Source organism: Salmo trutta, chromosome 24 (genome assembly GCF_901001165.1).
Source record: "Salmo trutta chromosome 24, fSalTru1.1, whole genome shotgun sequence".
Lineage (NCBI taxonomy): Eukaryota > Metazoa > Chordata > Actinopteri > Salmoniformes > Salmonidae > Salmo > Salmo trutta.
The window spans coordinates 9,369,111-9,513,289 of NC_042980.1; the positions used below are offsets into that span (position 1 = coordinate 9,369,111).

At 42.6% G+C, this 144,179-nt stretch overlaps 2 protein-coding genes and 1 long non-coding RNA gene across 6 annotated transcripts; 2 read left to right on the plus strand and 1 right to left on the minus strand.

Moving 5' to 3' along the window:
• The first annotated feature begins 24,624 nt into the window (after positions 1-24,624).
• LOC115161501 (uncharacterized) lies at positions 24,625-25,101 on the plus strand. Its single transcript, XR_003869270.1, has 2 exons — positions 24,625-24,667; positions 24,938-25,101. It is a non-coding gene; the product is annotated as an uncharacterized LOC115161501 (long non-coding RNA).
• A 46,446-nt stretch (positions 25,102-71,547) lies between these two features.
• LOC115160645 (TRAF3-interacting protein 1) lies at positions 71,548-106,115 on the minus strand. 4 transcript variants are annotated; one of them, XM_029710876.1, is made up of 18 exons: positions 105,868-106,115; positions 101,804-101,872; positions 95,457-95,618; positions 93,608-93,736; positions 91,793-92,215; positions 91,613-91,687; positions 88,368-88,388; positions 87,228-87,251; positions 86,995-87,073; positions 86,856-86,873; positions 86,580-86,664; positions 85,874-85,960; positions 85,472-85,592; positions 83,885-83,921; positions 83,334-83,410; positions 72,437-72,660; positions 71,857-72,046; positions 71,548-71,819 (listed from the first exon to the last, which is right to left on the minus strand). In XM_029710876.1, exons 1-17 carry the CDS (start codon positions 105,988-105,990, stop codon positions 71,881-71,883), a joined length of 1,920 nt encoding a protein of 639 aa, XP_029566736.1. In that variant the 5' UTR covers positions 105,991-106,115; the 3' UTR covers positions 71,548-71,819; positions 71,857-71,880. The 4 variants fall into 4 exon arrangements, with proteins under 4 accessions (XP_029566736.1, XP_029566735.1, XP_029566737.1 ...); XM_029710875.1 differs by having other exon boundaries at positions 71,548-72,046; XM_029710877.1 differs by lacking the exon at positions 88,368-88,388 and having other exon boundaries at positions 71,548-72,046.
• Positions 106,116-107,954: 1,839 nt separating this feature from the next.
• On the plus strand, positions 107,955-112,637 carry LOC115160646 (anterior gradient protein 3). The gene is made up of 8 exons (XM_029710879.1): positions 107,955-108,049; positions 109,078-109,188; positions 109,570-109,633; positions 110,241-110,293; positions 111,162-111,238; positions 111,448-111,511; positions 111,860-111,943; positions 112,424-112,637. The coding sequence occupies exons 2-8, from the start codon at positions 109,083-109,085 to the stop codon at positions 112,471-112,473; spliced, it is 498 nt and encodes a 165-aa protein (XP_029566739.1). The 5' UTR covers positions 107,955-108,049; positions 109,078-109,082; the 3' UTR covers positions 112,474-112,637.
• Positions 112,638-144,179: the final 31,542 nt, after the last annotated feature.

Consider the following 144,179-nt stretch of genomic DNA (forward strand, 5'->3'; position numbering starts at 1 on the left):
CAGGAACATGTCAAACAACGCTTCCGGGTTCCAGGCACTCTCAGCTGCCAATGTGCGGAAATCCACCGCATAGTCTGCCACACTGCGGTAGCCTTGTCGAAGCTGCAGTAACTTCCGGGCAGCCTCTCATCAATGGAGCATCGAAATGGAGCATCAAAAACTTTCTTTACCTCCACCACGAACTCCTCCACACTTAAGCATACGGCCGACTGCTGTTGCCATACTGCCATAGCTCAGCACAGGCGAGAGCCGTAGCCCAGGCGAGAGGAGGGCTGCAGCTTGATGATGAAGGAACACTGAGCGAGAAACGCCCGACAGGTGCCGACTCTCCATCGAAGGGTTCCAGGGAAGGTAAGCGGAATTACTGAGGGGCTGAGAGGTTACCGTCGTGGTAGGATGCCTAACATGCAACCCGTGGAATTGTTCAACACTCGGTCATGCAACCCAGCATGTAACCCAGCAACATGTTCAACGCTCGGTCACGCCGTTCCGCCTGTGGAACCCCTAGCCAACAGCCAATGGCATCGCACGGTGCGAAATACAAAACCAACTAAAATACCACAATTCAATTTTCTCAAACAATCAACTATTTTACACCATTTTAAAGACAAGACTCTCGTTATTCTAACCACATTGTCCAATTTCAAAAAGGCTTTACAGCAAAAGCAAAACATTAGATTATGTCAGGAGAGTACCCTGCCAAAAATAATCACACAGCCATTTTCAAAGCAAGCATATATGTCACAAAAACCAAAACCACAGCTAAATGCAGCACTAACCTTTGATGATCTTCATCAGATGACACTCCTAGGACATTATGTTATAAAGTACATGCATGTTTTGTTCAATCAAGTTCATATTTATATCGAAAACCAGCTTTTTAAATTAGCATGTGATGTTCAGAACTAGCATACCCACCGCAAACTTCCGGTGAATTTATTTTAAGAATTATAGATACAGAACTCCTTTATGCAATCGCGGTGTCAGATTTTAAAATAGCTTTTTGGCGAAAGTACATTTTGCAATATTCTGAGTAGATAGCTCGGCCATCACAGGCTAGCTAATTTGACACCCACCAAGTTTGGTGCTCACTAAACTCTGAATTACTATAAGAAAAATTGGATTACCTTTGCTGTTCTTCGTCAGAATGCACTCCCAGGACTTCTACTTCAACAACAAATGTTGTTTTGGTTCCAAATAATCCATATTTATATTGAAATAGCTCCGTTTTGTTCGTGCGTTGAGGTCACTATCCGAAGGGTGACCCACAAGCGCATTTCGTGACAAAAAAATTCCAAATATTCCATTACCGTATTTCGAAGCATGTCAAACGCTGTTTAAAATACATTTTTATGCTATTTGTCTCGTAAAATAGCAATAATATTCCAACCGGGAGACGTTGTATTCATTCAAAGGCTGAAAGAAAAACATGGAGTAGTCTTGTGGACGCGCATCTCCAGTGTCACTGTTCCCAGCCTGACCACTAACAAATACTCCTGCTGTTCTTAGCCCAGAGACTGCAGACACCCCATTACACTTTCTGGCGCCTTCTGAGAGCCAATGGAAGCCTTGGAAAATGTCACGTTACAGCACAAATGCTGTATTTTTGATAGAGATGCTACAGAAGGACAATAAATTGTCAGACAGGGCACTTCCTGTATGGAATCTTCTCAGGTTTTGGCCTGCCAAATGAGTTGTGTTATACTCACAGACACCATTCAAACAGTTTTAGAAACTTTAGAGAGTTTTCTATCCAAATCTACTAATTATATGCATATTCTAGTTTCTGGGCAGGAGTAGTAACCATATTAAATCGGGTACGTTTTTTATCCGGCCGTGAAAATACTGCCCCCTATCCCAAACAGGTTAATCCACACATAAAACGGTCAATCGAATCGTTTCTAGTCATCTCTCCTCCTTCCAATCTTTTTGTTCTCTGGACTTTATATTGCGATTGGCAACTTTCATAAATTAGGTGCATTACCGCCACCGACCTAGTTCATCTTTCAGTCACCCACGTGGGTATAACGAATGAGGAGATGGCACGTTGGTTCCTGCTTCTATAATCCAATGAGGAGATGGGAGTGGCGGGACTTGCAGCACGATCTGCGTCACAAATAGAACTGACTTCTATTTTAGCCCTTTGCAACGCAGACGCACGTTGGCGCACGCGAGCAGTGTGGGTACAATAATTGAATAATATAGATTTCTAAATGTATTTTGCAACGCAAGCGGTGTAGTCAGCCTGTAAAACATATTACAATTCAAACGTATCATGTGCATGTTACAGAGCCAAACCATTGCTATCAAGAATGCATGCAAGTGTTGGCTCTTGTGTTTTTAAAACTCATAGCATTGCATTCATTTAATCTCAGCTCAGTTAATTTAATCTCCATGTACAGGTTACAGTAAAACAAATCTAATATTTCCTTCATTGTGGCAATAAATGCATTGTCTCTCCAAATTCTTTCCACTGTGAAATTACTCATTGTGTGTGTGATGAAGTCACAACTAACTGGCCTTGCACTTGTGTATAATATCTGTGTGTTTTCTTTAACTGTGCTTTCTCTCCAGTGAGTAGGATATGGGTGGCTTCTGCGATGGATTTCATGTCAGGGCATTTCACCTTTACAAGTCCAAATGGAGGGTTCTCTGTCGGGTCGACTCATTTTCCATCAGGACTAGCATAAAGATAGGGTGCGTCTGGATGGACGACCAGACCACAGGGCATGACATTGAACCGAAAGGTCTGTGCATATCTCCTCAGCTCCAGTTCAAGTCCCCTTGTCATTGCCTCTGTCTGGCATGTTCCCTTAAAGATGCGTGAGAGAGAGTCTGGCTGGAAGACTCTCTCCTGATATTCGCTGCTTCATGAAATCAACTGACAGTGACTCAAGGGTGACGCATTTGGTTCCACAATTTGCACTTTCCCTGTTCCCAATTTGGCAGATTAGCAGCTGTGGATCTAAATCATGCAGCTCTCTAGCGATAAGAGGTCCTAAAACCGGAAATGGATAGTGCTTCACTTGGGTAGGATCTGTCAATAACTAAATTCAACACAGTTGAATTGATTGTATATCCTATAGTGTCAAATCATTCTGTTTATTTTTCATGTGACATGTTTATAACCACCTGTGTGTGCCATGTATAGTGTTGATTTTATCCCACTGCTGCTAGAAGCCTTGGTTTTATTTCACACAAAGCTGATCAACAGCCTAATGAACAGCCTAATGATACCCTAATGAATTAATATGTATATTGAATACATGTTTTCACATTTAATTTGTTTTGTGGATTAAAATAAATGAAACACATAGGTTGTGTATGCCATTAATCACCTGGGTGTGAAGTCTGTGCCAAGTTTGAGGTTTGCTTGTGAAAGTGACTTGGATAGGCACAGCCTTGGTTCCCATAGCACTGTAGTGTGCAGTTTGGTAGAGTAATGCCACTATGTGGTTACACAACCCTGCTGCACCCATCCAGGTATAGCTTTTAAGTTCTGTGGTGTTTTCAACGTCCAGTGACATCTGTGACAGAAATGCAAGGGTTAAGAGTTAACATGCTGGCTACCACTAACATTAGAAATTCATTACCCTTCAGTATTGCTACTATAAGCATAGTGAGATTAGAAAGCCTTTATTAGAGGCTATATGACAAACTGAACATAACTCCATGACAACAGTACAAGAGTTGGCTACAGCACAGGCAAACAGTGGGACAATGATTCAAGACTATACAGAAGTACGATCTGCAAACCCAATATTCAGCTGAGCGTAAAGTGACTCTGGAGGTCATACATATCCGGATAGCATTTTCTTCACCTAAACTTAACAGTTTGCCTTTCTATGTAATGCTTTTGCTAAAAGTAATGTGAGAAACATGTTGAACTCAGTGGTGCATTGAACATATTGAGATATATTGGGTGGAAGGACATTGGTAAATTGTGCAACCGCACAGACAGAAATAAATAACTTGGATCTTGAAGATATGAACATGCATCAGGGTCTCCTTCCATGTTTTAAGTTACATTCCACCCCAAAATCATGTTATGGTCAGATGGTTTGTAGTCTATGAGGCCAGCATTAGTACTTTAATTCCAGCATTTCATTAAAATTGAGTTGACGTAAGAGGGCCTTCATGAGCAGTAACCTACAATACCAGTAAACAATTGCAGCTAAAATGTGAATGGTTTTGCAGCCCCTGTAAAAAAAGAACTGATCTGAAGTGAATCTTCCTGTACAGGACCGGTAACACGAAGCCTTTACATTTATCTCCCTCCTTATGTCATATTTGACACTTCACAAGAGAAAACATGCATGACAACAATGCAAGGGTTAAGAGACAAAACATGCATGATGAGACAAGCAAGTTCAATTGAGTTCTGTTTTAATTGCAAAGAATGGTAAATACATCCACAGAAATAAACAAGAATAAATAACTCACAGGAAAAATCAACCATTATTAACAATCCTTATTAATAAATGTTTTATTGACAAAACAGCAAGACTAAAGGACATAACTTGCTAGCTTACTGTAGTTGGCTGCACCACGTAGCTAGCTACCTAGCACATAAGCTAACCACTGTGATAACTTACCTTCAAAATCAGAAATGAATTGCTCAAAAAATAACTTAAATCCTTTATCTAGTTTGGATCTTTTCATCTTGGATAGTTTATCGACTATGTTTACAACATTATGTTGGCTGAACTTTGGTATTTTAGCCAAACATTGAGTAGTGCAGACCTACAGCAGCTGCCATTACTGTAGCAGCAAAATAACGGAAACAGTAGAAGTATGTTTCACTTCAGCAGCAATGAACAGCTGTTTGATCAGCTGTAGCAGCAGCTCTCGCACTACATCAGCTGGTATTTCAATCAATGAATAGAATGCATTTTTTCTTCTTAGAAATTGGGCCAAAAGCGGGCTATTACCGGCTAACGGAAACCCTGACCTGTAGCAACAACACACACCTGTAGCAGGCCACACACACCTGTAGCAGGCCACACAAACCTATAGCAGGCAACACACCACACATGTAACAGGCCACACGCCACACCTGTAGCAGGCCACACACACCTGTAGCAGGCAACACACACCTGACAGCTTTGCCCATGTATGAGGAACATCAGGAAGGTGCATGTGACCGAGAGTGGGGTGGTTGGGGTTGACACAGGCTGAGCACCTCAGGAAGCTGTGTGTGTGTGTGTGTGTGTGTGTCCGTGTGTTGCTGTCAAGGGACCTAGTGTTGAATTTACACCATTACCACACGCAGATTGATGTCAGTATCATCTTTCTCAAATACATAATGTACTGGTAGTATAGATTCAGCTTGGAATAAACTGTTTTTGATTGAGACGATGTGAGTAGGAGAGGGCAGCTTAAATGATGGACATCCCTACATCCCTACAGCTGCTGCCAAAACTGTGCCTTTGCCAGAAAGAGCAGCCTGGTCTCATAGACTAGACATAACATAATAAATGTAAATCCGTCACACTCAAATCAGTATGATATGTTACGTTTGGCATGGTTACATAAGACAATGTTACTTAAAACCTCTCTGGGATAGGGTCTAGTTTCCTAAATTTCCCGCCTGACTGACATGCCCAAAGTAAACTGCCTGTTACTCAGGCCCAGAAGCCAGGATATGCATATAATTGATAGCATTGGATAGAAAACACTTTGAAGTTTCTAAAATAATGTCTGAGACTATAACAGAATTGATATGGCAGGCGATAATCCAAAGAAAAACCAACCAGAATGTTGTTTTTTTGAGGTCCCAAGCTCTTATAATGGAAAGCTATTGTTCCTATGTAATTCCGTCTCCCAGATTGCAATTCCTATGGCTTCCACTAGATGTCAACAGTCTTTATTCAAGGTTTCAATTTTGAGTTTTGGTGAGGAGAGCACCGGAACAATATCAGTCTTTCGGCCCACTTAATAATTTAGCTTTCCTATTGAATATACTACATTCCGTATGAAATATTATAGTTTATTTACATTTTGGAGTACCTGAGGATTAAATAGAAACATTGTTTGACTTGTTTGGACGAAGTTTAGAGGTAGCTTTTTGGACTCCTTTGTCTGCATGTTGAACGATTGGATTACTGAAATCGATGGCGCCAACTAAACAGACTTTTTGGGATATAAAGAAGGATTTTATCTAACAAAACGATCATTCATGTTGTAGCTGGGACCCTTGGAATTGCAAACAGAGGAAGATCTTCAAAACTAAGTGATTTATTTCATCGCTATTTGTGATTTTATGAAGCCTGTGCTGATTGAACAATATGTTGATGTGGGGCGCAGTCCTTAGACAATCGCATGGCATGCTTTCACCGTAAAGCCTATTGTAAATCAGACAATGCAGTTAGATTAACAAGAATTTAAGATTTTAAATTATATACGATGTTCATGAATGTTTAATATTACGATTATTTATTTGAATTGCGCGCCTGCCACGCCTATCCCTAAGAAGTTTTTAAGGCAAAAACGAAAGAAGGTTGGTCGGTCGGGATAGATGTGTGGGCATATAACGTGAATGTTAAGCAACCCAAAAGTTGCGTGTTCGAATCTCATCACAAATAACTTTAGCTTTTTAGCAACTTTAACTACTTACCACTTTTTAGTTACTTTGTAACGACTTAGAATGTTAGCTAAGCCTTCCCTTAAGCCTAACCCTAACCCTTTTAGTTACCCTTTCTCCTAACCCTAACCTTAAAGTGACACTGACAGCTTTTTAGCTATTTTGCAGAGATGAAACAAACAGACAATCATATCAATCAAAAATATCAAAATCCCAGTTTATGCTTCACAACCAACTACATAAGAAGTTTTAAAAATAGACTATATTTTACTCAAAATCCCATGACGTACTATAAGGCATTGTTGGCAGAATAGATGGATGCATTTCAATGCATGATTAATATTATTCACCAAAACATTTCTTGGTTGTCCCGAAAAGATTATTCAGTCGTAACGTGGCTAATAGGCTAGCGCACATGGGTCAAACCAAAGGCCCGTGTAGGAAACACAAGCGAGTATAAATGAGTCAACAGTTGAGTCATCTACTTCATGAAATTAATGACTGATTCGCTAGCATCGGTGAATTCAACTTCAATTGCGTTACTTTCATGTGTCCCATTTACAGCACGCAATGTAGGGAAAGTGTACAGATGACACAGCCTTGCTAGGATACAAAATGTTGCAGTCTGGCAACAAAACACCATGCAAAGAAGAAAGGCCTATTACAGCAACATTTGAGCAGTAGCTTAGGCTGGCTACTCAACCATAATACATTTTGAGTGCACCATTCAATAATGCTGCATTCAACTGCACCAGTGATCCATACAGTGCAAAACAAATGTCAACATGTTTTAAGTTTAAATGTTACCACAACCTATAGCTACATTTTTGTTATTTGGAGTTGTTAAATACCTTTTGATTAGGGTCGCAGTACATTATGCACATCTGCAAGCATAGCAGCAAAGGCTGGACAAATATTATTTATCTCTTCTTCTGTTTTAATAGGTTAAAACGCTATATACAGCATATGTACAAAAGTGAATATTATAAAGGGCCATATTTTTTCTAATAAAATTATGGCCAGTTTGGGTCGCAGTTGTTTTTTTGTAAAAACAAATAGTCTATGTCTGGCCTGCGAATTCATTGTGTTTTTTCAATATGGCCCATGTGCTGATTAAGCTTGATACCCCTGGGCTAGCGTATCTATTTATGTAGATAGCTATTTATTTAGCCAGCTAAAAACTGCTGGGAGGATGTCATGTCATTGGAGGAGTGGTTTTTCAGTGGCTACATCTAGAGATCCAGTTGTCGTTTGGTTAACTAGCAAGAAATGTGGATCGCTTTCCTAGCTAGCTAGCTATGCTGAACTCGAACGACTGTAATCCGGAGTTAGCATATCTCTTAGTTGTCAGTCAAATGTATTTGGCATCGATCAAATGGGCAGGCGGGCGGGCATGCAAGTTCCCATTCAGTTGTGAACACGTGGGTTGGGACAAGCATGTATTGGCAGGCAAGTTGCAGAAGGACGAGCAGGATACTATTCCCCATAGCTTATCAGTGCAATTTTGAAGGCCAACTAGCTGAAAAAGTTTGAGAAGGTTTATCTAATGTTCCCTCGTTAGATTTTAGCTCATCTCACTCTGGCTAGCATTAGTTGTTGATCTTGTTATTGTTGATGTGCATAGGCAACTGAGTGAGAGATAGCCTACCTTTTTATGGTTGTTTGATCAATAGGACTGTGAAGTTCCCAAATGTAAGAGGACTCCCGTGGTATTTACATTTACAGAAATCCATTCAGCTGTATTTTGTGGCTTTTGGAGAATGCTTTCTAATGATCTAAAGTCGCAAAGTTGCTACTGCCTGTAAACACAGTCCAGTTCAAAGTGAATGACGGCACAGATATTTGTATAAAGTTTTACTTACAGCAGTGTGAATTAATTGTCCAAACGCATGGCCACTTTCCCACTCTATATTGCTGTAGAATTTTCACAAATGCCTTCCTTTACGTCATTCCCAAACATTCTATGAATTTATGAAAACTTGAAAATGACCATATCTAAGTGCTCACTTGTCAGAAAATGTATATGGACAGATTTGAATAAGATTTCATGTTGCTAAAACGCTGTCAGTTCCACTTCAACCCTTGAACCTAACTCCTAACCTTAACCCTAACCTTAACCCCTAACACTAACCCCTATCCTAGCTAACGTTAGATAGCTAGCTAACGTTAACCACCTAGCCACTTAGTTAACGTTAGCCACCATAAAATTGGAATTTGTCACATATCATACTTTTTGCAAATTTGTAACATATTGTATGTTTTTCTAATTCATAACATATTGTACATTTTGCAAATTCGTAACATATTATACAAATTGGAATTCGTAACATATCATACGAAATGGATGATGGACATCCACAAGTTAATACATACCATATGAAACGTAACATATCATACTATATGAAGTGTTACAAATGTACATGCAGAATAATATGAAATGCTCTGAGACCAGGTTGGAAAAAGCCATCTGAATGTCCACACTCCCCTCTTTCTTTCTTTCTTTCTTTCTTTCTTTCTTTCTTTCTTTCTTTCTTTCTTTCTTTCTTTCTTTCTTTCTTTCTTTCTTTCTTTCTTTCTTTCTTTCTTTCTTTCTTTCTTTCTTTCTTTCTTTCTTTCTGCCTATTGGAGATCTGGGAAGCTCCTTATCAGTGGAGGAAATGGTTGATTTGATGTGGAGCACCACCGGGGGCTTGGAGCTAAGCCCATTCTCTGTCAGACCTGAGGGTCACACACAGGCATGCATAAGTGCACACATGAACACATATGTGTGAGCACACACACACATACACACAGAACAATTGCTATTGCTTGAATAAAACATATTTTTTACAGGTTCTTTCAAGGTTACGTGCAGCTGAATCACAGATAATGACATCGACAGAGCTTTTTCTAGTTATGCTAATGTCCTCTGGTCAACATCGCAGCAGAAAATACAGTAGATTGTCATACAGCGCCTTCAGAAAGTATTCATACCCCTTAATTTATACCACATTTTGTTGTATTACAGCCCAAATTCAAAATGGATTGAATAAGTTTGTTTTCTCCCATCTACGCACAATACCCCATAATCACAAAGTGAACACGTGTTTTTAGAAAGTTTTGCATATTTATTGAAAATGAAATACAAAAATATCTAATTTACATAAGTATTCACACCCCTGAATCAATATATGTTAGAATCATTGGCAGAGATTACAGCTGTGAGTCTTTCTGGGTAAGTCTCTAAGAGCTTTGCACACCTGGATTGTACAATATTTGTACATTATTCTTTATAAACCTTTTCAAGCTCTGTCAAGTTGGTAAATGACCATTGCTAGACATCCATTTTCAAGTTATTGTCCTGCTGAAAGGTGAATTTGTCGCTCAGTGTCTGTTGGAAAGCAGATTGAATCAAGTTTTCCTGTAGGACTTTGTCTGTGCTTGGCTCTATTCTGTTTATTTTTTATCCCCCCCAAAAAACTCCCTAATCCTTGCCGATGACAAGCAGACCCATAAACCAAATCACATCAAATGTAATTGTACTGGTGACATACACGTTTAACAGATGTTATTGCGGGTGTAGGGAAATTCTTGTGTTTTGAGCTCCAACAGTGCAGTAATATCTAACAAGTAATCTCTAACAATTTCACAACAATACACACACATTTAAAGTAAAGGAATGGAATTAAGAATATATAAATATTTGGATGAACAATGTCGGAGCGGCATAGACTAAAATACAGTAGGATAGAATATATACATATGAGATGAGTCATGCCAAATATGTAAACATTATTAAAGTGACAATTATTGAAGTGGCCAGTGATTTCAAGTCTATGTATATAGGGCAGCGGCCTCTAAGGTGCTAGTGATGGCTATTTAACAGTATGATGGCCTTGAGATAGAAGCTGTTTTTCAGTCTCTCGGTCCCAGCTTTGATGCACCTGTACTGACCTCGCCTTCTGGATGATAGCGGAGTGAACAGGCAGTGGCTCGGGTGGTTGTTGTCCATGATGATCTTTTTGGCCTTCCTGTGACATTGGGTGTTGTAGGTGTCCTGGAGGGCAGGTAGTTTGCCCCCGGTGATGCGTTGGGCAGACTGCACCACCCTCTGGAGAGCCCTGTGGTTGCGGGCGGTGCAGTTGCCGTACCAGGCGGTGATACAGCCAGACAGGATGCTCTCAATGGTGCATCTGTTAAAGTTTGTGAGGGTTTTAGGTACCAAGCCAAGATGATGCAGCCACCACCATGCTTGAAAGTATGAAGAGTGGTTCTCAGTGTTGTTTTGGATTTGCCCCAAACATAACGCTATGTATTCAGGACATAAAGTTAATTTCTTAGGATTTTTTTTTTAGTTTTAGTGCCTTATTGCAAACAGGATGTATGTTTTGGATATTTTTATTCTGTAAAGGCTTCTTTCTTTTTACTCTGTCATTTGGGTTACTACTGTGGAGTAACTACAATGTTGTTGATCCATCCTCAGTTTTCTCCTATCACAGTCATTCAACTCTGTAACTGTTTTAAAGTCACCATTGGCCTCATGGTGAAATCCCTGAGTGGTTTCCTTCCTCTACGGCAATTGATTTAGGAAGACACCTGTATGTTTGTAGTGACTGGGTGTATTGAAACACCATCCAAAGTGTAATTAATAACTTCACCATTCTCAAAGGGATATTCAGTGTCTGCTTTTTTATTTTTTACCCATCTACCAATAGGTGCCTTTCTTTGCAAGGCATTGGCAAACCTCCCTAGTCTTTGTGGTTGAATCTGTGTTTGAAAATCACTGCTAGATTGAGAGACCTTACAGATCATTTATGTTTGAGGTACAGAGATGAGGTTGTCTTTCAAAAATCATGTTAAACACTATTATTGCACACAGAGTGAATCCTTGCAACTTATTATGTGACTTGTTCAACACATTTTTACTCCTGAACTTATACTGAACAAAAATATAAACACAACATGCAAGAATTACATATAAGTAAATCAGTCAATTGGAATATATTCATTAGGCCCTAATCTATGGATTTCACACTGGGAATATAGATTTACATCTGTTGGTTACAAATAACATTAAAAAAAAGTAGGGGCGTGGATCAGAAAACTAGTCAGTATCTGGTGTGACCACCATTGGCCTATACAGTGCGGAACATCTATTTCGCGTAGAGTTGATCAGGCTGTTGATTGTGGCCTGTGGAATGTTGTCCCACTCCTTTTCAACGGCTGTGCAAATTTGCTGGATAATGGCGGGAACTGGATCATGCTGTCATACACGTCGATCCAGAGCATCCCGATCATGCTCAATGGGTGACATGTCTGGTGAGTATACAGGCCATGGAAGAACTGAGACTTTCAGCCTCCAGCGAAAAAGGTGTTGAATACTTATTGACTCAAGCCATTTCAGCTTTTCATTTTGAAAAACAGAATTCCACTTTGACATTATGGGTTATTGTGTGTATGCCAGTGACACAAAACCTCAATTGAATCCATTTTAATTTCAGTCTGTACAAAATGTGGAAAAAGTCAAGGGGTGTGAATACTTTTTGAAGGCAGTGTGTGTGTGTGTGTGTGTGTGTGTGTGTGTGTGTGTGTGTGTCTGTCTGTCTGTCTGTCTGTCTGTCTGTCTGTCTGTCTGTCTGTCTGTCTGTCTGTCTGTCTGTCTGTCTGTCTGTCTGTCTGTCTGTCTGTCTGTCTGTCTGTCTGTCTGTCTGTCTGTCTGTCTGTCTGTCTGTCTCTCTGTCTGTCTGTCTCTGTCTGTCTGTCTGTGTGTGTGTGTGCACTTGTGTGTGCAGAAGGGATGTTCAGTGGTAATATTGGTGCCATGGGGCTGGAGTGTCACAGGATGATCCAAGTTGCGGTGACCTCATCCTCATCTTGAGTCCTGTGAACCGTTTTGCCTGCACCGTACGATTCACACACCCCTCGGATAGGCCTCCTCTCCCGGGATAAGGGCCCTTATTTTCCATGCCTGCAGGTTCCAGTGTGGGATTCACAATCCGAGGCCTCCAGGAAAACCCATTTACAACATTCCCACAGTGGTGGCCATGGAATTACTCTCTTCCTCTTTTTCTCAAATTCTTCTCCCTTTTTTCTGGGGTCTCTGCCGAGGTTGTTGTCAGATGGCGGTTTGTAAGCAGAGTGATGATTCCCGGTTCGTTTGGTGATGGGCGGTCTGTGTCCCCGCAGACACCACGGCTCGGGGTTTTGTTCCCCGCCAGCCAGCCAGCAAACCAACAGTTCTCAGCTGTGGAAAAATTTCCTATGAGCCCCCTTACTCTACGGAAGCAATTAAGCATCATGGGTAGTTTGGCGTAATAGACGCTGTCATTACAGATTTCCCTGGTCCCCAATTTTAACGAACAACAACTTTAAAGACGTACGCTTTCGTAAACCCTTTACAATGCCTAAATAGATGTTTTGCTTATGATTTGTAATCAAATTCATAGTATATAAAGGGTTATAAGAGGTCTGTACATCTGGCACTTTGCCAAATGTGGCATTACCCTTTTACAACACTTTACATGGCTTCTAGTCTTGATAAAGGGTTCATGAATGCTTCATTTATCCTTTAAAGTTGTTGTTTGTTTAATGTGTGACTGCATTAGTAACTTGGAACAATGTGGTCTTTTGCTGTTTCTTCAAGTCATTGCAATCAGTTACAAGTGCAGCACATTGCGATCTTCAGTAAGTAACAGAGAAAAGAAATTAAGTAACAGATTCAATTATTAATGGTGAACGAGTATATGCTGAGTAGGTATTCAACAATATGTGGAAAAACTGACAATAATTACAGAAACTATGACTTCCTTCCTCCGTAAAGCCACATTTCACAACTACCGGTGCCTTTGGAAAAAGCCAATTAAGCCATTTGGTTTCTTTTAATTACAACCAACGCACGTTTACTGGTAACTTAAGCCTCATTTAATATTTCCTGCCACATCACTTGCTTAATGATTCAAATAAAAGCTCTAGAGAGTTTTCTCTCTTTTAACAGAAAAGTAGAAAGACAGGGTAGAATTTTTGCACGAAAACGGTGTGTGTGTGTGTATAACCATTATAGGGAAAATACTCCCAGACATAATGTTGTACTGTAATTAATATGTGGGCCTACATTATTGCACTTCTATGAAAAATTATAAATATTTTTTTATTCACTCACAACACCCAGTCCTTCCTGTTTAACTGACCTGACATGACTACATACAGAAAACGCTGTTTCTCTTGTAGCGTATATCATTCATATTTGATTTTCTGACAGACATATTTTCGTGTGAATGAATCAGGTTGTCCTGCTGGATTTTTATCTATTCAGCTTCAAATGTCTCGGATCCAAATGTCGCGTATTGGAAATATGCACTTGTTTGTGTGATATGAAATAAACACAGCAGAAAGCAATGTGTCCATTGAGGAAATTAAGTGTCGGAAGCCTAAGCTATGAGATCATACACAAAAAAGCATGACAATTGCTGACAGGGTAAAATTCCAGTGCAACTGCAAGTAAAACGGGGTCTCGATAAAAGGTAGACAAAAAGAGATTGTGGCGAACTCTTTAACAACTTGCAGCTGTTACTCGCTCACAGTAAGGACATAAAGTTACTCTCTCACACGCATGCACGCACACACACACACAGAAGCAAGCTTAATTCCAATTTCCTACTTAACTAAGTGCTGTGGTCATTTCACAAGGAAAAAGCCATCTTGAAAGGGAAGCCACAAAGCAGTTAACATCTCTTGCATGTCAAATAACAACAGTGGTGATATTTGCAGACAGAGAGAATTTTCATTGCAGTTGGTGGCACAAATAAACTCTAGAATAAACAATACGACACAATACTATAGAAAGACAAACCAATAGAATACTCACCAGTTATTTGATAGGATAGGAAAACGGAACTGAACTGAAGTCAGAGGGCCTTAAAGGGGAACGGAAACACTAGAGCTGTGTTCGAATACAAAATTTCCCGGATGTTGTACTACATTCGCCAAAATACGAAGTATACAAGCAGTGAACACTATTCCTGTGCTTTTAGGGCCCATAATGCAATTCTTCAGAAAATGGGCGTGGCTTCACATCGTTTTTAGATTTGAAGAAAATATACAGCTGAAGTCCAACAAGAGCGGATACAAATTCATTGCTTTAACTAATTATGACAAATGTTAAGAAAATGTTGAGCAATGTAATAAAGTAATGACTTTTCAAATAAGTTACCTTACATGTTATGTTGGCTGACAATTTGTTAGCTATACTATCCTTACGACCCTCATAGCATATCATTACAGCAGTACGTACCGGTATGTTAGCTAGCTACCTAACGTTAGTTGGCTACGAATACATGAAACTTGCCAGAATATTAACTACAGTGGTTCTTCCTTTAAAAGATGTGAGCTTGCACCGCGGGACTTAAAGGTACCCAGCGTCATGGCTTCATTGCTCCAGACCACCACAAGGGGGAGTTAGAGCACTCATTATGCATTTGGGTCCCAAGGTTTTTATATGACCAATCATATCGAGTGGTTCCAATGATGAATTTTGACGCGAGCCACCCTTGCCTTGTGGCGAAACTTCAACAAGGATGGCTGACAAAACATTACGGTGGAACCAGATGTAAGTTGTTATAACGTCATAACGAGTCAAGCAAAAAAATGTACAGTTGAGAGGAATATGTTAGTTAACCTGTTTGGGCTAGGGGGCAGTATTTTCACGGCTGGATGAAAAACGTACCCAATTTAATCTGGTTACTACTCCTGCCCAGAAACTAGAATATGCATATTATTAGTAGATTTGGATAGAAAACACGCTGAAGTATCTAAAACTGTTTGAATGGTGTCTGTGAGTATAACAGAACTCATATGGCAGGCAAAAACTGAGAAAAAGTCAACCAGGAAGTGGAGGATCTGAGAATTGTAGTTCTTCTTTCTAGTCCCTTTCGAAACTGCAATATCTGTGGGGTTAAGTTGCACTTCCTAAGGCTTCTATTGGCTGTCAAAAGCCTTCAGAAAGTTGTTTCAGCATTCTCCTGTCACTGGACAGATAATAGGAGCTCAGTTACTGAGTGGACTGCCTGGCAACAAAGTGATTGGATATGCTCGATCCCGCGAGCGCGCCGTTCCTTCTTTTTCTCCTTGAATGAATACGCTATTGGAATATTATCGCAATTTTACGTTAAAAATACCATAAAGATTGATTTTAAACAGCGTTTGACATGCTTCTAAGTACGGTAATGGAACATTTTGACTTTTCGTCTCTGGTGCCGCACTCGCGCGTTATGCCTTTGGATAGTGCTCTGAACGCACAAACAAAACAGAGGTATTTGGACATAAATATGGATTATTTCGAACAAAAACAACATTTCTTGTGGAAGTAGCAGTCCTAGGAGTGCATTTTGACGAAGATCTGCAAAGGTAAGAGAATATTTCTAATACTAATTCTGAGTTTAGGGGGCCCCGAACTTGGCGGGTGCCTGTATAGCTTGCTGTGATGGCTTTCTCCGTAAAGCTATTTTAAAATCTGACACAGCGGTTGCATCCAGGAGTAGTCTATCTATAATTCTTTAAATAATTGTTATATATCTTGTCAACGTTTATGATGAGTATTTTTGTAAATTGATGTGCACATTCACCGGGAGTTTTGGTGGGAATACATTTTCTGAACATCACGCGCCAATGTAAAATGCTGTTTTTGGATATAAATATGAACTTTATCGAACAAAACATACATGTATTGTGTAACATAATGTCCTAAGAGTGTCATCTGATGAAGCTCGTCAAAGGTTAGTGCTTCATTTAGCTGTGTTTTGGGTTTTATTGACACATGTCCTTGCTTGGAAAATGGCTGTGTGATTATTTTTGTCTATGTACTCTCCTAACATAATCTAATGTTTTGCTTTCGCTGTAAAGCCTTTTTGAAATCGGACTATGTGGTTACATCAAGGAGAAGTGTATCTTTAAAATGGTGTAAAATAGTTGTATGTTTGAGAAAGTTGAATTATGACATTTTGTTGTTTTTGAATTTGCCACCCTGATATTTCACTGGCTGTGTCCCGCAGGTGGGATGCTAGCGTCCCACGTAGCCCATAGAAGTTAATGTAGAGACAAACGTTTTTTTGTTAATTTAATTTACGAAAATCGCTAATTAGCAAGTTATCTGACTAGCTAACATTAGCCAGCTAGCTAGTGTTAGGAGAATGAATTTGTAATTTGTGTTGTTTAATGTTTTAGGGACTCCTGAGAAAACCAGAAAACCAGGCGTCGTCTTGTGAAACAGTGGATGTAAAGAATCTAGCTAGCTAAAGCATTTACTGCATATTGAATGTGCAATTGTGTAAGCTTGCCTTGCAATGCAGCTGAAGTAACATAGCTAGCTAACTTTTTACTTGCTTATTGTGTAGTGGAGGATAAAATAACTATGCCTATGGATGTGTAGCTAGCTACAGTATGTAGCCAATCTGTGTATGGACCCTAAAACTTTAGGTTCTGAACTAATATTCATACCAATCCATGAACTGCTATCATAGTTGTTGTATCAACTTCAATTCTGAATGGCATTAATGAAGCATATCGATAGAGTAGAATATAATAACTTTATTGTGCCAAGGATGCAAGTCCTATATACATGTACTGTAGTTATTCCCACGCATGAGATTCCCACGTTGTAGCCTGTACATTGAATATATTCACGGATCATGTACTCTTCATTGGCAAATAAAGGTGCGGTTCAGGTATGAATCTCTGAGACATTATTTTTCAGTTATATTAAACTCCATTATTTGAATGATGCTGTGTCTGCATGTATGTATTACAATTATACAATTCAACAGTGTTTACCACTCCTGCTCCTGGGACATCAATGATTACACATTGTAACTATGCAATAGACTAGAAACATGATTGATTTGTAATTCATATATACAGAAGAAAATACTATGCTTATCTAACTCCCTTCATCTGCATTAATCTGAGGACATAGGATAGTATTTCAATGAGATACTTAATTTTAACCAGTGGAGAATAAGAAATGCTTTATTGGAAGAAGTTCATTATCCAGGTGTTATAAATATACTGCTCAAAAAAATAAAGGGGACACTTAAACAACACATCCTAGATCTGAATGAAAGAAATAATATTATTAAATACTTTTTTCTTTACATAGTTGAATGTGCTGACAACAAAATCACACAAAAATAATCAATGGAAATCCAATTTATCAACCCATGGAGGTCTGGATTTGGAGTCACACTCAAAATTAAAGTGGAAAACCACACTACAGGCTGATCCAACTTTGATGTAATGTCCTTAAAAAGAGTCAAAATGAGGCTCAGTAGTGTGTGTGGCCTCCACGTGCCTGTATGACCTCCCTACAACACCTGGGCATGCTCCTGATGAGGTGGCGGATGGTCTCCTGAGGGATCTCCTCCCAGACCTGGACTAAAGCATCCGCCAACTCCTGGACAGTCTGTGGTGCAACGTGGCGTTGGTGGATGGAGCGAGACATGATGTCCCAGATGTGCTCAATTGGATTCAGGTCTGGGGAACGGGTGGGCCATTCCATAGCATCAATGCCTTCCTCTTGCAGGAACTGCTGACACACTCCAGCCACATGAGGTCTAGCATTGTCTTGCATTAGGAGGAACCCAGGGCCAACCGCACCAGCATATGGTCTCACAAGGGGTCTGAGGATCTCATCTCGGTACCTAATGGCAGTCAGGCTACCTCTGGCGAGCACATGGAGGGCTGTGCGGCCCCCCAAAGAAATGCCACCCCACACCATGACTGACCCACTGCCAAACTGGTCATGCTGGAGGATGTTGCAGGCAGCAGAACGTTCTCCACGGTGTCTCCAGACTCTGTCACATATGATACGTGTTCAGTGTGAACCTGCTTTCATCTGTGAAGAGCACAGGGCACCAGTGGCGAATTTGCCAATCTTGGTGTTCTCTGGCAAATGCTAAACGTCCTGCACGGTGTTGGGCTGTAAGCACAACCCCCACCTGTGGACGTCGGCCCTCATACCACCCTCATGGAGTCTGTTTCTGACCGTTTGAGCAGACACATGCACATTTGTGGCCTGCTGGAGGTCATTTTGCAGGGCTCTGGCAGTGCTTCTCCTGCTCCTCCTTGCACAAAGGCGGAGGTAGCGGTCCTGCTGCTGGGTTGTTGCCCTCCTACGGCCTCCTCTACGTCTCCTGATGTACTGGCCTGTCTCCTGGTAGCGCCTCCATGCTCTGGACACTACGCTGACAGACACAGCAAACCTTCTTGACACAGCTCGCATTGATGTGCCATCCTGGATGAGCTGCACGACCTGAGCCACTTCTGTGGGTTGTAGACTCCGTCTCATGCTACCACTAGAGTGAAAGCACTGCCAGCATTCAAAAGAGACCAAAACATCAGCCAGGAAGCATAGGAACTGAGAAGTGGTCTGTGGTCCCCACCTGCAGAACCACTCCTTTATTTGGGGTGTCTTGCTAATTGCCTATAATTTCCACCTGTTGTCTATTCCATTTGCACAACAGCATGTGAAATTTATTGTCAATCAATGTTGCTTCCTAAGTGGACAGTTTGATTTCACAGAAGTGTGATTGACTTGGAGTTACATTGTGTTGTTTAAGTGTTCCCTTTATTTTTTTGAGCAGTGTACATAGACAGCATATGATTCATGAATTACAGTGCTACCCTAATATTCTCTCAGTTCATCACAATTGCGGTGTCTCCTAACCAGCTTTGGGCCCCCAGTTGGCCTGAAGGTTATCTTATGAGCGGGTGAGGTGGTGATGACGGGACTGGCTTCCTCTTTCACATCAAAACATACTTGCAGACAAGTGACAAATGGATAGAGAGAGAGCATGATTAAGCCTTGTTTTTTTATTCTAACATGGTCAGTCATCTTAAATCAGGAAGTGAAATGCAAAACTGACCTTGGAACATTAACTCTGGGACTGCTACATCTGTCTGTATTTCAATGTAAAGCATCTCTTTAATAATACTTCCTGTTGACCCGACCAAGTGACATCTCACCTATGATCATGCTGTGCCCTCTGTGTCAGCCTGTTCAGATGCGAGAGGGGTTCACCAAAACAGCTGATATAACCTAGAGGATTTAGGGAGAAGGGAGAGAGGGATGAAGTGAAGAAGAGAGACTGTTATTGTGTGTGTGTGGTCTCACCTGGTGTCCACACTAAGTGGCTACAGAGTTCTTTATGCTGAAAAACAGACACATGAGGACAAACAATATAAGATAATGTCAATAGAGGATACTGTATGTGACACAGACACCTATCGGAGTGTACCTGAAACTTTTAAATATAGAGGGCTATGTGTCTCACCACTTGGTTATTGCAAGTCTAACCCCCAGGGAAATCATGACTTGGCAGCAACAGATAGACCAGTGAAAATGGCTGTGTTTATGTGGTGTAAATCTGAAAATTAGCAGCTGACATCTTAAGGGTTTTTTAATTAATGCATGTGAGACAGGTTCCATGTACAACAAGACAGGCAGAGAAGGAGAAAAAGAACACAGAACAGTAGAATTACCTCTGGTAATGGACACTTTTACCAGCAATAAAGCTTCCACGGTTCCTCGGACAGTTAACATCTGGCAATATCTACATTTTCGACCCCTTGGTGAGCTCGCTTTCTGAAAGTAAAGAAAACAGCTTATTTTTTATAGATATGAAAACAATAACTGAGATATGACCGTTCAATCTAAAGCAGCAGATGTCATTTTTAGGATACGTCAGTACAGCCCAGTGCTGCTTACCTGAGATGCTATCTTCGTAGGTGTCCGCTTTGACTTCCTTTGTGTCGGAAAAAAGTTGCTTTCACAACAATTTTTTTTTGATTGAAAATAAAAAAGGTTTGGCTCTCGACAGAAAAGACACAAATGTACCTCCATAGCATATAACAATTTGCCTGTGAATAACCACACCTTCATACAAACGTGCTACTGTATGCAGAATTCTTGATGCACAAACGAAGATGCTGCCATATCCTGCCAGCATGCCCACAAGCAAGACACTCAGGAGCAGAATGATGACACGTGGAAGAGGGAAAGGAATGAGATGGGAACAACAATTTGTTGCAAGTTGGGGAGGAGGGCTAATAGCTGAACAATAGACTATTCAACCTTTACTAAAGAATAGTCTAATAGCCGAACTAGGTGTGAACCCCCCCTCCTATCACAGACCAGATTTGCCCTAACAACCAAGGGGTAGCTTGCTATTCAATGTAATAAAGTAATGACTTTTCAAATAGATTACCTTACACGTTATGTTGGCTGACAATTTGTTAACTACACTGTCCATATGAACCACATAGCATATCATTACAGCAGTATGTACCGGTATGTTAGCTAGCTACCTAATGTTAGTAGTTATACATCAAACTTGCCAGTACATTAACTATAGGCTATCTAACTACCCAACATTTATTGACTTGATTATTCCAGTCATTCTTAGCTTAGCTAAATGGTATAGTCATTGTACTTTCTCAATGGACATTCGGGTGCTTTTGTAAATTCACTCTGGCTATCTATAGGCTGGACAATAGAACGAGTCGAAAAACAGCTTAAGAACATTGGCTAGAGGGCTCCCGGGTGCCCTAAGGCACTGCATCGCAGAGATTCTGGGTTCGAGCCCAGGCTCTGCCGCAGCCGGCCGCGACCGGGAGGCCCATGGGGCGGCGCACAATTGGCCCAGCGTCATCTGAGTGACATTTACATTTACATTTTAGTCATTTAGCAGACGCTCTTATCCAGAGCAACTACAGTAGTGAATACATACATTTCATTTTCATTTCATGCATTTTATTTATTTATTTCTTGTTTTTTGTACTGGCTCCCCGTGGGAATCGAACCCACAACCCTGGCGTTGCACACACCATGCTGGCGTTGCAAACACCATGCTCTACCAACTGGAGGGAGGGTTGGGCCGGCAGGGATATCCTTGTCTCATCGCGCACTAGCAACTCCTGTGGCGGGCTGGGCGCAGTGCACGCTGACTAGGTCGCCAGGTGTACGGTGTTTCCTCTGACACACTGGTGCGGCTGGCTTCCGGGTTGGATGTGTGTTGTGTCAAGAAGCAGTGCGGCTAGGTTAGGTTGAGTTGAGTTGGGTTGTGTTTCGGAGGACGCATGGCTCTTGACCTTCGCCTCTCCCGAGTCCGTACGGGAGTTGCAGCGATGAGACAAGACAGTAGACATTACCAATTGCGGAGAAAAAGGGGTAAAAGATAATAAATAATAAAAAAAAGAATGTTGGGTAAACTGGAACACTAGCGCGAGCCCATAGCAAATTAATGGAATCAAACATTCGCAGAGCCTGTTTTGACTTGAGTGACGCTTAGAATTACATAAAAAATGTATCTCTTGTTATTTTACCACTACAATCTGTTCGTCGGATGAAACTGGAAAAAAACAACTTGTGAAGAAAGTAAACATCCGCACGTCGATGGTGTCAACTGTGCTTATGTCTGCGTAATGAGAAAGTAGGGAAAAAATAACAACTTCAGACTATTTCTGGTCTAGCGATCGATGACAAACGAGCTCGCTACCCAGACTTACATAATTACAAAGAGGAAATTCTCCTGATTTAAAATGGTGCCCGTGTAATAGTTTTGCTATCGTCCCTCTCCTCGCCCTTACCTGGGCTCGAACCAGGGACCCTCTGCATATAGAGACAACAGCCACCCTCGATTCATCATTACCCATCGCTCCACAAAAGCCGTGGCCCTTGCAGAGCAAGGGGAACAAAAACTTCAAGGTCTCAGAGCGAGTGATGTCACCGATTGAAACGCTATTAGCGCGCACCTCGCTAACTAGCAAGCCATTTCACACCGGTTACACCCGACTTGAAAAAAATGTAAATATACACATTGCGAGGTATTTGGCGAAATAGACAGACATGCCTATTTTTCCCCTATATAACAATGTGAGCAGGTCTCATTGCCAACAATAGCAAAGCAGGCATTGTGACGTTGAACAATAAGCTGGGAATAGAACGTTTGGAAGGCGAGTTGGTGCCACGGTGCTCAATAGAACTAATAGAAGCTGGCAGGGTGAAAAATGCACTAAAATAAGGCCTTTTTTTTGCGATTACTTCAAAATGACAGCAAACAGCTGGGAAATATGGCCATATTATGAAACTGGGCTCCACGGCGGATGCAATGAACTAGTTTTTTATCAGAAAAGAACGTTGTTAAAAATGTTATGTGTCCAGCCTACTATCTACACGGATTACAGAATACTCTCATCTGAGTGTACCAGAGCGCAGAATAATTACTTTATGAGCGCTCAACACTCGTTTAATATGGCCGGTGTCAGTAAACGTTGGAAAAAAAACATAATTAAATTGTTTCCAGCAGCACATTTACAGTCACCAACACTCTGGTTAACATGAAAACTGCCTTACCAGCTCTGCTAGGGTGAGTAAAATGGTCAGAGTGGTCTTATTTGTGTCTGTAAGTAGCTAGCCAACGTTAGCTTGGGTGCTTGACTGCCGTTGTAAGCCAGAATGCTCAAATCAACCCTACTAATAATCAAATGAATTAAGCCACATTTCTTAAAATCAATCCCATATACTATGTTTTTACAAAAAAGGTTCTAAATTCTCTGGTAATGCCAATATGGAATACTGTCAAATGCTTCTCAAAGATGCCCTCTGGTGGTCAAACTAGGAATAACTTGCAGTAACAAAAGAAATGGCTGAGAATTAAATGACGTGCCAAAGAATGCTGCAGCAGCACGCAGGGTGTGCCGCAGTATGACGCAACTTTTAGAAAGGAGGAACCACTGTATATGCTATCTAACTAACTACCCAATGTTTACTGACTTGATTGTTCCCGTCATTCTTATCTTACCTAAGTGGTATAGTCATTGTGCGTTCTCAATGGACATTCAGGTACTTTCGTAAATTCGCTCTGGCTATCTACTCCGGTTTCAGAGCACCCTCTTCTGAGTGTACCAGAGTGCAGAATAACTGATGAATTTACGAGTGCTCAATACCCGTTGAATATGGCCGGTGTCAGTAAACATTGACAAATTGTTGCCAGCAGCACAGTTAGTCACCAACGCTGTGGATAACATGAAAACAGCCTAACCAGCTCTGCTAGGGCGAGTAAAATGGTCAGAGTGAGGTGTTCTCTCATTCGTGTCTGGAAGTAGCTAGCAAGCTAGCCAATGTTAGCTTGGGTGCTTGACTGCCGTTTTAAGGTCAGAACGCTCTAATCAACCCTTCTCCTCGGCCAAGCGTCCAGTGTGCACTCCGAGAGCGAAACACTCTGAATTTACAAACGGACAATGTGACAACGCTTTGAATTTACAAACGCCCAGAGCACACTTTGGCACTCCAGATGTAATTTAAGAACACACCTGGAGTCATAAAATGCCAAGCTAGTAATTTGTTATGCTAACAAGCTAGCAAGAGGTTGCATAGCACCAGCATCAACTTCCGGTAGACAGGTGAATAGCTAGCACGGTCAACTGAAAGGATACCGTTCATTTCCAGTATACTACAATGAACTGATAGTATATAGTACATACTCATTAAGTATGTAGTAAACAGTGTGTTAGTATGGGTATTCGAACATAGTTTATGATTTAGAATGCCAGCTAACTGTAAATCACCATATTGGCATTGTTGCGTCACTGGCACGAGAGAACATTTGGGACTCACAAAAATGGCCTTAATTTATCAAGAGTAGCTCAGAGTCTGAGAGTGAGTTTATAACAGAGGATGAAATACAGTTAGTTAGTGAACCAATAAACCTACTGAAGTGGTTCATGTTTGAGCTGATCGTTGCCCTCAAAGAGTATGTTCTCGTAACAGTAACAACACAGATATGTCGCCTAAAATACCTCAGCTAGAGGGTCGGCGTAGCAGTGACACAATCTGGTGTGAGTGCGGATCCTGCCAGATAATGGCTAGAGACTATGAGTGTGTGTGTGTCGTAGAGAGATGGTGGCAATACAGCACAAAATCCCAGCGGATGGTGGCTGTAGTACATCCAGTCAGAGGTTCCTGTCAGTCTGTCTGGATGGCGATGTATCGGACGTGTCACTATTCCTTATGAAGGACTTCCTGGCAGAAGAGTTTACTCGACCAGTCAGCAGCAGGTATGCCAGTTAAATAATTGCTTACATTTTGCTTGATTATAAATTGTTTAAAGCTAACATCAGTCGTGGGTAGGCGCTCAATAAATATAATAAATAACCTTTATCACAAGTGCTGTTTGGCGTGATGGTAACGCATTCACCTTTTGATTAGACGACAGCATCATGATTCATGAAATCTCATTCTAACCAATAATGGGGCTTGCTCATTACAAATACATTGTGATTTAGTTTCAGTATCAGACTAACTTTTCTTAGGATTTTGTTTTCCAGAGCATACAGGCTGGCTGCTTATCGCCAGTTCACCCTATAGGCACAAGGGAGAATTGGACGAGGTGTCATCCCTGCGTGTGTCGTCTCATCCATAAGGCGCGCATACCCAGAAGCAATTGGCATTTACGTACGGTTTGAGTTTGAATAAAAACAGTTCATTTAGTAAATCTAGCCTACTGTATTTTTTTTCAAGATAGGCCTAATGCCTGCGCCTGATGTAAAAAATGGTATTAGTTAGGTTGTCCACTAAAACAACAGGTTGAAACGTAACCAGATAAACTTGCTCTGAAGATAAAACTACTTTCAACACGCACTAACCCCGTGTCCCTGTTGTTAGAGTAGTGACTTCTACTAGCTTTGGCTGCAATCTATTGGAAAGGAATGGTAACTACACTGGGCAGCTAGTTGGTCAGAGACTTTAAATATGCCATTTAGCAGACACCATTATCCAAAGCAGAAAACAGATCATAGAAACAGGATTACAAAAATACATAGTCAATTACAGGGTTATTAAGGTGTTTTTACAAGTTCCAATGAAACAAGAGGATTCACATGAAAGGCTTGTGATTGCAGGTCATTGCCTCATGCACAAGATCAATAGACAAAACAGTAGCATCCACAACATTGTGTGTGTGTGTGTGTGTGTGTGTGTGTGTGTGTGTGTGTGTGTGTGTGTGTGTGTGTGTGTGTGTGTGTGTGTGTGTGTGTGTGTGTGTGTGCGTGCTGAATCCTTTGGGGCAAACTATCTAGGGAGTAAGGGATAAAAACCTCACTTGAAAACATTCCTTGCAATGGAAACTCACAGCAGAAGATATTGGTTTGCAAACTGTCCATTCCTCACAATTTTTCCACTAATGTACTGCAAAGGAGCTTGTGTGTGTGTGTGTGTGTGTGTGTGTGTGTGTGTGTGTGTGTGTGTGTGTGTGTGTGTGTGTGTGTGTGTGTGTGTGCGCGCTGTTGATGATGATAGATTTGGTTTAATGAGATCTAAGCAGGAGATGAAGCACTCACACAGATGCTGAGGTTTCCAGCTGCTCTTCCATTGAGGAGAGAGGAGAGCGAGTGTGTAAGGGAGTGAGAGAAAGAGAGACTGCCACACTTGACATGAAGAGAGTGCCATCTAGAGCCCTCCGTGGGACATCACTGAGCCTTTCATTGACACAAATGCAATTTCTCTCTCTTAAACCTCTTTCAGACAGAAAACAGTAATACCTACATGTTTTCAGGCATTCTATGACCTCCATTCACACAGCCTGTTATTGAAGAACAATGGTACAGAGGATGGGACAATGGACACAAATGAGCCGTCTAGCCAACTCCAGCTCTGTTTTACTCATTAGTATTGTCTAATTAAGATATAACGTATTTCTCCCTGTCAGATAAATGGCATAAGTAAAACAAAATACAAAAGTAAAAACAATACAACTGCAGTGTGAGCCAGGAAGGAAGAGGTCCAGTGAGACTGCCTGGTCCCCAGCCTCATGTGGGGTTTGTGGCAGGCAGCTTAGTGGCTCCCCTCCAGCTCCACTGGTGAATGGGGGAAATGAGCTCAGAGTCTACACTGCGTTTAGCAAGACTGGATAGGTGTAAACAATATGAAAAGGGTTCAACTTCCACCTTGCCTTCCAATAGCCTAAGCAGAACTTGGCTCTACTGCTTTCAGCTACCCAGTTTTCCCAGGTCTGTGATTGCTGCAGTGGCACAGCGCAGGCTGAGAGAAAGGATTAGAGTTAGAGAAAAGGGCTATGAACAGAAATGGAACCAATCCCAACTCCACTTTGGGGACTGACTGTGGAATATTCCATCATTACAGGAGTAAAAAGACTTTGTGTGTGTGTGAGAAGAAAGCCCACCTCTCCCGTCATTGGCCAGACCAGCTGGACTCAGATTCCCTGGTCTCAAAGGTGATGCAGTTCACAGGCCCTGCCTTTTCCCCAATGTGTGGTTTTCACCGTCATAGCATCCAGGCACATTCTGTATGCCAAAGCTCCAGTTAGATCCAGGGAAAGTTGATTAACTGTATGTAAAGCAGCATGAGAATCGTCCCCAAAGCTCAATGGAGCCCTCTATTATATCTGAAGTTGGGATGTCATCTTTTTTTTTCTTTTTTTTCTCCTTTATTCAACCAGGTAGGCTAGTTGAGAACAAGTTCTCATTTACAACTGCGACCTGGCCAAGATAAAGCAAAACAGTGCGACACAAACAACAACACAGAGTTACACAAGCGTACAGTCAATAACACAATAGAAAAAAATGCAAGTCTATATACAGTGTGTGCAAATGGCGTGAGGAGGTAAGGCAATAAACAGGCCATAGTAGCGAAGTAATTACAATTTAGCAAATTAACACTGGAGTGATAGATGAGCAGATGGTGATGTGCAAGTAGAAATACTGGTGTGCAAAAGAGCAGAAACGTAAATAAAAACAATATGGGGATGAGGTAGGTAAATTGGGTGGGCTATTTACAGATGGGCTATGTACAGCTGCAGCGATCAGTTAGCTGCTCGGATAGCTGATGTTTAAAGTTAGTGAGGGAAATATAAGTCTCCAGCTTCAGCGATTTTTGCAATTCATTCCAGTCATTGGCAGCAGAGAACTGGAAGGAAAGGCAGCCAAAGGTGGTGTTGGCTTTGGGGATGACCAGTGAGATATACCTGCTGGAGCGCGTGCTATGGTTGGGTGTTGTTATCGTGTCCAGTGAGCTGAGATAAGGCGGAGCTTTACCTAGCATAGACTTGTAGATGACCTGGAGCCAGTGGATCTGGCGACAAATATGTAGCCAGGGCCAGCCAACTAGAGAATACAGGTCGCAGTGGTGGGTGGTATAAGGGGCTTTGGTGACAAAACGGATGGCACTGAAGATAGACTGCATCCAGTTTGCTGAGTAGAGTTTTGGAAGCTATTTTGTAAATGACATCGCCGAAGTCAAGGATCGGTAGGATAGTCAATTTTACGTATGTTTGGCGGCGTGAGTGAAGAAGGCTTTGTTGCGAAATAGGAAGCCGATTCTAGATTTAATTTTGGATTGGAGATGTTTAATATGAGTCTGGAAGGAGAGTTTACAGTCTAGCCAGACGTAGAGGTGGATCAAGGAATCACCCGCAGCAAGAGCGACATCATTGATATATACAGAGAAGAGAGTCGGCCCGAGAATTGAACCCTGTGGCACCCCCATAGAGACTGCCAGAGGTCCAGACAACAGGCCCTCCGATTTGACACACTGAACTCTGTCTGAGAAGTAGTTGGTGAACCAGGCAAGGCAGTCATTTGAGAAACCAAGGCTGTTGAGTCTACCGATAAGATTACGGTGATTGACAAGAGTCGAAAGCCTTGGCTAGGTCAATGAAGACGGCTGCACAGTACTGTCTTTTATCGATGGCGGTTATGATATTTTTAGGACCTTGAGCGTGGCTGAGGTGCACCCATGACCAGCTCGAAAACCGGATTGCACAGTGGAGAAGGTACGGTGGGATTCGAAATGGTCGGTGATCTGTTTATTAACTTGGCTTTCGAAGACTTTAGATAGGCAGGGCAGGATGGATATAGGTCTATAACAGTTTGGGTCCAGAGTGTCACCCCCTTTGAAGAGGGGGATGACCGCGGCAGCTTTCCAATCTTTAGGGATCTCGGACGATACGAAAGTGAGGTTGAACAGACTGGTAATAGGGGTTGCAACAATGACGGCGGATAATTTTAGAAAGAGAGGGTCCAGATTGTCTAGCCTAGCTGATTTATATGGGTCCAGGTTTTGCAGCTCTTTCAGAACATCTACTATCTGGATTTGGGTGAAGGAGAAGCTGGGGAGGCTTGGGCAAGTAGCTGTGGGTGGTGGGGTTGGGGTAGCCAGTAGGAAAGCATGGCCAGCCGTAGAGAAATGCTTATTGAAATTCTCGATTATCATGGATTTATCGGTGGTGACAATGTTACCTAGCCTCAGTGCAGTGGGCAGCTGGGAGGAGGTGCTCTTATTCTCCCTGGACTTTACAGTGTCCCAGAACCTTTTGGAGTTAGAGCTACAGGATGCAAATTTATGTTTGAAAAAGCTAGCCTTTGCTTTCTGACTGACTGCGTGCATTGGCTCTTGATTTCCCTGAAAAGTTGCATATCGCGGGGACTATTCGATGCTAGTGCAGTCCACCACAGGATGTTTTTGTGCTGGTCAAGGGCAGTCAGGTCTGGAGTGAACCAAAGGCTATATCTGTTCTTAGTTCTACATTTTTTGAAAGGGGCATGCTTATTTGGTGAGGAAATTACTTTTAAAGAACGACCAGGCATCCTCTACTGACGGGCTGAGGTCAATATCCTTCCAGGATACCCGGGCCAGGTTGATTAGAAAGGCCTGCTCGCAGAAGTGTTTTAGGGAGCGTTTGACAGTGATGAGGGGTGGTCGTTTGACCGCAGACCCATAGCGGATGCAGGCAAGGAGGCAGTAATCGCTGAGATCCTGATTGAAAACAGCAGAGGTGTATTTGGAGGGCAAGTTGGTCAGGATAATACCTATGAGGGTACCCATGTTTACGGATTTAGGGTTGTACCTGGTGGGTTCCTTGATAATTTGTGTGAGATTGAGGGCATCTAGCTTAGATTGTAGGACTGCCGGGGTGTGAAGCATATCCCAGTTTAGGTCACCTAACAGAACAAACTCTGAAGATACATGGGGAGCAATCAATTCACATATGGTGTCCAGGGCACAGCTGGGAGCTGAAGGGGGTCTATAACAGGCGGCAATAGTAAGAGACTTATTTCTGGAGAGATTCATTTTTAAAATTAGAAGCTTGAACTGTTTGGGCATAGACCTGAAAAGTATGACAGAACTTTGCAGGCTATCTCTGGAGTAGATTGCAACTCCTCCCCCTTTGGCAGTTCTATTTTGACGGAAAATGTTGTAGTTGGGGATGGAAATCTCAGAATTTTTGGTGGCCTTCCTAAGCCAGGATTCAGACACGGCAAGGACATCAGGGTTGGTGGTGTGTGCTAAAGCAGTGAGTAAAACAAACTTAGGGAGGAGGCTTCTGATGTTAACATGCATGAAACCAAGGCTTTTTTGGTTACAGAAGTCAACAAATGAGAGTGCCTGGGGACACGGAGGGCCTGGGTTAACCTCCACATCACCCGAGGAACAGAGGAGTAGGATGAGGGTACGGCTGAAGGCTATCAGAACTGGTCGTCTAGTGCGTTGTGGACAGAGAATAAAAGGAGCAGATTTCTGGGTGTGGTAGAATAGATTCAGGGCATAATGTACAGACAGGGGTATGGTGGGGTGCGGGTACTGTGGAGGTAAGCCCAGGCACCGAGTGATGATAAGAGAGGTTACATTTCTGGATGGGCTAGATATGCTGGGTGGGGTCACCGCATGTGTGGGAGGTGGGAAAAAGGAGGTATCTGAGGCATTTTGAGTGGGACTAGGGGCTCCGCAGTAAACTAAAACAATGATAACTATCCTAAACAACAGTGTACAAGGCATATTGACATTTGAGAGAGACATAAAGCAAGGCACAAAGCAATCACAGGTGTCGATTGGGAGAGCTAGCTAAGACAAGAATGAGTAAGACAACAACAGCTAATCAGCTAAGACAACAACAGGTAAAATGGCAATGAATGGGCAGAGAGGGTCGGTTAACTACACACAGGGCCTGAGTTCAAGGCAGGGACCGACAGATAAACCAAAAAAAATAAACTAAATGTAGTACTGTGATTAATGAACAGTCCAGCAGTCATCAGCTATGTAGCCAAGTGATCATAGGGTCCAGTGAAAAGCAATAGATGGAACAAGGAAGCCGCGGGGTAGTCGTTACTATGCTAGCACGCGGGAGACACAGCATTTAAAGCTAGCAGGCTGGGGCCAGATGGCGAAAGAGGTATTGTAGTTGTAGTAATTTTGTTTGCTAGCCGGGAGATGCGCCTGGCTCACAGCTAACTGGTGCTAGCTTCGGGGCAGGGGCATTAGCCACTATAGCCACTCGGTAGCAGCTACCTAGCAGTGATGATCCGATGCAAGGGTCCAGAGCTTACGGCAAGGATCTGGTGGAATAGTGGATTCTAGCCATGTTGGGGGTAGAGTCCGGGAGGCATCGGCTGAGTAGCCGAGTGATCACAGAGTAGGCCGGGAGGTGGGCCTGGCTCAGGGTTAGCTTCGGGGCTGGGTCACTCAGTGGAAGCTAGCTAGCTGTGATGATCAGGAGTAATGGTCCAGGGTTTATGGCAGGAAACCGGCGTTGTAGTGGAGAAAACAGTCTGATACAGGCAGGCATGTAAGTATTATCCAGGCTAAAAAGAAATGTAAAAAACAGCTGGTGTCTGTGCAGAAGGTAAAGGCCGCTAGCAGTGGCTAACAATGACTAAGTAGTTGTATCTAATTAGCTGGTTAGCTTCTGATGGCTAGCTTCTGATGGAGGTTCTGGCTATAAGGTCTAAAAAAAATTGCGGATCCGTGTCACATTGGGTGAGGCTTGTTACCGGAAGGTATATTTAATTTAAAAATGGAAAAGACATTGAAAATAAATTGGAATATATACAAAAAAATACGAAAAATACAAAAAGTAAACGAGAGGACGACAAACCACGTCTGCACTGCTACGCCATCTTGGAAATCAATATGATATATTCCCAGAGAGCTGTGGCTGAAGCTGTGGGCAGCTGCCCCAGTCTCCATTTCCCAAGTTCAATATCAATCAACCAGGGCTCCAGACTGCGACCATTAAGTCACATTTTGCAACCCTTTGACTTGGCTGTGCGAGTAAAACATTTTAACTGCTTGCATCGGTCCAAGATGCATATTCTACATGGTCACCTCACTCAAAACGTCCTATTTTTTAGGAGGCTAAAACCATGATTTGGTCAAACAGTAAAGGACATTATTCTCATGATTCCTATCATTAAAGTGCCTGCCTGCCCGTACCTGTTTCGCTTGGGCCTTTTCCTGTGTCGAGTGAGCTACTCTCTCTCTCCTATCCCGGTGTGACGAAGCGGCTCAGCGCCGATATCGTGCTGTGACTATTTCCAGACATGTGGACTCGAGTCACATAACTTGGAATGGAGTCGAGTCTCCAGTCACCAATTCGATGACTTCAGACACGCCTCAAGACTCGGGATTCGACTTTGACTGATGACTTGAAATTATTGACTTGAAATAATCAGGTTTTTTAACGTTTTGACACTGATTTCTCCGAGTCTCCGTGGATTACTCTCCACGCGGCAAGAGACAGTAGCCGCAGTATCACCCTTGCAAAAGAAACAGATTGGTTAGTGAAACACACACTTGACCCTCTGATTGGACCAGCAAACTCTCAATCAACACAGGTCGTGTGAGCAAGTGAACAGATTGCTGATTTGTACAGCAGCAGAGTTTCCCAAGGGTTGCACATTTGGGTTTTTACCCTAGATTACACAGCTGATTCAAAGAATCAACTAATCATCAAGCTTTGATGATCTTTGAAGATCTTCCTCTGTTTGCAATCCCAACGATCCCAGCAACACAACAAATGGTAATTTTGTTTGATAAAGTCCTTCTTTATATCCCAAAAAAGTCAGTTTAGTTGGCACGTTTGATTCAGTAATCCACCCGTTCCACTCGTTCAACATGCAGACAAAGGAATCCCAAAAGTTACCGGTAAACTTCGTCCAAACAAGTCAAACAATGTTTCTAATCAATCCTCAGGTACCCTAATATGTAAATAAAAAATACAATTTAAGACGGAACGCAGTATGTTCAATATCGGAGATAAATAACAAAGTGCACGCCCTCATTCACGCGCGCCACAAGACTAGAGTCCTAATGAGGGACACCTTGAAAAACAACAACTACTTGTTCGTTTTTCAAAAAACAAGCCTGAAACCCTTTCTAAAGACTGTTGACATCTAGTGGAAGTCATAGGAACTGTAATCTGGGAGGAATTATTTTGAATATCCCCTAGGCTTGCATTGAAATGGCCTGTGACCTCAAAAAAACAAATTCTGGATGGATTCTCCTCGGGTTTTTGCCTGCCATATCAGTTCTGTTATACAGACATTATTTTAACAGTTTTAGAAACTTCAGAGTGTTTTCTATCCAATGCTACCAATTATATGCATATCCTAGCTTCTGGGCCTGAGTAACAGACAGTTTACTTTGGGAACGTCAGTCATCCAAACTTCTGAATACTGCCCCCTAGCCTTAAGAAGACAGATATTGCTTCAGTTATTGAATCTTTGCAGGTGGCAGAGTAAGCCCTATTATATGGAATGACAATAGATGATAAATATGTATTCGGAATTATTGTACATTTATCTGGGAGGTATATGAGTAAGGCAAGAGGCAAAAACAATTGTGCTGTCTGGTTTGCTTAATGTAAGGAATGTGAAATGATTTATACTTTTACTTTTGATACTTAAGTATATTTTAGTAATTACACTTACTTTTGTTACTTATGTATATTAAAAAACAAATACTTTTAGACTTTTTCTCAAGTAGTATTTTGCCTTTCACTTTTACTCAAGTATGACAATTGGGTACTTTTTCCATCACTGCAAAGAGGCCACAGAATGCTCAGCATGTTGCCTCCCCCTTAAAGCTGTGGATTGGTGTTAGAGTTAGAGTAATTTTCCACCATTCTTATAGTAGTCCATTTCTTCTTAAGTCTATGAGGGGGAGTGAAGGTGTGCACACTTTGAGGAGAAGGGTTGAGAATTGAATAGCAGGTATGTCATAGCCCATAATTTGCATAACGATCATCAAAGACAAGGCCTGCCAGAGCCAGTTCTGGTGAAGCAGGAAGTTCTTAATGGGGTCCAGGAGCAGTAGAGAAGGGATGTATTTAAGCCAATGATTCCTCATCTCTTTCCTAATACCAATCATCAGGAGGGCCCATGTGGTGAGGGTAGGCAACATCATATCTGCCACGCTGATCCTCAACACGGGGTGCATGTGTGCTCAGCCCCCTCCTGTACTGCCTGTTCCCATGACTGCGTGGCAATGCACGACTGCAACTCAATCATCAAGTTTGCTGATGACAAGACAGTGGTAGGCCTGATTATTAACAATGACGAGACAGCCTACAGTGAGTATGTTAGAGCCCTGGCAGAGTGGTGCCAGGAAAATAACCTCTAAAATGAGCTTATCGTGGACTACAGGAGGCAAAAGAGAGAGCACGACATTCTCAGCGACGAGGCCACGGTGGATAGGGTCAAAAGCTTCAAGTTCCTCTGCGTGCACATCGCTGAGGACCTGAAATGGTCTCCCCACACCGACATCGGGGTGAAGAAGGCGCAACATCACCTCTACAGCCTTAAGCGGCTGAAGAAATTCAGCATGCCCTCTAAGACCCTCAAGAACTTCTACAGACGCACCACTGAGAGCATTCTGTCAGGCTGCATCACCGCCTAGTACATCAACTGCCTTCAAGCGCATTATTCTCCAGAGTGTGGTACAGGCAGCCCAACGCATCACCGGGGCGAACTGCTTTCCCTCCAGGACATCTACAGCACTGGTGTCTACTGGTGTCAAAGGAAGACTAAGAAGTTCATTAAGGACCTCAACCACCTGAGCACTCGGCTACCGTCCGACAGATGGAGACAGTACAGGTGCATCAGAACAAAGACTGAGAGGCTAAAAAACAGTTTCTATTACCAGGCCATCAGACTGTTGAACAGCCATCACTATCCATCTACCAAGTGATGCACATCTACTCACACGCACTCTGTTATATTGTTACAGACGCACAAATACCATACCCCCCAAGACATGCTAAGCTTTCACCATTACAATAACAGGAGAGGTTAGCATTTTTTGGGGGTATGATATTTGTGAGTCTGTAACTTTGTCCCTCATCATTATTCAATGACACAATACATTATTTACTATTCATTTCTATTGTGCACAACCAAAACAAACAGCAAATGCATCCAACTGACCTTTTTCAGGCCCGCAAATTGACAAACAAATTTGTATAAAAGAAATCTGTGGCCCTCCATTAAATTTTGAAATCCCGATGTTGAACCTTAAACCAAAAAGCTTGCAGCCGTGGCTATCCTATGTATGACATGTGCAGACTAGGCTAGTAAACATCCTGAAGCTAGAACCTTTTATTCATGCCTCCTTATTTTAAATGATGTGCCTTTACAAAAAAAATATTGTAGTTTTGAAAGTGCAGTAAAAGTGCAGTAACACTAGTCGACTGTGGTATTTTGGACTTGCAGAAATAATGCAGTGTACTGCAGTTATACTACACTGTAACTGCAGTTACACTGGAAAAATTACTGAAATAAACAAAACAATATTTTTGGGGAAGCAATATTTGCAGCATACTGCAGTTAGACTGCCCTCTAACTGCAGTTATACTGCATTGTACTGCAATATGCAATATGTTTTCTGCAATATGTTTTCATATGGGTTGTTTTAATAATCACAAAAATGTGAAGAACTTGCAACGTTAATCATACATCCACGCAGACTTACTGTTTCAAAGCAAGGAGGGCACAGTTTTGGATAAAAACAGTGCAAATCATCATTGGGTTAGCTAACGAGCGAGGACTAAGTTACTGCTAGCAACATGTTATAAGGAGGAAGAAACTGGCGAGATTTTGGGGTTGGCAACTCCAAGTCGAATTGGCTATTGTGCAAACATGGACAGGGAAGTGGCTAATGCTGACAGATTTCACATTAGCTCCACAGATCATTTTCATTGTAGAAACATTCAAAACTGTCCAAAATGGATCAGGCGTTCTGAAAGGTACAGAGTAAGTTCAGGCTTTAACATGAAAAAGTTAGGCATTTCAAGTTAATACAGCGTAAGTTCAGGCTTAAACATAAAAAATTAGGCATTTCAAGTTAATACACTGATTTACTCTATGGAGGATGAAGCCGAGGATATATTAAATGCTTCACCGTTGACTGAGGAACTGTTTTGAAACTCATTTCGTAGGGCGACAGAACATTTTATTTGAGAGAGCGATGTTTAAGGTGCGCAAACAGGAGCAGCGTGAAACCGCCGACAGCTTTATCACAGCTGTTCACAAGCTAGCGGAACAAGGTCAGTTTGGCACACTCAGGGAAGAACTGATCCAAGATCAGATTGTAGTGGGAATAAGAAATATCTAACTTTCTGAAAAGTTAGAGATGGATTCACAGCTTACCTAGTCCAAAGCTGTGAACCAGGTTAGGCAGAGTGGGAGTAAAAAATAAAAAATAAACAGCAGGCGATGCTGCGCAGTGGCAGCTCTATGCAAAGTGAAGAGAGTGAGGAAATACGTTTTCATACCGTACTAAAAAAACTGAGGGGAACACAGAACAGAGACAGACGTGGAGAAAACAAATCACAGACTGGGCCAGTAGCTAGTTCAAGCATTTGTCGCAAATGTGGGAAATCTCCTTTCCACAGCTGGAAAGATTTCCCAGCAAATGATGCGGAATACAGGAAATGCCACAAGAGAGGACTATTATCAGTGGTCTGTCCATGCAAACACATGAGGTCTCAGAGAACGAACAGCAGCTACAGCAGTACAGCATCTTTCTGTGAGATGTCAGGGGAAACAATGCTGGCTGGCACTCAGACATTAAACTCAATAGGGAGGTTGTGTCATTTAAACTAGACACAGGGGCAGCAGTGACAGCAATCCCTACTAGGCTGTATAGCTACAGTAGATATGGCCCTTTGCTCCCTACAAACAAAAAAACTGTACGGGCCCAATAATAAGACATTACCAGTGGTAGGGCAGATGGTCAGTAAACTGGAGAGTAAAGACAAAAATGCCATCCAGCCTGTCTTCATCATTGACTCTCTGGCCAGACAGTTGCTGGGGCTGCCAGCAATGGAAGCATTAGCAACTCATTGAGAAAGTGAGCGAACTGGAGTACCCAGGTGAGGTTTTCTAAAATAAATTCCCAAAAGTGTTTTCCTGGCCTAGGAAGGTGACTACAAAATCCGTCTGAAGGAGAGTGCGGTCGCCTATGCCCTTAACCCCCAGCCGTGTACCTATCCCTTTATTGGCCAAAGTAAAGGAAGAGTTGGGGAGGATGGAAGAAATTGGGTCTGTGTCTAAAATAGAGAGTCCTCCTGACTGGTGTGCAGGGATGGTGGTGGTCCCAAAAGCCAATGGGGACATAAGGATCTGTGTGGACATGACTAACTTGAATGAGGCACTCCGCAGAGAGAGACACATCTTACCGTCAGTGCAGCAGTCACTGGCTCAGTTGGACACAATCAAACCCCTGAGAGACTTACTAGCCAAAGAGAATGACTGGTCATGGAGAGACCTGACCTCACAGAGAGGGCTGGTCCAGTACGTTCCCACGCTAAGACAAAGGTATCAGCAGATGCATCATCCTTTGTTCTAGGGGTGGTTCTCGCACAGATGCAGGACAACATGGAGTGGCGTCCAATAGCATACATCTCACAAAGGATATCCGACACAGAGCAAAGATGCACAAGTGAAGAAGGAGGCGTTGGCTATCACATGGGCATGTGAATACCTTATTGGCCTGCAGTTGTTTCCAGCAGAGACTGACCACAAACCACTGTTGGCTCTGGTAGGGACAAAAGCACTGGACGACTTGCCTCTCAGAGTTCCGCGCTTCCACCTCAGATTGCTGAGGTTCACTTACCAGATGGTGTATGTGCCAGGGAAGGCACTGATCACAAAAGACGCACTCTTCAGGGTCCCAAATAAATAAAGGAGCAATGTCTGGAGGGTGAGATACAGGCATCCATTAATGCAGTAAGAGACAGCCTACCTGCATCTCAGACCAAACTGTAGCAGATTGCAAAGGAGCAACAGCGAAATCCCATCTGCCAACAGATAGTACAGCAGTGCAAAAATGGATGGTCCAGGCAGGAGGAACTGCCTCAGCTGCTGAAGCCCTATTGGGCGCAATAAAGTGACTTCCACTGTAATGGAGACCTTCTCATGAAAGGACAATGGATAGTTATCCCAGAGACTACAACCGGAAATGCTAGACAGAGTGCATGAGGGACATATGGAGATAACCAAATGCTGACTGAAGGCTCAACAGTCAGTGGTGGCTTGGTCTGAGTACTCAGATTGCCAAGATGGTGGCCCAGTGTGAGGTGTGTGCAAAATGTCAACCTTGTCATCCTGAACCAATAATGGCAACGAAGCTGCCAAATCAGCCATGGCAAAAGGTAGGGGCAGATATATTCTATTTGAAAAATGACACTTATCTGCTAGTGGTAGATTACATTTCAAGATACATTGAAATCGCAAAGACACCCATAACCACATCAGCTGGTGTTATCAATGATTTGAAGTACATTTTTTCCAGGCAAGGGGTCGCTGAGGTCCTGGTTACAGATAACGCTCCCCAGTTCTCCGCAAGCTCCTGTTCTGCTTTTGCCGCAGAATGTGACTTCACACATGTGACCAGTAGACCCTACCATGCACTGAGCAACGGCGAGGCAGCGAGAGCTGTGAAAACAGTCAAGGGACTGCTGTAAAAGAACAAGGATCCGTACAGGGCTCTGTTAGCTTACAGAGTCATACCACTGCGTAATGGGCCGGCACCTGCCAAGCTTCTGATGGGTAGGAGGCTGCGCTCCCCATTGCCTGTCTCGCCGGCTCAGTTTAAACCCCAATGGTCTAACAGAATGGCCTTCGCTGAGAGGGACAAACAGCTGAAATAAACATAAACTGTTGACTTTATTTGGAGACACCGTGCTACTGAGAGGCCAGAGCTCACAGAGCTCACTGTGTGGATTACAAACTCAAAAGACATCAGCAACATTGCTGAGGAAAGCGGATGCCCCACGCTCCTATGTGGTGAACACAGGCTCAGAGGAGGAGGAACAAAACACACCTCAGAGCTCTTCCAGATCTACCAGCCACACACGCTAAGGAGGCCACAGGCAACACACAAAAAGAGGGGGAAGGAGAGCTCGCCCAAAAAGGGATGTGAAGCCACCAGAGTGTCTGAAAAACGATGTTACGTGAATAGAATACATACTGTTGAAAGACTGTACCTAAGTTAATACATAGGAGTTTAGACTGTGTAATTTCATGCTTTCATACTGTTTCAGGATGTGAAGTAGCATGTTAAAGGGAATAATACTTGTTTCCAAATTGCATTTCATTTATGCTTCAGTGGTTATGCATGTTGAATTCTTGTTCATTGGAGAGGGGAAGATGTAATTTAGTAGGATGTCACTTGTGGGTATCCGTACCTATGTATGACATGCGCAGACTAGGCTAGTAAACATGCTGAAGCTAGAACCTTGTTGTCGTCCCTCCTTATTTTAGATAACACTACAGAGAACTCACCTATAAAATGCTTAAGTGACACCTCCGAAAATGGAGATTCATTCAATGACTTTACATGCTCTACTTAATTCTATGGCTAGCGCACACTGTGAGAAACTTTGCTCAGATGTCAACAGTTTCCTATGTTGTTTTCTTCAAAGAAGTAAGAAAGTCATGAGTAATTTATCTTATAGAAGTAATGAAGTAATCTGATGATGTGATGTACGAGTATTTTCCACTCTTTAGTCCACTCTTCAGACAGCAGTGTTACACCTCAGTGGAGCCCATTTAAGACAAATATGATACCTGTTGTGAGACTGCTGATTTAGGCTGTTACTGTTGGCACTTTGTGACAAATTCTTGCTGTACATACAGAATTAGATGTTTTATTTTGGGGGGCAGACGGTGTAATGTCTTCCAGGTAAGAGGCATTACTCCTGTATCGTTGCAGGCACCTGCTTTTCTACTTGTCCCTTCACCACAGTCTGTAGGCAGGAGGAGCTCTGTATTTACAATGTGTAAAGCAGACTGAATGGTAAGATGCAGTGTTGGGATCTTGGCTGTGGGTTTCCTTTAGCTCTACAGGGAAGCTGAGGTTCCAACCTGGACTGAGTAGTTCCTGTGTAAAGGCAATGAGTCTCTTCTCCTGGACTGTGATAATTCAACAGGAAAATATAACATCTGCCTACCTGGTAATGCTGTTGGACTCACTTACTGGTGGGAGGGAGCAGCCGCTGTGCTGGTACACTGGAGATGTACCAACTGAGACAGTGGAGTAGTCACAACATTATTGTCTGAGTGCTGCAGATGTAGTGTGTAGACAGCTGGGCTGTGGCTCTACTGTTACAACACTTCCTGCTCTTACTTTACGGGTTCCATACGTATGTTTTTTTGAGAACTGTCATAATTATAACTGCCTGAAAAACACCCTAATTCACCTTATATGGTGACAATAACGGCTAACGGCCATATTTGCTGTATACTTTGGAAGTATCTAAAGGAAATAGCAATGGTGAACTTGATCAAATGTCTTTGAAGGTGTTTGCAGAATTTATGTTGTTGCAGTATCGGACTGTTTCTGAAAGACCAAAACAATTGCAAATTCTTGTGGACCTGTAAACCCAATTAAATGAGAGATACACATTAATTTGTTGTATGGCTACTTCGGGAATATGAACTCAAGTGTCTCGACTTGGCCAGAAAAGGTGAGGAATTTATTCTGCAATGGTTATGATATACTACATGTATTGTTTATCAATGAAATTTGACATTTCAGTATTCAGACTTAGCCTACAAACGTCAATGGAAATGATGAACCGACGATTGTACCTTTAAACCGCGCATTGGATTGGATCACATAGAACAAAATAGCTAATCTATTTACTACGGTGACGTACTACTTCTGCCTTCTTGCAATGCAATACTTCAACCACTAGAAACTGTGTGTATGCATGGTCTAAAGCAGTGATCACCAAGCTTTTCTGAGTCAAGATCACTTTGAGTCAAAATGCAGTTCGAGATCTACCACTCAGATGTTTTTTTAACATGACAAAAAATGTAAGTCTATTCAACATTAACCAATTAAAAACAGTTCTGTAGCAATGAGGTTTATGCATATTTGGTCCAATACATTATCACTGCATATTAGCTATGTTTGAATTGCCCTGCCAATGTTGTTCTTCAGACCATTTTGAAATTCTATTTAAAAATGTAGGTATATGATCACACTGGTAATCGATCCTTTGTTGTATTTTTGTGAGGCACAGCTGAGTGAGCATAATCATTTGCAAAAAAATATATACTGGACTGAAGGCCTGCATCTGATTGTCAGTCTGAAGGGAGGGAGCAATGCTGAGGCTGCCTCTCACCTGATTCAACATCCCTCTGCTCTCCCTCCCTCCACCGAGAAAAGGGGACACAGTCTTCCAGCTGGAGGCGAAACTCAAGTCGCACTACATTATTTCTGCCTCATGTACCAATTCATGTTGTTAGTCCTAAGACATGAGAAAGTGAAACAGTCCCTGATATTGAAAAAGATAATCTAATAATAACAACACAAGCTTATCGGAACACTGCTATACTCATTCATTGCAGCTGCAGTGCTGGTTGTAGCGTGAGTGGAAGTAGGGAGAATGTGCATTTTATGGCTTATTAAAGTGTTGAAACAAAGTGTTCACAGTGCTGAATAACAACTTTCAGGAATATTTAATTTTTTAGCATGTTAGACCTCATTTTCCACTTACTTTTGGTGTTGAAGCATCATCCAGACAGTTGTTTTGGTAAAAATTCCATTCCTGAGATTTCTTTGGCTGGCTTAGTAACACGTTTTAGGGAAGACCCAGATGCAGACAGTGTCGAAGTAACAAAAGTTTATTACTAGAACAGGGGTTAGGCAAAACGACAGGTCAAGGGCAGGCAGAGGTCAGTAATCCGGGTCAGAGTTCAAAAGGTACAGAACGGCAGGCAGTCTCAGGGTCAGGGCAAGCAGAATGGTGAAAACTGGGAAAGCTAGAAAACAGGAACTTTAGAAAAGACAGGAGCAAGGGGAAAAAACTCTGGTAGGCTTGACGAACAAAATGAACTGGCAACAACAGACAGAGAACACAGGTATAAATACACTGGGATAATGGGGAACATGGACGACATCTGGAGAGGGGTAGAGACAATCACAAAGACAGGGGCTTTTCTAATTCTCTCAGGGGATTTTAACAAAACACCTGATGACTCTGCTGATTGTTTTCTTTCTAGAATGAGTCAAAGCTCTCAAAATAGCAATATCATCACAACATTATGCAAGGTTCTCTCTGTTGATGATGCCTGCCATTGTTTCAATCTGGATGCAAAGGGTTATACCTGGACCAACAAAACTACTGTATGTCATGAAAATCTAGAATAGATTTATTCCTAATTTACCCCTTTTTGTTACAATTTGTTATCTATGTAGATCTGTCAGTTGGCTCCCTTTTCTGATCATCATTTGATTTCCCTTAAAATCTAAGGGTAATAGAGGATATTAGAAATTAAACAACACATTTTTAAAGATCCTATTTTCATTGGAAACATCAAATCATTAGCCAAAGATATTTTTGCAAGAAAAGACTTGGTCATGGAAGTAGATGGGAATTATTCAAATATAAAGTCAGAGTTGTAGCCATTAAATGAGCCAAAGAGCTGAAGAACCTGAAGAACCTTAGAGAAAAATATTTGATGAGCAAGCTTGACAGTTTTCTAAAGAAAGATAATCTATCTCAAGAAGAAGAGTCTGTATTTAAATCTTTACAACTAGAATTAGGACCATTTTACAGATATGGTGCCTTTGTCAGATGAAGAGCAAAATGGATTGAAGAGGGGGAAAGAAACACCAATTATTTATTTGCACTTGAAAAGGGAAACTACAAAATAAAATCTATAATGACACTCAAAATAAATGATGTATTATGCAAAGATCCCAATACAATATCAACAATTGTTAATTGCTTTTATGAAAACCTTTACAACTCACAATTTCATACCAATTACTTTATTAAATATTGATTACAAATCGATTGCTCTGGTTTATGCCAAAAGATTGAAGAAAGGAATAGATACCATTATAAATGAGAATCAAACAGGCTTTATGAAGGGCCGTCACATCATTAACAAAATGAGTTTAGTCTTGTACCTTACCCATTTTTCAGATGCAATTGACTCAGATGCTGTTATTTTATAACTTCTGTAAAGCTTTTGACACAATTGAATATACGTTTTTCTTTCGGTCTCTTAAACTTTTTGGTTTCAGGGATTTTTTTTAATCAAAGTCATTCGCATGTTTTACAAAGATGGAAATAGTTCTGTGATACTAAACTTTAATACATCCAAAAGATGCTCATCCAAGATGGCGTAGCAGTGGGAAGTTTTGATTGTCTTGTCCCGTCCCCTTGTATATATCGTTTCTTTCTTCGTATACATTTCAGTCTGCTGTCCCCACATGCTTCAAGAGGGCCACCATTGTTCCTGTTCCCAAGAAAGCTAAGGTAACTGAGCTAAATGACTACCGCCCTGTAGCACTCACTTCTGTCATCATGAAGTGCTTTGAGAGACTAGTCAAGGACCATATCACCTCCACCCTACCTGACACCCTAGACCCACTCCAATTTGCTTACCGCCACAATAGGTCCACAGACAACGCAATCGCCATCACACTGCACACTGCCCTAACCCATCTGGACAAGAGGAATACCTATGTAAGAATGCTGTTCATCGATTACAGCTCAGCATTTAACACCATAGTACCCTCCAAACTCGTCATTAAGCTTGAGACCCTGGGTCTCGACCCCGCCCTGTGCAACTGGGTCCTGGACTTCCTGACGGGCCGCCCCCAGGTGGTGAGGGTAGGTAACAACATCTCCACCCCGCTGATCCTCAACACTGGGTCCCCACAAGGGTGCGTTCTCAGCCCTCTACTGTACTCCCTGTTCACCCATGACTGCGTGGCCATGCACGCCTCCAACTCAATCCTCAAGTTTGCAGATGACACTACAGTGGTAGGCTTGATTACCAACATCAACGAGACGGCCTACAGGGAGGAGGTGAGGGCCCTCGGAGTGTGGTGTCAGGAAAATAACCTCACACTCAATATCAACAAAACAAAGGAGATGATCGTGGACTTCAGGAAACAGCAGAGGGAGCAGCCCCCTATCTACATTGATGGGACAGTAGTGGAGAGGGTGGAGGGTTTTAAGTTCCTTGGCGTACACATCACGGACAAACTGAAATGGTCCACCCACACAGACAGTGTGGTGAAGAAGGCGCAGCAGCGCCTCTCCAACCTCAGGAGGCTGAAGAAATTTGGCTTGTCACCAAAAACACTCACAAACTTTTACAGATGCACAATCGAGAGCATCCTGTTGGGCTATATCACCGCCTGGTATGGCAGCTGCTCCACCCATAACCGGAAGGCTCTGCAGAGGGTAGTGAGGTCTGCACAACGCATCACCGGGTGCAAACTACCTGCCCTCCAGGACACCTACACCACCCGATGTCACAGGAAGTCCAAAAAGATCATCAAGGACAACAACCACCCGAGCCACTGCCTGTTCACCCCGCTATCATCCAGAAGGCGAGGTCAGTACAGGTGCATCAAAGCTGGGACTGAGAGACTGAAAACAGCATCTATATCAAGGCCATCAGACTGTTAAACAGCCATCACTAACATTGAGTGGCTGCTGCCAACATACTGACTCAACTCCACCCACTTTAATAATGGTAGATGTAATCAATTTATCACTAGCCACTTTATATTATATAATGTTTACTTACCCTACATTGCTCATCTCATATGTATATACTGTACGGTATACCATCTACTGCATCTTGCCATCTTGATGTAATGTATCACTAGCCACTTTAAACAATGTCACTTCATATAATGTTTTCATACCCTGCATTGCTCATCTCATATGTATATACTGTACTCTATACCATCTACTGCATCTTGCCTATGCCGTTCAGCCATCACTCATTTATATATTTTTATGTACATATTCGTATTCATTCCTTTTCACTTGTGTGTATAAGGTAGTTGTTGTGAAATTGTTAGGTTATATTACTTGTTAGATATTACTGCATGGTCGGAACTAGAAGCACAAGCATTTCGCTATACTTGCATTAACACCTGCTAACCATGTGTATGTGACAAATACATTTGATTTGATTTGTATATTTCTTAAATCTCATTTTCCATCTACGGACTGAGCATACTCTCCTGCAATCCGCCTCACCCAATGTGGTATGGATCTGCTATTTTTTTATACTTTAGATCCGGAATCTCCTTCAGAAGCTAGCCAGCTAACTAGCTACTAGCTAGTAGTCAGTTAGTCACTGCTAGCGGTCATCACCATTAACTCGGACATCTGCCAGCCTCAGCCCGGTCAACTCCTGCCAGCCTGCACAGCGTGATATCAACCCAGAGCATATTGGACTGCTTTTCTCCACCATATCTCTGGATTCCTACCGCAAGCTCTGAACCTTTACTCCGGATCATCACAGTTAGCTATCTGCTATCCGAGTGGCTACTCTTGGCTAACGACTCTATCCCGACGCAACCACCAGTTAGCCTGGAGCTATCCTCGAACTAGGCCTATCTCCCGGCCAGCCGAAGAGATCCATCAAGCAATTCCTGGGCTTCAATTACCTCTTTTGCCAATTGGCCTGGACCCTTTGCTGCAGACATGGAGCCCCGCTGATCCATCATGACTGGTCTGCCGACGTAACTGTCCGAGGGGGTTTCAACAGGCTCTCCTGTTGCGACGTCCCCCTGAGGCCCATCTGCTAGCCCTGGCCTACTAGCTGTCTGAATCTCCGTGACTCCAGCTCGCCTAGCTACTCACTGAACCCTATGACCACTCAGCTACACATGCCTCTCCCTAATGTCAATATGCCTTGTCTGTTGCTGTTTTGGTTAGTAATTTTTGTCTTATTTCACTGTAGAGCCTCCAGAAACTGCTCAATATGCCCTGTTGTTCCACCCCCCACACATGCGGTGACCGCACCTGGCTTAAATGGCGCCTCTAGAGACAAAACCTCTCTCATCATCACTCAATGCCTAGGCTTACCTCCACTGTACTCACATCCTACCATAAATCAAATCAAATCAAATGTATTTATATAGCCCTTCGTACATCAGCTGATATCTCAAAGTGCTGTACAGAAACCCAGCCTAAAACCCCAAACAGCAAGCAATGCATGTGAAAGAAGCACGGTGGCTAGGAAAAACTCCCTAGGAAAAACTCCCTAGAAAGGCAAAAACCTAGGAAGAAACCTAGAGAGTAACCAGGCTATGAGGGGTGGCCAGTCCTCTTCTGGCTGTGCCGGTTGGATATTATAACAGAACATGGTAAAAATGTTAAAATGTTCATAAATGACCAGCATGGTCAAATAATAATAATCATAGTAATTGTCGAGGGTGCAACAAGCACGTCCGGTGAACAGGTCAGGGTTCAATAGCCGAGGGCAGAACAGTTGAAACTGGAGCAGCAGTTTGGACTGGGGACTGGGGCTGGGGCTGTCCCCAGGTGGACTGGGGACAGCAAGGAGTCATCATGCCAGGTAGTCCTGAGGCATGGTCCTAGGGCTCAGGTCCTCGGAGAGAAAGACAGAAAGAGAGAAAGAGAGAATTAGAGAGAGCATATTTATATTCACACAGGACACCGGATAAGACAAGAGAAATACTCCAGATGTAACAGACTGACCCTAGCCCCCCGACACATAAACTACTGCAGCATAAATACTGGAGGCTGAGACATACCCTTGTCTGTACATTATGCCTTGAATCTATTCTTCCGTTCCCAGAAACCTGCTCCTTTTACTCTCTGTTCAAAATGCACTAGACAACCAGGTCTTTTAGCTGTAGTCTTATCCTACTCCTCCTCTGTTCCTCTGGTGATATAGAGGTTAATCCAGGCCGTGCAGCCCCCAGAATCACTCCCATTCCCCAGGCGCTCTCATTTGTTGACTTCTGTAACCGTAAAAGCATTGGTTTTATGCATGTTAACATCAGAAGCCTCTTCCCTAAGTTTGTTTTATTCACTGCCTTAGCACACTCTGCCAACCCGGATGTCCTAGCCATGTCAGAATCCTGGCTTAGGAAGGCCACCAAAAATCCTGAAATTTCCATCCCTAAGTATAACATTTTCCGACAAGAAAGAACTGCCAAAGGGGGCGTAGTTGCAACTACTGCAGAGATAGCCTGCAGAGTTCTGTCATACTATCCAGGTCTGTGCCCAAAGAATTCGAGCTACCACTTTTAAAAATCCACCTTCCCAGGAACAAGTCTCTCACCATTGCCGCTTATTGTAGACCCCCTTCAGACCCCAGCTGTGCCCTGGACACCATATGGGAATTGATCGCCCCCCATCTATCTTCAGAGTTAGTACTGTTAGGTGACCTAAACTGGGACATGCTTAACACCCCGGCTGTCCTACAATCTAAGCTAGATGCCCTCAATCTCACAGAAATTATCAATGAACCTACCAGGTACAACCCTAAATCCGTAAGCATGGGCACCCTCTTAGATATAATCCTGACCAACTTGCCCTCTAAATACACCTCTGCTGTCTTCAACCAGGATCTCAGCGATCACTGCCTCACTGCTTGTGTGCGTAATGGGTCCGCGGTCAAACGACCACCACTCATCACTGTCAAATGCTCCCTAAAACACTTCAGCGTGCAGGCCTTTCTAACCGACCTGGCCCGGGTATCCTGGAAGGATATTGACCTCATCCCGTCAGTAGAGGATGCCTGGTTGCTCTTCAAAAGTACTTTCCTCTCCATCTTAAATAAGCATGCCCCATTCAAAAAATGTAGAACTAAGAACAGAAATAGCCCTTGGGTCACCTCAGACTTGACTGCCCTTGACAAGCACAAAAATATCCTGTGGCGTTCTGCATTAGAATCGAATAGCCTCCGCGATATGCAACTTTTTAGGGAAGTCAGGAACCAATATACTCAGTCAGTTAGGAAAGCAAAGGCCAGCTTTTTCAAACAGAAATATGCTTCCTGTAGCACTAATTCCAAAAGGTTTTGGACTGTAAAGTCCATGGAGAATAAGAGCACCTCCTCCCAGCTGCCCACTGCACTGAGGAAAGGAAACACTGTAACCACCGATAAATCTACGATAATCGATCATTTCAATAAGCCTTGCCATGCTTTCCACCTGGCTACCCCTACCCCGGCCAACATCTCAGCATCCCCTGCAGCAACTTGCCCAACCCCCCCCCCCCCCCCCCCCCACTTCTCCTTCTCCTAAATCCAAACAGCTGATGTTCTGAAAGAGCTGAAAAATCTGGATCGCAACAAATCAGCTGGGCTAGACTATCTGCACTCTCTCTTTCTTATTTCAGCTCACGGGTCACCATAGCAACACCCACCCGCAGCACGCGCTCCAGCAGGTATATTTCACTGGTCATCCCCAAAGCCAACACTTCCTTTAGCCACCTTTCCTTCCAGTTCTCTGTTGCCAATGACTGGAACGAATTGCAAAAATCTCTGAAGCTGGAGTCTTATATCTCCCTCTCTAACTTTAAGCATCAGCTGTCAGAGCAGCTTACCAAACACTGTACCTGTACACAGCCAAACTGTAAATAGCACACCCGACTACCTCATCCCCATATTATTACTTACCCTCTTGCTCTTTTGCACCCCAGTATTTCTACTTGCACATCATCATCTGCACATCTATCACTCCAGTATTAATGCTAAATTGTAATTATCTTCGCCTCTATGGCCTATTTATTTCCTACCTCCCTACTCTTCTACATTTTCACACACTGCCCAATTTCACAATTTTCATTAATTATGGTAGTGGAGCTTTGATCTCTAGATATTCATATTTCTTTTTTTTTACCACTTTTTCTTGATATCCAATTGGTAGTTATAGTCTTGTCCCATCACTGCAACTCCGCTATGGACTCAAGAGAGGCGAAGGTCAAGAGCAATGCGTCCTCCGAAACACAACCCTGCCAAGTCGCACCAGGAAGCTAGCCGCACCAATGTGTTGGAAGAAACATCGTCCAGCTAGCGACAGAATTCACCTTGCAGGCGCCCGGCCCGCCACATGGAGTCTCTAGAGCGCGATTTAGACAAGGAAATCCCTGCCGGCCAAATCCTCCCGTAACCTGGACAACACTGGGCCTATTGCGTGCCACCTCATGGGTCTCTCAGTCATGGCCTGCTGTGACACAGCCTGGGATCGAACTCGGGTCTGTAGTGATGCCTCAAGCACTGCGATGCAGTGCCTTACAACGCTGTGCCCCTTGGGAGGCCCGATCTCTCGATATTCTGAATAATGCAAATCTACGTTGCTTATCCATTTTTAACAGAGAAATCTAAATTTCCCAAATGGCAGACGATACTACTCTTTTTTTGAAGACAAAGACTAGGTCACCCATGCCCTAATGCTATCACTGCATTCTTGCAACGTGTGTGCTGAGAGTAGGGAAGCAAGTATAGGGAGTGTGTTTTAATTAATATACAAAAAACATAAAGAACACACCAATATGAAACAGAGTCAATAACACCTGAGGAAAGAACCAAGGGAGTGACAGATATAGGTAAGATAATCAAGGACGTGATGGAGTCGAGGTGAGTGTGTCACGATCGTGATGAAAGACGGACCAAGGCGCAGCGTGATTTGAGTTCCACATACTTTTAATCCAAAGTGAAACTACAACAAACAATAAACAAACACCAACCGTGAACAAACAGAGCGCACATCAGCACTCAACAAAACAATATACCACAAATGCAGGTGGGAACAGGGACACCTTAAGTATGATCCCCAATTAGAGACAATGAACATCAGCTGCCTCTAATTGGGAACCATACTAAGAGCACCAACATAGAAATGAAAAGACTAGAACACCCCCTAGTCACGCCCTGAACTACAACACCATACAGAACCAAGGGCTCTCTATGGTCAGGGTGGGACAGTACCCCCCCAAAGGTGCGGACTCCGGCCGCAAAACCTGAAGCCAAATGGGGAGGGTAGGGGGGGTGACTAGTGGAGGTGGCGGCTCCGGTGCAGGTCGTAGCCCCCACCCAGACCCCGGATCCGGCCATGGCGCCGGGCTGAACACCGTGCCTGGACTGGGCATCGGCACAGAAGAAGGCTCCGGCCTTGGAGCAGTACTAGATGCCGTGCCTGGACTGGGCACCGGCGCAGAGGAAGTCTCCTGCCATGGAGCGGGACTGGACGCCGTGCCTGGACTGGGTATCGGCGCAGAGGAAGGCTCCGGCCTTGGAGGGGGACTGGATGCCATGCCTGGACTGGGCACCGGCGCAGAGGAAGGCTCCTGCCATGGAACGGGACTGGACGCCGTGCCTGGACTGGGTATGGGCGCAGAGGAAGGCTCCGGCCTTGGAGGGGGACTGGATGCCATGCCTGGACTGGGCACCGGCGCAGAGGAAGTCTCCTGCCATGGAGCGGGACTGGACGCCGTGCCTGGACTGGGTATCGGCGCAGAGGAAGGCTCCGGCCTTGGAGGGGGACTGGATGCCATGCCTGGACTGGGCACCGGCGCAGAGGAAGGCTCCTGCCATGGAACGGGACTGGACGCCGTGCCTGGACTGGGTATCGGCGCAGAGGAAGGCTCCGGCCTTGGAGGGGGACTGGATGCCATGCCTGGACTGGGCACCGGCGCAGAGGAAGGCTCCGGCCTTGGAGGGGGACTGGATGCCATGCCTGGACTGAGCACCGGCGCAAAGGAAGGCTCCCGCCATGGAGCGGGACTGGATGCCGTGCATGGACTGGGCACCGGCGCAGAGGAAGGCTCAGGCCTTGGAGCGGGACTGGACGCCGTGCCTGGACTGGGCACCGGCGCAGAGGAAGGCTCCTGCCATGGAGCGAGACTGGACACCATGCCTGGACTGGGCATCAGCGCAGGTTGCACCGGACTGATGACATGCTCCTCAGGTTGAGTGCATGGAGCCGGCACAGGACGTACTGGGCTGGGGAGGCGCACTGGAGGCCTGGTGCATGGAGCCGGTACAGGTGGCACCAGACTGGTGACACGCACTTCCAGGCGAGTGCGGGGAGCTGGCACAGGACGTACCAGACTGGGGAGGCGCACTGGAGGCCTGGTGCGTGGAGCCGGCACAGGTGGCACCGGACTGGTGACACGCACTTCAGGGAGGGTGCGGGGAGCTGGCACAGGACGTACCGGACTGGGGAGGCGCACTGGAGGCCAGATGCGTGGAGCCGGCACAGACTGCTGACAGGCTCTTCAGGTCGAATGTTGAGCAGAACACACTTGACCAACATCTCTCTCCTCTCTCTCTTTCCCAACTTCTCCATCGCCTCCATGATGGTCTCTAGCTCTTCAGGGCGAGTGCAGGGAGCTGGCACAGGACGTACCAGACTGAGGAGGCGCACTGGAGGCCAGGTGCGTGGAGCCGGCACAGGTGGCACCGGACTGGTGACACACACTTCAGGGCGAGTGCGGGGAACTGGCACAGGACGTACCGGACTGGGGAGGCGCACTGGAGGCCAGATGCGTAGAGCCGGCACAGACTGCTGACAGGCTCGTCAGGTCGAATGTTGAGCAGAACACACTTGACCAACATCTTTCTCCTCTCTCTCTCTCCAAACTTCTCCATCTCCTCCCTGACGTTTTCTGGCTCTTCAGGGCGAGTGCAGGGAGCTGGCACAGATGGCTGATGACCCGCTCTTCTAGTCAGACAAGGACTGGGAAATTGTCTCCTAAAATTAAGAAAACCAAGAATATATTTAATAATTGGATCTATCTACACTTGGGAGAGTGCTTCTGTCCAAGGTAGAGGGACTGTCTCGCTTTGTGTACCCCTCCCTCATTATCTTTGTTTGTAAATCCCTCTACCTGTGAAGAGATCAACAAGACCTTGCTTGACTTCATCTGGAAAAAAACATCTCATAAACAAAAAAAAGTCAGTCCTCTCAAATAAAAGACCTGAAAGAGGTCTGGAAGTGTTGGATTTTGTAGACATAAATAACACTCAAAATCAATTGGTTGAAAATATGTTTGGTCAATACAGAATAAATGTGGTATTTAATTCCAAACAATGGGTTTCATATTTTATTTTTTATTTAACTAGGCAAGTCAGTTAAGAAAAAAATATTATTTACAATGACGGCCAAACCCTAACGACACTGGGCCAATTGTCCGCCGCCCTATGGGACTCCCAATCACGGCCGGTTGTGATACAGCCTAGAATCAAACCAAGGCCTGTAGTGAAGCCTTTTTCACTGAGATGCAGTGAAATGTAATTTTTACTGAAATGTAATTATATTCCTGAAAGATTACCCACTAAATCGGCTGTTTCACCAACAAGCTTTAATGTCCCGGAAAATATGATTCCTGCACAACCTTTCCCCGCATAAAGCTCTTCTGTGGAATAATTCAGACATAATTCAGACATCCATATACAGTTGAAGTGGGAAGTTTACATACACCTTAGCCAAATACATTTAAACTCAGTTTTTCACAATTCCTGACATTTAATCCTAGTAAAAATACCCTGTCATAGGTCAGTTAGGATCACCACTTTATTTTAATTGTCAGAAATGTCAGAATAATAGTAGAGAGAATTATTTATTTCAGCTTTTATTTCTTTCATCACATTCCCAGTGGGTCAGAAGTTTACATACACTCAATTAGTATTTGGGAGCATTGCCTTTAAATGGTTTAACTTGGGTCAAACGTTTCGGGTAGCCTTCCACAAGCTTCCCACAATAAATTGGGTGAATTTTGGCCCATTCCTCCTGACAGAGCTGGTGCAACTGAGTCAGGTTTGTAGGCCTCCTTGCTCGCACACGCTTTTTCAGTTCTGCCCACAGATTTTCTATGGGATTGAGGTCAGGGCTTTGTGATGGCCACTCCAATACCTTGACTTTGTTGTCCTTAAGCCATTTTGCCAGAACTTTGGAAGTATGCTTGGGGTCATTGTCCATTTGGAAGACCCATTTGTGACCAACCTTTGACTTCTTGACTGATGTCTGATGTCTTGAGATGTTGCTTCAATATATCCACATCATTTTCTTCCCTCATGATGCCATCTATTTTGTGAAGTGTACCAGTCCCTCTTGCAGAAAAGCACCCCCACAACATGATGCTGCCACCTCCGTGCGTCACGGTTGGGATGGTGTTCTCTGGCTTGCAAGCCTCCCCATTTTTCCTCCAAACATAACGATGGTCATTATGGCCAAACAGTTCTATTTTTGTTTCAGCAGACCAGAGGACATTTCTCCAAAAGTACAATCTTCGTCCCCATGTGCAGTTGCAAACCGTAGTCTGGCTTTTTTATGGCGGTTTTGGAGCAGTGGCTTCTTCCTTGCTGAGCGGCCTTTCAGGTTATGTCGATAAAGGACTCGTTTTACTGTGGATATAGATACTTTTGTACCTCTTTCCTCCAGCATCTTCACAAGGTCCTTTGCTGTTGTTCTGGGATTGATTTGCACTTTTCGCACCAAAGTACGTTCATCTCTAGGAGACAGAACGCGTCTCCTTCCTGAGCGGTATGATGGCTGCGTGGTCCTATGGTATTTATACTTGCATACTATTGTTTGTACAGATGAACGTGGTACCTTCAAGCGTTTGGAAATTGCTCCCAAGGATGAACCAGACTTGCGGAGGTCTTCAATTTTTTCCTGAGGTCTTGGCTGATTTCTGTAGATTTTCCCATGATGTCAAGCAAAGAGGCACTGAGTTTGAAGGTAGGCCTTGAAATACATCCACAGGTACACCTCCAATTGACTCAAATGGTGTCAATTAGCCTATCAGAAGCTTCTAAAGCCATAACATCATTTTCTGGAATTTTACAAGCTGTTTAAAGGCACAGTCAACTTAGTGTATGTAAACTTCTGATCCACTGGAATTGTGATATAGTGAATTATAAGTGAAATAATCTGTCTGTAAACAATTGTTGGAAAAATGACTTGTGTCATCCACAAAGTAGATGTCCTAACCGACTTGCCAAAACTAGTTTGTTAACAAGACATTTGTGGAGTGGTTGAAAAACGAGTTTTAATGACTCCAACCTAAGTGTGTGTAAACTTCTGACTTCAACTGTTATTCTATGTTGCCTAGTTAAATAAAGGTGGAAAAAAATAACTCTAAGGAAAAAATGATTGTTCCACCCTAGCTGGCATGAGGAATATTAACTTTGTTCTGATGTTTTTGACAATAGGGGTAATATTCTTTCATATTAACAATTTATAGCATTGAATGAGTTTCCGATACCTTTCAGAGAGTTTATTTATGTGATCAAAGCCATTCCCTGTGGTCTAATTACACGAATGAAAGCTCATCTTAGCTTTCGTGATGATCACAGAGCTTATCCAGAACTCAGCTTGGAAGGCGTGGGCTTACATGAGAAATCTTGTTCTAACAAATAGACCATTTTTCCATTCACAGAACCAACTTACGCCTAGAGGAATTGTTTTGGCGAACATGCTTATTCCTGACATTGTCTGGAAAAAAGCTTGGTTGATACAAATATTGTATATCATACAAATTTAAGGAAGTGCACTTTTAGATTCTACATAAGATATATCCATGTAATTCTATGTTGTCCAAATTTGTTGATATTGATGACATCTGAGTTCTTTGCAAAAAAGGGGAAAATCTTGCACACTTGTTTTATGGTACATACGAATTACATTTATTTTCTTATATATATATATATATCTTTTTTTTTACCCCATTTTTCTCCACAATTTTTCAGTCTTGTTTCATCGCTGCAACTCCCCAACAGGCTCGTCAGGCGAAGGTTCAGTCATGCGTCCTCCGAAACATGATCCGCCAAATTACGCATCTTAACACCTGCCTGCTTAACCCGGAAGCCAGTCTCACAAATGTGTCAGATGAAACACTGTTCACACAAGGTCAGCCTGCAGGCGCCCGGCCCGCCACAAAGAGTTGCTAGAGCCTGATGAGCCAAGTAAAGCCTCCCCGGCCAAACCAACCCCTATCCCTGATGATGCTGGGCCAATTTCGCGCAGCCCTGTGGGGCTTCCGATCACGGACAGTTGTGATACAGCCTGGGATCGATCCCGGGTCTATAGTGATGCCTCTAGCATTGCAATGCAGTGCCTTAGACCGCTGCGCCACTCAGGATGCCCCTAGTATTTATCTTGTTTATATTTGTTAAATATGTTTTATGTAAGGATGTAAGTTGTTGATTGCTGATAATTTTGTATAATGATACAAAAATAAATCTAAATCTAAAATTATTTTTTTTAAATCAAAAGTGGTTACACATACGGTGCGAGACTAGCAGTGCGCGGATGTAGTAGTGACAGAAATGAGTTACAAGATAAGGGCAAAATCGGAAGTAAACACGGTTTGAGTTATACAAATGTATGCTCGTAATAGCGGAAATAGCCAAATGTTTTGATATTGCCATGTGTGTATAGCCCACAAAGACATGAGATGGCTGTAGAGTTTCTTGTGGGGATGTTTTGAAGCATTTTTGGGGGGTCTGGCCACAACCATTATATGGCTCATGCAAGCAATGAAGCCAGCCCCAAAAATCTCAGGAATGGAACTGTCTGGGTGATGCTTCAACACTAAAAGCAAGTGGAAAATGAGGTCTAATGTGCTAAAAAAAAGAAATATTCCTTTAAACATGAACATACTCATAAAACAACAGCTTTTTGCGGTATTCGTTGTGTCTCTCTCTAGACATGGTTTTAAATCTAATGGTTTCAACTTTGCTGTGTGTCCGAGGTTTGTTTTTACAGTAGATTTTTCAAGGAAACGGTGGTGATCGGTGGTGGTAATCTGAGCTATCTGATTGGCCAGCCAGGGGCCTATAGGCCAGCCAGGGGCCTATTTGCTCTCTGGGCCTGCCGGGTATGCAGAGTTCTACCTTCAGACACATAAAATGGTTGAAAATGGGAACACTTTGCCTTCTCTGCGCTAAGGCTGCTGAATCAAGTGCACCAACCGAGCAAAATAAATTGAAAAAATAGGAACACAAGGCTTTATTGTTGTTGTTTTTTTCAGAAACGTTTGGTGATCAACTAGGAATGCCTTGGAGATCTATCGGTTGGTGACCACTGGTCTGTTTGCGGGAGGATAAGCACATTCTCATGTCAAGTTCAGTTTTTATAAAACTGGCACACGCATGTTATACAACATTTATAAATTAGGCCCCTAATGACCACCAAGGGAACTACAGGTGTGTTTATGAGATTCCCGTTTTTGCTCATAACTTATCCTCTAAGAGTGAGCTACTCTCCCTCACAACCTCTCCTCTGTCTGCTTTCACCATCAGACTGGTCGTACTGCTGCTGACCTTAGCAACGGCTATTGCCACCTATCTGTACTTCAAGGCCTACAGGAAGCTGAAACGAGTAGAATGGGGGAGCATGGAGATTTATGGCAATGGCATGGATTCCAGAGCTGAAGCCAGACTGGGAGAAGAGAGAGCAGCCCAGAGGGCAGGGTAGGAGTAGGATGGACTTGTCCCTAGACAATAATCATAGGTCAGTTTTGTGTTTTAAAAATGACAGTCATTTGGTGGATAGAAAAATGTTGGAAATCCTAATGAGAGTTTATTCCTCATTTTAATTCCATCATTTCTGAATTTGTTTATTTATATTATATACTGAACAAAAACATGAATGCAACATGTAAAGTGTTGTTCCCATGTTTCCCAACCCTGGTCCTCAAGTACCCCCAACAATACACATTTTAATTGTAGCCCTGGACAAACACACCTCATTAAACTCATTGAGTGCTTGATGATTGAATCAGGTTTGCTTGTCCAGGGTTACAATAAAAATGTCTACTGTTGAGGGTAATCGAGGACCAGGGTTGAGAAACACTGGATTAGGGCCTAATTAATTTATTTAAATTGACTGATCTCCTTATATGAACTATAACTCAGTCAAATCTGTGAAATTGTTGCATGTTGCATTTATATTTTTGATCAGTATAGTATCTTGGAGGTCATCAATGACGAGTGACTGCAACTGCCATTAATTCTTCTGTTTTTGTCACCACAGGAACATTGGATTTGGAACATTTTAAAATGGATCCCCTTTGCCCTCAGAAAAGTCTCAATTCATCTGGGCATGAACTCTACAAGGTGTCGAAGGTGTTCCACATGGATGCTGGTTCATGTTGACTCCAATGCTTCCCACAGTTGTGTCAAGTTGGTTGGATGTTCTTTGGGTGGTGGACCATGGTTGGTGGAAACTGTTGAGCATGAAAAACCCTGCCGCATTGCAGTTCTTGACACAAACCGGTGCACCTACCACCATACCCTGTTCAAAGACTCAAAGGCACTTCAATCTTTTGTCTTGCCCATTCACCCTCTGAATGGCACACATACACAATCCATGTATCAATTGCCGGATTTGTTTTTAACTGTCTCTTCCCGTTCATAAACACTGATTGAAGTGGATTTAACAAGTGACCTCAATAAGGAATCATAACTTTCACCCGGATTCACCTGGCCAGTTTATGTCATGAAAAGAGCAGGTGTCCTTAATGTTTTGTAAACTCAGTGTAGTTTCTCACACTAATGCTGATGTGTTCTCTTGCACTGCTAGGTGGTAGAACAGTGTAAACATTCAGCATGTTGTATTTTACCTGCAGCTGTTGTGCTGAGTAGGTCAAACGCTGACAAGGGGACAATCGATGATATTGGACTCAATGGGCTGGTTGTCAACATCCCTCTCGATGTCTCCACCGTCTGCCATTTCTCCCTAATAATAACTTAAGTTTCTTTGCTGGGAGTCTACTGTTACGGAGGGTTGTTGATAGGTAATCGACTAACTGGGCTGTTCCCCGGACCCGTATGTAGGGACTTGTACAATGCTTGAACATGGCTATTGAACTTGACATTTGTGTCTGTCTTCATTCATTAATCTAACATATCATACAGAAACATCTACCATGAAACAGCACCAGAACTAGGAAACTTAATATCTATTATCAAAACTACATTGTCATAGCTTCAATTGCAGCGGCGGTTTAGATTATACTACTTAGAATGAGCAGCCAGCTCACAAACGAACGATACACACCAGGGAGAACACAACAAGCAGCATGCAGACGCAATAAGTGAAAACACATTATCTAATTGGGATAGCTAGCTATGTCACAAAGCATGATGTGCAAGCCAGTTAATTTTCATTCTGAAATAACTTCATATTTCTGAGTTGGAAAGTCTTGAAGTTGGCATGGTAGCTAACTACCTAGCAAGCTACCAGCTAGCAATAAGTAGCTAACTTAGATGCTTATCAAAGGAAGATAGCTAATTGGTTAATTTGACCCCCCAAAAATCAACCAAACTATTTATCAATGTTTCTCAAAATTACTGTAGCTGGCTAATTCATTTGACCATGCTTTGTGATAACCCGGTTTTATGCTGTTTTAGTCCACACATACATTAATACAAATGCCAACATACATTAATACAATTCTGATGCTGGTTGCATCCCAATAATCTCCTTTATCCCGACGTGTGCACTTGTCCACTTCCCTTAACCAATTTGAAAGGAAATGACTCATAAGAAATATAGTGGAAATGCTCTAACCCATATCAACACCAATCCAATGCTTTTTGGAAATTTGTGGGAGTGAACGAGTGCATACTTTAGGAGAAAGGAGATATTGGGCCACTGTGTTAAGTTATGTAGCTTGCTGAAATGATAAGGCTCAAATTTAGGGGACAGAGAATGTTGCATTCCCAAATCATTGCTTTTTTATTAGAGCAGACTAAATGAATTGCATAGGTTATAGGTTCCACTGTATACATATTTCTGGTTCAAATATAGAGTATAATATTGATCAATATCATGAATAATATAGCGACCACACACATGCACTGGACAAATCAAAAGGTGTCCATCTTCATTGATGTAAATTGACCTATGGCTCAGTGACCATGATTAATAATAACCTTTTTGAACAGTATTTGAAAGTGTTGGGACTACTCAGCACTTAAGGCCTGCCCGAGAATAAAGCCTCCTTCATGGGTTACAAGAGAGGAGACAGACTAGGGTTTAGGACCAACAGTCAGTCTGTGAGTTGAGAGTGTGAGTTGGGTGGCTTGACTTGAGGCAGCATTACGTCTCACTATTTATCTGTTGTAGGTGACTTGACTGTACCGCTGTTGAAGGTTTCACGTCGGGGGAGGCGGCATGCAGCCATGGCTTATTGCTGCCTGACGACAGCTGAACCATGGACACTGGACGGCGGCCTCTTAAAATAAACAGGGGAGGCCCGGCGGCTCCATGTATCACTCTGAACGGACTGGACCGTAGCGACCCCCGAAGCCCCAAGCTCTGTAAAACCCTAAGGTTGCTCAACAGCAGAAAAAGGAACCTGTCAAACATGTTGATTCTTTTTAAAAGTAAATTCTTTGTATCATGGCTGTTTGTGTCAAGTTAATCTTTTATCATGCCATTTAACATAATGGATTTTAGTATGGCTGTGTCACATGAAGCAATATCTAAAGTGCAAAACTTAGTCAGATTTAGAAATGGTAGGGTGGGGGTGGGTATGTTAAGGGACGACTCACCGGATTAAGCCACTCATTAGCAAAGCAAACCATTCTGAAGCTCAGTGACCAAACATTTGAGTTGGATGGACTCAGACCTTTCTAAAGGTAAAGAGACAGCCATTTCCTAAACCCCACAGTTGGCACAAGTCACTTTTATTTTTTTTGCACTGGCTCTATGCACACTCACACATACTACACTGATACTCCAACACACACACAGACATATACACACCACAGGAGGTTGGTGGCACCTTAATTAGGGAGGATGGACTCGTGGTAATGGCTGGAGTGGAATCAGTGGAATGGTATCAAATACATAAAACACATGGTTTCCATGTGTTTGATGCCATTCCATCCGCGCCATTCCAGCAATTATTATGAGCCGTACTCCCCTCAGCAGCCTCCTGTGACACATGCACATGGATATCACACACAGACTTTCACATACGCTGCTGCTACTCTGTTTATTATCTAGCCAGATTGCCTAGTCACTTTTACCCTTACCTACATGTACAGACTACCTCAATTATACTGTACATTGACTCAGTACCGATACTCCTTGTAAATACTAGCTTCATTATTGTTATGTTATTGTATTACTATCCCCCCCCCAAAAAAAAGCGTTTCACTCTAAAGTCTACACCTGTTGTACTCAGCGCATATGACAAATACATTTTGATTTGACTTCAGGCCTGTCTTCCAGGAGAGTTTACTTTAGTCCAACAGCAAGAGGGCAAACACAGATAGACAATGGGAGTAGTGGCTGTATGTGCTACTAGAGCCTGCACTAATCCAACTGTTCAACTTCAGACAAAGGCCAGTCTTTGCTTTAAAGCAGGTGTCCACTTGCCTCTAAAAAGGGCCTCTATATCCTAACTTCTATCCTAAATGCCCAGACCAAAACCTCACTTAAGAGATTTTAGGGCTTCTTAATTATTTGTGTGTGCGTCGCAGCTGTTTTATGGATTGCCAAAAAAAAAACTGTCCAGCGGCTGATGTTATAATAGAGATTATTTAATACGTTTTGGTTATGTCACGTTGGGCCAGCCTTCAAAGGAGAGGGTCTCCTCACAAATGTGACTAGGTCGTGCCACGATGAGTTTGGGTGAACCCGTCAGAAACACACATTGTTTGTTGTTGTTTGTCATTCGGCTCATAATGCAACACGAGCTACCCAGACCAGTCATTAAGATTAGAGAATGAAATATATGGATTTTTTAGGGACTATACAGATTTTTGGTAGTCAAGGAGGCCGATGGCCAATATATTATGCCGATATTCATGATCATTACATTTTTAAATGCCGATGACAAATATTCCCAGAGACAGACATTACTGGATTGATTTTCAAATCAATCAATACATTTTACTTTGTTTTTAACAATCTAATTAGATAACGATAATATTTTATTTGAATGGTAAGATGGTATCTCCTGATAAAATGGGTAACTCAAGATGGCATAGGCCTACTCACAATACAAGTGAATGCATATCGGTGGAGGCTCCTCAGAGGAAGAAGGGGAGGACAATCCTACTCAGTGAATTTCAGAAAAAATTTATTGAAAAAAAAATAGAAAATGTTTTTAGATAAAACACTACTAAATGTCATGTCACCAAATACCTGATTTAAACACACTTTTGCAATGAAGGTCAACAGTAGTCTCAATAGCACCTTCTAAAGGTAGCCCCAGGGATTCCTGACTTTGAAAGTTGAGGCGCAAAACATAATTGGAATTTTAAAAAACATTTCCTGCAATTCTAAACTGTTTTTCACAGGGGAATCCATATTTATTAACAGAACACAACAATGTTTTTTGTTGTTATTTTTTTTACTTTCTACGCTGGAATAGAACTTGCAACCCTTGGAATCAGAGGCAGACGCTTACACCCATCCACAACGCCCTCACTGTTGCTGCTTGTGACTGGTTTCCATGTCATCTCCCGATGTCCACAGACATTGATGGACGTTGAATATTGACTTGTATCACTGGTGACCTGGCTGAGAAGAACTGCGTGATGCTTGGCTTGGTTTCTTTTTTTTGTGCCCCGCAAATGTATTACAATCAATAAATTGCTCATAGACGCACCAGTTGTGTGCATTCATGGATTTCAAAGGAAGCCAGGCTTCCCCACAATATTGGCAAAGAAAAAAATATCTTTCATCTCTCTGTTTCATAAATTTCATTAAATACGCAAGAGGCTGAATGTAACTCACCGGAGAAAGCATCCGAGCAAACGAAACATCACCCCTCTGTCTCAGTACGTGTAGCATGTCGATCTGATGCTCTCTGGTCAAAAAGAGTATGACATTGTTGCCGCCTTTAGCATTGAATGCAAGGGAAGCCAGCGAGCATTTGGCCTCCCTCGATAATTTTTAAAATAAAATAATGGCCAATCAGCTCAACTGAGTGAGCTCAGCTGTGAATGGTCCTGGCGCACCCCAAAACAAATGTCAAGGGAAGCCAGTTTGGATTTGGTTTCAGACCAATCGCATCAGAAGACAAATGTCATTGACAGAAAAAAACTTTAATTGCTGCATCTCATTGTGTCGTTGTCCTCCGGTGGCTAGCTAGCTAAAATCGTCCCTTTGCTAAATTAGCCATGGATGGAGATAAGGATTTGGACTTGTGGTTTTACTTAATTCTCCATACTGGCCAATGATTATAACAGCAATTCTGATCAAACCATAAATTCATACATTGTGCCCCTGGCCTGAGAGTATGGAAGTTCAACATGTAGCTAGATGTAGTATACTAATGATAACTAGCTGGCCTGGCATATCTTTGCCCATGAAACGAAGTTAGGCTAGTAAGCAAATATTTTAGCCAGGTAGCCAATAACAATGAAAACTAAAAACATGCACTGTATGACAGACTGTTTAGGCAACATGAAAGAGGAGGATGACATTGGCATTTCACTACAAGTAGGGTGAGTCAACATGTTTTTTCTACTTGCACCCATGCAAGTATGCACACAGAAATTAGTACCATCGACAGCCACATCATATTTAGCTTACGTTGATTGGACTAAATCGCTTTTGGTATCTTTTAATAGTCACTGTATTCGACTAAGCATAGGTGATTAGATGATGTTGAAATGTTGAAGTTGAAATGGTGCTGGAATAGTGGAGGCAGCTCCAGTTTTCTTTGTGACATGCGGTCACTCTCCATGGTTCTAAATCAATAATTGGTTAGTAGTCCGAAAATTCTGGAAACATTATCTTGCTTGTCCATGCTGTAGGTCATGTAACTGTTTATTACATACAATATGTTTTGTGGACTTCACCAGATTTATTCTGCCATGGTCTGCCTATTGTCTCGGCCTTAGGCCTATATATCACGGTGTCAAGGCATATGAACTAACAGGTTATAGAGCAAACCACGCAATTATCACAACACATAGGTTGTAATATGTTTTTTTTGGGGGGGGGTGGGGCTTGGCTACTAAGGCCATCGCTACTAAGGCCATACAGACACAGCTTGGCTAAATTGTAACTGCTAAGCCTATGGGGCTCAGCTGCAACCTGGTCTCAGAGCATTTCGTATTATTCTGAACGTAAATCTGAAACACACCATTGAGAATGATATGTTATGTTTCGAATTGTATGTATTAATTTGTGGATCTCCATCACCCATTTCATATGATATGTTACAAATTACCATTCATATTATATGTTACAAATTAGCTAAATGTACAATAATTAAAAATATTGTAAAAGGTACATCGTTACTTTCAAAAACGTAAATAATTTAAGAATTATGTATCCAGGCACTCCGCGCTTGGAGTGCATGGGGACTGGTCTTGATAAATCAGTGAGATTTATTTCCACTGAATCTTCATTTGGTTAGTGGTTAGCCTACAATTAGGGAGTGGAAATGTTAGGATTATTTTGCTTTTCACTTACAGTCACCTGTCACGTTGTACAGCGCCATATTTTCCTAACGGAAAACCTGAGGGTTTTGTTTTTCGTTTTTCTGGAAATAGAAACACCATAATATTAATCTAATTAATTAAGCTACATTTCTTAAAATCAATCCCATATACTATGTTAATGGCAACAATGGCTGACACTTAAATAATGTGCCATAAAATCCTGCGGTAGCCCGCAAACTGTGCTGCAGTACAATGCAACTTTTAAAGGAAGAACCACTGTACTTTGCTCAGATTACACAGACCCACAATGCATTCGAAAATAAATCAAGGTTTGATACACTCCCATATCTATTGGGTGAAATACCACCGTGTGCAATCACAGCAGCAAGATTTGTGACCTGTTGCCACAAGAAAAGGGTAACCAGTGAAGAACAAACATTGTAAATACAACCCATATTTATTTCTCCTTTTGTACTTTAACTATTTGCACATCACTGTATGATGTGACATTTGAAATGTCTTTATTCTTTTGGAACTTGTGTGAGTGTAATATAACATCTGGCACATAATAACAACACAATTCAGGGGCAGAACGACAGATTTTTACCTTGTCAGCTCAGGGATTTGATCTTGCAACCTTTCGGTTACTAGTCCAACGCTCTAACCACTAGGCTACCTGCCGCCCCAATCGTAAACCTGGTTCGAGCCCTGACTTATGATTAGCTGAAAGCCGTAGTATATCAGACCATATACCAAGGGGTATGACAAAACATTACTTTTCACTGTTCTAATTATGTTGGTAACCAGTTTATAACAGCAATAAGGCACCCCGGGGGTTTGTGGTATATGTCCAATATACCACGGCTAACGGCTGTATCCAGGCACTCCGCGTTGCATCATGAATAAGAACAGTTCTTGGCTGTTGTACACTGCTCAAAAAAATAAAGCGAACACTAAAATAACACATCCTAGATCTGAATGAATGAAATAATCTTATTAAATACTTTTTTCTTTACATAGTTGAATGTGCTGACAACAAAATCACACAAAAATAATCAATGGAAATCCAATTTATCAACCCATGGAGGTCTGGATTTGGAGTCACACTCAAAATTAAAGTGGAAAACCACACTACAGGCTGATCCAACTTTGATGTAATGTCCTTAAAACAAGTCAAAATGAGGCTCAGTAGTGTGTGTGGCCTCCACGTGCCTGTATGACCTCCCTACAACGCCTGGGCATGCTCCTGATGAGGTGGCGGATGGTCTCCTGAGGGATCTCCTCCCAGACCTGGACTAAAGCATCCGCCAACTCCTGGACAGTCTGTGGTGCACAGTGGCTTTGGTGGATGGAGCGAGACATGATGTCCCAGATGTGCTCAATTGGATTCAGGTCTGGGGAACGGGCGGGCCAATCCATAACATCAATGCCTTCCTCTTGCAGGAACTGCTGACACACTCCAGCCACATGAGGTCTAGCATTGTCTTGCATTAGGAGGAACCCAGGGCCAACCGCACCAGCATATGGTCTCACAAGGGGTCTGAGGATCTCATCTCGGTACCTAATGGCAGTCAGGCTACCTCTGGCGAGCACATGGAGGGCTGTGCGGCCCCCCAAAGAAATGCCACCCCACACCATGACTGACCCACCGCCAAACCGGTCATGCTGGAGGATGTTGCAGGCAGCAGAACGTTCTCCACGGCGTCTCCAGACTCTGTCACGTCTGTCACATGTGCTCAGTGTGAACCTGCTTTCATCTGTGAAGAGCACAGGGCGTCAGTGGCGAATTTGCCAATCTTGGTGTTCTCTGGCAAATCCCAAACGTCCTGCACGGTGTTGGGCTGTAAGCACAACCCCCACCTGTGGACGTCGGGCCCTCATACCAACCTCATGGAGTCTGTTTCTGACCGTTTGAGCAGACACATGCACATTTGTGGCCTGCTGGAGGTCATTTTGCAGGGCTCTGGCAGTGCTCCTCCTGCTCCTCCTTGCACAAAGGCGGAGGTAGCGGTCCTGCTGCTGGGTTGTTGCCCTCCTACGGCCTCCTCCACGTCTCCTGATGTGCTGGCCTGTCTCCTGGTAGCGCCTGCATGCTCTGGACACTACGCTGACAGACACAGCAAACCTTCTTGCCACAGCTCGCATTGATGTGCCATCCTGGATGAGCTGCACTACCTGAGCCACTTGTGTGGGTTGTAGACTCCGTCTCATGCTACCACTAGAGTGAAAGCACCGCCAGCATTCAAAACTGACCAAAACATCAGCCAGGAAGCATAGGAACTGAGAAGTGGTCTGTGGTCACCACCTGCAGAACCACTCCTTTATTGGGGGTGTCTTGCTAATTGCCTATAATTTCCACCTGTTGTCTATTCCATTTGCACAACAGCATGTGAAATGTATTGTCAATTAGTGTTGCTTCCTAAGTGGACAGTTTGATTTCACAGAAGTGGGATTGACTTGGAGTTACATTGTGTTGTTTAAGTGTTCCCTTTATTTTTTTGAGCAGTGTATATTGGCCATATACCATACCCCCTTGTGCCTTATTGCTTAATCATAGATGTCAAACGAGTTAAATTGACATCCATTGATGGAAAATGATCTGGCGAGTTATATAAGGGCAAATTATATTTTCTCTTGCCACATATTCAAATTCCTTTATTAGCTACATCCTGTCATAGCTCGCAATAATTCATATTTTGAGGAAATAAAATTTTTGCTTCTAACATTGTTACAAGTTACTACGATATTCCTTCTTAATTGCCTCAATAACCTTATGGAAAAAGGGTTTATTGTATAACTATAAAAACTCATCTCTTGCTGTGGGTGGGTTTTGTGTGGACATTGGGTCAGAAATTTTAACTGGACCTGGAAACCCTGCACAGATCATTCGCTGCTGTTTATTGCTACTAGCTAGCTATGATAACTAGCTCAAAGGCAATGACATTTGCTATCAAGCTATAAACGTGCATAATATCTAACAAGGGGAGCGAGGGTAGGAAAAATTATGAAACGATGATCCACACTGAATGACTCATCTGCCCGTAGTTTGAGAAGTGCGAACGCGCGTCACCTGCTTCTGATCTGCAGCTTTCTTGGTCTAATTATGTCGGTAACCAGTTTTTAATAGCAAAAATGCACCACGGGGGTTTGTGGTATATGGCCAACATACCATGACTAACGGCTGGATACAGCTGTAAATCGATAAAGAAGGGAGTGGCTAGACAGGCACGCCTGGTGCCCAAATCGATTATGTTTTTGCGCAGCGGGTCGAGATGAACGGATGTGTTTCAGTCAGTTCAGTCAGTCATCCTTTAGTTTATGCTTGTGGCTAGAAACTTCTGCGAGAATTTGAAATGTGTCTGTCGAAACTGGGATTTGGGAGTGTTCTGAATCTTTCAGTTTTTATCAGTGATTATAATTTTTTTTGTAAGAAAATATTAAACGTTAATGCCGTATCTTTGGACATTTTCGGTGAAAAAGACTACAATAAATATTAAATTGTCACCCTGGCCTGATATTGCCTACACTACCGAGCTACTTCACTCTCCATACTGCGGCAAGAGGGAGCGAAAGACACTGCCCAGTGTTGTGTTGCAGGCATGCAGCTTAAATTCTCCCCATTGAGCAGTGTAGACTGTATCAGGGTGACATCCAGATGGATATTATCAATATTACAAGTTATGTCTTGTGTAGGCTGCTATCCCACTCAAAATAAAATCAAGTGCGATGGAACAGTTTGGAGATAGTGACCAAATCCAGATGGTGACCAATACTACAAGTTATTTATTCCTCTCCCATCAAAATAAACATCACTTTATTATACCAGCTTTAACTAACACCATGCTGCTGTTGTTGCCAGCTAGCCAGCTGGGCCTGGGAAGGGATCATCAGGATGACAGCCTGAACCGAACCCATTAGTCTTCACACTTGACATACATCATCCATTTGGGCACCCGATAGAGAAGGGCCAAGACTATAAAAGGCCAATATCGGCCGATTATCGGTCTTTCTTTTTCATCCTAATGTTAGCAAAGTCTACAGTATACCCCAAACCACTCAATCACAGACCCTCCTTGCTTATTATGTAATAAGGTTGTACTTTAATGAAAATAATCAAAAGGACATTCATTTATTTTATTTAAATATAACCATTTCACTCCACAACAAAAATGACACTCATTTGTGAACTGATACGGACTCAAAATATACATCATAACTGTGAGTATAAAACAAATAGGACCATTTACACAAACTTTCTTAAAAATACTAAGCGTTCCCTAAAAATGGGCCTTGCTTTGCAGGAAATTCAGTAAAAGGTTTCCTTGTACAGTACGCCACTCGGTCTAAGACACTGCATCTCAGTGCAAGAGGCATCATTGCAGTATCTGATTCGAATCCAGGCTGCTTCCCATCCGGCAGTGATTGGGAGTCCCATAGGGCGGTGCACAATTGGCCCAGCGTCGTCCGGATTTGGCCGTCATTGTAAAGATTTAAGATTAAATTGCTCAAGCGCTATATGTATCCTAATACCCTAGCAAATGCTCTTACTAAAGAAATTACAGTGTTACTACACAGGTTTAAGAGCACATTATTTTAAAGTGTTAATTCTTTTGCAGTACAATGTTAACATGTACATTTGATGTGCTAGCTAATAATACTGATATGAAATTATGGATTAAAATCTGTATACAGTATTACTTGTTTACACTTGCGTAAGAAGGTAAATAACTATTTAAATGTAATAAAATGTGCAGTCTGTATCCAATTGAAGTGACCGTTTTGGCTTCGTGAGTGAAACAAGTTCAGCACGAAAACGTTGTGTTATTTTCAGCATGGACAAATAAACATGTTCGTGTAAAATGTTGGGTTGTTAGGGACTTAGACTGCGATCCACTTTATTTTTTTTTCCATCTTCACATTTTCATTCATTAACCATATGGTGTATATTCTAGTGCAATTTCACCAGCATAGTATGGCTTCATCTTATAAATCATCTTATATATCATTGCTTATTAATCTTAATTAAAAAATATATATGTAAATTAAACTCCATAAAACATGTCATATTCACTAGGTGGGGATACGCTTTTCCGAAAACCAATTCAGATGAAAGAGCAATCATGTTATGAACTCTGAAATCACAAAGTTTCCACATGCAATTTGGGCAGTGTCTACACATTGTCATCATAAAAACATGAGTGACAACTTATTTAGTTTTGCTAGATTTAGTCAAATATTTATACACACTACAGGTCAAAAGTTGTAGAACACCTACTCATTCAAGGGTTTCTGTATTTTACTATTTTCTACATTATAGTATAATAGTAAAGACATCAAAACGGTGAAATAACACATACGGAATCATGTAGTAACCCAACATTTTTAAACAAATCTAAATATATTTTATATTTCAAGATTCTTCAAATAGCCACCCTTTGCACACTGCTGGCATTCTCTAAAACAGCTTCATGTGGTAGTCACCTGGAATGCATTTCAATTAAAAGGTGTGCCTTCTTAAAAGTTAATTTGTGGAATTTCTTTCCTTCTTAATGCGTTTGAGCCAATCAGTTGTGTTGTGACAAGGTAGGGGGTATACAGAAGATGGTACTTTACCAAATAGGGCTAAGTCCGTATCATGGCAAGAACAGCTGAAATAAGCAAAGAGAAACGACAGTCCATCATTACTTGAAGACATGGTCAGTCAATACAGAAAATTTCAAGAACTTCGAACGTTTCTTCAAATGCAGTCGCAAAAACCAAGCGCTATGATGAAACTGGCTCTTATGAGGATCGCCACAGAAATGGAAGACCCAGAGTTACCTCTGCTGCAGAGGATAAGTTCATTTGAGTTACCAGCCTCAGAAATTGCTGCCCAAATAAAATGTTTCACAGAGTTCAAGTAACAGACACATCTCAACATCAACTGTTCAGAGGTGGTGGTGTGAATCAGGCCTTCATGATTGAATTGCTGCAAAGAAACCACTACTAAAGGACAACAATAATAAGAAGAGACTTGCTTGGCCAAGAAACACGAGCAAAGGACATTAGACCGGTGGAAATGTGTCCTTTGTGAGACGCGGTGTGGGTGAACAGATGACCTCCTCATGTGTATTTCTCACCGTGAAGCATGGAGGTGATGTTATGGTGTGGGGGTTGAAAGGGGTTCACCTAGGGGTCATGATAGGGGCTGTACCAAATGTTTGATGTATTATAATAATTGATTATGCTTATGTTGTATTAATAGAAGGGGAGGGGTTATAAAACCCCTCACATTTATAGGGTCCAAGACTACAGATTAACAACATTATGAGGTTTAATATTGTTCCACAGTACTTTTCTGGTCTCTCTGCCTATTATGAAGAAACTGTCTGAGAAATGTGTGACTGTGAAGACAGAACTCTGCAGGGGAGTGTAAGAGATAAGAGATTAGTCAGACATTCCACTATAAATCAACTTGGACATTTACTGTTAAGCTTTTAGATAGCTATAGAAACAAGAGTTTTAGTGTTGAGTAGGCATGGTTTTGGTCTCATAAGTAGAAGATAATGACGTAGGCAGTGACATCACTAGGGCTGGACTTCAGGTTTAATAAAATAACTTGGGACCTTTTCTGACTTACTCGGAAACATGCGTTATGTTCCTGTTGTCAACTTATGTCTGCAATTGCATTAATAAAGGTTTTTGAATGATTTCATTAAAGATATTGTCATAAGGCTAATTTAACCAATGAGCCAATGATTGACAAGGAACAAGGAAACAAACCCTAACAGGGTGCTTTGCTGGCGACACTGTCTGTGATTTATTTAGAATTCAAGGCACACTTAACCAGCATGGCTACCACAGCATTCTGCAGCGATACGCCATCCCATCTGGTTTGAGCTTAGTGGGACTATCATTTGTTTTTCAACAGGACAATAATCCAACACACCTCCAGGCTATGTAAGGGCTATTTGACCAAGAAGGAGAGTGACGCCCGCAACCAAATTGAGATGGTTTTGAATGAATCGGACCTCAAGAGTGAAGGAAAAGCAGCCAACAAGTGCTCAGCATATGTGGGAACTCCTTCAAGACTGTTGGAAAAACATTCCAGGTGAAGCTGGTTGAGAAAATGCCAAGAGTGTGCAAATCTCATCAAGGCAAAGGGTGGCTATTTGAAGAATCTCAAATATATTTCAATTTGTTTGGTTACTACATAATTCCATAGGTGTTATTTCATAGTTTTGATGTCTTCACTATTATTCTACAATGTAGAAAATGGTAAAAAAAATAAAAACCCTTGAATGAGTATGACTGGTAGTGTATATATATTTTTTATCTATGAAAGTGTCATGTTACTTTTAACTCCAAAGCTACTGTTTCAATGAGTGAACAGTTCTATACTAACCCAATTTCTCAAAGCACAGTGGTGCTCGACTAGCCTGATCCCAGGTCTGTTTTTGATGTCTTGCTGACCTTGGCCAGAACGCACAAACAGATCTGGGACAAGCATAGTGGTTGACAGAAGGAAGAGTCAAAGGACTGCCATGTCTTCTGCTCGTAGCGTCCCTAGCTCCTGAGCAAACCTGAGATCTATTGCTTTGTACAGGCTTTGAAGAAGCTTCAGGTAAACAGAGTTGTTAATTCACAGACATGTTTAAAAATTACAGATGTCTGTATCAAATGTATATCAAGTAGAAGTGGAGGGTGTTGGCTTGGTCCATGTGCCCTTTGGAGTTCTTTTACAGCTTCAAGCAATGTCAAGCCTTATTCCCACAACGGATACAGTATGTAATGTCAAAAAACAAGAAACTATACGGACCAAAAATATAAAACGCAACATGTAACAATTTCAAAGATTTGACTAAGTTACAGTTCATATAAGGAAATCAGTCAATTGAAAGAAATTCATTAGCCCCTAATCTATGGATTTCACATGACTGGGCAGGGTTGCAGTCATGGGTGGGACTGAGGGGGCTTAGGCCCACCCACCGGGGAGCCAGGACCAGCCAATCAGAATGGTTCTTCCCCACAAAAAGGCTTTAATACAGACAGTAATACTTCTCAGCACCCCTCCCACCCCTCCTCAGACAATCCCGCAGGTGAAGAAGCCAGATGTGCAGGTCCTGGGCTGGCGTGGTTACAAGTGTTCTGCAGTTGTGAGGCTAGTTGGAAGAACTGTCAAATGTTGGAGGCAGATTATGGTAGAGAAATGTACATTAAATTCTCTGGCAACAGCTCTGGTGGGCATTCCTGCAGTCAGCATGCCAATTGCACGCTCCCTCAAAAGTTGAGACATTTGTGGCATTGTGTTGTATGACAAACCTGCACATTTTAAAGTGGCTTTTTATTGTCCACAGCACAAGGTGCACCTGTGTAATGAGCATGCTGTTTAATCAGCTTCTTGATATGCCACACCTGTAAGGTGGATGGAGAAATGGAGGAGAAAAGAAGAAATGCTCACTAACAGGGATCTAAACAGATTTGAGCACAACATTTGAGAGAAATAAGCTTTTAGTGCGTGTGGATATTTTAATTGAATTAAACATGGGATCAACACTATACATGTTGCGTTTATATTTTTGTTCAGTGTAGTAAAGGTGTCAATCACCTTAAGGTGGATGGAGCACTAGCAAAATAACATGCGTCTCTCTCTTCCTCCCTAGGGGGTTGAATTCGAACCCTCTCTCCCCTAACCAGTCAGTCAGTGTGGGTGTGTGTAAAAGTGCAGTTGAGGCCTCTATTTCGGACCTCACCAGACCAAGTTAGAACTAGGCTCACCCTGAATGCTCTGTGCTTTTTTAAGGGCGATAATCCCTTATTTGGACCTTGGCTCCCCCTCATATTCGCGTGGAGAAGTTGATGCTGGTTACCATCTTCTGGATCTTGTCCTCATTCTTCAGGATGTTGGACTTGACAGCGCAGATCTTGTCCTGCTGCTCCTTGATCAGCTGCTCAAGCTCGGCTAGCTCGGCCTTCAGAGGCTCCACCGCGCTGTCCGTCACTCTGGAAAAGATGCACACACGCCAAAATATAAATGTACGCTAAGTCATGTGTGTGTGTGTTGGTGGTCTTCCAGATCTGTTGCTGCATCAGGGCCTGTGTGTGCTCCTTGTTTTCCTACCTCCAGGCTTTAGTGCAGGGCTCTCCAACCCTGTTCCTGAAGAGCTACCCTCCTGTAGGTTTTCACTCCAACCCCAGTTGTAACTAACCCGATTCAGCTTATCAACCAACTAATTATTAGAATCAGGTGCACTAGATTAGGTTTGGAGCGAAAACCTACAGGACGGTAGCTCTCCAGGAACAGGGTTGGAGTACCCTGCTTTAGTGTGTGTTTGATGTGTGTGTGTGTGTGTGTGTGTGTGTGTGTGTGTGTGTGTGTGTAGCCCTCCAAACCTCTGTTCATGCAGCAGTGCCTGCGTATGTTCCTTGTTCTCCCTCCTCCAGGTGTGCAGCTCGTTCTGCATGGCATCCATGTCCTCCTGGATGTAATCCATGATCTTGCCTAGGGGCAGGGCACTGCGGCACACCGTCTGGATGGACGAGCGCAGCCGCTCAATCTCTCTAGACACCAGGTCCCGCTCCTTCTTCCTGGACGCCTCCGACACCAGGCTCTGGGTCTGGAGAGAAGGAGGGATGGATAGAGAGAAGGGGTAGATAGATGGATGGAGTAGGAGAGAAGCCAAGAAAGATTGTTACAATATAGAAAAACTGGATTAACTGGATTTTGGCTAGGATATTGTATGTGTATTGTATTTTCTTGTTCGTGCAAGTGACCGATTGCAGATACTGATTGTGAGGATTCGTTCAATTTGGCAGTACACCCAGACCCTTGCTTTAAGAACGAAAGATCTCTCAGTTTCAAGGTCTCAGCTTAGAGAAGAAGCCTCGTGAGGTATTGGTCTGTCACATGCATGAACCAGTAATGGTCGGTCACATGAATCAAGCGAACGTTAATGATGAATTAGTTATGAATGATGAATAAGCTAAATCATGCAAATATAACTTGTCTGCAGTATATAAGATAACTAACAGAACTGCCCCGGTAGAGCTCCTGATGGACATGTATACTTGGTGCATTGAGTTGGTTGGAACCTCTCCAGCGCGCTGATAATAAAGAATGATTCATTTAAGATTGACTTTGAGTGTCCCTGTGTAGAATTTTCACAACAATTTAGCGTCAACGAACAGGATGATTCATTCTGCCTGCAGAGTTTTCCAGGGGGGTCTGCGAGGATAACCGGTGGCGCATTTTATGAAGTGTGAGGGACATTTCCGTTTGACCAAAAGACGACGAGACCCGCCCAGACCCTTACTGTGAGCTGCCCAGGAGGAGACACATTCCCGCGAGCAATTGAGGGACATGTCTTCTGATTTCAGTAAGTCAATTTAAATGAATTTGTAAAAAAACTGAACAAAATAAATAATTAAGCTTTTATTATCCAAATTTCAATCTACTTAATAAGCAAATTTCTATCCTGTTATTATCCCAATTTCAATCAGCGTAACAGTTTCCACTCTCACAGAACTTTCACATCCATATTCACTACACTCACACAATTCACATTCACTTTGTGCTGTTACTTGGAGGGCACCATTAGTCCTAAGTCAAGTAACAGCACAAAGTGAATGTGAAAGCTGTGTGAGTGTAGTGAATGCGGATGTGAAAGCTGTGTGAGAGTGGAAACTATTAAGCTAATTGAAAATTGGGATAATAACAGGATAGAAATGTGCCTATTAAGCAGATTTACATTTGGATAATAAAAGCTTGAAATTTGGATATTAAGAAATATTAGTTAAGTGGTTTAAATTTGGATAATACGTACTGAGAGAACGTGTGAAAGTGTGTGTGTGTGTTATTCTATATGCATGTTCTTTTATTCTATATGCATAGACTATAGAGTCTTTAGAGAACATAGCATTTATGACTATATAAACTATTGATACTATGGATGCTATAGGGACTGTGATGCTATAGGGACTATAGCATCAATTTGGATAATAAGATATATTATTAAGATTAAGTACTGAGTAAATAAGAGCTGGCAGGACACTGGCTCTGGTGTGAAAGAGGTAATATAGAAGATTACTGAGTGCGTGTCTGAATGGATAACCCAGCCAGTTCTGTGAGCTGAGTATTTCCATCTATAACGTTATCTACAGTTATTATAAACTCAGCAAAAAAGAAACGTCCTCTCCCTGTCAACTACGTTTATTTTCAGCAAACTTAACATGTGTAAATATTTCTATGAACATAACAAGATTCAATAACTGAGACAAACTGAACAAGTTCCACAGACATGTGGCGGGGGTCAAAAAAAAAAGTAAGTCAGTATCTGGTGTGGCCACCAGCTGCATTAAGTACTGCAGTGCATCTCCTCCTCATGGACTGCACCAGATTTGCTAGTTCTTGCTGTGAGATGTTACCCCCCCTCTTCCACCAAGGCACCTGCAAGTTCCCGGACATTTCTGTGGGGAATGGCCCTCACCCTCTGATCCAACAGGTCCCAGTCATGCTCAATGGGATTGAGATCCGGGCTCTTCGCTGGCCATGGCAGAACACTGACATTCCTGTTTGCAGGAAATCACGCACAGAACAAGCAGTATGGCTGGTGGCATTGTCATGCTGGAGGGTCATGTCAGGATAAGCCTGCAAGAAGGGTACCACATGAGGGAGGATGTCCTCCCTGTAACGCACAGCGTTGAGATTGCCTGCCATGACAACAAGCTCAGTCTGATGATGCTGTGACACACCGCCCCAGACCATGACGGACCCTCCACCTCCAAATCGATCCCGCTCCAGAGTACAAGCCTCGGTGTAACGCTCATTCCTTTGACAAAACCGCGACTCGTCAGTGAAGAGCACTTTTTGCCAGTCCTGTCTGGTCCAGTGATGGTGGGTATGTGCTCATAGGCAACGTTGTTGCCGGTGATGTCTGGTGAGGACCTGCCTTACAACAGGATAACAAGCCCTCAGTCCAGCCTCTCTCAGCCTATTGCGGACAGTCTGAGCATTGACGGAGTGATTGTGCGTTCCTGGTGTAACTCGGGCAATTGTTGTTGCCATCCTGTACCTGTCCCGCAGGTGTGATGTCCGAATGTTCCGATCCTGTGCAGGTGTTGTTACACGTGGTCTGCCATTGCGAGGACGATCAGCTGTCCGTCCTGTCTCCCTGTAGTGTTGTCTTAGGCGTCTCACAGTACGGACATTGCAATTTTTTGCCCTGGCCACATCTGCAGTCCTCATGCCTCCTTGCAACATGCCAGAGGCCTGGGCATCTTTCTTTTGGTGTTTTTCAGAGTCAGTAGAAAGGCCTCTTTAGTGTCCTAAGTTTTCATAACTGTGACCTCAATTGCCGACCGTCTGTAAGCTGTTAGTGTCTTAACGACCGTTCCACAGGTGCATGTTCAATAATTGTTTATGGTTCATTGAACAAGCATGGGAAACAGTGTTTAAACCCTTTACAATGAAAATCTGTGAAGTTATTTGGATTTTTACGAATTATCTTTGAAAGACAGCGTCCTGAAAAAAGGGACTTTTCTTTTTTGCTGAGTTTATATGTATAGGAAGTGGCGGCAAGATAGTCTTAAGAGAAGGCTAGAGTGAGGGCAGGAGGCCCCACTGACAATTGTTGGCATTTATAAAGAGAAGTGTCTACGTGGTCTGAAAACCACTGGAACCGCTGAAGATACATATGGTAAATACCGAAGAAGTGTCTCCGTGTGTCTGCAGCCATTACTAATAGCACGTGGTGTTATTTTATATGTATAGGATGTTGCGGCAAAAGAACCGTTGAAGACACATATGGCATAGGATGTAACGATAGTCTACGTGGTCTGAGAACCACTGATAATAGCACGAAGTGTTACTGTAGGCATTTTGAGTCGTTGAAGATGCCTGTAGGCATTCACGTTGATCTGTAACATTATATAGGGAACTTGTGTATGTGAGAGATATGAAAGGAGAACGTACTATTCCCGAATATGCTGTTAAATAGAACAACTAGTGTAAATATGTAAACCCCTGAAAGAATAGAACACTAGTCTAAAGGAGGAATTGGTGAAGTATACTGGGTTACTAGAGATTTGATAAAGTAACAATGGAGAAAAATAATAAAAACATCTTGCACACCTACACGTAGGAGTACGTAAGTGGTGCAAAAAGTATTCTGAGAAATGTTCAGAGTGGTCCCTCTATGGATCATTTGATAAAGAAAAGGTTAAAGCATTGTATGACTGTCTAAAGGGTCTGGGAAATAGAGTCTCAGACAAAGATTGGCGTATATCCACTTTTGGTAAAGGTACAGGACTTGACTTACCCCTAACCAATAAAACTATAAATAGAACCAATGAATTAATGTTGAACATGATTCTGTTAACTAAATGTAAGGCTACAATTTATTGTACTCCCAATGGAGTTTTCATTGATATCCCAAACTATGATGTTCTAAACCAATTTGTGAGTAGGCAAAATGGAAACTGCCTGTTTCCCTGTCTGTGCTGTCTCAGGTGCCAGACGTATTATGGACAGAGTGCGCCATCTACAGGGGACTGATATAGTGCCAGCCCAGTTATTGCGAAAGTGATCCCAGAAAGAAACTCTAGTCTCGAGAGCTACCTCCAAAGTTTCTCTTCCCTTCTGAATTGGCCAGATGTATTTTATAAATTCAGCGCATTACATGTTAATCTTAAAATAGACTTTTAATAAGTTTCAATACAAGGTCACACATATGTTGTGATGTGCTGCAAAGCAACTCTTCATAGCTTTTGGATGTCTGTAATAATGCTAAAATTCTCTACCTCTGCCACACACCTGCAAATGTGCATGCACACACTCCTCTCAACTCTACCAGAGGCTACTTCAACCGAATCACATAAAGTATCAAATGTACAGAGCCAGTTGCAGGGCTGCATTTAGTGGTTTAGGATTTCAAGGCTAAAAATGTTAGGCAGGAATTATACAAACCTAGGCTGCGTATATAAATATCAAACGCGTGGCTGAATTATGCTGGCTAATGTGGGGGGACTGGCTGGTGAAGGCCTCTGTATGGTATGTGGCTAGGGAGTCCTGCTCTGCTATGCCCCAGTCACCCCTCAGCCCCAGGATGGGAGGGGGTGGAGGGCCTCCCCTTGGCACAGAGGGTACGAGGGACGTTTACTCAGCTGGATCTGCAGACTGGTGTGTGTGGCACTGCAGCCGCGCGCATGCACACACACACACACACACACACACACACACACACACTAGATGGCACCCACCCACACTCCTGTGGACTTAAAACCCCTTGTTTATTTTAGTAACAGGCTGTGGCAGTGAAGTTATTTTACTACAGTATTCGGTAACAACTACTACAATTATGTCCCTTTCAAGTTCAACTCCTGGGCCAATGTGTCATTCTGGCTTTCACAGGTCCGGGAAAAAAAAAAAAATCACATTCCTGCTACATGACAGTGTAAACTAACCAACAACTTCCCCTTCAAAACAAACCAACCGTCATAGACTCAGGTATTAGGCCAGATAGGTGGGCAAAACTTCACGTTAAGCGCCACTAACCCAACTTTCATTACGAGCTAGCTTATCATTTCGCTTATAAAAACAAGCCAACTCAATAATTACAGCTTAGAAACACGCTAAACTACATAGAACTAAACTGTAAAAAAAATGTCAACTGTCTTCCTTCAGGAAGCCAGCAAAAATGTCTGACAAGCTGCCTCATTTCCCCCCCCCTTCCCTCTGTGGTTTGCAAAGTGTGCGAGGATAGAAATGTCTAATCGTCGTCTGCAATGTGGGTGGCATTCCCCTCGACCCCGTGAACACTGCGGGTACACAAACTCCGACGAAGCTCCGACGGGCGCGGCTCTGTTTTCTGTCCTCTTGCACAGCCTCAACCCCTCAGAAAACCAGTAAAACAAAGAAATCCAGTCCCTGGTCTGCACGGTGCACTCTGTCCGGCGAGCATATATCAGCCCTTTATAGTCAGGCTCTACAAGTCCAGCGCACTCCTACTTTCCTCTTTTTCACCCTGACCCAAGAACATGATTTGTTTTGAGTCCGGTGGCTGGAGGAAAGGTGAGGAGGGTGTGGGGGCAGGTTTTTCCATTAGCTCATGAAGTCAGTAACGGAAGCTCCGTTGGCCGTGGAGACCAGTGGAGGCTCCTCGGAGGAGGATGGGCAGGACCATCCTACTCAGTGAATTTCATAAAAAACAAAATAGTGAAACATTTTTTTTATTTTTTAAAGTTGTCCTTTTTAGATAAAACTGTGCAAAATATATTCACGTCACCAATTAACCTTTATTTAACTAGGCAAGAGAGTTAAGAACAGATTCTTATTTACAATGATGGCCTACACTGGCAAAATGACGCTGGGCCAATTGTGCGCCAGTTGTGATATAGCCTGGAATCGAACCAGGGTGTCTGTAGTGATGCCTCTAGCACTGAGATGCAGTGCCTTAGACCACTGCGCCACTCGGGATCACAAATAACTGATTAAAACACACTGTTTTGCAATGAAGGTCTACAGTAGCCTCAACAGCACTCTGTAGGGTAGTACCATTGTGTAGCCGGAGGACAGATATTTTCCGGCCACCTCTGGTACATTGACTTCAATACAAAACCATGAGCCTGCTAGGTTCTCACCCCCTTCCATAGACCTACACAGTAACAACTTCCATGAATCTAGTACTAAATGCATAAACTACAGCTAGTTAACACTGCAGTGCATAACATGTGGTGAATAGTTGACTCAAAGACCGAGAAAGACAATAGTTGGACAGTTTTGAACAAATTCATTTCTTATATTAAGTAGAAGCAGGACAGAGATATTTAGTTTTTTAGTTTTTCCAGTTTCACTTACGCTAGCTAATTTAGCTTATTCAACAACCTGACTCAAACAGAGAGGAATGCTATTAATGTTAGCTAGCTGGCTAAGGCTATCCAACACTTCCAATTCAAGGTAAACTTTCGATTTTAGAAATGTATTGCCACTAGGTCCTTCCAGTGTAACTGCTAAACTGCTTTCTGTACACTACTGTGGAATTGTACACATGCATTGGATTGTGGGTTTACTAATGCGTTAGTTCTAGTAGCTATGTTTACTATGTTAGCTAATATGGTGACAACGATGCAGGCTGTGTGTAGCGGTTATGGTATGAAGTTTTGGCTTGGAGAGGTATTTTCACCTGATCACAACAGCTGTTGTGTTGTGCACTGGTCCACAAGCGAAGGGACAACGTAAGAGAAGGAAAGCACATAGATGAGATGTTTGTGTATGGCTGTTATGAAAGTGACCTATGTGTGCGGGTGATAAGGGGTTCATTCCACCAATTCTGTTGCAAAACATTTTTTCAACGGAAGCAAACAGCACGAAATGGGGATGGACTTTGCAACTGTTAGCACTAATGATTACACCCTAGATCATCTAGAAGCAGGCGAGAGTGTGCAAAGCGGTATTGAATGGGTCACTGTCAGTCACCTTGATTACTCCAATTTGTCTCTCGCCCTGTGCACCTACGTTATAAACGTTCATTTGTAGGCTAGGTTGTAGCAACCTCATGATGGGTATAGGGCAAATTTGAGTATCACGTAGTGGCCTAAACCTATCGATGTTACATTGAACTGGGTGAATGGAATATGAAAGAGTCATCCGATATGCTGTAATAGAAATAAGGCCATGCTCACACAAAAAAACAGGAAATCGTGAAACGGCACCGACCGCCACTGGTGGAGACACGAGCTAATGATCCTTCCTGGGAGCAGGTGGCACCCAGAGACCGCTGAGTGTTGAACATCAATTCCCTTTCTATCGGTCTTTCCTAGGAGTCCCTAATCAATCCATACAGATCAGAGGGTGTCAGGGATATGTCAATAATTGCAATCTTGCTTTTCTTTGCAGAAGAAATTTCACTCTGGTTTCGCATTGTAAACAATGTGTTGCTGAGTATATCAATCCAAAACGTTCCCTCTTGTGCCAGAATGTTTTACTATGTCTTGTGGAAACAATGATGGGCATCTAGTCTCATGCCGGGGACTAAGAGCTGGATCTAAAGTCCTCACAGACCTGCTGGCCTGGCTGCAGGGCAGGCTGCTGCACTGCAATGTGGAATTCATCTGAACCCTCTGATGCCTAACTTGCTTAAAGAGGGAACACATGCAAAGCACATGATTTATGGAGCGGTAATAAGGAGCTGGTGAGAAGCGGTGGGAGAATAACTGTCTTCAAAGTAAGGCTTTTGAAAAGAAGAATGGGTTGCCAGCGTGAAACCTGTTAGAGACCTACTGACCTCTTGGGCGTCTTTAATTAAATAATTAACTTACCCACCACCGGACCATTTCAGGGCAGAGTATTGGCTTCCAGACGGATGTAATAAGCCACTTCATCAAGCTCAATTATGGGTCAGCTGAAACGTCTGGCGACAAACATATAAACTGCACACAGCAATGGTGTAACAACGTTTCTGTGGTGAATAGCATCACATACTTAGGGTATATGATAAATTCAATTTCCAGTGTCGATCAGGTGAACGTACAGTATGTTTACTCATATTCTCTGAGCATTACTACGGTGAACAGATGAACAAGTCTCCTGGCTCTCTCGGGCTTCTGCGATAGATTTCAAAACAGTCGTGTTCAGAACAGAGCAGGCAAAGGAAAGGAGACGAGGAGTTGATGACGTCACTTTAGACCCATCCACCTCCTGGCTACTGGCTCTAAGATGGAGACAATGCAGGCTACCCAAGAGCCCTGAATTGTGTCCCCAGAGAGGGTATCAGAGGTAGGCCAAGGAGCTAGGTATTACAGCATGATGATGATTGGTCCAGTGTTGTTCAGAGGTTTGCTATTTTGGGGGGGAAGAAAGACATCATCCAAATGTCCAGCCAGATCATAAAAATAGCTAGGAGTCAGTGAGGTGAATAGTGAGGCTAAGGGCGAGAGGGGTTACAGGATGTTAGGGTCAGTGTGTAGCCCCCCGAGGGGGTCACAGCTGAGCCCCGTGCCCTGAACCCAGGGGTACAAGGGGGAACCTCCTCTACCCCTGAAAAAGACTGAGGGACAGGGAAAAGGGCTTGATTCAATTGTTTGACCAAGTAGGCTACGTTACAAAGGTTGAAGCTGCTAAGACCACTAGCTTGTAAGGTTATGGGGTTTGACTCAATTGGTGTGATCGAAGCGACTTATTTTCCTGCTGATTCTGCCGAGAGTATTCTGGCACTCCTCCTCCGTGACTCTAACTCAACCATCCATGTGTGCCACGGGGTTTATTTATACATTGTAAACTTTCATCAAGGCTAATTTGATGGGGTAAGAAAAGGGAGACAGTCCAAAGAAATTGTGTGAAAACGCAGCTGCTACGAGGGCCCAATTCTGTCTAAATATGAAGGCCTCAGAAGTATCTTAGAATAATATACAAGTGTTCTGCAAGGTCATGGGGAAGGTCGTACCTATAAACATAGAGCAAATTCTTCTATGGTGCACTTTGTGTGGCGGGATACGGCAAACAGTTTGATAAAGCATTTAAGAATGAATCACGTCCTGTCGTAATTCCAGACCTCACACCGGGGGATGGGGGAAGCGCAATATTTACGTTTTAACCCTCCATGTTCCGCCGTGATTACAAGTGAGCAATGTCTCTATTACACTGACCGTCAACCCTTTCATGTCAGGAAGGAAGCCATTATAGTCGTTCCTACAGCGGACGAGGCAAGGCCAGTAACATCGAGGGGGGTAGCACATAGCATGGCTTGTACAAGTACACCTACCTTCCATTCAGACTGCAGAATGCCCCAGCAACACAGCCCCCCCCCCCATTAGATGCCCTATAATAAGGGACCTGGAATCCCAAAGCTCATTAAGTCAATTACGATAACCCTGTGGGCTGTGCTCAAGTTGAACCGGAAACTTATTTGGAAACCAAAGGGAAATCCAGTCTGATTATTTTGAAATTAAAACTACAAGAGGCGCGCAGTGAAATCTGACCTATTGGGGCGGGTGGGGGAGCCGTCCATCCGAAGGTAAGCTGGGAATGGGGGACTCCATCTGAGTTGCTATGAGCTAAATGCGCGTCGGAGCCGGAACAAAGGACGGAGCCTGGCGCACGCCTTGTAGATAGGAGCACTCATTCTCCCCGCTCATCAGCAGCTGGCCTGGAACAGGCGACATCGTTAGGGAAGAGGGATGGGGTCAGGAAAAGGGGGGGGGGCTAGACAGAGCCTTTTAGCATGAGCAACAGACAAAAACCCGGCATCCATCAGAGTCGGGTGGTCAGCTGGGCAAGGAGCGGAGGGAGCAGCACGCTTGGACAGAAAAGACCACCCAAAACAGGCAGCGTCATACAACCCACACCGCTGGAGCATGACAAGAGGCCTTCACACCGATTCCCTATCCAAATATTGACTGTGGGAGCCCTCTCTGGCCAATAAACACGCTCGGGGAAACAGAAGAGGGGCAGCAATAATGGTGTTACGTCAGACTGGAAGTCATGTTCAGAGTAATGAAAAATCTATCAACTATGAAATGTGGAGACAACAGTTTATGGTTGAATCAAAGGGAGAGGTAGGGCAGGAGGCCAAGGTAGAAAAGTGGGATATAGCATGGCCCCAAAAAAGGAAGATTTTTTTTCTGAGGAAGACTTAAATCACACCAGAAAGGAAATGTAGTTAAGTTTAGTAGATTAAGTCAAATCCACGTTATTGCTTTTGTCTCTAAAATGATGCAGCCGATGTAAAAATCAGTGCAGCCGATTGAAATCCGTTTTCCATTATAATGATCAAATTTATTCATTAGGCATGTGAACTAGACAGAAGAAAATAAAACATACTTTCTCTCAAACTGGTTGTTGAGACATTGAGCTAGATAAGCCTAATTTGGATGCATTTTTGCAACGCTTTCTCAGCCAAAAACACTTACAAAACATAAAATGAGAAACAACCATATTAAATTACAACAAAGGGTGGAGATTTTTTGCTGATTTAATCTTCATTCTCGCTGATGTAATCAACCCGCTTGATGCTGTTTTTCTAGCTCCACTGAGGAGATCAAAATGTTCAATGTTTTTTGCAATTACACTTTGTCACTCCATTTGCAAGATTCTTTCTTCAGCTAATAGACTGTATGCTATGTGTTTTGCAACCCCACATCCGTAAGATACTGAATTTCAAGAAATAAACAGTGTGTACGCTCCGTGAGAGGAACGAGTAGAGCCAAATACTTGGAACACAGTCGTTATGCTGTCATTGCATTGCCCTCTGGTGGAGATCAAGATCACTACATCGGTAGGACACCATTGACATTTTACCTGGTCTTTCGACTTTGGAGATGATGGTGATGTTTCAAAGTCTTTCTTGGTTTCAAGGATTTTTTTCACCAGCCCACCTGGGGATGAAAAAAGGTTCACCGTCCTTAAAGTGGCAATCTGAGGTTCAAATAAGTGGGTAACCCTCCACTGTTTTGGTAAATAGCTGAGGAATGGGGCTTGAGAAATGTGACCACTCAAATTCATTGACAGAGGTAAAGATGCAAGAGATGAGATCAAACTTGCAGTTTAACCATGTTGAGGCTATATGCTGCTTGTTTACAATTACAGTGTTTACAAACATTGGAATAAAACAAGTGTATTTTGTGGGGTTTGATGGGGTAAGACAGTTGAACTAAGCTCATGAGATATAAGTTATATTTTTCAGGAATCAAATCGGTATATCATTAATATAAAAGTCTGAAAATGGCTATAAACAACTGCAGACTGCTCCTTAAGATACACACCCTCGCCAAGGTCTAGCAATTTGTACTAGAATTATAAGCACCTACAATGTCAAATGAAGTGATTGTTTGGCTTGTAGGATTGCTCACCATGATTCTCATCGCCTTGGAGTTCCACTGTTGGCTCCTGTGGAAGGACCAAATAGTGAAGAAACAATAAGAAAGTCTCAGAATGACCAACACTGCTGCTGCCTTCTCTTGAACAGATACAGTGCAGTATATGCTCGTGGGAACAGCACAACCAAATGCAACCTGAATGACCTACAGTGCATTTGGACAGTATTCAGACCCCTTTCCTTTTTACACATTTTGTTACGTTACAGCTTTATTCTAAAATGGATTAAATAAAACAAAATTCCTCATCAATCTACACAATACCCCATAATGACAAAGCAAAAACAGTTTTGAAATTTGTGCAAATGCATTAAAAATAAAAACAGAAATACCTTAAGTATTCAGACCCTTTGCTATGAGAGACCCGAAATTGAGCTCAGGTGCATCCTGTTTCAATTGATCATCCTTGAGATGCTTCTACAACTTCATTGGAGTCCACCTGTGGTAAATTCAATTGATTGGATTTGGAAAGGCACACACCTATCTATATAAAGTCCCACAGTTGACAGTGCATGTTAGAGCAAAAACCAGGCCATGAGGCTGAAGGAATTGTCCGTAGAGCTCCGAGACAGATTGTGTCGAGGCACAGATCTGGGGAAGGGTACCAACATATTTCTGCAGCTTGGAAGGTCCTCAAGAACACATTGGCCTCAATCACTCTAAAAATTGAAATTTGGAAACAACAAGACTCTTCCTAGAGATGGCTGCCCTGCACAGTTCCTCTGTGGACATGGGAGAACTTTCCAGAAAAACAACCATCTCTGCAGCACTCCACCAATCAGTCCTTTATGGTAGTGGCCAGATAGAAGCCACTCCTCAGTAAAAGGCACATGACAGCCCACTTGGAGGTTGCCAAAAGGCACCTAAAGATTCTCTGGTCTGGTGAAACCAAGATTGAACTCTGGCTTGAATGCCAAGCGTCATGTCTGGAGAAAACCTGGCACCATTCCTACGGTGAAGCATGGTGGTGGCAGCATCATGCTGTGGGGATGTTTTTCAGCAGCAGGGACTGGGAGACTAGTCAGGATTGAGGGAAAAATGAACGGAGTAAAGTACAGAGACATCCTTGATGAAAACCTGCTCTCAGACTGGGGCAAAGGTTCACCTTCCAACAGGAAAATGACCCTAAGCACACAGCCAAGACAGCGCAGGAGTGGCTTCGGGACAAGTCTCAATGTCCTTGAGTGGCCAAGCCAGAGCCCGGACTTGAACCCGATCGAACATCTCTGGAGAGAACTGAAAATAGCTGTGCAGCAACACCCCCCCCCCCCCATCCAACCTGACAGAGCTTGAGAGGATCTGCAGAGAAGACTGGGAGAAACTCCCCAAATACAGGTGTGCCAAGCTTGTAGCGTCATACCCATGAAGACTCGATGCTGTAATCGCTGCCGAAAGGTGCTTCAACAAAGTACTGAGTAAATTATAAAAACCTGTTTTGATTTGTCATTATGGGGTAAAAACTATTTAATCCATTTTAGAATAAGGCTGTAGCGTAACAAAATGTGGAAAAAGTCAAGAGGACTGAATACTTTCCGAAGGTACTGTATGTATATACTCCCTCACCATCTCGGGCATGTCGGGGGGAGGAGGGGCGGCCTCCAACACCACAAACTGCTCATCTTCATCCTCAGAAAGCTTCTTCCCCTCCGTGATGACGGCCGCTGGGGGCTTGGCACTGGTCAGCCTTACACACACACACAATTTAGAGGAAGGAGGCCATGGAGCAAAGTACAACATTTTATCAGCCTGGTTCAGTAGGTAAACACTGTGGAACGTAGCAGATAGAAATGTCACAAACAGAGCTGATGTGACTCCTAAATCTACATGCCAGAGAGGCATGTTCGTTCTACGTTATATATTTATAAAAGCTCCAAAATGCTTTGCACTGCTAAATGCAGCACTGCAATCCTGATTACTGTATAATTCATAGTGGCACAGGAAGTAAAATGTATGAGGGGAAGTCACCTTTCAGCTGGGGTCACGTCAGTGTAGCTCTCCTGCCTCTTGACCCGAGGGGGGGCGGGCCGGGTGCTGCTGGGCCGAGGTATCCTCCTGTTGGGGAGATAAGATGGGCCACACTAATGAATGATCAGCCAGCCAGTAAAGCAACTCTTTCACCAATAGCCTCTATTACAAATAAATAGTAGTGCTTCTCAAAACTGATCCTGGGGACCCGCTATGTACGCTATATTCTTCACCAATTGATTACCAGTAATTAGTCATCTGTTTGGATGGTTAAAGACAACCATTTAACCAAGAGACACAGAATCACATCTTCAAATAATTACAAATATTCAAAGACAGGTAGACAGGAACAGGAGTTACTGTATTTAGTTGGAATAATATAATAAAATCGACCAGAGTCTAATGGCAGTATTTGGTTGTAGTGAGAACCTGAACATAAAGAGGTTCCCAGGACTAGAGTTGAGAAACCCTGCTGCTCTACTGGCCCTCAACAGTCGACAACACTCACTCCCATTCAGTCAGTGAGTTATTCCACCATGGGACAGTCACACGTTTGATGTTACACTGAGAAAATGATAAGTGGGGACTAGCAGAGCAACTTGTTGTGGTGTAAAGAGAGAGTTTCCATTGTTGCTGACTGTGCAAATCGAGCAGTGCCCTCAAACCCTGCTAATTAGTCAGCTGTGGACACACACACAGTACAGACCTGAGGGCCGTGTGGGCTGGCACTGCGTCTGTGGCATCTCCGTTCTCCAGGGGGACCGGCCTCTGTGCCAACGGAGCGTCTCCGTCTACAACATGATGCTGACATGAGAACACCCCTTCTAACACTTTTTATTGGAACAACCGATGAACTTGATAGCAAGAACTAGAACTACTAACGGCTCGGGCTTTTAGAACAGAGACGCATAGAAATGTCCACCTGGACTACTAAATGGGAAAAAGACTCCAGCACCGTCGGTGCAGTGAGAAAAATACTCACCTTCACTGTCAAACTCTTCTGTAAAAGAGGAAACACAACAATTATTTGTATCTATTTTATGTGTCTATTCATATTATGGTGTAAACAAAAGAATGACTTCAGCGAAAGGCCGGAGGGGTTGAGGGGTGGTTGGGGTTACCTTGTTGGCCTCCTGCTTTGGGCCAGCGCCTCTGCCCCTTGGCAGATGAAGGCCGAGGTATTCTGGCTGGACTGTCAGACTGAGGAGAGGAGATGGGAGGGGAAGATGACTGGGTAAGTGTGTCCCATTACAGATGGAGAGCATGTGTACACACTTATAAACATGCACACATGCAGGGTCATTCGTAGGAAAAGGAGGACACAGGCAGCCCCTCTTTAAAAATAAGAGGTTACCTGCTTGTGTGTGACTTCCGCTGTCTACAAACAGAGAAAGACAGCGTTGAGTAAATATCTGAATGCAGACCTATGTCCAAACCTTCCACCAAAGGGAGCTACAACGCAAGTAAAGCAGTAGGAAAACCAAGCTGCGATGATTTTTTTTCTTTTCTACAGCATGGAATGACAAGTTATGCCAAGACAGCCAAACAAACTACTGAAGATGCTCACAGCGCTATGTTAAAGTAGGTGAACCTATCAGGCAGCCATACTGCACTAGCGAGTTATACGCAGTTCTGAATCTGCTAAATAGCTCTAGCGATAGAAGCAAAGGAAGGATACCTCTTCAGATGCATCTTCAATAGGCTTCAGTGGATAATTCCAGCGGTAGCACAGAAGCACAGAATGAACCATTATCACACTAACAGCAGCATAGAAATAGACTATATTAGCCAGTCTAATATGTTATTGGCCCAATTTTCTACTTCTATGGATGGCACCTTAGCCCTAACCTATGACCATGTGGTACTAAACGGGTTCCATCTTAGCTGTGCCACACAACTAAAGCATATTCAACATCAGTTCAAGGATGTAGCAGTGGTCTATATCCGTACTCAGAAAATGTGTCAATTTCTTTTCCATCTCTGGTGGTATTGTAGAGAAAGATACAAATGTGTGAGATGCGCCCTTAAGAGTTGAGCAGGGTAGCGCCATCATTATTGCTGAGCTCCTGAAGTTATTCTACACAAAAAACAACAGCAGTCTTATGACCAACTAAAATATGTGCCATGGTTAGTCTTCCCAAGTATAAGTTGAGTTTTCTATTTGATTTTTTTTTGCAAATATAGGCTAGCCTAGATAAATAATGATGAAATTCTACTGAAATACTGGAGTTGAAAACAGAAGATAAAAGCAATAGACTGGAAACTCTCACAAACCAAGAGTGTGCTAAATATAACTAATCTCTCAATGAATGCAGAGTGCTGCAGATGACAGCTGTCTTGGTCAAAGTTGCGGGAAAAAACCTAATGTGTTCTATCCTAGCAACAAGCAAGGAGTAAGAGCCCTTGAAGTGAAATGAAGCAAGCGAGCAAATTAGCATCTATGCTAACACAAATGCATTCAGAGCAACTACATTACTATTAGGCATGTAGCTACCTCCTGTTCATCATCTTCAGCCTTGGGGTTGAAGGTGAGAGTACAAATGCATTAAGGCCATGACACACACATGGGGCAAGATTATAAATGGGAGCATAAACAAATAATTGACATTAGGGTAGTTGCTAAGGCCAAAACAAAAGTGAACAAAGTATTATTCTAAATGAAAGTAAAAACATATAGCTGCAATAAACTCTGTCTAAACAATTCAAAATGTGCCTGGCCACCTTCGATTGAATTTTTAAATAAAATATAATAAACCATTTAATTCATTAAACTTGTCCTTAGTTTACTTGCATATTAAGATGTTACTTGCCTCATGCTTCCTTTTTACATTTTGTTCAAAACACCTTTTTTTCCCCCTTTATCGATTGGCGTCACTCCATAGGACATTATATCACACCGATGGACAATATACAACAGGCAGTCACATTTTACGGTTAAAACATAAATAATGACACTTTCGAAATTGTCTGACCGCTGTAAAATTCTACTTTTAAACATCAGTAATGAACACTCATTAAAAGGACTAAAGTGTACTCATTCCAATTGAAGGGCCTCAAATGCGGCAGGTAGGCTAGCGGTTAAGAGCGCTGGGCCAGTAACTGAAAGGTCGCTAGTTCGAATCCCTGAGCCGACTAGGTGAACAAGCTGTCGGATGTGCCCTTGAGCAAGGCACTTAACCCTAATTGCTCCTGTAAGTCACTCTGGATAAGAGGGTCTGATAAATGACTCAAATGTTAAAAAAAATAAAATAAATAAAAGAGTCCTGTATTGTTATTTTTCATCACTACCTCCCAGGGTCAGGAATGGGTCATTTGCACACCTAGTGCCTTCCGTGGATGTGGTAGCTGTTTCTTAGGCTCCCTACCCAGAATCAAACCCTGTTTCCCCGTTACCCGTGGTCACCATTGTATGCACAGAAAGTACCATTGAAAGCTGACAGGGCAGACATTTGAATTAAATGTCAGTGCGTCACCAGTCGAGGTTATAAAGTCACCAAAAGAGTCTGTGGTGCCTGAGAGTAGCCAACATTGGTTTTGGGTCTGACCCATGCGCACCGTGTGGGAGGCCCCGACAGCTGATGCCGTGGGAGCCATAGGAGCCGAGGCACGGCTTGATAGGTGTTCTGTTTGAGGGGTTTTGGAGTATACCGCACAATGGAGCCAATGACAGGGTTTGAAAAACACAACGTATCACTGATGTAGGCGGGTAATAGGGTGACCCCCGTTCCAGGCATCACTGCACTGGCGTGCCATGCCCCGCACCGGAAAACCATCGGCGGAAAACCATCGGAGGAAATCTGAGACACTCAGTGTAAGCGTATAGGAGGCAGGGTGAATAGTCTTCAAAAGAGGCCCTGCCAATGGGCAGTCCCCCCTCCCATATGTAGTCCCCCCTCCCAGGGGGACTACATATGCCAATCCGTCAGGGGGAGTGAAACTGATTTGACAGAGAGGGATCAAGGGGATGGATGGTCTAATGCAGGGAGTGAAAACCAGGACTTTGAGGCACCACAGCCAGTCCCCAATATTGGCCTGCACCATCACTAGGGCCAGGTAAAATAACCAGACCCTGCCCAGGCAGCACAGAGAGACCCAGAGGTTGCCTGAGCAATGGTCACCTGCAGGGTGTGAGAAACCAGACGTGGGTGAATGAAAATGTAAATATTGCACTCAGAACCACTTAAAATGATCAACATTTATACAGGATATGTCTAATACAAATAGGTGTAATTTGATGAGAAATACATCTAAAAAGGCAATTATAGAAGTTTATTAATAGGTTATGTCCCCCAGGGTGACAGCTATTTCCTCTGGTGTGTCACCATCTTCAAGTCACACCAAGGGAAAGAAGTTGGCACGCCTGTAGAAATCTCAGGCTGTATTGGCTTTATTGTTAACAGGAAGCTTACCATTTAATTTCCACACAAATATTTTCATTGCTATTTATACTTAGAATTAATTATTATATTCAATTATACATTCAAAAGACGTCACACCAAAGGACTAAGGAATTGACCCCTTTTATGGTAACGGCAGAGAAGTGCAATATTTTTGATAAATATTTTTGATAAAGCTCACAATCTGTCCAGAACAGGTGCTCCAGCAATGTCTTACGTACTTTCTCATTGTAAGAGAAAACCTCCCCCGCGCAATGGTGACCAAATGCTGGGTTGTTCTTTAAATCACAAAAATGTGTCACACCATGTGGACATAGATTTGAGAACAAAATGTGATCAATCAGAAATATTTTGAAATATCGTGGATTTTGAGACTACGGTTTCTGGAAAAAGACTTACACAACATGACCAAAAGTATGCGGACACCTGCATATCGAACATCTCATTCCAAAATCATGGGCATTAATATGGAGTTGGTCCCAAACGTGTCACAATTTTAACCAATTTATAATTGCCATAAAAAAAATGTAATAAAATTCTAAAGGGCGTCATGTCAGGAGGCCCAAGTTTATGTTCACTTGACTGAAAATATGAATTAGCTATTTACACACAGAAGTGCCATATATTTCCTTTCACCTACACATAGGGGAGGAATCAGAAAGATAAGTAGAGGAATCCATTTTATTTGGGTCGTCATGCGTAAAAAAGTTCTCATAGCTGTGATAACTTGCCCGACTGCCATTAATGCCATAAATTGTCTTTCACTTGGTGAGGAATCAGAAAGATCAGTTTTAGGCTACTATAATTCTTTGTAGTTTGGTAGTTTTCACTTTTATTCATTTTTTATCACCTTCCCAATGGGGCAACCTCAGAGCATGCTCAACTTGTGGGAATGCTTAGTTCACTTGCCCCAGGTAATAAGTGAACCCTTAAAATCAATCCCTTATCAACACTCTTCTAGATACTGCAAGTCTTAATCTTAATATCCTCCATTAATATAATGAAAAATCAGACATTTTTAAATGTCATGGGTTGACATCACACATTCATATGCTATTGCAACTGCCAAACTGTAAAAACGTTATTTATGTTGTTGAGTTTTGCTTGTCTTCAATGGGACTTGAAGTCACTTTCATAATGTACTGACTACAGTACATTCATTTCCCAAACTAGACTTAGCATGAACATGTAACAAAAATACAACCATGGCAAGGACTGGAGTGGCAAGAGAAAGGACTGGAGTGGCATGAGAAATGTAGGCATTGGTTGAATATGAACATGACTGAGAATAGTATACTGCTCATAGGAGAGAAAAAGGAGGTTGGAGTAATTTAAAGCTTACCGCTGGTTCAGGTTTGGCCGTTTTACTGGGCTCCTCTGGATGGGGTCTGTGTTTTGTGTCCTCTGACGCTCTGGCCTAAACACACACACACTCCTCAGGATCTCATAGAAGCATTGTTGCAGCCACTGTTACATTGAGGACTATTTTGCACAAAGCCACAGAATGACAGACATACTCTACCTTTTTGTCACCCTTCTGTGGCACTTTGGTTTTCTCCTCCCCCTGTTTGTGTCGGAGCTCTCCCTCCTTCTCTCCCTTGTCTCGCCGTTTATCCCGGTCTATATCTTTCTCCTTATCCCTCTCTCGGTCTCTCCCTCTGTGCGACTCCTTGACTTTGCTCTTTTCCCTGTCTCTGTCCCTCTCGCTATCCTTGTCTCGTTCTCTGTCTTTCTCTCTTTCATTGTCTTTGTCCCACTCTCGGTCCCGGCTCTTGTCCTTGCCACGGTCTTTGGTACGGTCTCGATCGCGGCTCTTCTTTGACCTTTCTCTCTCGCGGTGGCGCTCCTTCTCCTTGTCGCCCCGCCTGCCCTCTTGCTCTTTGGGCAGGTCTGGGTCCTTCTGCTCCCAAACCCCGGCACTGTGCTCTCGGATCTCCTTCCTCTCCTGGAGAAACACACACACACACACACACACACATATATATACATATACATAGAAAAGCATATATACACACACACACACAAAACCGTACATACACACAGATGCATTATGTGACCATAGGGACACCCTCAAAACACTGTGGTACCAGGCAAACATTAGCCCTGTATGACAAATCTTTACTTTAGGAGGTTGAAGTTACATACAGAACAATAATTGAATTTAGTGTATTTGGTCCCAAATTCCTAGCACCCACTACATCAAGGTTGTGACTACAAACTCATTGGTTGTATTTGCAGTTTGTTTTGGTTGTTTTATGTTTAGTCCAATAGTAACTGAATGGTGAATGACTGGAGTAATTTTCTTTAAGTGAGTAGATAAGAGGTTTTTGAACACTTCTAAATTAATCCTGATAATGCCACGATTAAGAAATATCATGAATAACGATGAGTGAGATGCCATTCAGAGGCTACAAAACATGCTAACCTCTCATTATTATCAATGAAATGGGGAGTTAAGTATTTTTATGTGGGGTATGATCATCATTATTCATTACATTACATTTACATTTAAGTCATTTAGCAGACGCTCTTATCCAGAGCGACTTACAAATGCATTCACCTTATGATATCCAGTGGACAACCACTTTACAATAGTGCATCTAAATCTTTTAAGGGGGGGGGGGTTAGAAGGATTACTTTATCCTATCCCAGGTATTCCTTAAAGAGGTGGGGTTTCAGGTGTCTCCGGAAGGTGGTGATTGACTCCGCTGTCCTGGCGTCGTGAGGGAGCTTGTTCCACCATTGGGGTGCCAGAGCAGCGAACAGTTTGGACTGGGCTGAGCGGGAACCGTGCTTCCTCAGAGGTAGGGGGGGTTATTCAAAAAAACCAAAACAAACTGGAAATGCATCCAACAAGTTTGTAGTCACAAGCTTGATAGTCATTGCGTGCTATGAATATGGGACCAAATACTACACTTTTGACTACTTTAATAGACAAGTGAATTTGTACAAACACCTATGACCTCTTCAAATGAGGGGACTATATACATGAAGTGCTTTCTTTTCTAAAATGGTAACACCGATATCTATGGAAATACTTAAATCCAAAATGATGGAGTATAGAGCCAAATATAAAATCTTTGCTTCACTGTCCAAATAAATACAGAGGAGAGTGTAGCTCAAAGGTATGTCATGGTCTGACGGGAATACATCCTGTCCAGTCTGAATTGTGTGTGTCTGGACCGTATTCGTAAAGCATCTCAGAGAAGTATTGCTGATCTAGGACCAGTTTAGCCTTGGAGATCATAATTAATAAAATTATATGGACAGGTTGGGACCTGATACTATATCAGCATTTCACTTCGAGAGGCTTTGTGGATGGAGCCCCTGGTCTCACCACTTGGTCTCGTTGGCCCTCTCGTCCCTCCCTGTTCTCCTTGTCCTGGGACCGGGAGGAGCTGGCCTTCCCCTTGGGGTCCAGCTTGTCCCCGGCCAGCACCCGCTTCACCGCCTCCTCACTGGACAGCTGGGGACGACATGACACAGGGGACAGACGTGATTGTCAACTTACTTTCAAATCAAATCAAAATGTATTTATCACATGCGCCAAATACAACAGGTGTAGACTATACCGTGAAATGTTTGCTTACGAGCCTTACCCAATGATGCAGTGTAAAAAAATTATGATAAAATAAAATAACACAAATAAGCAATATACAGAGAGTACCAGTACCAGACCAACATGCAGGGGTATGCGGTATTTGAGGTAGATACAGTATGTACATAAAGGCATCCACTTCTGCCCTCAGAACAGCCTCAATTCATTGGGGCATGGACTCTACAAGGTGTCGAAAGCGCTCCACACGGATGTTGGCCCATGTTGACTCCAATGCATCATTGCAGTTCTTGACACCGGTGCACCTGGCACCTACAACCATACCCCGTTCAAAGGCACTTAAAAATTGTATCTTGCCCATTCACCCTTTGAATGGCATACGTACACAATCCATGTCTCAAGTCTTAAAAATCCTTCTTTAACCCGTCTCCGCCCCTTCATCTACACTGATTGAAGTGGATTTAACAAGTGACATTAATAAGGGATCATAGCGTTCACCTGGTCAGGCTATGTCATGGAAAGAGGTGTTCCTAATGTTTTGTACACTCAGTGTATGTAGTCTTTGGAGTATGCATAGAGTCAGTGCAAGATTAAGTTCAACGCAGATAGTCCTTTCTACCTTATCTATATCTTTTCTTTAACTTTGTTTATTGGGATTGAACATTTTTCAAAGTAATGCATTGTAGGAGTGCACATTACTATCACATATCAATCTTTGTGTCGAATTACCTGCCCATCTGCCTGTTCATAATGAATTGAATTCATTTTATTAGAAATATCTAACATAGGTGCCTCAGCCATTCGAGTACAACAATACATACATTACTGAGGATTAAAAACACAAAGTCTAAATGTATTTCCATTGTGGTCCTTGTTATAATTAATATTGTGCTAGCTAGCTAGTTTACATGCATGTGAACAGTTGTCATGATGAGACCCTTAGGGAGGCATGGCAGAGATCCCCGGAGCTCGAAGCCCTTTATTCGAACTGGCTGTCTTCAGGGTCCAATTAAAATGTGCTACAATGTAATTGATGCTCTTCAGATTTCACCCACAAGCATCATTAGTGTGTGTAAACATGCATGACCTTATCTGGAGCATTTGGTTTGTGTGTTGATAGGTGACAGCCAATGAAATGCACAAACATACGCTCATCATATTTGCAGCAAGTGCTAACTTTTCTTTGCGGCTGTGGCTATGTAAAATATTTTATTTTTTGGCAACTTTGGATGTTGTGGACTGAAGATTCCGCTACAAATGCACACAAACGTGTCTGCAAATTTGGTTGCATGTGTATGACAATCTGGACAGAGTGTGCGTGCACATGCGTCTGTCTGTCTGTGAGGGTGTATGTTGTGTAGTTACAGGCGTGCGCATGTGAAACAGAGGCCAATGTGCTGCTAACAGTTTAAATTCCTCCACTGTCCCTATACCATGCTCGAACGAGTCACCCTCTGCATCGCAACACATGTGACCACCCTCCTTGACAACGTATGAACCAATTGAGCTATACAAAAGTTACCAATTCGATATCTCCATCGGCGACATTTCAAGCTAGCTGTGGAGTGAGCTTACAGGCACGTTCTTAACTCCGTTGCACATGTACATGGGTCTTTCCAAGCAAACAGACCTTGTTGAGGCAGCACTTGGCGATGGCCTGTAGCAGCTCGTTGGTCCTCTCAGGCTCATGGCCGGCTACAATGCGTGCTGGCTTGGCCGACAGGGGCTCGCCGATGACCAGCATCACCACATCTAGGGCCTTCTGCAGGAACGCTATCTTAGCATCCTTATCCTGCAGGAGAAAGGAAGGATGAGAGGGATTGAAAGAAAGAGTGAGAACAACGGCTTTAGGAAGACCGTCTAATAGGAATGTTTTTTTTCCCCCTCGGAGGTTAGCATAACAAAACTGCTTCGACCTGTTTCTTTGCATCAGTTTTCTTGAGTGGATCCTCCATTGATATCAGAGTAAACATGACCACTGGAGAGTTTATGCAGACATGTTTGTGTGAAACCCCTCTTCACCATGTGCACTTGAGGGAAATCTCAACATCGTATAGTTACGTGCCAACGCACAAATGGAACTAAGGGAGTTGCACTGCACAGACCATTCCAAAACGGTGTCCTCATCTATTATCCATTTCCAGATAAGCACAGTTGAGACCACAACCTAAGCTCCATGTCAACAGTGTAACATTAAGCTGGCCACTAACTTAAAACAAGCTCTATCTCCATTCAGCCCCTGAGCTCTCCAGGCCCTGTATTTCACAACACAGCTGAAATTCAGGCCTGAAAGAAAAAGCAGTGAACGGGCCAGAGCCAAGAGTACAGTCGCACCCCTAAAAACAAAACTACTGTCACAAGAAATTCTCTTCCTGGTATATAGAAAATACCAGAGCCCTGAAGAAAGCTTACAGAAAATTGGAAAGACGCTCCACCAAACGAAGTCTTCCGAGTAGCTTGGAAAGACAGTACCGTGCAATATCGAAGAGCCCTCACGGCTGCTCGATCATCCTATTATTCCAACCTAATTGAGAATAAGAACAATCCTAAATTTAGTTTTGATACTGTCGCAAAGCTAACTAAAATGCAGCATTCCCCAAGAGAGGATGGCTTTCACTGAAGAATTCACAAACTTCTTCGACGAAAAGATCATGATCATTAGAAAGCAAATTACGGACTCTTCTTTAAATCTGCGTATTTCTCCAAAGCTCAGTTGTCCTGAGTCTGCACAGAACTGCTAGGACCTAGGATCAACAGAGACTATACATTTTCTTAATCCTGTATCTCTTAACATAGTCATGAAAGTAGTCATGGCCTCTAAACCTAAAAGCTGTATACTGGACCTTATTCCAACTAAACTACTGAAAGAGCTACTGCCTGTGCTTGGCCCTCCTACGTAAAACATAAATGCCTCCCTATCCTCCGTATGTGTACATAACTCACTAAAAGTGGCAGTAATAAAGCCTGTCATGAAAAAGCCATACCTTTGACCTTGAAAATGTCAAGAAAAAAAGAACTCCAATTCCTCTCATTTAAAAAACAAAAAAAAGCTGATGGGCAGCAACTCATTGCCTTCCAGAAGTCACATAATGTATATGAAATGCTTCAGTCTGGTTTTAGACCCCATCATAGCACTGGGACTGCACTCGTGAAGGTGGTAAAATACCTTAATGGCGTCAGACCAAGGGTCTGCATCCGTCCTCGTGCTCCTAGAGCTTTGTGCTGCTTTTGACACCATCGATCACCACATTCTTTTGGAGAGATTGGAAACCCTAATTGGTCAACACGGACAAGTTCTTGCCTGGTTTAGATCTTATCTGTCGGAAAAATATCAGTTTCTCTGTGGATGGTTTGTCCTCTGACAATTCAATTGTAAGTTTCAGTGATCCTCAAGGTTCCGTTTTAAGACCACTATTGTTTTCACTATACATTTTACCTCTTGGTGATGTCATTCGGAAACACAATGTCAACTTTCACTGCTATACGGACAACACACAGCTGTACATTTCGATGAAACCCCAAAATTGCCTACCCTGGAAGCCTGTGTTGGAGACTTTATTTTTTTAACCATTATTTATTTAACTAGGCAAGTCAATTAAGAACAAATTCTTATTTTAAATGACAGCCTAGGAACAGTGGGTTAACTGCCTTGTTTAGGGGCAGAACGATTTTTACCTTGTCAGCTCGGGTATTCGATCTTGCAACCTTTTGGTTACTAGTCCAATGCTCTAACCACTAGGCTACTTGCCTAGTGGTTAGAGTGGATGGCGGCAAATGTTTTACTTTTAAACTAGGACAAAACAGAGATGCTAGTTCTAAGTCCCAAGAAACAAAGATATCTGCTGTTGGATCTGACAATTAATCTTGATGGTTGTACAGTCGTCCCAAATAAAACTGAAGGACCTCTGCATTACTCTGGATCCTGATCTCTTTTGACGAACATATCAAGAATATTTCAAGGACAGGTTTTTTTACATCTTCGTAACATTGCAAAAATCTGAAACTTTTTGTCAAAAAATTATGCAGAAAAGCAAATCCATCTTTTGTCACTTCCAAGATTAGACTACTGCAACGCTCTACTTCCCGGCTACCCGGATAAAGCACTAAATAAACTTCAGTTAGTGCTAAACACAACTGCTAGAATCTTGACTAAAACCAATGCTCCAGTGCTAGCCGCTCTACACTAGCTTCCTGTTAAGGCTAGGGCTGATTTTAAGGTTTTACTGCTAACCAACAAAGCATTACATGGGCTTGCTCCTACCCATCTGTCCGATTTGGTCCTGCTGTACATACATTTACATAATTTAGCAGACGCTCTTACCCAGAGCGACTTACAAATTGGTGCATTCACCTTATGATATCCAGTGGAACAACCACTTTACAATAGTACATCTATATATTTTTTTGTGGGGTGGGGGGGGTTAGAAGGATTACTTTATCCTATCCCAGGTATTCCTTAAAGAGGTGGGATTTCAGGTGTCTCCGGAAGGTGGTGATTGACTCCGCTGTCCTGGCGTCGTGAGGGAGCTTGTTCCACCATTGGGGTGCCAGAGCAGCGAACAGTTTTGACTGGGCTGAGCGGGAACTGTGCTTCCGCAGAGGTAGGGAGGCGAGCAGGCCAGAGGTGGATGAACGCAATGCCCTTCTTTGGGTGTAGGGACTGATCAGAGCCTGAAGGTACGGAGGTGCCGTTCCCCTCACAGCTCCGTAGGCAAGCACCATGGTCTTGTAGCAGATGCGAGCTTCAACTGGAAGCCAGTGGAGTGTGCGGAGGAGCGGGGTGACCTGAGAGAACTTGGGAAGGTTGAACACCAGACGGGCTGCGGCTTTCTGGATGAGTTTTAAGGGTTTAATGGCACAGGCAGGGAGCCCCGCCAGCAGCGTGTTGCAGTAATCCAGACGGGAGATGACAAGTGCCTGGATTAGGACCGGCGCCACTTCCTGTGTAAGGCAGGGTCGTACTCTGGATAAAATGTTGTAGAGCATGAACCTACGCTACGATCACAAGATGCAGGCTTCCTTATTCTCCATAGAATTTCTAAGCAAACATCTGGAGGCAGGGCCTTCTCCTATAGAGCTACATATGTATAGAATAATCTGCCTATCCATGTAAGAGACACAGACTCGGTCTCGACCTTTAAGTCTTTATTGAAGACTCATCTCTTCAGTATGTCCTATGATTGAGTGTAGTCTGGCCCAGGGGTGCGAAGGTGAACGGCAAGGCACTGGAGCGACGAACTGCCCTTAATGTCTCTGCCTGGCCGGCTCCCCTCCATCCAATGGAATTCTCTGCCTCTGACCCTATTACGGGGGCTGAGTCACTGGCTTACTAGTGCTCTTCCATGCCGTCCCTAGGAGGGGTGCGCCACTTGAGTGGATTGAGCCCATGTGATCTTCCTGTCCGGTTTTGCGCCCCCTCTGGCTCTTGCAGTGGAGGAGATCTTCGTGGGCTATACTCAGCCTTGTCTCAGGGTAGTAAGTTGGTGGTTGATGATATCCCTCTAGTGGTGTGGGGACTGTGCTTTGGCAAAGTGGGTGGGGTTATATCCTGCCTGGTTGGCCCTGTCCAGGGGTATCGGACGGGGCAACAGTGTCCCCCGATCCCCTCGTCTTATCTATGCTGCAATAGTCTATGTACCAGGGGGCTAGGGTAAGTCTGTTATATCTGGTGTAATTCTCCTGTCTTATCTGGTGTCCTGTGTGAATTTAAGTATGCACCCTCTACTTCTCTCTCCCCCCTCTACAGTGGTTCTCCCTGTAAAAGTTGCATCATACTGCAGCACACCTTGCGGGCTGCCGCAGAATTCTATGGCACGTTATTTAATTGTCAGCCATGGTTACCATTAACGCTAGTTTGCCAACAGAGGGCATCTTTGAGAAGCATATGATAGCCTTCAATATTGGCTGTACTAGAGAATTTAAAACCGTTCATGTAAGAACATAGTATATGGGATTGATTTTAAGAAATGTAGCTTAATTAATTTAAGTGTTTCTATTCCAAGAGGATATGGCGCTGTACAACGTAATGAGCAGCAGTAGGCTACAGTCCTAAAAGCATAAAATGTCCACACCCTAATTGTAGTCTAACCAATACCCAAACAGAGATTCAGTGAAAATAAAAATCATTGATTTATCAAGACCAATCCCCATGCTGGTCTCAGAGCAGTGTGAAACAGTGCTGAAATAGTTGACCACAGCGGGTAAGCTATTGCTTCAAATCCTATTGCTTCTAACTTCAATATGCTTTTTAAATAAATAAGACCTATACCACTTTTAACAGCACATTACTCAACACTAGTGAGACTCATGTTGCCTACGGTAGGCCTACACTATATCACCATTTTATTTTTTAAATGACGTGACTCTCCGCCAATAATTAGATTTAGAGGATTCTAAATGAATAGCTAAGGGCCATTCTTGAACATGGGGTAAAACATTCTTACTAATTTGTAAATAAAGCCAGTTTGTTATTTAGAATTATTCATTTCTGCTTTTAGAGAGGGAGACAAACCAAAAGCCCACCATCGCCTCATGGTCTCCCAGTCGCGGCCGGCACGGGTATGGAACCAGCATCTGTAGCAACGCAGTTTGCACTGCGATGCAGTGTCTTAGACCGCTGTGCAATTCTGTTAGGAAAATAAGGCGCTGTACAATGTGATCGTTTCCACACCCTAATCACAGTCAAGACAGTTGACGAAACTTGAGTGGACTTATGGAAAGGCTCTGTAAGACATATTATATATCAGGGTTCGTCAACTAGGTTTGGAGTCGGGCCCAATTTTTTCTGAGCCAAGTCGGTGGGCCAGAAAATAATAAGTATATAATATTAGCACAATTATTTGGCCTACACTACAAATGTAACATGTTTAACACATATGATTAGTACATAATAAATACATTGACAAAATAATTTTGATCTGATTACTCTCATAAAATCACTATGTCAATTCAATTATTATTTTTGTCTATTTCTATGTGCCTCTATGCCGTTTGAATTACAGGTTATATAACTACACAAGCTGTTTTGGGTTACACTAATCATGTCATGTAATGGCTGGATGTTTTTCCACACCCAGGCAGGGTGCTGGAAGTGATGCACACACACAGATAAGTATGGGCAGAAGCACACTTCAGTGAGATGATATCTATCCACTTAGTGTTAAAAAGGCCCCGGCTAATCAGATAGTGAGTGTGATTCATTCCCAGCTCACAGAGCAATCACTGTATGAAACAGGCCTAAAGGTTTCTATATGCGTCGGTTTGGCTGGCGCCTAGTCGAACTGAGCTAGCCGAACGAGTTTGCTTGCATACTCCCTTAAAAAAGACCTTGGCTTGAAAAAAAAGGAAAAAAATAAAAAATAAAAAATTACATTTTTTTTTAAATAAATATTTTAAAAAAATATATATATAAATAAATGTAAAAAATTCGGCATTAGTAACCGTTTGTCCATTTTGAGACACCGTAGCCAGTACACACTTCCTCAAATTAATGTAAGATAAAACAGATTCCTTGAGTTGAGGTTTTTGCCATGGAGATAGCTAAGATGTTTGATGTAGTATTTCCCAAGTAATTATTTTTCTTCATGTAAACAGGTCGTCTATTGTTGAATGAAAACAAACACTTCATTGAAGAATCCCTACTGTTGACCAATGAAGGGGCATAGACTTCGACTCCGAAATTGTTGTGAGCATGACCACCCGAAAAAAACCTTTTCGAAGACGAAAACATCACAATTTTGGCATAATATATGAATGAACTGTTCTGGTTGGGAAGCACGCGGACACGTTAAGAGCTAGGCTATGTATCATTTATTTTATAATGACTGTGAAATAGACAATAACTCATTAGATCTGTCACAGTGCAGTATAACAATTAGGTCAAAGCAACATATTCATAGGCAGGGGGCCTACAAGATTTCAGTCTGTTCTGGTGTTTCACAAATTCCTCCAAGTGATCAAATGGAGAAAATGTCTTACCTTTACATTGTCTGACTTCATCTCAGTCTCTGCATAGAGTCCCTTCATGAAGCCAGTGGTCCGGATCACCTATAGGAGAAAAGGTTAGGATACATTGCCAAATGAGGCAGCGGTTAGTCACTATATGGTTGTAATTATCAATGCAGTACAGCATGACTGATTTTAAGGCAAATCATTTTGAGCCTATTTTTTGTGGAGGGAAAACCAAATAAATAGTCAGTTAAGTTATATTCAATACACGCATGCTAAATTCAGTGGTCAGTAATTAACCCTTTGCTTTGCCCCCTTGGTTACTGTTGCAACCTCTGACAACATTTTCACAGAAAGCTCAATTTCCCATTCAACCACTGGAAAGATCCCCTCACAATGATCTCAAACTGTGTTTCTATTAAACACAGATGACCCCTTGCTAATCAGGAAACTCCTGGGTATGTTGTGGTGGGCTGTCATAGCCCTCACCCTCCGATCCAACAGGTCCCAGACGCGCTCAATGGGATTGAGATCCGGGCTCTTCGCTGGCCATGCCAGAACACTGACATTCCTGTCTTGCAGGAATTCACACACAGAACAAGCAGTATGGCTGGTGGCATTGTCATGCTGGAGGGTCATGTCAGGATGAGCCTGCAGGAATGGTACCACATGAGGGAGGAGGATGTCTTCCCTGTAACGCACAGTGTTGAGATTGCCTGCAATGACAACAAGCTCAGTCCGATGATGCTGTGACATACCGCCCCAGACCATGACGGACCCTCCACTTCCAAATCGATCCGCTCCAGAGTACAGGCCTCGGTGTAACGCCCATTCCTTTGACGATAAACGCAAATCCGACCATCACCCCTGGTGAGACAAAACCGTGACTCGTCAGTGAAGAGCACTTTTTGCCAGTCCTGCGAGGATGATCAGCTGTCCGTCCTATCTCCCTGTAGCGTTGTCTTAGGCGTCTCACAGTTCGGACATTGCAATTTATTGCCCTGGCCACATCTGCAGTCCTCATGCTTCCTTGCAGCATGCCTAAGGCACATTCACGCAGATGAGCAGGGACCCTGGGCATCTTTCTTTTGGTTTTTCAGAGTCAGTAGAAAGACCTCTTTAGTGTCTTAAGTTTTCATAACTGTGACCTCAATTGCCTACCGTCTGTAAGCTGTTAGTGTATTAACGACCGTTCCACAGGTGCATGTTCATTAATTGTTTATGGTTCATTGAACAAGCATGGGAAACAGTGTTTAAACCCTTTACAATGAAGGTCTGTGAAGTTATTGGGATTTTTAGGAATTATCTTTGAAAGACTGGGTCCTGAAAAAGGGCCGTTTCTTTTTTTGCTGAGTTTACCTAAAAGGGTCCTATTATTCAAAATCGAATAGCTAAAATATCTTTAATGCGATTTAAACATGAGCTTGTCCGAGATGTCGGACTCGACAACAGTTGCTATCCATTGGAGCACTTAGCGAAGGGTCAATTGCATCATCCACGCAAACACACTTATCAATTATTCATGAGCATATACTGAACGGTGAGAAACTTCACTGAAGGAGGAGAGAGAGAGACTACCAATTGAATGGGGTTAAGAGTGTACTCAGCTCTGCTGCTCGTGGGAACAGCAGTGGCCAAAAGCAACTTGAATGACCTATAAGACAGACTTGCTCAGAGAGTGTGTTGTGTCCAGAAGATGGTGTAGTCTTGCGCAGGTGGATCTGTCAGTCTGCTCTGCCTGGATAATCTTTGCTGAGCCTGGTATAGCCTGTGGCACAGACCCAGCCACTGGCAAACCTTCTAGCGAGGAAGCCATTCCCACAGCATCACACCCTATGTTCATACATTGCCTCCAGAATTAATCATATCCCTTGACTTATTCCACATTTTGATGTGTTACAGCCTGAATTCAAAATGATTTCAATTTGTTTTCTCATCTATCCATCTATATACACACACTGCCCCATAATGGCAAAGTGAAAACATGTTTTTAGACATTTTTTATTTTTTGAAAATATAACACAGAAATATGTAATTTACATAAGTATTCACACCCCTAGGTTAATACTTTGTAGAAGCACATTTGACAGCGATTACACCTGGGAGTCTTTCTGGGTAAGTCGCTAAGAGTTTTCCACACCTGGATTGTGCAACATTTGCCCATTATTCTTTTCAAATTTCTTCAAGCTCTGTCAAATTGGTTGTTGATCATTACTAGACAACCATTTTCAGGTCTTGCCTAAAATCTACTTGAAAATCTAAGTCAAAACTGAAACTCGGCCACTCAGGAATATTCAATGTGTTCTTGGTAAGAAACTCAAGTGTAGATTTGGCCTTGGGTTTTAGGATATTGTCCTGCTGAAATGTGAATTAATCTCCCAGTGTCTGGTGGAAAGCAGACAACCTGGATTTCCTCTAGGATTTTGCCTGTGCTTAGCTCCATTCCGTTTATTTTTTTATCCTGAAAAACTCCCCAGTCCTTAACAATTACAAGCATAACCATAACATGATGCAGCCACCGCTATGTTTGAAAATGTGGAGAGTGGTACTCTGTAATGTGTTTTATTGGATTTGCCCTAAAAATAACACTTTGTATTCAAGACAAAAAGTGGATTGCTTTGCCACATTTTTAGCATTATTACTTTAGTGCCTTGTTGCAAACCAGATGCATGTTTTGGGATATTTTTATTCTGTGCAGGCTTCCTTCTTTTCACTCTATCAATTAGGTTAGTATTGTGAAGTAACTACAATGTTGTTGATCCATCCTCTGTTTTCTTATATCACGGCCACTAAACTCTAACTGTTTTAAAGTCCCCATTGGCCTCATGGTGAAATCCCTGAGTGGTTTCATTCCTCTCCGGCAACTGATTTAGGAAGGACGTCTGCATCTTTGTAGTGATCATCCAAAGTGTAATAAATAACTTCACCATGCTGAAAGGGATATTCAATGTCAGATTTGTTTTATTTTTGCCCATCTACCAAAAGGTGCCTTTCTTTGCAAGGCATTGGAAAACCTCTAGTCTTTGTGGTTGAATCTGTGTTAAAAATTCACAGATTGACTCAGGGACATTACAGAAAATTGTATGTGTTCATTCATTCATTCAAAAATCATGTTAAACACTTATTGCAGACAGAGTGAGTCCATGCAATTTATTAAGCAAATGTTTACTCCTGAACATATTTAGGCTTGCCATAACAAAAAGGTTGAATACTTGACTCAAGAACATAAAAAAAGTATAATAATCTATTCCACTTGGAGATTATAGGGTATGGTGTGTAGACCAGTAACAAACTAATCCATTTGAAATTCTGGCTGTAAAACAGCAACATTTGGGAAACGTCTATGGGTGTAAACACTTTCTGAAGGCACCATTTATGAGGGCATGCCCCTGCCTGTCCCATGGCCCTGCCATCATGATACTTGTTATGTCAAGTACAAATTACAATGGATCTCCTTTTTATATTATTTGGGCTATAACAAGCAAGCACCACCCTTCCACAGTGCCATGCCTTCATGTTGCCATCCTAACTAGTTAGTTAGGGAAGACAGCCCAATTCCAAACAAGCAATCCAGCTGCATTTAGGGATAAGCTCATTGACCGTCACCTAGAATAGAAGGTTAGGAGGACTCATTTCATAACAGGGATGACAACCTCACAACACTTCGGTGACAAACATATGTAACTATACCTGCTAGCTAACTAGCTAGTTAACGTTAACTAACGAGTTAACTAGCGCAGGGGCAGACATTTAATTTGTTATAGGATAATGTTTTAAACCGTTTCATGAGTAAATAGCAAGCCAGTTAGCAAATAATTTCATATTTTTGACATAGATACAGTGAAAAGTCACATTTCCCAGCGCCGCGACTTGGTTTTGTTTACTAAACCAAACAGACAGGAGCGCCTAGCAACGAAAACGACGCTGATTTGATAGCTAGCTGTTGTTACGTAAATTGGCTAATTATCATGACTCAGTCTCAATGCTGAAAGGTTAGTTGGCTGGTTTTAGCAGGGGATAAATGGTAGCTAGCTATCCAATCTAACTAGCAAGAACTCTTTGTAGCTAGTAGCCAATGTTAGCTAATCACTCACCTCACTGAATATGTCGTGCAGATACCTAAACGGCGGTTTGCTGAGCAGTTTTTCAGTAAGCGGCGGTTTCTTTATAACTTTCCCTAAAGTGTCTTGGGTCTTTTTGGCCACTGACCCGTTCATGGCAGCTGCTGAAATGACAAATTCCCCAAAGTTATTGATAAAAACAAGACTGTTCTTCAATCAACACTCCTGTCGCTATGTCAATAGCATCCCAATCCCACAATGCATCATTAATCTGAAATGCGCTTGTGCTAAATAAGAGATACTGGATGTAATGGCGAGATGCTTGCGTCTCAGCCCTAACAGTGGGGGCGGGACAACTCCGAAATAAAGTGTTTTTTCTCAAAGTTGCCGGGATGTCATGTGCAGTGGCGACCCGTCATTCAGGGCAGGTGTGGCTTTTGAGCCCCACATTTTTAGCAGGCTTGCCTGTTTTGCATGTTATTTTGGCATTAATGTGTCACGTATCAGTTTGCCAACAATGTAATATATATATATATATATAAATATATAAATATATATATATAAATATATAAATACATATATATATATATATATATATATATATCATTGAGTTAATAAAGCCGCATACAAACATGGTCTCTTTTTAGTTTTCTTGAGTAAGGCAGCTCCAAAATGCAGGTGTTTCAGCCTAACTCAATGCTTTCTGTGGTGGTGGGGCAAGCCAGCAGAAAATACAGAGTGTTGCGCCGTGATTCGCTCAGTGTTCTGTCACTCATGGGGACACTACGTCACCACCAAGTCTAAGGGTAGGCCAAAAAAATTCTATCCCCTTGGGTGCTGCCATAGAGTTATATTAGAAGTGCTGACCCAAAAAGGCTTAAGGTCATTGGCCACAGATAAAATTATATCAAATCTCTTTATGTCATGTCAACATCATAGTTTCAAAATCTCAGCGAGCAGTCATCATCATGAATCAATTTGACAATCTACTGGCAAATCCTTTTTAATCCTTGTCATATGAAGAGAAATAATGAAGAGAAATTATAGATAAAATGTATCGGTGCTCATCGGCCATTGGACATAAACATTACACAACAAGTTGGAAATCGCAAATTCAACAATGAGTGGTTTGGAAGGAATCAGTGGCTAACTGCAAGCGTTGCAAAGCAATCATTAGCCTGCTATTCAGTGGTGTGGCTGTGTGGTCCCAAGTCTAAGATTAAGGGTCTCTTTTCCTAGTTTAAAATTATAAACATTCTACATTGGCCATGCTGTCAATGAACCATGATTTGTGACGTGCTCAAAACAACTTAACTAGGAACTGCAATATCTGACTTTAGTGAGTTCAAGACTACTGCGAACTCGGGAAAAACGAGCTACGACTGGGAAAATATGTAGGTGTGAAGACTGTGACAAAGGCACTGGATTTTCAGTTGTCTTGTTTGCTAAATTAACAAATGAAATAGGCAGTGGCATGGTGTACAGTATATAACCATAGAAGCACTATGTAACGGCTGTCTTTAGAGAGAGTGGACCAAAATGCAGCGGAGTTAGTGTTCATCGTATATTTAATGATCAAACGGACACTATACAATACAAAACAATAAACAGACAACCAAAACAGTCCTGTCACGTTTAACACAGTAACAAGAACAATTACCCACAAACCCCAAAGGAAAAGTAGGCTACTTATGTGTGACTCCCAATCATCAATAGCCCTCTACAGATGTGCCTGATTGGAAGCCACACGGCCAAAATAAACGAAACAAACCAACCTACACACTTCTCTTCTGCCACGTCTTGACCCAACTACACCCTCTACTGGTCAGAACGTGACACACTATGACATATGCCTCATTGCAGTCATATTTAGGGCTTATTGGGGATGTGCCTTTTAGGTCATTATTATTGGCAACCCATTCCATGAGAGTGAATGTCATTCCAGCTCATCTCTTCAGTTATTTGATCAAATATGACTAACCCAGTGCACTGCTTTCTATGAATTCTGATGGTGTTTAAAAGTTCAGGCAAAAAGAAAAATGTCCTGTTTGGAACACTGTCAAGTAGAGAGAATACATATTTTTTTTTGGATAGGCCTGACTCCCCATACCTGTTTGGTGAGTTCTGTTGTCTATAAAAAGAACTGCAAATCTAAACCAAGTTACTGTCAGCTTGGAGATAGGCTACTGACACACCTCCTATGCCTGTGCAATAGGTAAGAAATCAAAATGATTGAACATTTCTTAGTGGAAACTTGTAATATTATTGTGTTGACTTGATGCAGCATTTGCATAACCTGGTTGGTGTGAAGGCCTATCTCTGTCAACATTCAATCATGTTAAACCTTCATTTTACCTTTGGCAATTCGGCCGAAGAAGAAACAGACTGACACCAAAATCAGTTGTTTGAAGTTACGCATACATTAATATGATTTGTGCAAACTCTAAAATACAGTATACTTGTACAGGGTTTTATTTTAGAATTTAAAAATACTAATAGACAAATGACAAATGTCATAATCGAGAACAGGAGTAGTGTGAGGAAACGTGACACACATAACCAAACAGGTTTGGCCTGTTTTAGTAAGCATGTACGAATATCTCTACTATTCATTTAGGCACTTGTATTGAAATAGGCCTCCCCCTAAATGGCACAAGGCAGGTGTTTCTTGGAAGGGGTTCCTTTTTATGACACTTGACTTTTATATGGTCAAGGCTAGAGTTATACTGTAGGTTGATACATTGCTATGTTTTCATTTATAAAGCCCTTTTACAAAAAGTCGAACCATACCTAACATCATTACTAAACATTAGACTTACGAGTTACCACACCCGGTCTCAAAGATGGCTAACTTAGGAAATTCCTTTGGTCTCTACTGAGTTAGGTAAATCAGCTTTTAGTTTTCTTGCACCTTATTTGTGGAACGATCTTTAAAATGTTCTTAAATTTGATGTTCTGGTGCCTCTAGGGCAATTCAGAAAGCTGATTGAGGACCTTATTACTGATGAATGTGTTTATTTTTTATGACAGTGTTTTTCTTTCTGCTTGCAATTTGTATTGCTATTTTGATGTGTGCATTTTCTGTAATGTATGTAATTCAGGGCTCATCTGTAAAAGAGACCTTGGTCTCAGTATGACTCCTTGGTCAAATAAAGGTTAACTAAATAAGTAATAAACATTAGTATTACATGTAAGTATTTTTGAACAGTTTGACTAGACTGCCTCCTCTTCTCTCTACCTCAGAACGGATGTCAACCATGTATCACTGGTCTCTCTTTGCATTGCTCTTTGTCACCTGTATGGACGTTTCCCTACAGAAGAAAACAAGGAAAGGCCCTCAAACTCTCTCAAGAGGTAAGAATTATGTAACAATGTATCCTTGCCCCACCCCTAATGTCTCTTTGAGTTTGCTACACTCAGAAAAAAAGGGTTCTTCAGCTGTCCCCATAGGAGAACCCTTTTTGGTTCCAGGTAGAACCATTTTGAGTTCCACATAGAACTCAAAATGGAAAGGGTTCTACATAGAACCCAAAAGGGTTCTATCTGGAACCAAAAGGATTCTACCTGGAACAAAAAAAAATATTATTCAAAGGGTTCTCCTATGGGGACAGCTGAATAACTCTCTCAGGTTCTAGAAAGCATACTTGTTTCTGAGTGTATGAAAACAGTTCTCCATCCCCATTACATTAATACCAAATCCATTCATTCTGATTTCCATCCTCAATTTTGTCTCAGGATGGGGAGACTACATTACCTGGGTCAAGACCTATGAGGAAGCCCTGATGACAATGAAAGAAAGGTAAAACAAGATTAGACAAAATACACAAGACATCAAATTGCAATTGTGTTGTTTGGTTAGTGGCATATGTTTGACAATTAGAGCAGTCTTTCAAATGTCTGAGAGTGAAACATTTCATTAAAGCTATCTGCTTATGTTACAGCCATATCCTCACAATTAATTATATTACAATTGACATTTCAGTCAATTATCAGACACTTTTATCCAGAGTGACTTACAGTTAGTGCATTCATCTTAAGATAACTAGGTGAGACAATCACATATCACTGCGCCCCATTAATTCAACGTGTCCAATTAAACTAATCAAACTGTAACGGAAATCGTCATATTTATTGTATGGTTGCATCCCAAAATGGCACAGGCACCATATTCACTAGACAGTGTACTACTTTTGACCAGGGCGCTATCAAAAGTAGTGCACAGAATAGGAAATAGGTTGCCATTTGGGACACACAGCCTATTTGTTTTCTTATCTCCATAATGACACTAGGGACTTAAGTTTGGTACAATCCCAGAGACGTTGTACTTCTCTGTAAGCACATCTAACCACTACTTATTATGCAGTGGAATGTGTTCTTGTTTTGTCTGTGTCCTCATGTTCCCACAGTAAGAAGCCTCTGATGGTCATTCATCACATGGAGGATTGTCCTCATAGTCAAGGTAATACTGCTGTGCTTTCATACTCACACATACAGTACCAGTCAAAACTATGGACACACCTACTCATTCAAGGGTTTTTCTTTATTTTTTAAATTGTAGAATAATAGTGACCAAAACTATGAAATAACGCATATGGAATCATGTAGTAACCAAAAAAGTGTTAAACAAATGGTTTGCGCGTAGTGGGACTATCATATGTTTTTCAACAGGACATTGACCCAAAACACACCTCCAGGCTGTGTAAGGGCTATTTGACCAAGAAGGAGAGTGATGGAGTGCATCCACAATCACCTGACCTCAACCAAATTGAGATGATTTGGAATGAGTTGGACCGCAGAGTCAAGGAAAAGCACCCAACAAGTGTTCAGCATATGTGGAAACTCCTTCAAGACTGTTGGAAAAGCATTTCTCATGAAGCTGGTTGAGAGAATGCCAAGAGTGTGCAAAGCTGTCATTAAGGCAAAGGGTGACTACTGTGAAGAATCTCAAATATAAAATATATTTTGATTTGTTTAACACTTTTTTGGTTACTAAATGTTTCCATATGTGTTATTTCATAGTTTTGATGTCTGAACTATTATTCTACAACGTAGAAAATAGTAAAAATAAAGAAAAACCCTTGAATGACTAGGTGCGTCCAAACTTTTGACTGGTACTGTACTTCATCTAACCAAAGGGCCCAACCAAGGTCTTTGTTGCCTTACAGTTGGTCTTGTTGTATCAACATTTCTTTAGACATTATCATTTGTAAAGGCTTGTATGACAAAAGAATAGCAATACATACAAATTCTACTATGAGGATAAAGTGTGTTGAAGTTAAAAGGTGAGGTTTTAACTGACTATCATTCTGTCACACTTCCTTCCACAGCTCTGAAGAAGGCGTTTGCTGTTGATAAAACCATACAGAAAATGGCCCAAAAGGATTTTGTTATGCTCAATTTGATTGTAATTGATAACATTTTTTTTTATTCAACATACACTCATTGGAAGCAATGAAATTATATGGTTGTAAACATATCCCAATCACATATTGTACATTGTATTATGCATTTCATTATTTCATCACTTGGAGGTAAATGTTCGAATTTAGATGCTAAATAGATGATAGTTGATTAGAGATGTATATGTTGATGTCATTTTGATTTCTTTTTCAGCATGACACTACAGACACTAATCTGGCAGCAGATGGCAACTACGTTCCAAGAATCATTTTTGTTGGTGGGTCTCTTCTTCTACCATGCCAACTCACTTAGGAAATAAATCACCACTTATTCTGAATCCCCAACACATCACTCAGGTCCAAAGCTTGCTGTGAGATCTTTGATGTAACTGTATTCAGTGCCTCGCATACATTTATTTTAATCAGTAGTGATTTGCCTAAGAACCACCAAATAACTTACAGTACATGTGGGTCTTGATCAAGGGATCAATGTAATTTATGGGTCACCATAGTGTTAATAATGGAGTAGTATGAATAAAGCATTACAATCTAGTTATACCTACATAATGATGTATTATGTTTTGAAGCTTTGGCAAAGTCCTCCAAAATATCTCTCCCCCCCACAGATCCATCCATGACCGTGCGTTTAGACCTTGTTGGGAAGTACAGTAATCGCCTGTACACCTACGAGCCGAGCGACATCCCACACTGTGAGTGTGCCTCTTCTTCCCTAATGAGGTCCTATGAGAGTCAGATATCCTTCTGTTACTTGGTTCTACTCTTTCTTCCTTCACCTAATTCACTAACTAGTTGAGATGAGAGAGTTGGGAGATACAACCAATAAAGCATTGAGATTGTTTAAGGACAATTCTTAGAGGGAGAGAAGGTGGGTGGGTAAAGTGGTGGATGAATACTTTATAAAGGTTTTACTTGCTCAAATGAAAAGCTGAAAAGTGAAAGAAGGATTATTATTAGTCAGAAATTAAGCAAATGATTACTCTAATTGCTCAAAGTGTAAAATAATTAATTGTTTGGTCCACTACTATCAGAACAACATAAAGCAAAGTTGGGCAATTTAAATTCAGTCAATTCCTGAATTGAATTCCAATTCTCTTCCTGACATGAAATGGAATTTACCACTTCCCTGGTAAACAGATTCTTACCCAAGCTTCTTGTCCCTCTCTCCATAGTGGCCAAGAACATGAAAAAAGCCAAGCTTCTACTGAAAACTGAACTGTGACCTCACAGCCTTATAAACTCTGTACCAATAAGCCACTGGGCCCTTCCCTGTCCTGGGATCAAGAGCAACAACCAGAGTGGTTCATTGAGTCTTGGACATTCATATGTTTACACAAAATGTATACAATAGATGATCAATAAAGATGAATGACAGTGTGCAGGGTACTGCATTTGTTGATGTTCATTTGTTTTTGACTCCAAAGCTAAAACAGACAAAATATATACATTTAACGTTATATGGACATTCTCTGTGAGGGTTGTTGACATGACTTAATTGTTGCAGAATGCAAAGAATACAAACATATTCAAATATGAATTGAATAGATTGAAGACTTATCTGCTCAGTGCTTAATAGATTTACAATGAGGGCATGGACAGTGAAGCATTTTTTCTTTTGGCTCTGTACTCCATGAGGTGAATGAATCGTGAATAAGGATGAGTGCGAAAGTTACAGATGCACAAATATCATACCACCAAGACATGCTGACCTCTCACCATTACAATCACATGGGAGGTTAGCATATTGGGGGGAATATGATATTTGTGTGTCTAACTTTCTCACTAATCATTATTCATGATTAATTCAGTATTATCTGTAATCATGGTAGCATCCACACTAATGTTGAAGTGTTTAAAAACATATTATATTCTTATTTACAATAAAAGTGACTCCAAAATGACACAATACATTATTTACCATTCACAAGCTTGATGCAGTCCATTAATCACATAATTTCCTGTTGAATGCGGAATGAGGCAGCGCTCGGTTTGTTGTTTTGGAAGTGTCTGAAAGTGTTCTATTGGAAAAGTTTGGTTACTAGCTAGATACCTTTTGATTTTGGATCCTGCTGCACCGTTGGCATCAGATGCTGGGACCGCTGCGGTCTGTTCGCGGATCATTCCGTCCGAGGGTTAGCTGTCTATAAAGCAAGCAGGGTTTCCTTGAGGGCTTGAATGCAGCCTGAGATTGGGTTAGCCCTTGTGGCTTTGAGTGCGGATTTTCCCGGGCTTGTGGCTGTCTAGATCCCTACTGTTTGTTGCTGTTCCCATCTTCCCTGTGACCTGCCCTGTCTGGAATTGTGGGGAGTAACAGCGTAGCCTACGTTGCTACCATGACAAAGACCAAAGCCGGTGGGAGTACTGTTGAGGACAGTGGTGTCACTATCGCAGTTCTACAAGCAGTTGTTACAACAAGAAAATAGCTTCAACTGTTGTGTCCAAATACTGGTGGAGTAAACAAATTAAAAAAATGGACGACCTGACCAGAGAGGTTCAGGACCTGAAGAACAGTTTGCAGTTCTCCCAGGGTCTGCTCGATGAGTTTAAACAGGAAAACGGCAAGAAGACAATCTGTAAATCATTAAGAGAGGACATTAGTTCTGTATGTGAATCCATGATAACAATGACAAAGAAATCAGATTACCTCGAGGGACAATCAAGGCGGAACAACATTGTTGTAGACGGAATTGCAGAATCTCCACATGAGACCTGGATGGAGGATAAAGTGAGGGAAATGATCTTGGAGAAACTGAAGATTGAGATTGAGTTGGAGCGCCCTCAAAATACTGGAAAACCCACCACCGGCCCACGTGACAGGCCCAGGCCGATAGTTGTCAAGTTCCTGAGGTTCAAGGACAAGGTAGTGGTTCTGGAATGAGGCAAGAACTTGAGGGGAACATACATCTTCCTCATTGAGGACTATCCTGAAGCTGTGCGCCAGAAGAGAAAATAACTTATCCCGGCCGTGAAAGCTGCCAGAGCACGTGGGGACATTTCTTACATTCGAATGACTGCCTCATTGTTCACCCTCCCTCTGAAAAGCCTGAAAGGGATGAGAGAGAGCCAAGCCTATGGGTTTAACCCCGCAACACACACACTTACACACACCAACTGATGAATGGACGGCTAAATGTATGTTTTTGTTTCTCTTGCTTTGTTCGCTTTCGGAAGGTATGCCTGGAAGGGATGAGAGCACCAGCTGTTCCGGATGACTGTCTGATCACTGTCTTCATAGCCGATGTCAGCAAGACCTTTAAACAGGTCAACATTCACAAGGCCGCGGGGCCAGACGGATTACTAGGACATGTACTCAGAGCGTGCCCGGACCAACTGGCAAGTGTCCTCACTGACATTTTCAACCTCAACCGGAGTCTGTAATACCTACATGTTTCAAACAGACCCCCATAGTCCCTGTGCCCAAGAAAGCGAAGGTAACCTGCCTAAATGACTACCGCCCCGTAGCACTCACGTCGATAGCCATGAAGTGCTTTGAATGGCTGGTGATGGCTCACATCTACACCATCATCCAGGAAACCCAAGAGATCCACAGATGACGCAATCTCAATTACACTCCACACTGCCCTTTCCCACCTGTACAAAAAGAGCACCTATGTGAGAATGCTGTTCATTGACTACAGCTCAGTGTTCAACACCATAGTGCCCACAAAGCTAATTACTAAGCTAAGGACTCTGGGACTAAACACCTCCCTCCGCAACTGGATCCTGGACTTTCTGACGGGCCACCCCCAGGTGGTAAGGGTAGGCAACAACACATCTGCCACGCTGATCCTCAATACGGGGGCCCCTCAGGGATGTGTGCGTAGTCCCCTCCTGTACGCCCTGTTCACCCACAACTGCGTGGCCAAGCACAACTCTAACACCTTCATTAAGTTGGCCTGATCACCGACAATGATGAGACTGCCTATAGGGAAGAAGTCAGAGACATGGCAGTGTGTACATACCAGTTGAGGTATAGCATGTTTTAACCACTCCTTTGTAAATGGTAGATTATCAGACACTCAACAATGTCTGATTTCATTATTACTGAAACACGATACAAGTGGGAAATATAAAGATCCAGTCCATTTAAAAAATTGTATGCCCCTTACATTTCAGTGTTGTGATGAAAAAAATTGAGCAAAATGTACACCGCATAGAATTAAAAAGGTATTGTCGGACATTATTCATTCTAATAAGACAGGTTTTTACATGGACGATACATTGGAGATAATATAAAGGCAAGTACTGGAAACAATAGAACACTATGAAAAATCTGGGAAACCAGGCCTGCTACTCATAGCTGACTTTGAAAAGGCTTTTGATAAAGTATGACTGAAGTTTATATATAAATGCCTGGTACATTTCAATTTTGGAGAATTTTGGAGAAAATGGGTTAAAATCATGTATAGTAGGTGTAAAACAGTAAAATAATGGCTACTTCTGAGAAAGTTTTAAACTGTCAAGAGGAGTAAAATAAGGTTGTCCACTATCGGCATATCTATTTATTATAGTCCTCGAAATGTTAGCTATTAATATCAGATCCAACAATAATATGAATGGATTAAAAATACAGGGCTTAAAACAAGGGTGTCATTGTACTCTGATTATTCATGTTTTCTTTTAAATCCACAACTTGGAGCCCTCCACAGCCTCATAGAGGACCTAGATTATTTTTCTAACCTCTCTGGATTACAACCAGTGTGCTATATTACGTATTGGATCATGAAAAAAATTACTTTTACATTACCAAGTAGTTTACCAATAAAATGGTCTGATGGTGATGTGGATATACTCGGTATACATATCCTGAAATAAATAAATGATCTCACACCAATAAATTTGAATAGAAAGTTAGTGTCACATCATGATCTGTTTCACCTGTCCTTGTGATTGTCTCCACCCCCTCCAGGTGTCGCTTATTTTCCCTAGTGTATTTATCCCTGTGTTTCCTGACTCTCTGAGCCAGTTCGTCTTGTATGTTCAAGTCAACCAGCGTGTTTTTTCCTGTGCTCCTACTTTTCTATTCTCTTCTACTAGTTCCCCCGGTTTTGACCTTTACCTGTTTTCTGGACTCCATTCCCGCCTGCCTGACCAGACCTCGAGTCTGCCTGCCATTCTGTACCTCTGGATCTCTGAACTGGTTTTGACCTTTTGTCTGTCCACGACCATTCTCTTGCCTACCCCTTTTGGATTGTTAATAAACATCTTGGACTCTAACCATCTGCCTCCTGTGTCTGGGTCTTGCCTTGTGCCCTTATAGTTAGCAAACTTTATATAGCCCATCTTGCATCAGCTGATATCTCAAAGTGCTGTACAGAAACCCAGCCTAAAACCCCAAACAGCAAGCAATGCAGGTGTAGAAGCACGGTGGCTAGGAAAAACTCCCTAGAAAGGCCAAAACCTAGGAAGAAACCTAGAGAAGAACCAGGCTGTGAGGGGTGGCCAGTCCTCTTCTGGCTGTGCCGGGTGGAGATTATAACAGAACATGGCCAAGATGTTCAAATGTTCATAAATGACCAGCATGGTCAAATAATAATAATCACAGTAGTTGTCGAGGGTGCAACAAGTCAGCACCTCAAGAGTAAATGTCAGTTGGCTTTTCATAGCCGATCATTGAGAGCATCTCTACCGCTCCTGCTGTCTCTAGAGAGTTGAAAACAGCAGGTCTGGGACAGGTAGCATGTCCGGTGAACAGGTCAGAGTTCCATAGCCGCAGGCAGAACAGTTGAAACTGCAGCAGAAGCACGGCCAGGTGGACTGGGGACAGCAAGGAGTCATCATGCCAGGTAGTCCTGAGGCATGGTCCTAGGGCTCAGGTCCTCCGAGAGAGAGAAAGAAAGAAAGAGAGAAAGAGAGAATTAGAGAGAGCATACTTAAATTCACACAGGACACCAGATAAGACAGGAGAAATACTCCAGATATAACAGACTGACCCTAGCCCCCGACACATAAACTACTGCAGCATAAATACTGGAGGCTGAGACAGGAGGGGTCAGGAGACACTGTGGCCCCATCCGATGATACCCCCTGACAGTGCCAAACAGGAAGGATATAACCCCACCCACTTTGCCAAAGCACAGCCCCCACAACGCTAGAGGGATATCTTCAACCACCAACTTACCATCCTGAGACAAGGCCAAGTATAGCCCACAAAGATCTCCGCCACGGCACAACCCAAAATAACTTTCTATTTGTGAAAAAATCATCCTGATTAACTCTTTAGTCATATCGCAGTTTACCTATTTGCTTATGGTCTTGCCTACACATAGTGAACAGTTTTATTTTATTATGAGAAAAAAATATTGAATTTTATTTGGAATGGCAAGCCAGACAAATTAAATGTCTGCTCTACGCAAAATTACAACCAACAAATTGCAGCATTACCGCAAAAATGAAAGAGGAAAGTGGAAGGGGGGAAAAGTAAGGAACTGTTGGCCCTGCATTAATAAAGACCATAATTGGTTAAAGAAAATTGTGATAAATTAAAAAGTTTAATTTAAGGACCAGAAAATTGACAGCCGTGCCATACAGATTGCAAAATAGTTGGGAAGAGATTTTTGACGTACTGATTCCATGGCACATGATTTATGAACTGATACGCAAAACGACGCCAGTTTCAAAACGTATCATTTTTATTTAAATTATTATACAAAATTCTTGCAACCAATAGAATGTTATTTATATGGGGGATACAAGCTTCCCAGCTCTGCAGATTTTGCTGCGAAGAGGCAGAATCATTAGATAATTTGTTTTGGTACTGTCCATATGTAGCTTGTTTTTGGTCACAGGTCCAGGAATGGCTGAAGAATTGCAATATTTACCTGGAGCTAACTCTGCAGACAGCACTACTGGGCGATCTGAAAAGTCAGAGTCAATCGATCAATAATATAATAATACTTTTAGCAAAGATGCTTATTTTCCACTTTCAATCGAGATTAGAAAGGTTAAGAATTTTTGTTAAACATCACACCACAGTTGAAAAATATATGGTAAATAGAAATCCAATATGGATGGTGTTGAGATATAGATTGGAGGGGTTGAGTGGCGCTGAAGGTTGGTACTAATAACAATAAGATAAGTAATGTAAAACATACTGTGTCCGTAAAACTTATATAGGTTAAGAACATTTTTGAAAGAGCACAGTTTGATAGATATGGCAAATAGAAATCAAACCGCATGGACATCAGAAATAGATGGGAGAGTTTGAGGGTAGAAGAAGGACAGGAGTGAAAACCAAACAAATAGAACTAATGTAAAATAGACTGTGTCCATAAAATGTATATATTATGTATAAGCTGGAAATACAGGTCTAAGCGTTGTTATTCAGTAGTTTGCTCCAATTGGGGGAGAGTTGGTAGGGTTGGATGGTAATAAAGGAAATATAAATATTTTAAAGATATGTATATATGTATGTACATGTATTTATATGTATGAATGTGTATATATTTATATGTGCATATACGTATGTATATACACTACCTGTCACAAGTTTTAGAACACCTCATTCAAGGGTTTTTCTTTATTTTGACTATTTTCTACATTGTAGAATAATAGTGAAGACATCAAAACTATGAAATAACACATATAGAATCATGTAGTAACCCAAAAAGTGTAAAACAAATCAAAATGTATTTTAAATTAGAGATTCTTCAAACAGCCACACTTTGCAACCACTTCCACTTCCGGTAGACAGGCGAAGCACTAGTTCGCTCAACTGAAACGATACTGTTCATTTACAGTATACTAAAATTAACTAATAGTACATAGTATATACTCATTAAGTATGTAGTATACAGTATGTTAGTATGGTTATTCAAACACAGCTTCAGTCATGAATATTGTATGCGAACAATCCTAGGCTACTCTATATAGCTAGCTATATGGTGGTATACAGTACATACACATACATACACATACATATCCATATACACTACCGGTCAAAAGTTTTATAACACCTCCTCATTCAATGGTTTTTGTTAATTTTTTACTATTTTACACATTGTAGAATAATAGTGAGGACATCAAAACTATGAAATAACCCATATGGAATCAACTTTGCACACTCTTGGCATTCTCTCAACCAGCTTCACCTGGAATGCTTTTCCAACAGTCTTGAAGGAGTTCCCACATATGCTGAGCACTTGTTTCCTGCTTTTCCTTCAATCTGCGGTCCGACTCATTCCAAACCATCTCAATTTGGTTGAGGTCGGGGGATTGTGGAGGCCAGGTCATCTGATGCAGCACTCCATCACTCTCCTTCGTGGCAAAATAGCCCTTACACAGCCTGGAGGTGTGTTGGGTCATTGTCCTGTTGAAAACAAATTATAGTTCCACTAAGCGCAAACCAGATGGGATGGTGTATCGCTGCAGAATGCTGTGGTAGCCATGCAGGTTAAGTGTGCCTTGAATTCTAAATAAATCACAGACGGTGTCACCGGCAAAGCACCCCCACACCATAACACCTCCTCCTCTATGCTTTACGGTGGGAAATACACATGCGGATATCATCCGTTCACCCACAACGCGTCTCACCTAGACATGGTGGTTGGATTTGTTTCACACTTTTTGGTTACTACATGATTCCATGTGTTATTCATAGTTTTGATGTCCTCACTATTATTCTACAATGTGTAAACTAGTAAAAAAATACAGAAAAACCATTGAATGAGTAGGTGTTCTAAAACTTTTGACCGGTAGTGTATATGTATGTACTGTATACAACCATATAGCTAGCTATATAGAGTACCCTAGGTTTGTTCGCGTACAATTTTCATGACTGAAGCGGTGTTCGAATAACCATACTAAGATATTGTATACTACATAATATGTAATATTAGTTCATTTTAGTATAATGTAAACGAACAGTATCGTTTCAGTTGAGTGTACTAGATCTTCGCCTGTCTACCCGAAGTGGAAGTGGTTGCTTTGCAACCTCTTGCTAGCTTGTTATCATAACAAATTAGTAGCTAAACATTTTATGATTTTGTGTGTGTTTGTAAATTCAATCTGGAGTCAAGCACCCAAGCTAACTGGCTAACGTTGGCCAGCTAATTCCAGACACAAATGAGTGAACACCTCGCTCTGACCATTTTACTTGCTCTAGCAGAGCTGGTTAGGCTGTTTTCATGTTATCCAGAGCGTTGGTGACTGTAACTGTGCTGCTGGCAACAATTTAATTACGCTTTTTGCCAACGTTTACTGACACTGGCCATATTCAACGGGTGTTGAGCATTCGTAAATTCGTCAGTTATTCTGCTGAGAGTGGTCTGAAATTGTCAGCCAACATAACGTGTAATGTAACTTATTTGAAAAGTTAGTACTTTATTACATTGCTCAACATTTGTCATAATTAGTTCAAGCAATGAATTTGTATCTGCTCTCGTGGGACTTCGAATGCATATTTTCTGCCATTTTCTTCAAATCTGAAAACATTGTGAAGACACGCCCATCTGGACTCTAAAAGCACGGAAAAAGTGTCCACTGCATGTATACTTCGTATTTCGACAAATTTAGTACAACATCCGGGAACTTTTAGCATACTAACTATATCCCTTCTATGACCAATAAGCATACTATATACTCAATTCACGTCACAAATAGTACGGTTAGTGCGGTTAGTATGAGTATTTGAACACAGCTTGGAAGTGGCAGCATGGTGCAAGCAGCTGTGTTGTTGACATTGTCAGAAATGCTACAAAAAGGTAGTATATAATTGGTTGTTAAACGGACAGAAATGAGCATGTGAGAGTGATAAATTATACATTTGAATAAAAACTGTTGCGCCTACAAATTCTGTATTTTTTAAGTCCAATGCTCACTTTATGGACGCTATAGTCTCTTTTTAATCTGATGTCTAGAATTTGAGCTAGGTACAGTTGAAGTCGGAAGTTTACATACACTTAGGTTGGAGTCATTAAAACTCGTTTTTCAACCACTCCACAAATTTCTTGTTAACAAACTATAGTTTTGGCAAGTCGGTTAGGACATCTACTTTGTGCATGACACAAGTCATTTTTCCAACAAATGTTTACAGACAGATTGTTTCACTTAGTCACAATTCCAGTGGGTCAGAAGTTTACATACACTAAGTTGTCTGTGCCTTTAAACATCTTGGAAAATTCCAGAAAATGATGTCATGGCTTTAGAAGCTTCTGATAGGTTAATTGACATTATTTGAGTCAATCGGAGATGTACCTGTGGATGTATTTCAAGGCCTACATTCAATCTCAGTGCCTTGCTTGACATCATGGGAAAATAAAAAGAAATCAGCCAACAAAAAAATATTGTAGACCTCCACAAGTCTGGTTCATCCAAGGAAGCAATTTCCAAACACCTGAAGGGACCATGTTCATCTGTACAAACAATAGTACGCAAGTATAAACACCATGGGACCATGTAGCCGTCATACTGCTCAGGGAGGAGACGCGTTCTGTCTCCTAGAGATGAACGTACTTTGGTGCGAAAAGTGCAAATCAATCCCAGAACAACAGCAAAGGACCTTGTGAAGATACAGGTACAAAAGTATCTATTTCCTCAGTAAAACGAGTCCTATATCGACATAATCTGAAAGGCCGCTCAGCAAGGAAGAAGCCACTGCTCCAAAACGCCATACAAAAGCCAGACTACGGTTTGCAACTGCACATGAGGTCAAAGATCGTACTTTTGGAGAGATATCCTCTGGTCTGATGAAACAAAAATAGAACTGTTTGGCCATAATGACCATCATTATGTTTGGAGGAAAAAGGAGGAGGTTTGCAAGCCGAAGAACACCATCCCAACCATGAAGCACGGGGGTGGCAGCATCATGTTGTGGGGGTGCTTTTGCTGCAGGAGGTACTAGTGCATTTCACAAAATAGATGGCATCATGAGGGAAGAAAATGATGTGGATATATTGAAGCAACATCTCAAGACATCAGTCAGGAAGTTAAAGCTTGGTCGCAAATGGGTCTTCCAAATTGACAATGACCCCAAGCATACTTCCAACGTTGTGGCAAAATGACTTAAGGACAACAAAGTCAAGGTATTGGAGTGGCCATCACAATGCCCTAACCTCAAATCCTATAGAAAATGTGTGGGCAGAACTGAAAAGGCGTGTGCGAGCAAGAGGCCTACAAACCTGACTCTGTTACACCAGTTCTGTCAGGAGGAATGGGCCAAAGTTCACCCAACTTATTGTGGGAAGCTTGTGGAAGGCTACCTGAAACGTTTGACCCAAGTTAAACAATTTAAAGGCAATGCTACCAAATACTAATTGAGTGTATGTAAACTTCTGAACCACTGGGAATGTGATGTTAGAAATAAAAGCTGAAATAAATAATTCTCTCTACTATTATTCTGACATTTCACATTCTTAAAATAAAGTGGTGATCCTAACTGACCAAAGACAGGGAATTTTTACTGGAATTAAATGTCAGGAATTGTGAAAAACTGAGTTTAAATGTATTTGGCTAAGATGTATGTCTACTTCCGACTTCAGCTGTAAATGCAAGAAATACTCTTAAAAATCAATTGCTAACAACCCTGTTAAAAAAATCTGGTATGTGGTTCTCGATAACGGCCGGACGGCTCATGACGAGAGGCGTGGAGAGTGTTGTATACCTTCAATCAAGTTGATATGCACATTTTCATAGAGATTGGTGCCATGATGACATAGATATGATGGTAAGGACATTTGAATTTAACATTGAGCTTCAATCAATGCCTACACATAGTAACGTACGAGTACGAGTGCCATTTAATCATGTGTGCTGTGTGTAGTTTACAGCGATTTCCTTTCATTTAATTCCTTACATTCTCACGTGTGAATTCGAATTGAATCGCATGGACAATTTTCCTTGCCTGTATGGTGTGCTGTGATTCCACAGATTGGCATAGACTAAAGTGACGTTCAGACAGCTATTGCGAATTCCCTATTACCTAATCCCTCTACAAACTAATTGCTAAACACGCCCAAGAACTAGTCTAGAGTATAAAAGAACTGGAATTTACCTTCAGGGTGACTACATACACAGGGGACCCGCATGACGCAGCTGCGAGAGGCTACACCCAACATTACAACCCAGCAGGCCCAGTGCATTGCAAGAGACAGCCCAGCAAGCTGCCATCGACAAATAAGCCATGCTACCAAGAGCTCAACTCATACTACGCTATCTATAGCACTACTAAAGGAAAGTGCTAAATTCCAATGAGTGTGACACATGTAGGTAGGGGTGAAGTCACTATGCATAAATAATAAACAACGTAGCAGCAGTGTAAAAAACAAATGGTGGAAGGGGGGTGTCAATGTAAATAGTACGGTGGCCATTTGATTAATTGTTCAGTAGTCTCATGGCTTGGGGTAGAAGCTGTTAAGGAGCCTTTTGATCCTAGACTTGGCGCTTTGGTACCGCTTGCCGTGCGGTAGCAGAGAAAACATTCTATGACTTGGGTGACTGGGGTCTTTGGCAAGTTTTTGGGCTTTGCTCTTACACCGCCTAGTATATAGGTCCTGGATGGCAGGAAGCTTGGCCCCAGTGATGTACTGGGTTGTACGCACTACCCTCTGAAGCGCCTTACGGTTAGATGCCGAGCTGTTGCCATACCAGGCAGTGATGCAACAGGTCAGGATGCTCACGATGGTGCAGCTGTAGAACTTTATGAGGATCTGGGGACCCATGCCAAATCTTTTCAGTCTCCTGAGGGGGAAAAGGTTTTGTTGTGCCCTCTTCATGATTGTCTTGGTGTGTTTAGACCATGATAGTTTGTTGCTGATGTGGACACCAAGGAACTTGAAACTCTCGACCCGCTCCACTACAGCCCCGTCGATGTTAATGCGGGCCTGTTCGGCCCGCCTTTTCCTGTAGTCCACGATCAGCTCCTTTGTCTTGCTCACATTGAGGGAGAGATTGTTGTCCTGGCACCACACTGCCATGCTCTAATTGTATGTGTGAGGTTGACCCATCGGTGAGGTAGCTGACAATAGCTAGGTTTCCATCCAATTGGCGACATATTTTAATGAGAATATTCTAAAAACTGACTTGTTGGAGAAAGAAAAATCAGTGCATGCTGACGTAGTGCACACAAAATGTACTTTTTCGCTTATATTTTTATGTACTGAACAAAAATCTTCAATTCACTGTGTTTCTATCACGTCAGTCATGATTCTTTTTTATATACAGTACGATTTTACTCGCATATAAACTGGATGGAAACATGGTTACAGATAAGGCCGTTGCATGGTCACCACACCTGCGGTCACAAGTCATGAAGGCAGTCAAATTCCATGTGACCGTTTACTCATGGTAATTAGGCTTCTCCAAGCTCTGATGCTGCTGCTGGTCATTAGTAGCTTACCAAACTTGTGAACGATCCCTCTGATCACTCTGACATCAATGAATATGTTCGAAAATCGAATCAAATACTTTCTGAAAGCCCATGAGCTCATGTTGTGCAACATTTCTATAGGCTACGCAATTGCGCGAGAAAACAGAGCGATGGCCTCTATTACAAAGAGGACGATCCCATCAGCTTTCTATAGGCTAGGCCTAGTATATTTATTTCTCAACTTTCCTAATATTTGGCACATTACTTATCTTTACCACACGAGTATAGCCTATCTGGCTGGCATGAAAATGAACCACAGGAAAAGCGTCCTTCATTCTCTATTTAAGTGCATAGATGACATGTATTTTTTCCCCTGCCCCTGTTTCGATACAGGTGCGTGATAATGGTCCACTCTAAATCAAAACACATTTCACACATATATTATTTGGTATATGCAAAGACTAGATTAAATCAAGAATAGTCTGATGGGTGACAATATTAGCCTATCACTTTTGAATGATATATTATCACTTGTGAATGATTCCCAGCATAAGGCAATAAACAATGCTTTTTTCTGTGTGACTTTTTCGAATCATAGTCGCACACCTCATGTAGCCTGGCCCATAGGCCTATATGTTTTGATAACGTTTGTATCACAGTTAAAGTGGCCAAGTGACTTCTTAAAATTAAGCACATTAATCCGCATTACCAGGGGTGTAGAGCCTAACAGGCATACATAAAAATGCGTCTTTCACATGCATAATCACATTTGTGGTCTCTTGATGATTGTGTTTTCCCACTAATGTAACAGTCGCGCTTATATATCAGTATCATTTTGCTAATAATTTGCAGACTCTCCTGTGATTTACAGCCTGTGATTTTAGCGCCTGAGATTTACTTCCTGTAAATTACCCAACAACTGATGAGTAACAAAATCCTTGCTTGCAATCGCTTAGTAGCATAAAAGTTGTACGTTGTTATGTTAGTTTATTGACAGGCTTATCATTATAGTTTTGTGGTTTTAGCATGTGCACAGGACTGCCCCCAGGATGCCTCCTCCACCTGTGAAGAGTGTATCTCCTCCAGTCCAGGCTGTTCTTGGTGCAAGTACAAGGTGAGCCTGCTGATCTAGTGTCCCCTGACCCCTGAGGCTATTGGCCAGGAGAAAGGTTGCCTCGTATCAAACCACATAATGCCATTAGGCACCTACAGTAGTTGCTATTCAATACAATGCCCAATTTGAGGGATTGGCAAGTCCCACGCAGGGGTGTTGGGGAACATTACTTTTAAAAGTAGCTCAGAAAGTTACTTTAATTGCATTAAAAGCAACTTGTCACTTACTATGGAAAGCGACACGTTATATTACTTTTGTGTTACCAAAAACACACAAAAATTCCTTGCGGGTGTCTGTTGGACATTTATTCGTATGGCCAGTAGAGGGCGAACACTACCTTTTGAATAGCGGTCCATAGCCTAATTTATAACTCTGGGCTACACCAACTCATGTAATAATGACAGACGCAATATCTCCTTTACAATACTTAAAATAAATGATTTACACAAACAGTACATTCGGAAAGTATTCAGACCCCTTCACTTTTTCTACATTTTGTTACGTTACAGCCTTATTTTAAAATGTATTAAATTAATTTTGTTCCTCAACCTACACACAATACCCCATAACGACAAAGTGGAAACATAATATATTTTATTTGTACAAATTTATAAAAAAATATATCTTATTTACATAAGTATTCAGACCCTTGCTTATGAAACTCGAAATTGAGCTCAGTTGCCTCTTGTTTCCATTGATCGTCCTTGATATTTCTACAACTTGTTTTGAGTCCACCTGTGGTAAATTCAATTGATTAGACAGGTGTGTGCCTTTCCAAATCATGTCCTTATAAGGTCCCACAGTTGACAGTGCATGTCAGAGCAAAAACCAAGCGAGGGCGAAGGAATTGTCTGTAGAGCTCAGAGACAGGATTGTGTCGAGGCACAGATCTGGAGAAGGGTACCAAAACATTTCTGCAGCATTGAAGGTCCCCAAGAACACAGTGGCCTCCATCACTTTTAAATGGAAGAAATTTGGAACCACCAAGACTCTTCCTTGAGCTGGTCGCCCGGCTAAACTGAGCAATCGGGGGAGAAGGGCCTTGGTCAGGCAAGTGACCAAGAACAAGATGGGCACTCTGAGCTCCAGAGTTCCTCTGTGGAGATGGGAGAACCTTCCAGAAGGACAACCATCTCTGCAGCACTCCACCCATCAGGCCTTTATGGTAGAGTGGCCAGACAGAAGCCACTCGTCAGTAAAAGGCATATGGCAGCCCGCTTGGAGTTTGCCAAAAGGCACCTAAAGGTCTCTCAGATTCTCTGGTCTGATGAAACCAAGATCGAACTATTTGGCTAAATGCCAAGCGTCACGTCTGGAGGAAACCAGGCACCACTCATCACCTGGCCAATATCATCCCTAAGGCGAAGCATGGTGGTGGCAGCATCATGCTGTGGGGATGTTTTTCATCGACAGGGACTGAGATCGAGGCAAAGATGAGCAAAGTACAGAGAGCTTCTTGATGAACAGCTGCTCCAGAGCGCTCAGGACCTCAAACTGGGGCGACGGTTCACCTTCCAACAGGACAAAGACCCTAAGCACAGAGCCAGGACAATGCAGGAGTGGCTTCGGGATAAGTCTCTGAATACCCTTGAGTGTCCCAGCCAGAGCCTGGACTTGAACCCGATCTAAAATCTCTGGAGAGACCTGGAAATAGCTGTGCAGCAACGCTCCCCATCCAACCTGACAGAGCTTGAGACTATCTGCAGAGAAGAATGGGAGAAACTCCCCAAATACTGCTGTGCCAAGCTTGTAGCGTCATACCCATGAAGACTCGAGGCTGTAATTGCTGCCAAAGGTTCTTCAACAAAGTACTGAGTAAAGGGTCTGAATCCTTATGTAAATGTGTTTTGTTAATTGTTTTTTATGAATCTGCAAAAATGTCAACCTGTTTTTGCTTTGTCATTATGGGGTATTGTGTGTAGATTGATCAGGGGGGGGGAAAAAATACTATTTAAACTTTCTGAATGCACTGTAAGTAAATACCTATATAAAACCAACTGGGCACAGTCAAATGAGAGCTCAAATGCAAGGACAAGTGGTTACCAATCTGTTTTACACAGTGATACGAACTGGGCAGAGAGATTCTATGTCAAACTACATGATCACATGGTGTAATTGTAGCTCCATTTTCTTTATGTTTATGGTGAAGACAGAGCTGGAAATATGTAAATTATTGTCAACTGAGCCTAACTTGATCACCTAGCTACGTTGTTTGTTTTATTACTAGACAATAAATGTGGCACTCGCCTGAACCCGATGATCCTGTGTTTGCGTTTGAATCCTGCAAGTGGCGTCAATCAAGATTTGAGGGGTAACATCAGTCCTTTTCTTCTACCAATTCAAAGTAATGTGAATACTTCTATGACAAAGGCTGTTGTCTCTGCCATCTCATTAGCTATCTAGCTACCATGCCAGCTACCCCCCACAACGTTAGTAAACAAACAGGAAGAGCGCGAACTGTGGTGAACATAGCCTAGGTGGAGGGATTTCCATTTTTTATTTGTGCCAACAAAGAAAAATGGACGTAACTGTAAAAGAAACTGAAAAACTAATGTGTTAAGTTACTCATTACTACAAAAAAAGTAATCTGAGTACTCACTTTACAAGGCATACTTGAGTAGAGTATAAAGCATTATACTGGTCTAAGCTAATGGTTTATTATTGAATAATATAAATGGTGTTGGATTCGGGTTAAACTTTGTACATTGAGATATTAAATGCATGATAGATCAGAAGCATAGAATATAAGGAGTGAAAGAGACTGGGTTTTATGTCAGAAGTTAATGGTTTTCTGTGGAAAGACAGATGGCTTTGGAATGTGTTGGGTGGAAATCTTGCAAACTAACAATGTCACTGAGGGAGAGAGGGTAATGTGTAACGTTTACATTGTCAGGATATGTTATTGTTAGCCATCAGGGATACTCTGGGAGGAGAGGAGACACAGTCTTGTATCAATAACCATGACAGCCTTGAGTTGGGGAGGAGTGAGCACTTTGGGGTAGAGGTCAGGTTAGATGAAGTGAGGAAGAACAGATATCACGAAGGTTCTGTCTAGCAACAGAGCTGCATTGAATTTTCAGTTGTGGAGAAGGAGACTCAGCCTAGGAGAAAGGGTTAAATATCAGTGCTTGTGTGAAATGTTTTTTTTGTCTGAATACAGCTGTGTCGACCCTTTGGGAAGAATTAAACTTGGTTAAGCTTCTCTAGCGTTTGTGAGTTATTTACTCCGAAAAATTAGAACCTAACAATGGTATGCACTTTTGGTTGTCAGTACTTTGAGGGTGACCTGAAAGATCGCTGTGGCACCCGGGCCAGACAGAGAGCTGAGCTGTGGGGAGGGACATCGCGGACCCTGAAAGCCAGCACACAGGCACTGGGGAGAAAACAGACAAGGAGGACAGGAAGACTGCCTAACTGAGCCCCCAGATGATCAGTCTGGAGCTGAGGCCTGGTAACACGTGCACACACAGGCACAAAATGTAATTTCCCATCCATTGATTGGTAACATGTACGATATGTTTCAGGGAACCACATACGTTTGAGGTTAAGGCAAAGCCCAAGAGAAACCCTGTGGATGTTAACTACCTTACTTTGTCCACCTTAGTGGGGACAGTAAGCCTATACAGCACAGCAGTGCTGAATGCAGTGAAGGATGTCAATCCTGAGGCAAGAGGCATAGGTAAATATTTCAGTCCTATAACTCTAAACCTTTTTCTAGTTAACCTGTAGCAATTGTTGTGTTATATAGTCTATGGAGCAAGCCTGTCCATTTTCCCCACCAAGTTTTGGTGTGTTTGGTGACGTACCATTTCCAGAATCAGAGCTGAGGAAGTGTAAGGAAGACGACTCTGAATGTGGAAAAAGCTTCAGAATCAGCCACTCTCCCAGTCTCCCTACAACCCCCGACCCAAAAGCCAGCGCCTCAGATGGGGGCAGTGTGTGAAGCAAGGGCTCTTTTCATCCAGCTCTATCTACTTCTAATCTAGATCATTGTTTCTCAATGCATTCCTAGGGGACCCTAGTTTGAATAGAGCCAACATTCCATATTGGCGTCAGCAGTGGGATACCAATATTGATTGACCAACTGCCTGTATGACTTTTTCCTCAGGACATGATTGGCTTAGCTCAGAATGTCCGTCTAGTGGTGTACGTATCAAATCATGGCTTCCAAGCTGCAGAGAACCAAACCGCAAATACCAGCGCAACTGATGGGTGTCACATGAAAGGAGGCCTATACCACAGCCAAGAGAGGGTATAATCCTTTCCTGCAAACAATATAAATCTATTATATTAATCAACGAATCATCCTCGTTATTCTGTTTTGTTTTCTACAGGTTTACCTCTTATTTGCTGATCTTAGCAACCTGTTCACTGAAAACAATGTGCAGGCCATTTTTGCTGTCACAGAGGACAAGGCAGAAAAATACGAGTAAGAGACTGACTAGGAACTTCTCTCATGACATTTGAAATCATTCAGGTGTTGTAGGTGTACAGGTCAAATCCAGGACAGTTCACACATTTTCCTGCAGGAACAATACAGTATAAATATAATTTAATCAAATTGAATAAGCCTACAATGAGAATAACTCAATGGCCCTCTTGTATTTGATTGGTCACCCAGGAGCTTAGTGACCTGTTGCCAAAGTCAACTGTTGCTGTGCTGACCACAGACCTTATGAACAACACCGCAGCCAGCAGATGCATACAGGGCTAGAGCAATACTCTATGGAAGATATGTGGCATATGGACAATCACCGTAAGACACGCTGAACCGGAATCTGGGTTTACAGGAGACATTGAATTTGGCGATTCTCCTTTAAGCCCAGGCAGCAGCCATTCAACTAGCCATTCACCAGGTTATCAACCTTAACAATTTCAAAATACTTTCAGTACTTACCAAAGAATGGAGTTTCGTAAGCAACTATCGTCATTACCGAACGTATTTAGTCAGCATGTAAATTGTGCTGTTTTGTCACACAACACAATGCCACAGATGTCTCAAGTTGAGGGAGCGTGCAATTGGCATGCTGAGTGCCGGAATGTCCACCAGAGCTGTTACCAGAGAATTGAATGTTAATCTCTCCACCATAAGCTGCCTCTGTCGTTTTAGAGAATTTGGCAGTACTTCCAACTGGCCTCACAACCGCAGACCACGTGTATGGCGTTGTGTGGGCGAGCGGTTTGCTGATATCAATGTTGTGAACAGAGTGCCCCATGGTGGTGGTGGGGTTATGGTATGGGCAGGCATAAGCTACGGATAACGAACAGCAATTTGAATGCAAAGAGATACGATGGCGAGATCCTGTGTGGGGCACCCATAGGGCGGCGCACAATTGGCCCAGCGTCGTCCGGGTTAGGCCGTCATTGTAAATAAGAATTTGTTCTTAATTGACTAGCCTAGTTAAATAAATAAATTATAGTAATATACAAATACAAAACATTGTAATGTATCTGTGACCAACAGATATGTGAGATCCATAGATTAGGGCCTAAATAATTTATTTCAATTGACTGATTTCCTTATTTCCTTAAATTGAGGTTAAATAAAACATTTAAAAATAAAATATGAACTGTAACTCAGTAAAATCTTTGAAATTGTTGGATGTTGCGTTTATATTTTTGTTCAGTATATGTAAGGGGGATACTAGCAAGAAAGTGCTAAAAATGGGACTGTTTGAAAGAGAGGTTTCATAGAAACAGCTCCAGATTTTTTTTTTTTTACAGACAACTTATTCTGTCTGAATTAGGTGTGTGTATATTAGGCTTACATTACAGAGTATAGTAACAAAAGACAGTAATCTACTGAATACATCAAAATGAAGCCTTTTGATATTTCGTTCTGTATATCGTTTTTGTTTTCAGCACTTCATTAATATATTGGTAATTGGTGTGTTCATCTTACAGAGACTGTCTCACACTGTTGCGTTGAGCCACACACACACGTGTTCCTGGGGTCAAGGTATCATACATGTCTTAATATAGCGGTGGGGCACAGCACAGACCGCTTCGATGGGCCTGCAGTGAGGTCAGGGACAGTCAACAGGGACAGTAACACTCGAGTCAACTAGAAGTGGACACACTACTATTACAAGCCAATGAGCTACGCTTGCATGATGTGCTACCTGCCTGAGACCTGAGATTCATGTTAGCTCCCAGAACTCACACAACAGGCTGACACGGTCATGAGCTGGGGCGATGACAAGTTCAGTCAAACCATGATGTGTCAAATCAAACCCCCTCACAGTAAACAAAGTGACAGTAGTGGTTATGGTACATGCTGTATATAAATAATGGCAACTCAAGTTAGCCTTACAGCACTCCCACCTGGAAAGTCCTTTGAGTCGGATCCCTCTAACCTTTTCACAGTCCTTCAAGCTTGACCATGCAGTTGGGAGTGTTATAAGGCTGATTTAAACTGTAATGTTGTATTACATTAACACCTTGTAAAGAAGGGTAATATAACAGCATCTACATCCAGACATCTTTGAAGAATCCAATTGTCTCGATATGTCACATCTGTTGCTGGACACCATACTAACCCTAGACGATCGTCAAAGTGACCGTGTCCTCTGAGAACTGTGTGAAGCCCATGACCTTCGACCTATTGCTGGGCTCTCCCGAGCGTCCAACTGATGTCTTGATGCCGGTGTGAGTGCGGCGACCGGTTTGACCTCGACCACTGCAGTTATCAAGAGAATGTGACTTGTGTGCAAGTAGAACGCACTCAGAGGCACAGACAGACACAGACAGGCAGGCAGGCAGACTTACCCTATCCCAGATGTGAGCTGGGGTACTTTGGGGTCAGTTGCAAATGCTCAACACAGGACAGCGACACCCCATGTAGGTCATCCAGAGGAGGGGAGAACTGCTCGTTGAGAGGGCAGTGTGTGTGCGGGCAGTGAATGTGATCTCCGACCCTAACCTGGAGAGAGGCCTTAAACTTAATAAACTGTGACCGTCACAAAGGTTGCTTCGTGGAGTTAGGAGTCCCTCGACTCCTGATCGTTGAAACCATCATTGTTGATCATTCTAGATACAAAAGTATTTTCTTAATGCAGATTTGAGTTTGTGATATAACTACAGTACATACAGTGGCTTCAAAAAGTAGTCCCACCCCTGGACTTTTTCCACATTTAAATTAACTGTAACTAGTCAACTCAGGAACATTCAATTTTGTCCAGTGTATATTTGGCCTTTAGGTTATTGTCCTGCTGAAAGGTAAATTTGTCTCCCAGTGTCTATTGGAAAGCAGACTGAACAAGGTTTTCCTCTAGGATTTTTCCTGTGCTTAGCACTATTCCGCTTATTTTTATCCTAAAAAAACTCCCAGGTCCTTCCCGATGACAAGCATGCCCATAACATGATGCAGCCATCACCATGCTTGACCATGTGAAGAGTGGTACTCAGTGATGTGTTGAGTTGGATTTTCCCCAAACCTAACGCTTTGTATTCAGAACGTAACAAACATTTATTTGCCACATTGTTTGCAGTATTACTTTAGTGTCTTCTTGCAAACAGGATGCATGTTTTGAAATATGTTCTATTCTTTATTGTGGAGTTACTACAACTGCTGCTCCCGAGTGGCGCAGCGGTCTAAGGCATCACTACAGACCCTGGTTCGATTCTGTGCTGTATCACAACCGGCCGTGATCGGGAGTCCCATAGGCCGTCATTGTAAATAAGAATTTGTTCTTAACTTAACTGACTTGCCTAGTCCATCCTCAGTTTTCTCCTATCACAGCCTTTAAACTCTGTTTTAAAGTCACCATTGTCCTCATGGTGAACTCCCTGAGCGGTTTCCTTCCTCTCCGGCAACTGAGTTAAGAAGGACGCCTGTATATTTATAGTGACTGGGTGTATTGATACACCATCCAAAGTGTAATTAATAACTTCACCATGCTCAAAGGGATATTCAATTTCTGCTTTTTTATCTTTACCCATGTACCAATAGTTGCCTTTCTTTGCAAAGCATTGGAAAACTTCCCTGGTCTTTGTGGTTGAATCTGTGTTTGAAATTCACTGCTCGGCTGAGGGACCTTACAGAAAATTGTATGTGTGGGGTACAGAGATGAGGTAGCCAGTGACACAACCTCAATTTAATTAATTTGATACTTTCTGAAGGCACTTTAACTGCAAGATCTGTTTTGTTTTTGTTTGGTTGCCAGGTTACGGGCGGTGTGACTGCAACCGCTGTGCTTGTGAGGAGGGGTTTATGGGTTCTGAATGCGAATGCTCTTCAGAGGTGGACCGTTGCTGGGATCTAAACGGAAACCATGGAAACTGCCTGTGTGACCGGTGAGAGTGTGAGGAGATGTACTCCGGACTTTTGTGTGAACGACATGCCATGGCGGAGGGTTAATCACAACATCAACGTGAAGAAAAATGCAGTGCTTCCCTATAAGAATCATGTTTCTAGGATTTGATACTTAGAACCAATTGATTCAAAATACAGTGCAAGTCTAAGAATATACCCGTCCAAAAGGTTTTGACCACTAACATCTGTGATTCTCAAAAATGTAATGACCTGTACATTTCAATCTATAACGCTGATGTTCAGTGGGTTGGGATGGTTAAAGATTGAATACCCAGTACAGGAAAGCGCCACTGTCCGCCCCACTGCTGTTGTTTTATTGTTTTGACAAAGGGGACCTAAGGAGCATCACACAAAGTGGTAAAAGAAAATAGCAGTGCATATTCAAATCAAAGTTTATTGGTCGTGTACACAGTTTAGCAGATGTTATAGTAGGAGCAGTGAAATGCTTATGTTACTAACTCCAAACAATGCTGTAAAAATGTCAAACAAGTACACAACAGGCCTCCCGAGTGGTGCAGTGGTCTAAGGCACTGCATCGCTGTGCCACTAGAGATCCTGGTTCGAGTCCAGGCTCTGTTGCAGCCGGCCTCAACTGGGAGACACATGGTGCATTGTCCAGGTTAGGGAAGGGTTTGGCCGGCAGGGATGTCCTTGTCCCATCACGCTCTAGCGACTCCTGTGGCGGGCCGGGGGCATGCACACGGACACGGTCGCCAGGTGTACGGTGTTTCCACCGACACGTTGGTGCGGCTGGCTTCCGGGTTAAGTGAGCATTGTGTCAAGAAGCATTGCAGCTTTGCTGGGTTGTGTTTCAGTGGACGCACGGCTCTTGACCTTCGTCTCCCCCATGTCCGTATGGGAGTTACAGCAATGGGACAAGACTAACGACCAATTGGGGAGAAAAAGGGAGAAAAAAAATAACAAATTTAAGTAAACAAATCTTAATCAAAAACCAGAAATCCTCAATGTCCAGACGAAATGCAATGTACAGTCGAAGAGATTAGATATTATAATGAGCTTTGTGAATACAGTATATGAATGTGAACGGTGTTGATTGTTTGCAATAACTCTTTGTTGTTGTAATATTGCAAACGGATGTGGTAGTTTTCACCATTAAGGATTCAAGCTTTAATCTCATACAAAAACCTCTTTAGATGTAATTATCTGTTTTATCAGATAGATGGCAATATGATACAAAAGAAGAAGCTCAAGTGATAGTACTCTCCACTGCTACTTTTACTGTTGCGATTAGGTGTATTCACATAGATACCTCAGTATATGGGGATTATTTGCAAGATATATCATATTGAATAATGATGCGCTTTGAAATGATTATTTTCCCATTTGAAGTGGTATCTTACTTTTGTAAAACCTTTAAAGTTACACTTCTCAATCCATGAGAAGCACCTTTGATGCTAAGCTCTCTTCTGCCTTTTGTGAAAACTGTTTGTAGTACATGTAGTGCCCTCCCCAACCACAGTATTGTAACACAGTACATATAATATACCATACAAGACTCAGCCTTGCCACAAATTCTAATTTACAGATCTATAAATATATTACTGGTAAATTAGCTATATTTGACTAACATAACCACTTAATGTCAAAAGCCACTAAAGGTAGCCATCAAAATTTGTGAACGTAATATTTTCAGAGGAAGCACAATAATCAACATGTGTTCATAAAAATGTGTTTAATAAGGAAATGTGCCTTCCAGATTACGTTCATTTGGTGGGTCATTTAGCTGTGGAGAGGAAATAAAAATGTTGCTGAGGGAAAATGTCTCCCTGGAATAGGAAAATAACATTTCATACTGTGGAGATTTTTTCCTCCAAATGTACCATCAATGACATTGCTTGAATTATTATAAGTCTCTCCATCTCTCTAGCTCTGCTTTTAAGTCCTTTGCTTTCCCTCCCTTATCGCTCATTTTCGTTCTCTTTTTTTCTCTCCTTTGAGCTGGGCAGAGCTGCACTCAATGCTTCTAGTGTTGTTTCCAAGATGTTAATATAATCTTTATTTTATCTGTTTTACAGGTTCACTCTCTGCTGCAACTAGCAGATAGTTTTTCCTCAAAATGTTATTCCTGGGATCCAGATAGACATATTACTTAGCATCCTGTTGTAGATCCAGACAGACGCATGTCATGTGTGCAACCAAATGAAAATAAACTCTATAGACCACCTTTACGCCACACACAGAGACACGTACCAAGCTCTCCCCCGCCCTCCATTTGGCAAATCTGACCCTAATTCTATCCTCCTGATTCCTGCTTACAAGCAAATACTAAAGCAGGCAATACCACTGACTCGCTCAATATGGAAGTGGTCAAATGACGTGGATGCTACACTACAGGACTGTTTTGCTAGCACAGACTGGAATATGCTCCGGTATTCATCCAATGGCATTGAGGAATACACCACAGTCATCAGCTTCATCAATAAGTGCATCGATGATGTCGTCCCCACAATGGCTGTACGTACATATCCCAACCAGACGCCATGGATTACAGGCAACATCCGCATCGAGCTAAAGGCTAGAGCTGCCGCTGTCAAGGAGCGGGACACTAATCCGGACGCTTATAAGAAATCCTGCTATGCCCTCAGACAAACCATCAAAGAGGAAAAGCGTCAATACAGGACTAAGATTGAATCCTACTTCACCGGCTCTGATGCTCGTCGGATGTGGCAGGGCTTGCAGACTATTATGGACTACAAAGGGAAACCCAGCTGCAAGTTGCCCAGTGACGCAAGCTTACCAGATGGGCTAAATGCTTTTTATGCTCGCTTTGAGGCAAGCAACACTGAAGCATGCATGAGAGAATCAGCTGTTCAGACGACTGTGTGATAACGCTCTACATGGCAGATGTGAGCAAGACCAACGTTCACAAGGCCGCGGGGCCAGACGGATTACCAGGAAGTGTACTCTGAGCATGCGCAGACCAAATGGCAAGTGTCTTCACTGAAATGTTCAACCTCTCCCTGAACAAGTCTGTAATATCTACATGTTTTAAGCAGACCACCATAGTCCCTGTGCCCAAGGAAGCGAAGGTAACCTAAATGACTACCGCTCTCTAGTACTCACGTCGGTACCCATGAAGTGCTTTGAAAGGCTGGTCGTGGCTCACATCAACACCATCATCCCGGAAACCCTAGACCCACTCCAATTCGCATACCGCCCCAACACATGACTCAATATCAATTGCACTCCACACTGCCCTTTCCCACTTGGACAAAAGGAACACCGATGTGAGAATGCTGTTCATTGACTACAGCTCAGCGTAGTCAAAGCTAATCTCCAAGCTAAGGACCCTGGGACTAAACACCTCCCTCTGCAACTGGATCCTGGACTTCCTGATGGGCCACCACCAGGCCAGTTGAGAACAAGTTCTCATTTACAACTGCGACCTGGCCAAGATAAAGCAAAGCAGTGCGACAAAAACAACAACACAGAGTTACACAGGGGATAAACAAATGTACAGTCAATAACACAGTAGAAAAATCTGTATACAGTGTGTGCAAATGAAGTAAGGAGGTAAGGCAATAAATAGGCCAATAGTGACGACGTAATTACAATGTAGAAATTTACACTGGAGTGATATATGTGCAGATGAGGATGTGCAAGTGGAGATACTGGGGCACAAAAGAGCAGAAAAACAAAAACAAATATGGGGATGAGGTAGGTAGTTGGTTGGATGGGCTATTTACAGATGGGCTGTGTACAGCTGCAGCAATCGGAAAGCTGCTCTGACAGCTGACGCTAAAAGTTAGTGAGGGAGATATCAGTGATTTTTGCAATTCGTTCCAGTCATTGGCAGCAGAAAACTGGAAGGAAAGGCGGCCAAGGCAGGTGTTGGCTTTGGGGATGACTAGTGAAATATACCTGCTGGAGCGCGTGCTACGGGTGGGTGTTGCTATGGTGACCAGTGAGCTGAGATAAGGCGGGGTTTTACCTAGCAAAGACTTAGATTATCTGGAGCCAGTGGGTTTGGCGACGAATATGTAGGGAGGAACAGCCAACGAGACCATACAGGTCGCAGTGGTGGGTAGTATATGGGGCTTTGGTGACAAAACAGATGGCACTGTGATAGACTGCATCCAATTTGCTGAGTAGAGTGTTGGAAGCTATTTTGTAAATGACATCGCCAAAGTAAAGGATCGGTAGGATAGTCCGTTTTACGAGGGTATGTTTGGCAGCATGAATGAAGGAGGCTTTGTTGCGAAATAGGAAGCTGATTCTAGATTTAACTTTGTATTGGAGATGCTTAATGTGAGTCTGGAAGGAGAGTTTACAGTCTAGCCAGACACCTAGGTATTTGTATTTGTCCACATATTCTAAGTCAGAACCGTCCAGAGTAGTGATGCTAGTCGGGCTGGAGGGTGCGGGCAGCGATCGGTTGAAGAGCAAGCATTTCGTTTTATTAGCATTTAAGAGCAGTTGGAGGCCACGGAAGGAGTGTTGTATGGCGTTGAAGCTCGTTTGAAGGCTTGTTAAGATAGTGTCCAAAGAAGGGCCAGATGTATACAGAATGGTGTTGTCTGCGTAGAGGTGGATCAAAGAATCACCCGCAGCAAGAGTGACATCATTGATATATACAGAGAAAAGAGTCTGAACCCTGTGGCACCCCCATTGAACCCTGTGGCACCCCCATAGAGACTGCCAGAGGTCCGGACAACAGGCCCTCCGATTTGACTCACTGAACTCCATCTGAGAAGTAGTTGGTGAACCAGGCGAGGGAGTCATTTGAGAAACCAAGGCTTTTTAGTCTGCCGATAAGAATATGGTGATTGACAGAGTCGAAAGCCTTGGCCAGGTCGATGAAGACGGCTGCACAGTACAGTCTTTTATCGATGGCGGATATGATATCGTTTAGGACATTGAGCATGCCTGAGGTGCACCCATGACCAGCTCAGAAACCAGGTTACATAGAGGAGAAGGTACGGTGGAATTCAAAATGGTCAGTGATCTGTTTGTTCACTTGGCTTTTGAAGACTTTAGAAAGGCAGGGCAGGATGGATATAGGTCTGTAACAGTTTGGGTCTAGAGTGTCTCCCCCTTTGAAGAGGAGGATGACCGCGGCCGCTTTCCAATCTTTAGGAATCTCAGACGATACGAAAGAAAGGTTGAACAGACTAGTAATAGGGGTTGCAACAATTTCGGTGGATAATTTTAGGAAGAGAGGGTCCAGATTGTCTAGTCTAGAGGATTTGTAGGGATTTAGATTTTGCAGCTCTTTCAGAACATCTGCTGTCTGGACTTGGGTGAAGGAGAAGCGAGAAGGCTTGAGCCAGTTGCTGCGGGGGATGCAAAGCTGTTGGCCCGGGGTTGGGGTAGCCAGTTGGAAAGCATGGCCAGCTGTAGAGAACTGCTTATTGAAATAATTGATTATCGTAGATTTATCGGTGGTGACAGTGTTTCCTATCCTCAGTTTAGTGGGCAGCTGGGAGGAGGTGCTCTTATTCTCCATGGACTTTAGCATATTTCTGTTTGAAAAAGCTAGCTTTAGCTTTCCTAACTGAGTATTTTGGTTCCTGACTTCCCTGAAATGTTGCATATTGCGGGGACTATTCAATGCTAGTGCAGTACGCCACATGGTGTTTTTGTGCTGGTCGAGGGCAGAACCAAGGGCTATATCTTTTCTTAGTTATACATTTGTTGAATGGGGCATGCTTATTTAAGATGGAGAGGAAAGCACTTTTAAAAAACAACCAGGCATCCTCTACTGACGGGATGAGGTCAATATCCTTCCATGATACCCGGGCCAGTTCGATTAGAAAGGCCTGCTCGCAGAAGTGTTTTAGGGAGCTTTTGACAGTGTTGAGTGGTGGTCATTTGACCACGGACCCAAAACGGACGCAGGCAATGAGGCAGTGATCGCTGAGATCCTGGTTGAAAACAGCAGAGGTGTATTTAGAGGGCAAGTTGGTCAGGATGATATCTATGAGGGTGCCCATGTTTACGGTTTTGGGTTGTACCTGGTAGGTTCTTTGATAATTTATGTGAGATTGAGGGCTTTAGCTTAGATTGTAGGACGGCCGGGGTGTTAAGCAAATCCCAATTTTGGTCACCTAGCAGTATGAACGCTGACGATAGATGGTGGGCGATCAATTCACATATGGTGTCCACGGCACAGCTGGGAGCTGAGGTGGGGTCTGTAACAAGCGGCAACAGTGAGGGACTTATTTCTGGAGAGATGGATATTTAAAAGTAGAAGCTTGAACTGTTTGGGCATAGACCTGAATAGTATGAAAGAACTCTGCAGGCTATCTCTACAGTAGATTTTAATTCCACCCCCTTTAGCAGTTATGTCTTGACGGAAAATGTTGTGATTGGGGATGGAAATTTCAGAATTTTTGGTGGCCTTCTTAAGCCAGGATTCAGATACGGCTAGGACATCAGGGTTGGCGGAGTTTGCTCAAGCAGTGAATAAAGCAAACTTAGGGAGAAGGTTTCTGATGTTAACATGCATGAACCCAAGGCTTTTACGGTTGCAGAAGTCAACAAATGAGAGCGCTTGGGGACACACAGGGCCTGGGTTAACCTCTACATCACCAGAGGAACAGAGGAGGAGTAGGATGAGGGTGTGGCTATAAGAACTAGTCGTCTAGTGCTTTGGGAACAGAGAATAAAAGGAGCATATTTCTGGGGGTGGTAGGATAGATTCAGGGCATAGTGTACAGACAAGGGTATGGTAGGGTACAAGTACAGTGGGGGTAAACCTAGGCATTGAGTGACGATGAGAGGGGTTGCATCTCTGGAGGCGCTAGTTAAGCTAGGTGCGGTCTCCGCATGTGTAGGGTGTGGGACAAGGGGGCTATCTGAGGCATGTTGAGCAGGACTAGGGGCTCCACAGTAAAATAAAACAATGAGAGCTGCCCTAAACAACAGTATACAAGGCATATTGACATTTGAGAGAGGCATAAAGCAATCACAGGTGTTGATTGGGAGAGCTAAGACAACAACGGGTGAGACGACAACAGGTAAACAGCTAAGACAACATCAATGAGTAAATGGCGATAAATGGCCAGAGAGAGTCAGTTAGCTACACACAGGGCCTGAGTTCAAGGCTGGGACCGAAAGATTAACAAAAGGAAGTACCGTGCTAATGAACAGTCCAGCTGGCATCAGCTGTGTAGCCGAATGATCATAGGGTCCAATGAGCAGCAACAGATGAAACAGGGAGCCATTCGGTAGTCAATTACTATGCTAGGCGAGCTGGAGACAGTGTTCAGGAAGCTAGTGGGCCTGGGCTAGCAGATGGATCTTCACCACATCCATGACGCAGAGGCTGGTTGAGAGCACATCGGCCGAATTACGTCAACAGAACAGTCGTGATGGAACGGCGGGGCTCCGTGTCGACAAAGGTCCAGGCTAAATTGGCAAGAGAGACATTGTAGTTGGTGTACTTCGTTTGCTAGCCGGGAGATGGGCCTAGCTCGAGGCTAACTGGTGCATGCTTCTGGACAAGGGCGTTAGCCACAATAGTCACTCAGTAGCAGCTAGCTAGCTGCGACGATCCGGTTTAATGGTCCAGAGCTTGCGGCAGGAATCCGGTGATGTAGTGGAAAAAAGAAGCAGTCCGATATGCTCAGTGCTGATATCACGTTGTGCAGACTGGCAGGTATTATCAGGGCTATCCGGGCTAAAGCGGCTGGTGTCCGTGCTAAAGTTAAAGACCGCTAGCAGTGGCTAACAATGACTAAATAGCTAGTAGCTAATTAGCTGGCTAGCTTCTGATGGCTAGCTCCTGATGGAGGTTCCAGTTATAAGGTCTTAAAAATTGCAGATCCGTACCACATTGGGTGAAGCGGGTTGCAGGAGGGTATATTTAATTCGAAAATGGAAAAAAGAGATTGAAATATAATGAAATGTATACAAAAACCCCCGAAAAAGACTGAATATTTACATGGGACAAAAACAAAATACATCTTACTGCTGCGCCATCTTGGGAAAAAAAGCTGATCCTCAACACAGGGGCCCCTCAGGGGTGCGTGCTTAGTCCCCTTCTATACTCTCGGTTCATCGACGACTGCGTGGCCAAGCACTACTCAAACACCATCATTAAGTTTGCTGACGACACAACGGTGGAAGGCCTGATCACAGGCAACAATAAGACAGCCTGTGGGGAGGAAGTCAGACAATAACCTCTCCCCCAATGTGAGAAAGACAAAGGGGATGATCGTGGACTACAGGAAAAGGAGGGCCGAATGCCCCATTCACATCAACGGGGCATTAGTGGAGCGGGTTGAGAGTTTCAAGTTCCTTGGTGTCCACATCACCAACAAACTATCATGGTCCAAACACACCAAGAAAGTTTGGAAGAGGGCATGACAAAACCTGTTGCCCCTCAGAAGATGGAAAAGACTTGGCATGGGGCCCCAGATCCTCAAAAAGTAATACAGCTGCACCATCGAGAGCAGTCTGACTGGTTGCATCACCACCAGGTATGGCAATTGCTCGGCATCCGACCGTAAGGCGCTAACAGAGGGTAGTGTGTGTGGCCCAGTACATCACTGGGGCCAAGCTTCCTGCCATCCAGAACCTATATACTAGGCGGTGACAGAGGAATGCCCAAAGATGTGTCAAAGCCTCCGGTCACCCAAGTCAAAGACTGCTTTCTCTGCTACTGCATGGCAAGCGGTACTGGAGCACCAAGTCTAGGTCCAAAAGGCTCCTTAACAGCTTCTACCCCCAAGCCATAAGACTGCTGAACAATTCATCAAATTGGTCATCTGACCACTTCCGTATTGAGAGAGTCAGTGGTACTTTCTGCTTTAGTTTTTGCTTGTAAGTAGGAATCAGGAAGTTAGAATTATGGTCATATTTGCCAAATGGAGGGCGGGAGAGAGATTTGTATGCGTCTCGGTGTGTGGAGTAAAGGAGATCTGGAGTTTTTTTTCCTCTGGTTGCACATGTGACATGCTGGTAAAAATTAGGTAAATCCGATTTAAGTTTGCTTGCATTAAAGTCCCCGGCCACTTGGAGCGCCACTTCTGGTTGAGCGTTTTCTTGTTTGCTCATGGCCTTATAGAGTTGGTTGAGTGCGGTCTTAGTGCCAGCATCGGTCTGTGGTGGTAAATAGACGGCTACGAATAATATAGATGAGAACTCCCTTGGTAGATAGTATGGTATACAGGTTATCATAAGGTACTCTACCTCAGGCGATCTATATCTCGAGACTTCTTTAATATTTGACATCGCACACCAGCTGTTATTGACTAAAAGACACACACCCCCACCCCTCGTCTTACCAGACGTAGCTTGGGTTAGGGTTAGGGTTAGGGTTAACCCGTTCAGCCAGGACTCGGTGAAAGATATTACAGTTCTTAATGTCCCATTGGTAGAATAATAGTAATCGAGGTCAATTTTATTTTCCAATGATTGCATGTTCACAAGTAGAAATGGCAGTGGGAGTTTACTCACTCGCCTATGGATTCTCAAAAGGCAGCCCGATCTGCGTCCTCGTCTTTTCTTCACACTAATGACGGGGATCTGGGCCTGTTCCCGGTAGAGCAGTTTATCTTTCTTGTCCGACTCGTTAAAGGAAAAAGCTTCTTTCAGTTTGTGGTAAGTAATCCCAGTTCTGATGTCCAGAAGTTATTTTCTGTCATAAGACACGATAGCAGCAACATTTTGTACAAAATAAGTTCCAAACAACGCAAAAAAAAATACAAAATAGCACAATTGGTTGCGGGCATGTAAAACGTTAGCCATCCCCTTCGGCGCCATCTGTACTCGGCGCATGTGACAAATACAATTTGATTCCACATAAATATTCAGACCCTTTACTCAATACTTTGCTGAAGCACCTTTGGTAGCGATTACAGCATCGAGTCTTCTTGGGTATGACGCTACAAGCTTGGCACACCTATATTTGCGGAGTTTCTCTCATTCTTCTCTGCAGATCCTCTCAAGCTCTGTCAGGTTGGATGGGGAGCGTCGCTGCACAGCTATTTTCAGGTCTCCAGAGATGTTCGATCGGGTTAAAATCCGGGCTCTGGCTGGGCCACTCAAGGACATTCAGAGACTTGTCCCGAAGCCACTACTGTATTGTCTTGGCTGTGTGCTTAGGGTCGTTGTCCTGTTGGAAGGTGAACCCTTGCCCCAGTCTGAGGTCCTGAGTGCTCTGGAGCATGTATTCACCAAGGATCTCTCTGTACTTTGCTCCTTTCATCTTTCCCTCAATCCTGACTAGTC

Bases quoted from the DNA above. Each gene is read 5' to 3' on its own strand.
- LOC115160645 (XM_029710876.1), bottom strand. From the start codon at position 105,990: ATGAACGGGTCAGTGGCCAAAAAGACCCAAGACACTTTAGGGAAAGTT. The intron at 85,593-85,873 runs GTGACTTCCCCT...TGTGTGTGTAAG, and splicing joins GACGTGACCCCAGCTGAAAG to GCTGACCAGTGCCAAGCCCC. The intron at 72,661-83,333 runs GTAAAATGTCAA...CCTTCTCTCCAG, and splicing joins CTCCAAAGTCGAAAGACCAG to ACCCAGAGCCTGGTGTCGGA.
- LOC115160646 (XM_029710879.1), top strand. From the start codon at position 109,083: ATGTCAACCATGTATCACTGGTCTCTCTTTGCATTGCTCTTTGTCACC. The intron at 109,634-110,240 runs GTAAAACAAGAT...ATGTTCCCACAG, and splicing joins CTGATGACAATGAAAGAAAG to TAAGAAGCCTCTGATGGTCA. The intron at 111,239-111,447 runs GTAATTGATAAC...TTTCTTTTTCAG, and splicing joins TTGTTATGCTCAATTTGATT to CATGACACTACAGACACTAA.